At 40.3% G+C, this 116550-nt stretch overlaps 1 protein-coding gene across 5 annotated transcripts; it reads right to left on the bottom strand.

Moving 5' to 3' along the window:
* Window positions 1–33755: 33755 nt before the first annotated feature.
* lca5 (lebercilin LCA5) lies at window positions 33756–116168 on the bottom strand. 5 transcript variants are annotated; one of them, XM_048531339.2, is made up of 9 exons: window positions 115735–116168; window positions 114822–114872; window positions 104330–104729; window positions 90144–90673; window positions 86945–87082; window positions 82852–82948; window positions 75756–75883; window positions 63407–63560; window positions 33756–38009 (listed from the first exon to the last, which is right to left on the bottom strand). In XM_048531339.2, the coding sequence occupies exons 3-9, from the start codon at window positions 104691–104693 to the stop codon at window positions 37255–37257; spliced, it is 2166 nt and encodes a 721-aa protein (XP_048387296.1). In that variant the 5' UTR covers window positions 104694–104729; window positions 114822–114872; window positions 115735–116168; the 3' UTR covers window positions 33756–37254. The 5 variants fall into 5 exon arrangements, with proteins under 5 accessions (XP_048387296.1, XP_048387297.1, XP_048387298.1 ...); XM_048531340.2 differs by lacking the exon at window positions 115735–116168 and adding an exon at window positions 115252–115452; XM_048531341.2 differs by lacking the exon at window positions 115735–116168 and adding an exon at window positions 115021–115136.
* Window positions 116169–116550: the final 382 nt, after the last annotated feature.

Raw genomic sequence — 116550 nt, forward strand, 5'->3', positions numbered from 1 at the left:
GGTCTGTACGAATTGGGCAACATATTTTTAAAATCATATCATCAAACCTGGTATTGTTCTATGCACTATTATTTTACAACGGATGCAAATCCCATTATTTTCCTTTGAAGTTGCCGCGAAGCTGCGTCGATATAATGTAACAAATTGCGGTAAGAGTAACACAGTTTCACAGAAGGTTTAACAAAGTAACCTAATTTCATAGTGCTCCTCAAATAAAGCAACGTTTCAAAGTATCTTGGAAGTTACCGAATATAGACACTGCTTTGACACAGAAGTCGAAGGTATGGAAAAGAGACGGATCTAAGGAGGTTTTGGAACGGGCAGAAGCAAAACAGTTGAATCTGGGCTGGAATTTTCATAGGGTTACCGAATCGTAGGTTTCAATCTTCAATTAGAAAGTGCAATAAATACATAACAGTTCACATTCAGATGAAGATTAGTAGGCTGAGACATAGGTTGGTCTAGGAAGGTGGAGCAAGACAGTGGTTTGAAAATGAAGGCAAAAGGATTTAGGTAATTGATTAAGTGGAGCTCAAGAAGATGAGGGATGATGGATCTGCATGGCAGGACTAGCAGTAGACACACTGCAAAATTATATACCCACCTTTAATTTTAATGCTTGCCTCAGCATCCTTTTTGGAGAGCCTAGGGTCATTTCTCTACTTTAAAAGTTCCCAAGTGATTTTTTTAAAACAAGCAAAATAATAAGATTCGTGAAAAAGAGACCTCCATCAAAGAATTACACTTATTCTTAGTCACAGGACCTTCCCTTTAATACTTATGCTGAAGTTGGTTCACCAGGAACCTTTTTTTTCCATAAGGTGGTGGGTATGCAGACAGTCAGACATCAAGCAGACAGACTGAATGAGTGATAATGGGAACTGCAGATGCTGGACAATCCAAGATAATAAAGTGTGAAGCTGGATGAACACAGCAGGCCAAGCATATTCTGCTTGGGAACCCTGCAGCCCAATGGTATCAATGTGGACTTCAGCTTCAAAATCTCCCCTTCCCCCACTGCACCACACAACCAGCCCAGCTCTTCCCCTACCCCCACTGCATCCCAAAACCAGCCCAGCCTGTCTCTGCCTCCCTAACCTGTTCTTCCTCTCACCCATCCCTTCCTCCCACCCCAAGCCGCACCTCCATTTCCTACCTACTAACCTCATCCCACTTCCTTGACCTGTCCGTCTTCCCTGGACTGACCTATCCCCTCCCTACCTCCCCACCTATACTCTCTCCACCTATCTTTTCTCTCCATCTTCAGGCCGCCTCCCCCTCTCTCCCTATTTATTCCAGAACCCTCACCCCATCCCCCTCTCTGATGAAGGGTCTTGGCCCGAAACGTCAGCTTTTGTGCTCCTGAGATGCTGCTTGGCCTGCTGTGTTCATCCAGCTTCACACTTTATTATCTCAGACTGAATGAGTGGCAAGTACGTACAAGGGCCACACATGCACCTTTTCATTCCAACCAAAGACTAAGGGACAACTTTTCCCTGATGCAATCTCTGTAGAAACACCACAACCAACAGAGTCCACATGACAACCAATCAATACCTATTTTTCTCATTTAATACACATTGTATTTCTGTTGAAATTTGATATTTTTGTGTCCGGCCTGATGAATGCAAGAAATTTCAGCAAAGTGCAACTTCTGTATTACCATGTGACTGTGAAAAATGCTTCCTCTCTGCATATGAATATTAGAAGAGTAGTAAGAGGATGTGGGACTAATTACTGACCATGTGATTGCATGAAGACAGAAGACAGAGATATTATCTGAATCTTGTTTACCAAGGCACAAATATGTTGCCAAGCCTTAATAAAAGAATCAGTAGTTAAAATACTGTATAGGCTAAATATTAAAAATTCAGGATACTGGGAGAGCTGGCTGCACTTAAAGTTGCTAAGTCACCAAGACAGTCAGGATGCATCTGCATACAGGTGCTGAGCGAAGTAAGGATAAAAATTGCACAGGTATTAGAGGTAAATTTCCAACCTTTCTTCAAGTCTCTGGACAGAGCATAGAGGGAGAAACAGTTTTCATTTGCAGATGATTGAGAACTAAATGACACATTTAAGGTAATTGTCAAACAAACCAAAGCTAAGAGTTAGGATCCACAACGTACCGTCTCGGTATTTAACAAAGGCAGATACAATTGAAAGGGTATTGGATAAACAACTGAAAAGAAAAGAAATACAGGGCTATGTGAAAGCCTGAGTAAGTGGAGATGTTTGGACTGTTCTTACAATAAGACACTAAACATAATGGACAAAACAGTCATCTGTACTGTTGCTATTCAATAATTTGAAGATGAGTAATTGTTGTGTACAGATACATTTAAAATATATCTAAGCAGTAAAGTTTTCTACACACAAACAATAATGAGGAACAGACAACAATTCACAACCTCATCACCTCAGGTGGCATCCCTCTCTTAGCCTCCAACATCATTGTTCCCCAACCCTGCACCACCTTCCTAAAATCCATAAACCTGACTGTCCAGCCGACCCATTGTCTCTGTTTGCTTCTGCCCCGCTGAACTTATCTCCACCTACCTCGACTCTGTTTTCTCCCCCTCAGACCAGGAACTACCCACCTGTGTCTGGGACACCACCCATGCTCTCCACCTCCTCCAAGACTTCCAATTCCCTGGCCTCCAACACCTCATCTTCACTATGAACATCCAATTCCTGTATACTTATATTCCAAACACCCCCCCACCTTATTCCTCTCCCGCAAGCCCAACCAGCACCCCAACACTGACACCCTCATCCACTTAACTAAACGCCTCCTTATCCTTAACAACTTCTCCTTCAATTACTCCCACTTCCTACAGACTAAAGGGGTGGCCATGCGAACCTGCATGGGCCCAAGCTATGCATATCTCTTCACAGGATGTGAGGAACAATATGTCTTCCTCTGCTAGACTGACATTATCCCCCACTTCTTCCTCCACTACATCGATGAATGTCTTGGTGCTACCTTGTGCTCCCACAAGGGGCTTGAACAGTTCATCAACGTTACTAACTTTACATTCACCCCAATATCAAATTCACCTGGACCATCTCCGATACCTCCCTCTCCTTCCTGGACCTCTCTATCCCCATCTCTGGTGACTGCCTTGAAACTGACATCTATTTCAAGCCCACCAACTCCCAAAGCTACCTGGACTACGCCTCCTCTCACCCACCGTCCTGCAAGAATGCAGTACCCTACTCCCATTTCCTCTGTTTCTGCTGCAGTTTCTCCCAACATGAGGTGTTCTACTTCTGTACATCCTAGATGTCCTCCTATTTCAAGGATCATAATTTCCTCCCTCCGGTGATCAAAAATGCCGTCACCTGCATCTCTTGCATTTCCCACACTTCTGCCCTCACATTCCCTCCCCTCAACAAAAACAAAGACAGAGTCCCCCTTGTCCTCAAAATATCACCTGACCAACCTCCATATCTGACATATCATTCTCTGCCACTTCTACCACCTACAATCTGACCCCACAACCAAAGAGATATTTCCTTCCTCACTCTTATCTGCCTTTTGTAGGGTCTGGTCTCTCCGCAACTCCCCACTAACCCTACCATCCTATGCATCTTTCCCTGCAACTGCAGGAGGTGCTACACCTGTCCGACATTTTCCCTCTCACCTCTTCCCAGGCACCAAACAAACCTTCAACATTAGACAAGGGTTCACTTGCACATCCATTAACATGGTCTATTGCATCCGCTGCTCCCAATGTGGCTTCCTCAACATCACCGAGACGAAACAGAGGCTCGGAGACCATTTTGTAGAGCACCTGTGCTCCATGAAAATGATAACACCATCCGGTTGTGAACCATTTTAACACACCCTCCCACTCCCTGGACGATATGTCCATCCTGGGCCTCCTCCAGTGTCATGATGACCCCACCTGGAAACTGGAGGAGCAGCACCTCGTATTCCACCTTTTATGCATTTTACCAGTTTCAAAATCTCACCACCCTCAGTTTCAACCCATGACCAACCCTCCCTCTCATCCCAGCCTCCTTGACTTGACACAACCTGTCCATCTTCTCTCCCACCTATGGCCACCACTCCCTGCCTGAACTCATCTATCACCGTCCAACCTACTTTCCCCAGTCACACCCCTCCTCTCTCTAGTTATTTCTCAGCTCACTACCCCCTCTCCCATTTCTGAGGAAGGGTCCCAACCCGAAGCTTCAGCTTTCCTGCTCCTCTGATGCTGCCTGGCCTGCCGTGTTCCTCCAGCTCCACACTGTCTATCTCTGACTCCAGCATCTGCAGCTCTGACTATCCTGAACGTTATTTCAAACATTGTTTTACCGTACTACAAGAAAATAAGAAGAGGCAAAATTCAAGCCAACAAATTTGAAGGTACAGTTTAGTAATGTAGTTTAAGTACATACCAGGCTATTAAGTTGGTGAGTAATCCAGAGGCTTGCACTAATGATCCAGAGACACAAATTTCAAATCTCACCACGCAGCTGGGGAAGTTAAATTGTTTGTTAAATAAATCAGTTATTAAATATATAGCATTGTTTCAGTATTAGTGATGTTAAAACTACTGAATAATTGGAAAATTCCATCTGGCTCATTCATATCCTTAAGAAAGGAAATACATCGTCCTTGCCTGGACTGGCCAATGTGACTCCAGATACATAAAAAAAAGTACAGTTGACTCTTAACTGCCTTCTGAAACAACGAACAAAAGTATTTAGATGTGCCTAGTGATTGTGCCAAAGTGCTACAATATTTCATGGAAGAGGTTCTGAAAGGCAATTACAGGTAGGCTGTAAACTGCAACCTGGGATTGAATAGAAAATAAATTCTGTCTGAATTCTTCCAAATGTTAAAATCCTTCAACAATTCTCCCACTTTTCTCTGCTCTAAGAAGAACAATCCTACTTTCTCCAATTTATCCACATAAATGTGCTCCCTCATACCTGGAATAAATCTAATCAATATCTTCTGCATCCTTCCCAACGCATTCAGATCTTTCCTAAAGTGACGTGCTCTGAGTTGGACACAACACTGCAGCTGGGCGCACACTATGTTCAGAATAATTGTTTGGATTTTACAAAATAAAATGAGAACTACCAACGCTGGAAAAAAGAAATAAAATCAGAAATTTCTGGAAAACTCAGATGCTGCCAGACCTTCTGAGCTTTTTCAGTGATTTCTAATTTTGTTGCTTGGATTTTACACTTTCTCCCTCTATTTAAAAAGCCTAGGATACCATTTGTTTTCTGAATGATTTTTCTTATCAGCTTCTAAGTTTTCTACACAAACACCCAGGTCTTAGCATTCTTGCACCCGCTCTAAATTGTACCATTTACCTGATGTTATACCTCCACAATCTTCCTGTCAAAATGTATCACCTCGCACTTTTCTACCTAGAATTTCATCTGCCATTTGTCTCTCCATTCCACCAGCCTGTCTACATCTTCTTGAAGCCTACTTGCACCTTAGTCACCATTTAATCCTTTAAAAACCAGATCCTTGAAGAGATTCTCGGAAATATTGTAGATCCCGGGGGAGGCAATGGCCGAGTGGTATTGTTGTTGGACTGTTAACCCGCAGCCCCAAATATTATCCTGGGGACCCAGGTTCAAATCCCACCATGGCATATGGTGGGATTTGAATGCAATATGAATCCATTATCAATTGTCAGGAAAAACCCATCTGGTTCACAAATATCCTCTAGGGAAGGAAACTGCCATCCTTACCTGGCCTGGCCTAGTGTGACTCCAGACCCACATCAATGTGGTTGACTCTGAGCTGTTCCCAGGGTGGGGATGCGCAATGAATGCTCACTAGCCAGCAACACCTTCATCCTACTAATGAACAAAACAAAACTGAAATTATTAAACTCCCAAGTGAGGAAGGATGAATGGCTTCCCTTCATTGTTGACCCACATCCTTGGATGGTTACAAGTGGGCTGATTTCTTTTTAAATCCTGTCCTTGTGATGTCTTTCTCCCAGACCACATGAATTTATGGTTTAAAAACCAATTTATTCAGACTTTCTTGAGTTAACAAAAGGATGAGTTTATTATTTATTAAACATAAGAAAAAAATGAAAAACGCAAATGCACAGATTAACACAGTGAAATTAGTCCAAAAAATATTAACATTAAAAGAATACAGATCAGTTTCTGGGTTATTCATGAAGTCGATAGCAGAACATTAATCGTTAGGTAGTCAGTTTTTAGACTATTGGCTTTACAGATTAGTTGAAATTGTTTTGCCCTGTATTTTTTTTGACAGCACTCAGAGTGAAAGAGTCCTCTATCTTCAGTTCAGGGATAACTGTTCTTTAAGTGTGACCTTCACAACATACTCATACTAAAACCCAGGCTATTTCACATGTGTATCTTAATCCATTTGAGCACATGAGCATCTCAGTTCACTACCCCACCTTCTTCCACTAGCACATACAGATCAGGGTCGAGCTACCTCTTAACTGCTATTCTTATTTATTCTCAAAAAGGGAAGGCTGAAAAGAAGTTCCTTGCCCAGACTGCTGTCCTTTCTTCCATTGCGTTCATAGTCTGAGGTAACTCGCTAGAGATTACAATTCAGTTTGAAGTGCATTCTCTCCATTTTGAGTCCATCCTTTTGAAATTTACTTGACACCTCATCAGATGTGACATTCCAGGGTGTCCTTATCCAGACAGTCACTGAATCTACATCTTGAATCATCTTTTAGTTATATGCTTTTGTCTTAAAAAGTACAGGCTGCAATTAAAAGTTAAATATGGGGTCTGTGGACGGTGTGCAGATAGATGGGATTGGAAAGGGTATTTGGGTGACTCTGGGTAGGCATGGACAAGATGGGCCCAATAGCCCTTTCTGTATCATTTCTATGGCTCTGTGGCCCATAATTACTTTTAGGTTCCTCCATTGTCAAGAGAAATACACACCAAGTTTTGTATCACCTGCAAATTTCAAGATTTAGCCATTACAACCTAGGCTGAACTATTACCATATGTATTTTAAAAGCAGCAGTATTCCTTGCAAGGAGCAACACTGTGTACCTCTCTCCTGTCAAAAAGAGAAACATTTACCAATGTTATTTTGTTTTCTATTCCTTGGTCAATTTTTTTTTAATCTATGCTGCAATCCCTTTAATCCCATGGGTTTCAATTTTGCAAGCACATCTAATGTTTGGTATTTTATCAACTGACTTTTACAAGTCCATCTGCACAAAAGCAACAATTATGTCCTTATTCACCTCTTTTGTAAAAACACAAAACAATCAATTATGTCAACACAATTTGGCCTTAACTTTGCCCAAATGATGGCCCTCAATTATTCATTAATGCTTTCCAAGTAACTGTTAACTTTCTCCCAGATTATTCTTCCTACAAAATTACCTCACTAACAATTTTAAACAGATTCGTTATAATTGCTATGTTTCCCTTGATTGCCCTTTTTGAACAAGAATGTAAAATTTGTATTTCTCCAGTCCTTTGGCACCACTCTGGTTTCTAAAGAAGATTGTAAGATTGTGGCCACAAAGTCTGTCATTTCCCCTTCAGCATCCTAGGATGCATCTTGTGTAAACTCAAGTGAATTATTTCCTTAAATGCAACATACCTTTATACTACCCCACCTTTAGTAGACATACACAATTTTTTATGTTAGCAAACAATCTGTCAGAGTATTGGTGGATCAGTAGTCAGCACCGCTGCCTCACAGCACCCAGGATCTGTGTGCAATTTTGGACTCAGGAGACTGCCTGTGCAGAGCTTGTACATTCTCTCCATGTCTGCATGGGTTTCCTCTGGATGCTCTGGTTTCCTCCCACAGTCCAAAGATATGCAGCTTAGTTGGATTGGCTGTGCTATATTGCCTGTAGTATCTAGGGATGTGCAGACCAGGTGGATTAGCCATGGGAAATGCAGGGTTATAGGTTCCGGGTGGGATGCTCTTCAGAGAAATGGTGTGGACCCGATGGACTGAATGGTCTGCTGAAACATTGTAAGGATTCTATTATCTCTGCCTCTCTTTTTCACTTCTTCTTTGCACTTTCCATATTCAGTTTGATTCTCTTTTGTACTATCAAGTTGGCATTTGTCTTAGAAATGTTTCTTCTGTTTCATTGTACTCTGCAAAGCCTTTATAATTTAGAAACCTCCAGCTTCGCTCACCCTCCCTTTCTCTTTAAGCTTGATTTGTTTTATTCAATGTAATTTTCTGACTTCATGCTCTCAATGGGAGGCTTCTATCACTTAAAGCACTAATTAAAAATCTGAGCCTACTCTCCAAGCAATTTTCCAACAATTAATTGTAACTGCTATGGAATTTGTATGCACCCGCACCTGCATTGCTGATTTGAGCAACCAATGGATAAATCTAAAATTTATCAAAGCATCAAAGCATTAGGTAGTTGTCAAAAGATTAAACCAATCTTTTATCTGGCAGTAAAGCTTCTCCTTCTTTTTATCATTAAGTGATGTATGCTTTTATAGTTTGTGAAGTCTTATTTAAATACAGGGTTTGTTTCCAAATCTCTGAATCTGATTTTTGTTTTTGGTGACAAAGTTGCATCTCAAATGGAAAGTCAAGAAAGGAATGAAGAATTCGAAGAACGTGAAACAATTGTCTAATTTTATCTCATATCTGCTCATGTTCGAAATTCTATTCGAGAACAGTGAGTTCTATTGTTCTTCCTGTGTCTGGCAGAAATCTTTGGGATGGTGACTGATGATGTTTCCTGGCTACCTTGAAACTTTGTTCAGCACCCAGTATGCCTCGATGATCTTCCTTCTGAAAGGGGAATAGAAAGTGCTGTTTCATCTCAGCATGTTTGGCAGCAACTGCAGGGCGGGGAAAACAGTTAATGTTTTGAGATCAATGACTCTTTTCAGAGTCATTGGACTGAAAATCTTAACTCTGTTTCTCTCTCCACAGGTGTTGCCAGATCTGCTAAGTTTCTCTTTTTTTGAAATTCAGATCTCAAGCATATACTTTTACATGTCCTTCAGAGAGGAACTGCCTGCTGAAATATATGATGTACGCAATTCATACTTTCAAAGTATCCAGTTAAACCTCCAATCATTTCCCAACCTGCACAATTTAACTTTGTTGAGATTGAAAATGAAGTATTTCTTTTCAAACATTTTGGGCCAGAACAGGACACAGGTTGTGGAATGGACAAACAGGTGAGAGATGTAATTAAATGTAAACAAGTGTAAAGTGATTCATTTGGTAGGTAGGTCAAGCAGAGACAATATACAATAAATGGTACAATTCTATTTTGTGTGTGAGAACAGAAGGACCTAGAGGTATATGTGCAAATATCATTGAAGATGGGAGGACAGGTTGAAAGGCAGTTAACAAATCCTGTGAGAATTCTGTCTTTATAAATGAGGACATGAAGCACGAAGACAAGGAAACTATGCTGTATAAAACAGTGGTTTGGCCTCAACTAGACTATTGTGTCCAGTTCTGGGCACCATACTTCAGGAAGAATGTGAAGACATTGGAGTGGGTGTCGCAAATATTCACTAGAATGTTTCCGGGGAATAGGAACTTCAGGTATGTGGGTAAATTCGATAAGCTGGGCTATTCTCTTTTAAAGAAAAGATCAAGAGATAAAAAATCACATGGGTGGGGGGGCGTGGGAGGTGGGGTAGGTTGGTTTTGGATAGAAATAAATTGTTCTCCTTCGAAGAAAGAAAGAACCAGAGCGAAAAAGTTAAAATGATTGGCAAAACAAAAACAACAAAAGGAAGCAGTTTTTTGCTTTTACCCAGACAGCATATTTATCTTGATGGAGGTGGCAAAATTAGAGCAACAAATCCCTTCTCTGCTGTTAAGTTCAGCAGGCATGATTGGAACAGTAAGCTTAAAGGAAGCATAATGATGTTTACTTGGTGATGCTTGAACTTTGTAATCAGATATCTACTAACAAATTAATATAGTGCAGATTCTTGCTGTGTATGTCAGCAGTGTGACTGGTATGAAGAGTCTGGATGGCTGCCTTCTTCGCCTGAAAAATCCTACTCTATTCAGCTGATACTTCTTTCCAGTGAAAGAGTGATAAGGTATTGACTTTTCAAATGTTATGCCCATCACCTGTATTATGTGTGTTTTGCCCTCTAGACCATATGATGTAGAGGGTGACACATGCAGTGATTTGGAGGAATCCAGTTATATGACAGTGTCATGATCTACTAGTGTTTACTTCAGTGAGAACAACCATCCCAGTCTGAATGTTATCTGCAGGTTATCCAAGTGAAAATGTTCCAAGTTTATGATAAATTGTCTGTTTATATAAAACAGAAGATTACACCTTTCTTCTAAACTGTTCAGGTATGAAAAACACTAACGTGCATTACAGCACTTTTGAAACAGAAAAACAATTTGTCAATTTAAGTTAGGAAAAAGAGCCCGGAACAGTAATGCCTATGAACAAAACATGTTACTTGTCCCTTATGAAGTCACTTCTTCATCTAAATCTTGCCAACATTTAAAACTCTTAAGTACGTTAGTTCATCACAGGGACACAACACAAGGATGAGGAGCAGGTGAAGGCATTTGGCCTCTCAAATCTGTTCTGCTGTGTAAGATTATGGCTAACCTGATTTTGGCCTCAACTCCACTTTCTGCTTGTACATATAAGCCTTAACTTTCTTCTCTGTTAAAAATTTATCTTACTCAGCCTTGATTATATTCAATATCACTGACTCCACTGTGTTCTGGGGATTGAATTACACAGATTGGGGATTGACTAAGAGAAAAAAAGTTTCTTATTCCAATCTTTATAGCACAGAGGCTAGTGGTTAGCCATAGTGACTTAGAAATTAGCACTGCTGCCTCACTGTCCCAGGAACCTGGGTTCAATTCTAGGCTTGTGTGACTGTCTGTTTTGAGCTTGCATGTTCTCCCTGTATCTGTGTGTGTTTGATCTGGTTTCCTCTCACAGTTCAAAGATGGGTAGGTTAGGTGGTTTGGCCATGATAAATTGCCCATAGTGTCCAGGGGTGTGCATAATAATGGATTAGCCATGGGAAATGTAGGGCTTCAGTGGGATGATTTTTGGAAGGTCAGTGTGGACAGAATTGGTTGAACGGCCTGCTTCCACACTGTAGGGATTTTATGATCTTAAATGGGACACCCCTAATTCTTAAACCGTGTCTCTTGTTCTAGAGTCCCCTATCTCACCCACAAACAGAGTAGGCTCCCAGGATCCATCCTGTCAAGTCCCCTTAAATCTTCTAAGATATAAGATCATCTCTCATTCTTCTGAACTCCAACATCAACCTCCTCAACCTTTCCTCACAAAGTAATCCTGTCCATCTCAGTAAGCAATTCAGTGAACTTGTGTGATCTGCCTAGTGCTATTATAGCCTTTTTAAGTAAGGAAACCAAAATTGTATGCAGTACAGAGATAACAAGGTGTAGAGCTGGACGAACACAGCAGGAAAGCTGACATTTCAGACCTAGGCAATACTCCTGGTACAGTGCAACTTAAGCCTTGTGCAGTTGTAAGAACACTTCAGTACATTTATGCTGACTTTCTCTTACAATAAGTACCAACATCCTATTTCTTGTCCTAAGCATTTGCTGAATTTGCATGTAAACCTCTTGTCAAGTTCATGTATTAGGACATCCAAGTCCCGCTGCACTGTAGAATTCTACAATATCTTTCCATTGAAATAACATAACACTTTTCAACTCTTCCTGCCAAAGTGGACAAATTTACAATTCCCAAATTGTGCTCCATACGATAATTTTCTGTTCACTCACTTAACCTATCCAAATCTCTCTGTAAACTTTTTATACCTTCTTGACAACCTTACTTCATACCTAACTTGTGTCATCGGCAAATATAACTATCATATGACTGGTCCCTTCATCCAATTTATTGTACACATTTGAGGCCCCAGTACTGATTCCTGTGAAATTCCACTAGTATTAGGTTGCCAACCCAAACATTACCCCATGTATTCCTACTCTCTGCTTCATATTAACTATTCGTTCTATGCTAACATGTTACCCCTTATACCTTCAGCTCTTTCTTCGTATCCTTTGATCTGACAGTCTGTCAAATGCCTTTTATAAATTCAAATACTTAGCTCACATGATTCCTCTTTATTCATTTTAGTTGTTACTTCCTCAAAGAACCCTAATTATCTAAACACAATTTCCCTTTAGCAAAACCCTGTTGACTGAGCCTGATTTCATGATGATTTTCTAAATATCCTTTTATTGACTTCTTAATAATGAATTATAGCACTTTCCCAATGTAGACATTATTCTTACTGGATTATAGTTTCCTGCGTTTGATCCATCCCAACTGGAGAGTTTCCACTTTCCCGTACTGATGCAGGTGCACCGTGAATGAAAAGCTATTCCTCCCACACTAATTTTTGATTCATGCTTTCAACTTTCATACTTACTCTACACCAATACGCTGGTGGCTCAGGTAGTAATTCAGAGATTATTACTTTTGTGTTCTACATTTTAACTTAACCCCATAGCAGCTCACAATCGCCAAGCAAAATATCTTTGTTGGACCTACCCATGTTGTTATCTTGTTGGCACCCACATGGACAATGACAACCGGATACTCCCCTTTTCACTGCAAGTTCACCTCCATCCTGAAGCAGAACTTTGAACACCTGGCATCAGACAGGCAACACAGCCTTCTGGATGCTCACTCTCAACTATGGAGAACTATACACCTATATTCTCCCTATTACTGTTATATTTCTATTTACTCCCCTTATTCTTGAATGTGTGTCCCTGCAGCATGGTGCAGAGGTCAATTTGCTTACCAAGCCTAAAGCCCCTGCACTCAGACATACCACTGCACAGACTTAAACCAATTGCAAAGGCTGAGTCTCATACCATCGCGATTGCTATATTTGCCTCACTAGTAGTCACACACGTCTGTGACTGAGGACAGTTCAATTTAAAAGACTAAAAATGTGACTATTTACTAGAAAAGTCAAGTGACATCCGTCTTGCTGCTGCATCACTGTTTCTGAGTTTGTGCATTCTGAACCAAAGTTTGACAAACTGCCAAAACTGACTATGGATGTGCGTCCATCTGTCCTCATGTAAAATATCTGCTTATCCTGCCATTTTTACTGTGTTTTTATTAGCTATTTTTTTAAAAATAAAATTTTAATTAATGGTCCCACTACTGCTTGTGCATATAATCTTCATATTTCAATTGAAGTTATACTCACACTGATTAAAATTCCCCATTACAGGTAAGCGGAAAAGAGAAGAGCATGGTGTTGAGACAAAGGATTGGCCATGATTGTACTGAATGGCAGAGTGGGCTTGATGATTATCTTTGGGCCCCAACAATTTACAATCTACATTAAAGACCTGGATGCAGGAATAAAAAGTACATGAGCTAAATTTGTTGATGATGCTCAGTGGAAAAGCAAGTTGCAATGAAGAAATAAGACATTTAGAAATGGATATGATCAGGTTAAGTTAATGTGCCAGTATTTGGCAAATGAAGTTTAACATGAATAATTGTGTGATGATCCATTTTTGTCAGAGGAGTAGAAAGGCAACCTATTATCTAAATGGAGAGAAACTTCAAAGTGCTTCAAAGCTGTGGGATCTGTATGTCATGCATGAATTGCAGAAAACTAATATCCAGGTACAGCAGATAATAAGGAAGGCAAATGGAATTTTGACATTTATTGCTAAAAAGTATACTACAGTATAAAAGTAGGCAAGAGTTACTGCAACTGTATGAGCCATTGGTGATATCATATCTGGAGTGTGTACAATTTAAGTTGCCTTACTTGAGAAGGAATGTAATTGTACTGGAGGCAGTTCAGAGCAGATTCTGTAGATTGATTCCAGAGATGAGGGATTTGTCTTATAAAGGGAAGTTTAGTCCTATACTCTCTGGAGTTCAGAAGAATGAGATAAGATCTGATTGAGGGCTATAAGATATTTAAGGGATTGACAAAGTTAATGTTTCCTTGTGTGGGGCAATCTAGATTGAGAGGTCATGGTTTTAGGATAAAACTTAGCAGATTGAGAAAAGAGATGAGGAGAAATTACTTGTCTCGAAAGTTTGTAGACCTATTCAATTCTCTATCCCAGAGTGCGGTGGATACTGGGACATTAAGTAAGTAGAAGGAGGAGATAGACAGACAATTTTTAATTAATAATGGGTTGAAGGGTTATGGAGAGTGGGCAGGGAAGTGGAGTTGAGGCCGAGATGAGATCAGCCATGATCGTATCCAATGGCGGAGCAGGATTGAGAAGCTGAATTGCCTACTCCTGCTCCTAGTTCTTATGTCCTTATTAATGGTCAACTCTTTAATTTTTTGCTATATTTGTATGCCATAACTGTGACAGGAACAACACAATCAATAAAATTACAGACTTCTTTCATAACCAGTGCCATTATTTTTGAGTCCTGCAATCTCCAGGTATTGATCTTCCGTCCCTGGGTGCCAGTTTGACTTGAAGAATAGGATTCACTGCCCTTTTATAACATACTTTGGAAACTCATGTATGGTATATGTCCTGTAATAAAATCCCACTGAAAACTTGTATCAACTCTAGAAAGTAATAGATATAAGTAATTGTCATAAACTGGAATTCTAGGCCATCTAAGAATTTTTTTAAATTATTCTAATTCATGGGTGTGAAACAGTGGTAAGATGGAATCATTGTTGTTCCTATGGTGTAGGTAGACACACGGTCCTGGTCATGACGGCGTATCAGGATTTTAACCCAGCAACACCAGTGGAACATGCTTCCAAGTCAGACAGGTGTATGACTTGGAGGGGTACTTGCAAGTTGTGATATTCCCATGCATGTGCTGTTTTATTCAGCTAGGTGGTAGAATTTATGGATTTATAAGGTATTTTTGAAGGACCCATGAAAAGTGCCTACAGTGCACCCATTGTTGCCACTATGCACTGTAGTAGATGGAGTGACTGTTTAGAACATAGAACATAGAACAATGCAGCGCAGAACAGGCCCTTCGGCCCTCGATGTTGCGCCGACCTGTGAACTAATCTATTCCCCTCCCCCTACATTATCCCATCATCATCCATATGCTTATCCAAGGACTGTTTAAATGCCCCTAATGTGGCTGAGTTAACTACATTGGCAGGCAGGGCGTTCCATACCCTCACCACTTTCTGAGTAAAGAACCTGCCTCTGACATCTGTCTTAAATCTATCACCCCTCAATTTGCAGCTATGCCCCCTTGTACAAGCTGAAGTCATCATCCTAGGAAAAAGACTCTCATTGTCCAGCCTTTCTAATCCTCTGATCGTCTTGTATGTCTCTATTAAATCCCGTCTTAGCCTTCTTCTCTCCAATAAGAACAGACTCAAGTCCCTCAGTCTTTCCTCATAAGACCTTCGCCCCAGACCAGGCAACATCCTGGTAAATCTCCTTTGCACCTTTTCCAATGCTTCCACACCCTTCCTGTAATGGGGAGACCAGAACTGTATGCAATATTCCAAATGAGGCTGCACTAGCCTTTTGTACAGTTGCAGCATGACATCACAGCTCCAGAACTCAATCACTCTACCAATAAAACCTAACACACCGTAAGCCTTCTTAACAGCACTATCAACCTGGGTGGCAACTTTCAGGGGTCTATGTACATGGACACCAAGATCCCTCTGCACATCCACACTACCAAGATTCTTTCCATTGACCCGGTATTCTGCCTTCCTATTATTCCTCCCAAAGTGAATCACCTCACATTTATCCGTATTAAACTCCATTTGCCACCTTTCAGCCCAGTTCTGCAGATTATCCAAGTCTCCCTGCAACCTGCAACATTCTTCCACACTGTCCACCACTCCACCGACTTTAGTGTCATCTGCAAACTTACTAATCCATCCACCTATGCCTGTGTCCAAGTCATTTATAAAAATGACAAACAGCAGTGGTTCCAAAACAGATCCTTGTGGCACACCAATAGTAACCGGACTCCAGGCTGAATACTTTCCATCAACCACCACTCGTTGCCTTCTTACAGAAAGCTAGTTTCTAATCCAAACTGCTAAATCTCCCTCAATCCCATGCCTCCGTATTTTTTCCAATAGCCTACCATGTGGAACCTTATCAAAGGCTTTACTGAAGTCAATGTATGCCACGTCAACTGCCTGACCATCTTCCACATGTTTGGTCACCTTGTCAAAAAACTCTGAGGTTTGTGAGACACGTCCCGCCCTTGGCGAATCCATGTTGACTATCTCCAATTAAATTGTTGCTTGCTAGATGAAAATAAATCCAATTTAAGGTGGCCAATTAGTTTTTGACCTAGGTGGTGTTGAGTTTCTTGAGTATCGTTGAAGTTACACTCATCAAAACAAGTGGAGGTTATTCCTAACATGAGACTCATGGACAATTGGCAGCTTCTGAGAAGTGAGTGGGGTATTTACTTGCCACAGAACCATTAGCCTCTGATCTGCTCTTGAAGCCATGGTGCGGCTTGTCCAGTTAAGGTTTTGGTCATTGATAGAGAATGGTGGGTAATTCAAGGATGGCAACACCATTGAACATCAAAGGAGAAGATTAAATTCTCTCTTCTTGGAGATGATCAGTGCCTGGCACTTGTGCTAGTTACCAAGTAAACCTAAATGTTGCGATTGATGTATAAATTTGTTCCTCTGAGAAAGGTAAGAAGGGGTAAGATTAATGAGCCTTGGATGACGGGTATAGAGCTGCTTCTTGTCAAAAAGAAAATGGCAGCGTACGTAAGGTGGAGGAAGCAAGGGTCTAGCACAGCTTTAGAGGATTACAGGCTTGCTCGGAAGGAGCTCAAAAGTGGACTGAGAAGGGCTAGGAGGGGGCATGAGAAAGGCTTGGCAGGAAGGATTAGGGAGAACCCAAAGGCATTTTACTCATACGTGAGGAATAAAAGAATGATCAAGGAGAAAGTAGGGCCGATCAGGGATAGTGTAGGGAACTTGTGCATGGAGTCTGAGCAGATAGGGGAAGCCCTAAATGAGTTTTTTGCTTCGGTTTTCACTAAGGAAAGGGACCTTGTTGTGAATGAAAACTTTGAGGAGCAGGAAAACAGGCTTGAACAGATCAAGATTGAGGAAGTTGATGCGCTGGAAATTTTGGTAAACATTAAGATTGATAAGTCCCCAGGGCCAGACCAGATTTATCCTAGGTTGCTCCAAGAAGCGAGAAAGGAGGTTGCTAAGCCGCTGGCGAAGATCTTTGCTTCCTCACTCTCCACGGGAGACATACCGGAAGCTTGGAGGGAGGCAAATGTTGTTCTTTTTTCAAGAAAGGGAATAGGGAAATCCCTGGAAATTACAGACCAGTCAGTCTTACGTCTGTGGTCAGCAAGGTTTTAGAAAGAATTCTGAGGGATAGGATTTATGACTATTTGGAAAAGCATAGCATGATTAAAGGGAGTCAGCATGGCTTTGTGAGGGGAAGGTCATGCCTTACAAATCTTATTGAGTTCTTTGAGGAAGTCACGAGACAGGTTGACGAGGGTCGAGCAGTGGATGTGGTGTACATGGACTTCAGCAAGGCATTTGATAAAGTTCCCCACGGCAGGCTCTTTCAGAAAGTCAGGAGTATGGGATACAGGGTGATTTGGCTGTCTGGATTCAGAATTGGTTAGCTGACAGGAGGCAGAGAGTATTTGTAGATGGTAAGTGTTCTGCCTGGAGATCAGTGCTGAGTGGTGTCCCGCAGGGCTCTATTCTTGGGCCTCTGCTCTTTGTAGTTTTTATAAATGACTTGGATGAGGAGGTTGAGGGGTGGGTTAGTATGTTTGCTGATGACACAAAGGTTGGAGGTGCTGTTGATAGTATTGAGGGCTATTGCAGGCTTCAGCAGGACATTGACAGAATGCAGAGCTGGGCTGAGAAATGGCAGATGGAGTTCAACCTGGATAAATGCGAAGTGATGCATTTTGGAAGGTCGAAGTGATGCATTTTGGAAGGTCGAACTTAAACGCTGAATATAGGATTAAAGGCAGGATTCTTGGCAGTGTGGAGGAACAGCGGGATCTTGGTGTTCAAGTGCATAGCTCCCTCAAAGTTGCCACCCAGGTGGATAAGGTTGTTAAGAAAACATATGGTGTTTTGGCTTTCATTAACAGGGGGATTGAGTTTAAGAGCCGCGAGGTTATGCTGCAGCTGAACAAAACCCTGGTGAGGCCACACTTGGAATATTGTGTCCAGTTCTGGTCACCCTATTATAGGAAAGATGTGGAGGCTTTGGAAAGGCTGCAAAGGAGGTTTACCGGGATGCTGCCTGGACTGGAGGGCTTGTCTTACGAGGAGAGGTTGACTGCGCTCGGACTTTTCTCTCTAGAGAGAAGGAGGAAGAGAGGTGACCTGATCGAGGTGTACAAGGTAATGAGAGGCATGGATAGAGTCGATAGCCAGAGACTTTTCCCCAGGGCAGGATTGACTGCCACGAGGGGTCATAGTTTTAAGGTGTTAGGAGGAAGGTATAGAGGAGACGTCAGAGGGAGGTTCTTCACTCAGAGAGTTGTGAGCACATGGAATAGTTTACCAGTGGTAGTTGTGGAGGCGGAATCATTAGTGACATTTAAGCGACTGCTGGACATGCACATGGACAGCAGTGAATTGAGGGGAATGCAGGTTAGGTTATCTTATTTTTGGATTAGGATTATTCCACGGCACAACATCATGGGCCGAAGGGCCTGTACTGTGCTGTACTTTTCTATGTTCTATGTTCTACATGTTGTCCAGACCTTGCTGGCATGCAGTGCTACAGTATTTGACCAGCTGAGTATGGCGCAAAACATTATGCAATCATCCATAACCATTCCCATTTCTGACCTTATGATGGAGGGGAGGGAATTTATGGAACAGCTAAAGTCGGTTAAGTCTAGAGCACTTTCCCGAGAAACTCCTGCAAGAATGCATTGCACCGAGAGTCTTCCTGTCCAATAACTACAACCTTCGTGTTTATGACTTCAAACAAGGAAACATTTCCCTGTTTCTTACTAACTTCAAATTTTTCAGAGCTCTTTGACATTACACTCAATTAAAAGCCACCTTGTTGTCAAGAGCAGACTCTTCCACTTCACTTCTGGAAATACAATCCTTTGTCTATGTTTGAACCAAGATGATGTCTGAGCATCTGTTAACAGGTTATTTCTAAGTATTGCTTGATAACACTGTTGAACACACTTTCTTCCACATTACTAATGACTAGCAGTAGACCAAATGGACAGCAATTGATGAGGTTAAATTTGCCTTATATTTTGTGGACAAATTTACACATTATTGAGTAAGTGCTAATTTTTGTAGACCAACTGGAACAGCTTGTCTGAGGGTACAGTTCACTGTGGAGCACAGTCATCAGTACATGAGGGATGTTGTCAGAGCCCATAGCTTTGCTAAACCTGGTGTGTTCATCGAGTTCTTGCTATCAAATGAAGTGAATCAAATTGGATAAAGAATGGCTTCAGAGATAATAGGGACCTCACGAGGAACTCAACGTTGTGCTTCTGTCTGAAGAGGGTTTCAAATGCCTAAATCTTGTGGTTTGCAGTGATGTGCTGGACTCTTTCATCATGGCTGATGGGGATTGCTATCTTCTCTGAAATCAAGAGATATGAATATGACTCGGATGAAGAGACAGAAAATACTGTTGAAAAATTAACAGATTGCAGAAAGGTAAATAGGAAAGAAGTTGTGAAAAGGGAATAAGGATATTACAAGAATTAATGAATTAAGTGAGTCAACAAAGATGTGACAAATGGAATATAATGTGGGAAAATGTGAAATTGTCCATTTTGACAGGCAAGATAACCATAGTCTCGCCAGACCATACGGTTGCTCTCTTGTTAGAGAGAGATGGTAGTTTAATCTGAGGGCAAGCACCGCATCTCAGGCAAGGAGTGCTCTTCATGTTAACCTCAGCCAGTGTAGAAATTGAACTCATGCTTTTGGAATCACTCTACATCACAAACTAGCTGTCCAGCTAACTGAGCTAACCATACCCCCATTTTGGCATGAAGAATAATCAGAAGTGTATTATCTAAAGAGGTTGTAGAGGTCTGAGATGCAGAGGGAGTTGGGTTACCTAGTGGAATCTCAAACTTTTAGATGCTGGTACAGCAAGTATTTAGGAAAGCTAATAGAACGTTATTGTTTATTGTGACGAGGTATTGAATACAAAAGTATGGAGGTTATGCTACAATTATATAGGACACTGGTGAGACCTCATTTGGAGTGCATTATACAGTATTGGTCACCTTATTTAATGAAGGATGAAAGTATATCGGAAGGAGTTCAGAGGAAGCTTACCGACAAATACTTGATATGGGCGGGCTGTTTGAGAAATGATTGACAGGTTAGGTTTACATGCACTGGAGTTTAGAAGAATAAGAGGTGACTTGATTGAGACATACCAGATCCTAAGATGTATTGATCGGATGAATGTGGAGAGGATGTTTCTTCTTCCTGAAGAAGGAAGAAGTAGGATTCACTGTTTCAAAATCAGATGGCACCCATTTGAACAGGGATGAGGTAAAGATATTTCTCTCTAAAGGTTGTGAGTCTTTCAAAAACAAAACGGCAGTGGAAGCAGAGTCCTTAAATATTATTAGGGAAGAGGCAGTTAGATTCTTGCTAGTCAAGATGGTGAAAGGTTATTATGGATGGGTAAGAATGTGTGTTTGAGGTTACAACCAGGGCAGCTAAGGCCTTGTTGAAAGTGGGACATAACTTGATGGGCTGAATGGCCTACTCCCGCTCTTTGTTTGTCAATTTATGTGCATTTTTTTAAAAAGAAGGTATTGGAAATCTGGAACTGTCTGCCCCCAAATGGAAATACAGTTCTTTGAAATTTCCAGTATTGAATTCTATGGATTTTTGTTAAGTAAAGATATCAATGTGTTCGGAATAAGTCAGCTGTATCAAGTTGAGCTACAGGTCAGTCATAACCAGGATAGTAGAACAGGCTCAAGGAGCTTAATGGCCTACAGTGTTCCATTTGTTCCATGAACCCCAGGCTGGATTTTACAGAAAGACGTATTGTTGGGTCGATAGGAAGTGGTCCTCTCATGAGTTGCTGGTTAATCTAAAATTAGAAGTAGGCACTAGTGGAATTATGAACTGGCCCAGGATGAATACTGTTGGTGTCTGAATCAGGTAAGTCTAAGGCTTTTTTGGATGAGCAGCATTGCTGTAAGAGTAGTAGAGGCAGAATCCTTCATAACATTTAAGAAGTGTTTAGATGTGCACTTGTAATGTCAAAGTATAGAAGGTTGACAAAAGAACAGTTGACTGGAGCTGACTTGATGGGACAAGGGGCCTTTTCTTTGTGCTGTAGACCTCGGACTCTGTAAAAACAGGCACTGCAGGGAGGAGACTAATGAGCATAGGCTTTGGAGACCAAAGCAGGGAAACTGGTACATTGACATTGGGATTTCAGCCTGATGTCATCACACTGCATTTTTATGCACATGCACAGCAGCTGTATTCCCAATTTGCACACATAAAATCCATTACTTGTACTTCAAATTGTTTTAGTAATCATGTCAAATACACTTTCATTACTTACGACATTGCTCTGTTCTTCAGTTCTTAGTCCAAGGCAAATCTAACCCACACCACTCTGTTTTCCTCACAGTTAGGGCAGGGAGGAAAGTCTTTTGTATTCGCTAAATGACAGATTCGCTAAATGTCAATTCACTAGTGTTTGGAATTAATACCAAGCATTCCCTTAATAGTTCCAAAGGAGGCCCAACAAGATGCTGATCTCCCGATCATAATGGAACATCTCGTCCATCAACAATCAAATGGCCTTTTCAATTACAATTGGCAACTGACTACCACTCTGTCCACTACTAGGTTGAGGTTGGTACGTCCTCAAGTCATTGAAATTTGTCTTACCTTACTAAGGCTTATCGTATCTGTATCCTGATAGCTCAGAAAAATCAAATATAGAATCACAGCTTATAAAGTAAAACAACAGGGCTAGAACTTTTAAAATATTCTTTCATAGAGTGGAGGCTTTGCAGACAAGGTCAGTGTTTGGTGCTCATCCCCAACTGCCCTTGAGAAGCAAGGTAGAAGAGAGTTGCACTGTTCAATATTAGTAGCTAACTTGTAATACATTCTCTTATCTACTTTTCTTGGTAAAACATTGACCCATTTCCTTTAAAAAGATTAACACCTTTATTAAACTAGCAGACACAGGAGTTGTATCTAACAGTATGTTAATCACCACGCACTGCCTAAACTTTCAACCAATATAAAATGCAATAATCAGCAAAGGTGCTGCCACAACGAGATGATTTCTAACACAATAGTCCTGGAATCAAGGTCTGGGCTGTTCATATTCAGATTTCAGAACTTAACAGAAACTCATAATTGAGGATACATCAAATGTTTAACATTGTTAAACATGGAACATCATGTTGCTTTCAATAAATCATTCTACTGATTCTCATGCTGTGCTGGTGCTCATCCATCAGAAATCTGCATTAAGCTTCAAATTTGACGCCTTACAAATATTTCACAACATCATATTTTATTGTGTTATATGGTCTTGAAATTTAACAATTCAACATCAAAATTGAAAGCTGTTCCTGTTCAGAACACAAGAGACTTCTAAAATGGGAAGCACACCACCTATTTCACAAGTGTCCATATGCTTCTGAATTGTACCACTGTGTTTCTTTTCAATTGCCAACCTGTTTTTCAGTGGTTAATTATCTTTCCCTGTATTGGCTATTTTGTTCCAGCTGCTTAGTTGGCTAAATGCTATGAACATGCAAGACTAGAAAATTCCACTTACTAGCTCTGTGTTCATTCAGATATAACCAGGCTGATGTGAGGCAACCCCTACAGCTAACACAAAATTGAAGTTTAGTCCAGTTGTTGTACTAGGGTTTTCCATTTAAAATGAATGAACTAGCCTAGTTTATGTAATCAGGCATGGTTCCAGATGGAAATACAGTGAAGTGCACATGGTGCCGACTTGTTGTCATCAGTATTGAGAGAGACAGACACAGAGAGACACAGAGATAGACAGCTAACTAGATAGAGAGAGAGACAGACAGACAGAAAAAAGGACAGGCAAGGAAAGAGACGGGGGTATGCAGAGCTGTAGCTTTTGAGGTCAAGCTCATCAAAATATTATGTGTGAGTTCTCACCACTTCAAATACTTCTTATTTTGTTAGGATCATGGATGTATTGTGATAAACTGAAAGATATTTGCAAGCAAACAAATTTGAATTTTACTGCAAGCTACTGATGAGTGAGTTCAGTAGCATTCCCTGAAAGGATGGAAGTACATTTCATTGTAACTTTCTAAGAGAAAATTGGATAAAAACTTCAACATAGATATACCTAATGCCAGAAAAGGTCAGACTTCTCTGGCTGCTGTAGAGTTGTTATAGGCCCTTACAGACTTCAGCTGCCAACAACCATTATGGGCTAGCATCCACTGTCTGCATTCCAGTAATCTGGTGTTGTGGTATTGCTACTGGACTAATAAACCAGACGCTCAGGCTAACAGTGGGATTCAAATCTCATCAATGTGCAGCCCATATAATGTAAATTTAGTTAATCAATGAAAGAAAATTCAATGGATTAGCAAAACATACAGAATTAGTATTGGTGCCATGAAAATATCGTTGGTTATTCTTAAAATTCAATCTGTGCATTCAGACCCATCGCAAATGTGGTTGAGTCTTAGCTGCCCTCTGATAGTACTGTTATCATTAAAATATTCATCAGGGATCCAGGTTTGAATTTTGCCATGGCAGACAGTGGAATTTTAATACAATAAGAATCTGAATCTAATGATGATCATGAAACTGTTGTCAATTGTCAGAAAACCCAGCTGGTTCACTAATATCGTTTAGGGAAGGAAACTGCCATCCTTACCTGGTCTGGCCTACATGTGACTCCAGACCCACAGCAACGTGGTTAGCTCTTAACTGTCCTCTGGGCAATTAGGGATGGGCAATAAATGCTCATCTCCCTGGAAAGAACAAAAATGAGTTGTCCTTCTGAAATGTTGAAGAGGTTAATGAGAGAGAATCTTTTGGGAACACAAGAACAGATATTAAACGCTGCCACCAGTATTAATTGATGTAACAAATGAAAAGCATAATCCTTTTTTAAACTCTGATGAAGAATGTTTCTCCAGTAGGAAAATGTTTTGTGCATGGCAGAAATGTGCAGGTTTATTGGGAATGAGTGGGGGAGTCTGATTAATTGATAAAGCCTTTCAAAGAGCTAGGACAGGCACAATGGCATGAATAGCCTCCTTCTGTGCTGTATCATTCAATGACGATAAACAATGCTGATTATCATTGAATGGAGCTGGGATAATTGCAGCATTCTATTATAGAATAAATGCTTGAAACATCCTAAAGGACCTGGCATCATTAGGCTTGTCATCTGAATCCAAGTAACTTCCATAACAGGACAAAAAAATCTTTTAGAAATGGAGCTGAGAGAGAGAGAGCTACACAAGGGAATGATGGTAAACAAGAAGAAAGATTAGAATGGAAATCCCATCAGACAGAGGAGTAGATCTCCTTCAAAGACTAGGGCACTCCAGAGGGTATCTAAGAGTCAACCATATGGCTGTGGGCCCGGAGTCACATGTAGGCTGGACTGGGTAAGAACAGTAAAGCTCTTTTCCAAAGGGGAAGGGCTGCCTGGAGTGGATGGTATGCTGGAAGGCTGTCATACAAAAATGGTGAGCGGGTGGGATTACATCAGGAATGTGACTGCATACTCCCTTTTCACTGTCTTATTTTAGCTCAGACTGTACTGGAACATAGCAAAGGCCAAATGGACACTGTCACTCAGCAGGACTGTTGTACAGGTGGTTGTACAATAGGAATGGAACATGGAGTCTTCCACAGTCTGTTCAATGAGGGTTCTGGTCAAAGTACTGTTCTGTCAACAACTTTGGGATCCTAACAGGAATTAGATAATAGCCTTTGGCTCTAAGCAGTCACTCTTTTGCTTGTAGTGCTTGGTGGGGAAGTGAAGCATTTATACAACATAAAAACTGTCAAGGCAACCAGAAACATGGACTATAATGTTTCCAACTACGATAATTTTTTGTGTAAAAGTATTTTAGGGTTTTTTTTCTAATCACTATAACTGCACCCCCACTCCCAGGCTCTAGATTAGTCACCAACACATCCACCATTGTTACAAATAGCCTTCCTTCTCTCATTGGAAAGCAGAAAGAACTTATTCCCCAATTGGATGATGCTTGACTGTCAGTCAAATAATCCCTTTTATACCCCCAATTTTCAACATCTTTGCATCTACTAAAAGGAAATGCTCACAGAAAGTGACAAAAATAAAACTTTAAATATTCCTCCACGGTTACGTATATGCTTTGGCCCAGAGATAAATCTTTAATTCCTGGGCACTCTTGGCTAGTCCTGTAAGACTGACAGCTCTAAACTGGCTGGACATCTGTATGATGTGCTTCTTGGTGGTTGCACACTAGATGTAATTAATGGAAAGGTAGCCTTTGTGATTCACAGTGTCAATTGTTTGAAGAATCCTGTGCAGGTGTGCAGGTCCCTGACTTGGGCAACCATGTGTAAACTCCAAAATTTCAGCCTGTTGATTCTGGATGTGCTGAAACAAAGCATCAAGTCAAATTTGACATTTTCTTTAACATTTCTTTTTAGCTGATGTAAAGGTATTGAAAATTGAATGGGAGGGCTTGGTTTCTGCTTGGCTGACAACCAAGTATCATCTAATTGGGTAATATGTCTTTTGGTTTTCCATTTGGAGAAAGAAGGTTGCGCGAACCACAGGCAGGCCCTATTTTAAAGATAGCCATGCCAGATGTGGCAGCTGGCTGTAGGCCTTGTTGCAGCAGGCAATACAACTTTGACAGCCATTCAAAAATAAAGCACAGACTGGTTATGTACAGTACTTCATTGGCCAGAAATGAATCATCAGTAGGGCCCCATGAAGGGAACAATGTTTATTAATAGAAACCCTTTAGAGTTCATAATGCTCTACAGTTTAACTCACATTGTAATTTTTCTTTTTGCACTGAGAGAATTTCAATGAAATACAAGAAGAATATCTGCCATATCTTACCTGAGATTCTGCAGATGGGTGACAGCTATTGGCACACATCTGTACTTGAAGTATGCTGCTGCAATTCCTTTACAGTCTTGAGGTTAAGTTGGAATTGATATAAATGAATAATGTATTTCTCCATTTATTATCGAATTCACTCCTATGTTCCATGGAGCAAAGGTAAAAGTAGATTAAGAAGTGACGTTATTGTGTTCAAATTTATTAACAATTTTGATAGGGTAACAAAGTATATTCTGTTTCCACTACTTGGTATGTCAGTAACTAGGGGTCACAATTTCAAGATTGTCAGCAGTAGGGCTAGGAGCGAGATGATGAGAAACCTCTTTATTCGGAGAGTTGTCAGGATTTGGAGAGTGCTTCCTGGAAGAGTGTTGGAGGTGGATTCCATAGGGGTCTTCAAAAGAGACCGAGATACATACTTGATAGTTATAAAGTTAGAGAACTACGGAGATAGATCTGGAAAGTGCGTCTAGCTGGGTAGCTCTTTTAGAAGCCAGTACAGACATAGTTGATTGAATGGCCTCCTTCTGTATTGTAAAAGTCTTTGATTTTTATGGTTCTATAAAAGTTAAAGTCGCCATATCCTACTGGCAGTTCACTCATTAGAGCAAAACAACTGGTGGTGGTTTAACCTACAGGTCACCATGCTTCAGGTGAGGGCAGAGGTTGAGATGAAGAGCTCTCCATATTAACCTTGAACAGTGCATAAAAGAAACTCAAACTGTTGGCATCACTCTGTATTGCAAACATGCTGTCCAACCAACCCTCCTACAGATAAAACAAAGAAAACTTTACACAGTGAATAAAATATTCACCCTCTTTTATAAATATGCTTGTCCAAAAATTTTATTTGTCACTTTTGATCTAGTTTTCTTTTCTTCATCACTGTGGAAGAAGAGTTAGTATTTCAAGCAAAATGGGAGGCAATGGCCTAGTGGTGTTATATGCCAGGCTATTAATCCAGAGACTTGGGTTCATACTCTGCCCAGTAGTTTGAGTAATTCAGAGTAAATTAGAGTTCCACAGTCTGGAAGTACGAGTCTAACAATGACCATGAAACCAGTGTCAGTTGTTGGTGGCGGGGTGTGATGGTCCGATCCATCTGGTTCCCTCATGTCCTTTAGGGAAGGAAATCTGCCATTCATACTTGGTCTGGCCTACATGATTCCAGACCCACAACAATGTGGTTGACTCTTAGCTGCTCTCTGGGCAATTAGTTATGGCAATAAATACAGGTCAGTAATTTCCCACATCCTGTGAAAGAATAAAAAATAAGAAGAAGCTGCTCATTTCCCCTCCCTACAAATAATTGTCAATAGTAACCTGCTCTCAACCATCTTAGTGCATTAGCAACAGGTACTGAAACATTTTCACAGATATTAAGCATTCGCATCATATTGAGACTGGGTTAGGTTGGTCATATAGACAGAATGCCTGCCACTTGCTTATTAAAGCGAACTTTCTGTAGAGAGTTCAAGTCAGGACATGCTTTCATGGCAATTACAGTAAATATTACATAAACATTCCAAAGTCTTCACTTTAGAACTTTAGGAGTCCTGGCAAAAGCATGCCTAGAATCTCTGCACCTGACACAACCAGATTAAAAAATGGTGTGGCTTCCTACAAATGCAACGTCATCGGAGGGTGAGAGAAAATCCAAATATCTGAAATGCTGTGACAGAAAGTCATCTAAAACTTAATCACCTGCTCTATCCTGCCTTAGTTGCAACAGGATCTTCTGGATGCAGATTGGTCTTTTCTGTCACCTATGCACCAACTGAAACTGTACCAAACACCCGAGATGACAAAAACATGGCCATCCTTACTTTGAAGGAAGCACAACAGATTGTGCAACGGTGCCATCTACTGGAGTGGTAAAAATATGACATGTCAGGCTCACAGGATATTAGTCTCAGTATTGCTAGTCTCAAAGTAAGTCACCTAACCTCCCAGTGGTTTAGGCTATAAATGACTAATCAGTTTAATCAAACTCTGAATGGAAAAATCATTATTCTAACTGAAGGCCTTAAATTTATTGAAATGAACTTTTCTCCTTAGCTTATCAAAAACAACACAGGTGCTCATGCAACATAAAAACTGGATCTTGAACCATGATAACCTCACTCAGCAGTTAAACCTTGGGACCTCGAACTATCCCATGTCCTGATATGGCTGAGAGGGAGACAGCCTTGAATATTCCATTCAAAGTTCTTTCTTTTAAACCTGACCTTGCACGGTAATTCTCAAACTGTTGTCTATAGACCTCTTTTGGTATATACCAATATTCCAGGGTATCTGCAACGTCCAGCTAGCCATACAGGTGGTAATGGAGACAGAGTGGTGACTGGAGATCAAACCTGCTCCCAACATAGTGTACCTGTTCTCTCCCTAAAAAAGGGACTCCAAAATTGCACACAGTATTTGAAATAACAAAGTGGGGAGCAGGATGAACACAGCAGACCAAGCAGCATCTTAGGAGCAAAAAACTGACATTTCGGGCCTAGACCCTTCATCAGAAGCTCCATACTTTGTTATCTTGGATTCTCTGGCATCTGCAGTTCCCATTATCTCTGATACAGTACTTGAAATGTTGTCTCTTCAAAGCCTCGTATAACATTCAACTCATCCCATAATAAATGTTTCATCGCATTAGCTTTCTTAATTATGTACTGTACCTATGTACTAGCTTTTTGTGGCTCATGCACTAAAAGACTTAAATCCATCTGCACCTTAAAAATCTGCAGTCATTCTCCATTTAAATAATAGTTATTCATTTCTCACCACATTGGTGTCCTCTGCAAATTTAGCTTCACTCCTCTCATCCAAGTGATTAATGTCAATCGTAAAAGGTTGAGGCCCCAGCATGATTCCTGCAGGCTTCCACTGATTGTGTCCTTCCAACTGGGCATACAGATATAAAATCAGAGGGTTTATGCACCCACCTGGGTTTCTTTTCTACTGATTCCAACAGAATGAATTTCAGGCAAATACATCTGTCCATGATAGTGCTGTTGGAGTGAACACTACACAGTCCTTGTGGAGACAACATCCTGCCTTCACAATTAGAACACCATCCTGCATGCTGTGATCAGGGCCATGTTGGAATGGACGATCATGCTGGTGAACAATGTGATTCCAGAGTCTGGAATGGTGTCAGAGGGGACCTGCAGTTTAGCCTGGAATGCGCCATACCATCCTCATGTTCTGTGATCTGCACAATTAGAGCATATGATAGATGGCGAGGAGCTGAGCGAAATGGGAACAAATGTCCAAGGAGGAGATGATGGCACTGAGTAGTGGAAGCTCTCCTTTAAGGTGATAGGCCTCAGGCATATCAGATGCTACAAGATATACAGAGCCCAACTGGCAGCCATTGTACCAGACCATTGTGAATTGTTTGATTCTCATTGTGGGTGCGAATTGTGCTCTGTATTATTTCCTAATTGTCCCCTTTACTGGCTGTCAATTAAAAAATCTATATGTGTGGCCTTGTGGTTAAATAATGCCAAGAGTGAGAGAATGGTGTAGCGTGTACAAGGCAGTATGACCCAGGCTGAAAGCAACACAGCTTTCTGGCTACTGTGCCATTACACTGCCAGTTGAAACAATGCCAATTACCAGTCTTTGGCCAGATGCACAGGAATGTCTTCAAAATAGTGCAGTTGCTAGGTTGCTGATGTTTCATAGATATCATAGTGAGTTGTTCTAAGAATAGCACATGGTGAAATGGAGCTATACTGAGGTGTGAGGGATGCCACAAGGGTGGGGCAGATAGGCCTGGCCAAGCTGTTACACGAAAGCTATAAAATTCATAAGACCATAAGACATAGGAGTGGAAGTAAGGCCATTCGGCCCATTGATACCACTCCCCCATTTAATCATGGCTGATGGGCATTTCAACTCTACTTACCCGCACTCTCCCCCAGCCCTTAATTAGAACATAACAGCACAGTACAGGCCCTTCGGCCCTCGATGTTGCGCCGACCTGTCATACCGATCTCAAGCCCATCTAACCTACACTATTCCACGTACGTCCATATGCTTGTCCAATGACGACTTAAATGTACCTAAAGTTGGCAAATCTACTACCGTTGCAGGCAAAGCGTTCCATTCCCTTACTACTCTCTGAATAAAGAGACTACCTCTGACATCTGTGCTATATCTTTCACCCCTCAATTTAAAGCTATGCCCCCTCGTGCTCACCGTCACCATCCTAGGAGAAAGGCTCTCCCTATCCACCCTATCTAACCCTCTGATTGTTTCAATTAAGTCACCTCTCAACCTTCTTCTCTCTAATGAAAACAGCCTCAAGTCCCTCAGCCTTTCCTCGTAAGACCTTCCCTCCATACCAGGCAACATCCTAGTAAATCTCCTCCGCACCCTTTCCAAAGCTTCCACATCCTTCTTATAATGCGGTGACCAGAACTGTACACAATATTCCAAGCACGGCCGCACCAGAGTTTTGTACAGCTTCACCATAACCTCTTGGTTCCGAAACTCGATCCCTCGATTAATAAAAGCTAAAACACTGTATGCCTTCTTAACAGCCCTGTCAACCTGGGTGGCAGCTTTCAAGGATCTGTGTACATGGACACCGAGATCTCTCTGCTCATCTACACTGCTAAGAATCTTACAATTAGCCCTGTACTTTGCCTTCTGGTTACTCCTACCAAAGTGCATCACCTCACACTTGTCTGCATTAAACTCCATTTGCCACCTCTCAGCCCAGCTCTGCAGCTTATCTATGTCTCTCTGCAACCTACAGCATCCTTCGTCACTATCCACAACTCCACCGACCTTACTGTCACCTGCAAATTTACTAACCCATCCTTCTACATCCTCATCCAGGTCATTTATAAAAATGACAAACAGCAGTGGACCCAACACCGCCCCTTGCGGTACACCACTAGTAACTGATCTCCAGGATGAACATTTCCCATCAACTACCACCCTCTGTCTTCTTTCAGCAAGCCAATTTCCGATCCAAACTGCTATATCTCCCACAATTCCATTCCTCTGCATTTTATACAATAGCCTATCGTGGGGAACCTTATCGAACGCCTTGCTGAAATCCATATACACATCAACCGGTTTATTCTCATCTACCTGTTTGGTCACCTTCTCAAAAGCTCAATAAGGTTTGTGAGGCACGACCTTCCCTTCACAAAACTGTGCTGACTATCCCTAATCAATTTATTCTTTTCTAGATGATTATAAATCCTATCCCTTATAACCTTTTCCAACACTTTACCAACAACTGAGGTAAGGCTCACTGGTCTATAATTACCAGGGTTGTCTCTACTCCCCTTCTTGAACAGGGGAACCACATTTGCTAGCGAGATCAAGAATTTATCAATCTCTGCCTTGAAGACATTTAATGTCCTGGCCTCCACTGCTCTCCGTGGCAATGAATTCCACAGGCCCACCACTCTCTGGCTGAAGAAATGTCTCCTCATTTCCGTTCCAAATTGACCCCCTCTAATTCTAAGACTGTGCCCACGGGTCCTAGTCTCCCCACCTAACAATTTGGACACAGGGCCAAATGGAACCGTATTCAAATTTGTACTTAAGAGCAGAATAGGAAATCAAAAGTAGCTGCAATAGAAATTTGTTAGTACAGTAGAATTCAGTGTTACCATATACGAGGTAATACATTTTGGTTTAAAGAAAGCATAAATTATAATTTGAATGTTGGACAGCTGGGTAACAGGAAAAGCACAAATTCAGAAATTCCAGTAAGCAGGATATTAATAAAGCAGCTTGAATGGACCAGGCCATTAAAAAACCTAATAGAATGTTAAATTTTAAACATGAGAAACCGAATAATGAAAATCAAGGTATAAAGGTGAATCTGTATAAAACTTCTGTGACATCACAGTTGAGCTTCTGTACACAGTTTTGTATTTCTGCACTGTAGGAAAGATAATAAGGCGACATACAGATGTCTGCATAAGAACTGAAAATATTGGACCCAAGTCCATTAAATTATACAGTTACTTGACGCAAGTTTTTAAAATTATGAAGCAATTGTTCAGTGTTTTCAGTAACAAACTGCTTCCAGAGATCATATGTTCCGAAATGAGGAAAATACATCAGAGTGAGTGACTTCAGTAAGGATCATGCTAACACGAGCAAGGGAAATGGGGAACAAAGGAATTAGGGTTCAGATTTAAGATTATATAACCCACATTTTTATTGCAAATTCCTGTGCAATTTTTCATGGAAAATAGCTTCCATAATTTGAGCTGAACTGCAGTGATGTACCTAGAACTTTGAATGAGCTAGAGTTGTATGTTGACCCAGAAATTCCAATAGGTACAGTAGGGCAGATCAGACTTGTGCATCAAGACCATGTGGAAATCCTAAACAGTTTAAGAGCAGAATAGGAAATCAAAGGTAGCTGCAAAGGAACTTTGTTAGTACAGTGGAATTCAGTGGTACCATATATGAGGTAATACATTTGCGAGGCAATACAGGAGAATTTCCTTGGAAACCCCAGATGGAAATTTTAGAAGTATCCCAATCACCTAAAGCTTGATAATTTCCCAGGAAAAGGTAAATAAAATGAAAATTACAATGTGCTAAGGACTGACCAGATGCCACATAGTGGAGATCTATCTACCCAAGGGCAGATCCTCATTTCCCCATCTTCTGGCCCTGAACCTTCCCCTTCAGATGCTTTCAAGAGCCTCAAATTCCCAAATTCAAAGAATATTGACTCAGGAAAATGAACATGAGGGATGTCCCACTACATACTTCATGTGAGTTTAAAAGTAATGCACATTCTTTTCCTGAAGAATTCTCCCCCACTCATAAATAGCTGTTTCCCCGAAAGTTTTAGTTCTTCCGAAAATTCACTGGAACCACTGTCAGCCGTGGCTTATAACACTGAGCATGAGATCCCTAACCTGGCCATACGATTCATATGAAGATATGAATTAGGAGTAAGAGTAGGTCATTTAGCATTTCCTACTCAGTCATGTAATAAAATCATGGCTGACTTGATAATGTGCAGTTGAGCCTACTATCACTTACCACTAATACATCAAAATCTAATCATGGATTCCCACATTCTAAGAGCTAATGGCAGTACTCCTCTTTGTCATCATTCGGTAAGCAGGATGTTAATATTGTGAAGTATTCTTGCATCTCTTCATGTGCAATAAGCATAAGAGAAACAGTAACAGCATTAAGAGTTGACTTAGACAGCATGTATTGAAATCTGACTTTTGATGAAAAGTGAAGGAAGAATAAATGGAGTGATAATGGGAACTGCAGATGCTGGAGAATCCAAGATAACAAAGTGTGAAGCTGGATGAACACAGCAGGCCAAGCAGCATCTCAGGAGCACAAAAGCTGATGTTTTGGGCCTAAATCCTTTATCAGCTCTCTGATGAAGGGCCTAGGCCCAAAACGTCAGCTTTTGTGCTCCTGAGGTGCTGCTTGGCCTGCTGTGTTCATCCAGCTTCACACTTTGTTATTACGGAAGAATAAATGGATCTTGGCAAGTTAAACTTTTTATTTTTGAATTTAGCAGGAACATTTAACCCAGGAAGACTCCAATTCTGTATTCAGAGGATGTTATATTAATGGTATATAATAAACACAACTACAGCAATCAGTTAAGCAAAACAAATTTTGAAGGATACTCACAATTAAAATTTATTTTCAAGGTAAAATATAATTCAAAGCATTACGCTGAAGTCAGCCAAAATTAACAAATGATTTAAATAGTATAAAAATACAATGTGGCAATAAATAAGCATTTAAAACTACCTGACATATTCTTTGGAAATTGTGCAATCAATATATGTATACAGTAATTAACAAACAAGCAGTTTTTGAAACAATGCCTTTTAAGGAGTAATCAATAGTGCTTATAAGATAATGTTGCTATCAGACAAACCACTTTCAAATGTATTTTTTCACTGTTATAATAAAGAAAAAATGAATATTTTATCTACGGATAATTATCCTAAGAAAATAATACTTGTTAAAATGATCAAAACTAGCAAGTTCCCTCAAGACAATTATGGCTTGCTATGCTGTTGGCCACCTTGATGGCAAGTGCTACACAGCATGATTTAAAGTTAATACAAATGTTATAATCCTTCTCACATTTACACATAAAATCTTTACTCAAATGATGGCATATAACATGACAAATGCACACTAATTGCTCTGAAAAAGTTACTTTATTAAATGCATTAATCTATCCAAAAGGCAAGTCAAACACTTCAAGGAGATCAATGCATTTACATTGCAATTTGCTCTTGTTCTTGGCGTTTGCTGTTTGTTTTGCCCATTGTCCAATTAACAATGGCTTTCTCTTTTGAATGCACTATCGATGTTAAAACATTTTTCCTAATGCTTATTCATTTCATAAGGCATATTATGATATATTTTCAATAACACCTGAGCACACCAGATAGCAAAAAATTGGCCAGTTGAGCACAAGTCTGTACTTTCCTTTTAAATAAACTAATAGTGAGATCCTATTCGTTTGTATAAAGGTCCAGAAAAGTCTCTCCCTATTAAATGTAAGTACATACCAATTAATTCAGATCTGTGAAATTATCAGTGAACTTCAGACAAGCAACAGCACGCCATATGAAAAACAGTGGACTGATTGGAGGTTAATTCCACTTTGAAATTGCACTGTCAAAACTACCCATGTCTGCTACAACAAAGACGTATAAGATCATACCTTGAGCTAAAGAAAAACAATGTTTCATCCACATTCAGTTAAGAACTTGCAGTCGACCTTCGCCCTGCAGCAACACCCAAACCCATCTATCTCTTAAATAACTTCAAGGTTTTGCCTCGATTGTTTCACACGGACTCCATTAATGGGGCTAATCAGTTTTTGTGGCAAGTTTCCTGATAATTACTTAAATTTTGTCTTTCATTTAACCGAAACTTCTTGCTCTGCCTCTACAATAATATATATTGACAGGAACTATTTCAGAAAATGAACAGTTCTTTCAACCCGTCAAAAGATTGCTCCAGATTGGTCTTTTCCACTTCATATCTTATAAAACTATCCTAAGATTCCCTTTCAAACAGCATCTTCCAGACCCTAACAATCAAAGTGATCTCAATAATTCAAACACCCAACATTAAGGATTCTTCTAAGCCACTTCTTGTTATGAGTGCTGCTGCACCGAGGATGCTGTTTGGCTGTAGTGATGCAAAATTGAAAGTTTCAGCACAATATCTTTTTAATTACGTAGCAGTGATTTAACAATTTATTGCAGGAGTCTATTTGACTTGTTGATTATTCCTAGACAGTAACTGAAAATATTAACTGCAACAATATCTGCTCTGCAAAATGGGTGTGAAGACCTATTACATGAGGAATCAGATTTCCCCACTTTAAAATCAGGAACCACATGTCAGAACACTTTTTGGCATTGTGTTCCTAACTTCTAAAAGTCAAGGAATTTCTGTAAGATTTTCGTCTCTAGTAGATGGATTTAGAAATGCCACCCTGCAGAAGCAGATCTGGGGCTGTTATTTAGTTGATGACACATGGATAGGTTAGGAAGCTCATTATGTACATGATTGTTAGGCCTCCCCGCCCTCACACTCCCACCAACCCCTTCCAAGCACCACTGTATCCCCATACTGCTTCAAATTTTCATATCCCCTCAACACTCCTTCATATCCCCATGCCCTCTAATTTCTCCTATGTACCCTCCATATTCACCTTTCCAGTCTCTATTATGTACAAAATCAACAAAGCGTATAATAACATGAAATAATGCTGAAACTGAAAAAAAACAAACAGGTTTTGAAAATCTCTTTTGAACAAAGCGGTTTATATTGTTTGATATTTTTATGAGGTTGTAAGAACATCATCAAGACAATGTCCTCAAAGCCTGTTTGCTTATTTTGTCCATTTCAGGGTCATTTCAGCCTTTTCAGTGTTCTTACATGGATCATATTTCTTTACATGGTGGAGACTGGAAGAGTAACTATTAGGGATGTATGGAGAACAGAGGGAATCTGGAGGGGATGAGGTATTATTGGTAAGCTCTTTTCAACATGTCAGAAAAGATTTCTAATTCAACGGGAGGCTTCAAGAGTCACAAACTGTCTTGCTTGACAGGATTCCCACAGGCTTCAGAACCCTGTTCACTTTGAGGAAAATACATTGGGGATGGAAACTTGAATTTTTGGCAGGGATTTAAATTTTAATCCCAATTTTAAGTACATATCAAATTGTAACCCTCCAGATTGCCCAATCAGGGAAAATGACAAGTCGTGGGAACAGCGTGGCAACGTTGAACAAACCTTTTAGAAGGCTGAAGTGTGAAGTATGTAGGGCTGCAATTTCAGTACTGTAAGAGGAAATTCGTGTCTCTGGTCTCTCCACCACTACATTGTCCAGAACCTTAGTCCAAGAGTACACAACTAGATTTATACCTGTCATAGATAGAGACCTGGCATAATGATACAGATAAAGCAAGAAATGGATTGCTGGCTCCTAAACATAATGAGTTGTCCACTAGATAAGAAGCATAAGTGCATCCAAATGAACCTGGCATTAGGCTTACCTCTTATGAAGGATATGCACATTAACTAAAAGCAACTCAGAGGAGTTAAATGTACCCCTTCCACCAAAATGATCATGGAATCCAAAATTACGATGTTGACACAAACAAATCTCTGGCCTGTTTTTAATAGCAATGTAATAAAATGGGAATACCAGAATATTGCTAAGGCCTCCACTACATGCAGTTAATTAATGTGTCGAAGTTAATTGGGCCTCAATCAAATTCAACTGTTCTTTGGAAACCAAATTTTCAATTAATAATAAAAGGAGAGTAGTACACACACACACATCACCTTCCCAAGACTGGAAGTAGTAAATAATGTAGGGGCATCAATTTTGAAATTAATAGGCAGTCAGCAATTCAACATGGAAGAGAGTTAAGACAGTGATCATTCAAAGTAGAGAAATGCACCTTCAAACAGCGAGCATTTATAAATAATTAATTTTGGAACTCTGGAACTAACAAGGGACAAAGACATTGTGTTGATAGAATATATGACTTGTGATATAGTTGGTAAAATCATTGATCTTTTGGAATATTTTATGTATAGTTATGGGAATTTGAGCATTTTGATAATGCCTTTCATGAAAATGATCTGGGTTGTAAATTAATTTGCCTTACTTTTCTTTATAATATTACCTCTTCTACTTCATCCTCTAGTGAATCAATTACATTTACTGCTGGCTTAATTGAGGCGTATTTAGAATGGTGGTGATTGGAGCTGATCATGCCACCACTAGAAACAGAATCACCACTATCATTTTTCCTTGTGTATTTGTTTGTTTGTTCCCAGGGGAATGGGTTGTCACTCCCTTTAGTCTGGTCTACAGCATAAGACATTAGAAAATTCTCTTCCTTCGTGGTGATGTCAGTGGCAGCTCCAGTTCCAAACAACTGTTCCATCAAATTAGACTTTCTGTCTTTAAATGGAAGGTCATAATAGCCATTCAGTTGCTCACCTTTGCCTTTGCTCTTCTGACCTATTAGTCCAGACCTCCCAGTTCCTTTCCCAAATGATGGTGCATACATACCAAAGCTCAGCTCATCGCTGAAGCTTGTGGTCCTGGTACCTCTGCGACCACAACCCTCTGTTAGTGTATTGTCCACAGACTTCAGAAAGTCGCCAGTTTTTTGCAATCTTTCCGGGGAATCACGGCTTTTTGACATTTCTGTGGAAAATAGGTGTGATGCATTGTGCGGCGAGGTCACGGAACTTCCATTAGTCTCTTCATCAATCTCTCGCATCTTTGCCAAAAGAATTTCTTTCTTGCGTTTCTCGTTCATTTTTTCCACGTTTTGGTGCTCAGTCTCTCTTGAACTGGATTCTTTTACGACACTTTCTTTCTCCTCTCTTTTTCTTTCCTGCTCTTCCTGTTCCCATTCTGCAAGTGTAAAAGAATAGTTATAGTGATAATATCAATTTCCTGATCTCCATTTCTGAACTATGCCATTTGATTAAATTTTCCAAATTAAACTTAATCACTAAATTTGAAAATGTGCATTGATGCAATGCTTTTCACAAACTCAAGACGCCGCAAAGTGTTTTACAGTTGATGTAGTCTAGGAAATGGAGAAGCTAATTGACATATAGCAAGCTATTATAAACAGCAATGAAATATGTAGCTATATCAATCATATTTTAGTTATTATTTGAAGAAGGGCGTCAAACAAGGCAGCTCAGGTGCTCTTATTCTTGACCCTTCAACTGCAACCAAAACAGCCATTTCTATAGATGCTATCTATACCCCTCATTATCTGATACAGCTCAATAAGGACACCTCAGCCAAAGCTGCTCTTAAAAATAAAACAACCACACCTATCCAGCTTCTCTTCATAGCTAAAACACTCCAACCCAGGCAACATCCTGGTGAATCTGTCCTGCACTCCCTCCAGTAAAATCATATCTTTCCTACAGTACAGTGATCAAAACTACACATCATACCCCAGCTGTGGCTTTATCAAAGTTTCGTACAGCTCCAACGTTACTCCACGGCTCTTACTACCTATGCTTCGACCAATAAAGGCAAGTGTCCCATAAGTCTTCTCAATCAGTAACAGCAAGTTAGTGCAGATGCTGGAATCTGTACTGAAGACAACAAATGCTGGAAATCACAGCAGGTCAGGCAGCATCCGTAGGAAGAGAGCAAGCTAATGCGGAGTTTAGATGACTCTTCATCAGAGCTGCCTTCTTAACCACTGTTAACCTGTCCTGCCGATTTCAGGGATCTTCAAGGACAAGTATCCCAAAATTCCTTTGCTCCTTTGAGTTTCCTAATGACCTGTCACTCAGTGAATACTCCCTTGCCTTGCTATTTCTTCCAAAGTGCATAGATAACTCACACTTTTCAGGGTTAAACACCATCTGCCACTGGGTATCTTCACCTAACTCTATTCCTATACACTCTTCAAAATTGTACCAACTAATTTAAACAGTGCCACACTCCATTCTGCCATGACTGTCCCTGAATCAACAGGTTTTTGAAGATGACAACCACATCCTTGGCCATCTTCTTTAACACCCTGGCGTAGTGATTATCAGGCCCTGGGAATTTATCAGCTTTCAATCCCAATAGTTTCTCCAGCATTTTTGTTTTCACTAATATTAAGTTCCTTAAACTTGATTCAAGCTGAGGGCCCATGGTGTTTGAGGTGAGCTACTGGCTTGAATTGAGGATTGGCTGTCTGACAGAAGGCAGAGAGTTGGGATAAAAGGCCCTTTTTCGGAATGGCAACCGGTGACGAGCGGTGTCCCGCAGGGTTCAGTGTTGGGGCTGCAGCTGTTCACCTTATATATTGATGATCTGGATGAAGGGACTGGGGGCATTCTGGTGAAGTTTGCCGATGATACAAAGATAGGTGGACAGGCAGGTAGTACTGAGGAGGTGGGGAGGCTGCAGAAAGATTTAGACAGTTTAGGAGAGTGGTCCAGGAAATGGCTGATGAAGTTCAATGTGAGTAAATGTGAGGTTTTGCACTTTGGAAAAAAGAATACAGGCATGGACTATTTTCTAAATGGTGAGAAAATTCGCAAAGCAGAAGTACAAAGGGATCTGGGAGTGTTGGTCCAGGATTCTCTAAAAGTTAACTTGCAGGTAGAGTCCGTAGTTAAGAAAGCGAATGTAATGTTGTCGTTTATCTCAAGAGGGTTGGAATATAAAAGCAGCGATGTGCTTCTGAGGCTTTATAAAGCTCTAGTTAGGCCCCATTTAGGATATTGTGCCCAATTTTGGGCCCCACACCTCAGGAAGGACATACTAGCTCTGAAGCGTGTCCAGCGGAGATTCACACAGATGATCCCTGGAATGGTAGGTTTAATGTATGATGAACGGCTAAGGATCCTGGGATTGTACTCATTAGAGTTTAGAAGGTTGAGGGGAGATCTATTAGAAACTTAAAAGATAATGTATGGTTTAGAAGGGGTGGACGCTGGGAAGTTATTTCTGTTAGGCGGGGAGACTAGGGCCCGTGGGCACAGCCTTAAAGTTAGAGGGGGTAAATTTAAAAAACTGAAATGAGATGACATTTCTTCACCGAGAGAGTGGTGGGCTTGTGGAATTCATTGCCACGGAGTGCAGTGGAGGCCGGGATGTTGGATGTCTTCAAGGCAGAGATCGACAAATTCTTGATCTCGGAATCAAGGGCTACAGGGAGAGTGCAGGGAAGTGGAATTGAAATGCCCAACAGCCATGATTTAAATGGCAGAGTGGACTTTATGGGCTGAATGGCCTTACTTCCACTCCTATGTCTAATGGTCTTAAGCTGACCCTTGTTTCACTAACATTTCTGAAAGTTATCTGTGACTTCTTCTGTGGTGTCACAGATTTGATGGGGCAAAGGGCCTCTTCTGAGCAGTATAATTTTATGATTCTAAGACAAAACAAATGTAGTTGTTTAAATGCTCCTCCATTTCCTTTTTCTCCATTATCATTTTCCTGTTTTCGACTGATAAGGGCCTAGACAAGTTGTCTTCACTTACCTTTTTTCTATTTACATACTTATAGAAGTCTTAGTCTGATTTTGTGTCCCTTGCAAGTTTACTTAATACTTCATTTTTCCACTCTAAAATTTTGGTGATCTTTTGCCAAATTTTAAACTGCTCTTAGTCCCAAGGCTTGCTAATTATTCTACAAACATTATACGGCTGTTCTTCAGATTTAACACTGTCCTTAATTTCTTTTGGTAACCATGTTTGGGTCACTTTTCCCATTATGTTCTTCTGCCTGAAAACTTCGTACAACAGCTGCAATCTATACATTAATCCTTTAATTAAGTTACACAGTCTATAACAGACATCTCACCCCTTATACCTTCATAGTTCCCTCTAAGATCTAGGGCCATAGTTTTACTTCGCTTTCTATCCCAACGAATAATTATATAATGTGATTGTCATTTTTTCCCAAAGAACCTCCAACAAGATTAACTAACCCATCTCATTATAGAAAGCCAACTCTAGGATAGCAAGCTCCCAAGTTGATTTCTCAATATACTGGTTTAAATAAACATAGAGGACACAGTCCAGAGTTCTTCTGCCTCAGTATTGTTATTAATGTGGTTTGCCCAGTTTACATGTCAATTAAAATCATCCATGACTGTTGTAGCATGCACCTCTAATTTCTTGCTTAATGCTGTTCCCTACTTCACCATCGGAGATAATGGGAATATGCTCCTGAGATGCTGCTTGGCCTGCTGTTATCATCCATCTACACACTTTGTTACCCTACTTCACCATTACAATTTGAAGGCCTATGGAATTCTCTCACCAATGTTTTCCAGCACTTGTTGCTTCTTACCTCTACCAAGACAGATTCCACCTCTGGGTCTCCTGCGCCAATATCCTTTCTCACTGTTATATTTATTTCATCTTTCACTAACAACACAAATAACTCACCCTACCTCTTTGTTAGTTTTGCCTTTACATCTCTAGAGACTGAATGCCCTTTAGATGTTCAGTTCCCAGTCTTGATCTCCACACAGCCTTATCTACGTAATTGCAATCACATTGTACCAGCTTGCAAATATCTGCATCGACAGTTTAAATAATATTTCAATCTCAACTGCACAGAAATCAACTTTCAAAATTCTCACAGGATTAAGCTGTTTGTATAGTGGAAAAGATGAAATGCATAAATTTAACATCAGAAGTATTATGCAGTAATAGTTATGTATCCAGGGGTTCTATATTATTGAACTGTATACCAGGCTTTGAACTTTTTAAATGATACTGTGGTAGAACAGGAGTTTATTTTCTGACAGCAAAATGTTTTAACCTTTTCTAGGTCAACAAAGGAATGTACCATTTGGCAAGCAGTGGCAGCAATTATTCAAATAAAATCAGTTTTACAGTATTTTAACTAGAAACACACTTATCTACAATTGAATGTCAGTTATTACAAACATGGAACTAAATGTCTGTATTTTGAAGTTCAAGAACATGATTCTGGCAATGGACACAGCAAGCAATTTGTTACTCTATTATAGTCTGGGAACACCCATGTATAGTCTCAATAAATCCATTTGATTTGAACTTTCAGAATACAGTCTCAAATTAGAATCAATTCATTCTTAACAATTGAACCTTAACTTGTTTCTGACAGGTTTTCAATCAACACCAAGCACAAGCATGCTAACCTTTGTTGATAACTTTTTCTGTTGATTTGGTGGTGGCGTTTGGGTGTTGATGGGGAGAAAGAGGAGGAGGAGAAAAGAAATTAAAGGACCGGGAGGTTTGCTTTCACTCTAGAATATAACTATATAATTTGGTTATGTCACTTTATTGTGGTTGGGAATGAAGGCTTCAGAATTTTTATTTTTCAAAAGGTTAAATTTGAAGTCTCATAATCAAATATACTAAAATCATCAAGTGGGAGTTTTAACCAGAGAGAGAATCTTAACAGGATTTATGATTCTCAGAAACATAACATTTCCCGGTGAACAGCTGGTTGGCCTATTGAATTTTAAAAACACTTTTCAGGCAGAAGGTCTATTATATAACAATGAAGGAAATCTGGTTAGAATTAATTTGCTTTATTTTATAAAGGCACATAGAGCTGGACTGGAGAAAGTGGATCACCTTGCATCTTAGCGGATGACACACAATGCATAGTATGGCAAAATTCCAAGATAAACTTCAATACTAGTCATTTTCCTTTGTAAAAAAAATTAAAAACCTTCCTGCCTCCAATGCATTAGCTCTGGAAAGATAACAAAAGATAATCTTACTATTTTAGACAGCAGCTCTCTAGGATTCATAATAGGCAGAGCAATTAAACTACTCCACCAGCCTATACTTGCAAAACTTTAAACACTGTCTTACGTTAATATGATTTTCAACTGGAATATACAAAGAATTATACTAACAACCAATTTAAAAATATCAGCCAGATGCTACATATATCATGGTGGTCTTTTGAACTAAACCAAAAAAAGTGTGGGCAGCAAAGGTCCCTGGTGCATTCTCCATGACAAAGCCTTGAGCAATGGAAGTTGATTTGTCAACTATTCAGCACCCTCTTCTCATGCAGCATAATTTGTCACTTCCTTGACATTTGGCATTTTTGCTTTGGTCCTGATGAATGCAGGTGAAGAGCTTCAACAGTGCATTTCTTCTTTCAGTAATACACAAGTGCTGCATATTAGAGGGCAAATTTAAGACACATTTATTTAATTCTGTGGGGACAGATTAAGGCTTCAGCTAAATAAGCATTGCCGTAGCAATTAAACTTCAGAATGTATTCACTTAAGTACGTGTATATTTTATTATTTAGATCAGTAAAAACAGAAAAGCCTCATCTTATTGTATAATGGGATATTGAAATTGCTGAAAATTGATTGTTAACAACTTGTATTTGTCCTTAAAACAGCAAAGCATTCCAAAGTGATCCACAGGAACATTATCAGAGAAAATTTGATAAAAAGCCACACAGAGATGATAAAACAAAGGAAACAGGCTTTATGAAACATCTCAAAGGACATTAGAGAGCTAAAGAGGTCAAGAGGTTTTGGAAGCGAATTCTAGACATTAGCTCGTATCTGGAATAATTGCCAACGAAACAGTTATTGAAATTGGAGTTTGAGGTTTGTTAGAGAGTGGAATTGGTGGAGTAAAAGGTGTCTTGATAGGAATGTAGGGCAGAAGGATTTTGAAAATGTGGATAAAAATATTAAAATCAGTTATTGTCTGATCAGGAATCAGTTAAGGTCAACATGCACTGGAATGACAGGTAAGTGAGACTTGGTACAAGTTAGGATTCCAACTGCAGAGTTTGGATGAACGGTTTACAAATGGTAAAATGCATGTGGCTGGCCAAGAGAACATTGCAATTTACAAGTCTTTCGGCAACAAAGGCACGGATGAGGGATTCAGTATGATATCAGATGAGTCAGGAGCAATATAAACTGAGAATAATCAAGTCGTCTAGCATATCAGCTACAAAATATACTGCATAAAGTCTTTTCTAATCCACTACATTTGGGATCCCACTAGAAATAACAGTTTATAATCATTAAATGATGCTGGTAATGACAGTAGCATTTATGGTCATGAGCATGCGAGAAGGTCCTAAAGGAATTGACTGAGTCATTATTATAAAGAAAAAAATTAAATAAGACTATATTTTATGTGAAATCCTTTTGGAGGGTGCAAATAAATAAAGCCATAAACTATTAAATATAGTTTAAAACAAACATGATCCAAACATATTAATAACATATTAAGATGAAGTAAGGAGAAAGCCTACAAAGGGAGAAAGGTGGGAAAAAGCTAAGCATAGAAATTATAAGAAATTTTAAAAATATAGTTAAAGCAAGCAATGAGGAAAAGACCTCAAAGGAATAAGAAATTCTACCAGTACTGTAACAGGAGGAGGGTCATCAGAAAAGAGGATGCTAACTTGAGATAGATGTTGTACTAAATTATGAAAACAATGTGCAGGTAATGTAGCATTAGTGGAGAAATAGTGGAGTTAATGTTTCAGGTTACTGACATTTTACCAAAATCTATTTTTATTTCAGATTTCCAATAGACATGGCACTTTAATATTTGAAATCAACAATTATTTCTTGGTCACTACACCCAAGATTTAGGGTTATTTTTCTTTTTTGACTCAACATATCTGGCCATGTGCAATGAGCAAATGTATACGCAGATTGAGGATCACAGAACAATCTGATTTTAACAAGGACCACAAATTACAAGAAATAAAACCGTGTGCTTGTCTCTATCTGTGGGCCAGCATGGCTCAGTTGTTAACATTTCTATCACTGAAACAAAAAGGTCATATCCAACTTTAGGCTTAAGATGGAGAAATGGGCTAACATTTCAGCTGAGTATTGCATTGTCAAAGATGCCATCTCTTGGATGAAACATTAAATCAAGATCCATTCTGCACGTCTGAGTGAATATAATAATCCCTGGATACAAACTGAGAGCAAAGAAGTTTTCAGTGACCTGGTGAACTACCATCACCTAAGGACCTCCAAAATTTTTATCTGGTCTTTCACTCATTATACAATCTTGCTTTATACAAAGTGGCTGTGCTTTCCTGTATAAGAACATTAGTTATAATTCATTAGTTACCCATTAGTTGTAAATTGAATTGGGATATCTTTAAGCCATGAACTACTCTATCCCTGGACTAGGAGGCCTGGGTTCAAGTCTCACCTGCTATAGAGATGTGTAATAATATCTGAACAGGGGGATTAGAAAAAAATGGGTTAAATAAAGAAATATTTCTTTTTCTAGAAATAGTGATAACATAGCTCCACTGCTGTTCCAGAGCTCAGGTAACAGGACCTACGTACACTGTGTAATTATATAAAAACATATCTTAAAAAAGAAACACAAATTTTTTTATCACATGCCAACGAAATCCAATGCCACCTTCAATCTGCTTAATTTTAGTTCTAATTTTTCTTTGCTGCCAATTATTGTTATACTTGCAACTATTGAAATCAACAGAAGTATACTTTCATGTGTTGACAGTAATTCACATTCTTCTTTTACCACCATTTGGAACAAAGACATTAACTCAAAAATCTTAATAAAAGCAGTGGCAATTTTGGCATTGAAACGGAATGAGTTTTATCTACAGAACAATGAAAGATGATTTAAAAAAAAAGGTGGAAAATAAAGATGACTTTTGTGAGAAAAATGGGGAATCATAGAATAAGGCAACTAATTCTGAAAATCCACTGCATTGAGGGTTTTACACAGAATATGTAACACACAAACAGGCCATCAACTCACTTAGTCCATGCTGAAGCCTTATTTTACCCACCTTCATCTAACTTGATCGGTTTTTTTTTCCTCTATGTTTAAGTGGCTTCTCTTAAATGTAGCCATATTAATCTCTTTAACAAATTCTTAAGGCAACAAGTTCCATATTGCAAACTTTTTGGGTAAAGAGCTTTCTCCTGAATTTCATAATAGATTTATTGGTGATTATCTTACATTTATGGCTTGTAATGCTGGGTTCGCAAGAAAGTAGAAAGACATCTGCTCTAGCACGTTACATCAGATGTCTACTTAGCTTTATCACTGCAAAAAGAGGAAAGGGCCCTAAACTATTTATTCTTTTCCCATTGTTAGAACCTCTCAGTTCAGGCTTGCACAGGGTTAGGGAAATATGTGTAGGTACTTTTGGCATATATTTAAGCGTGCTCACCTTTTTTTCCATCACAACACTTACACTTACTCAATGCATTCTAGATGGAAATAGTTCACAGTAAATGTTTTTGAGTTACAGTAGGGTAAATCTTTTGGAGACAATTGCCTTAATTTTCATTCCCAGGTCAGGTCACAGGGCAGAAGGAATCCCAGCTCTATAAAGGTAGCCTTAAAAATTAGGGCCTGCAATTCCCCATTACAATTGTTGGTGGGCAGGACAGGGTGGGAAGGTCGTGTTCATGGAGGTGTTGATGGAAGTGCCTGGATGGTAGGGTAAATTTAATGGCAAAATTGTTTCGAGACTTCAAAGTTTAAAAGTAAATTAACATCTGAAACATTCCTCCTTCTCTCACCTGCCCAATCTCCAGGCCCTATACATACAAACTAATGACCTATACTCACCATTATACTATCCTGTACACTTGTACCCATCCCAAAAAGCCCATTCAACTATTCCACCATTATCAGAGCACATTCCCGTCATAACACCCACTCCACTTATTGAGCCCTTTTATCTCCATGCCCCCAATCATCTCGAAAGATCATTACAACACCTATCCAACTCAACATGAACCTGGAAATAACACTTTGCCCTTTCCTCACTGCACCTATTTACCTAGTATCTACCAGAGGCATAATTGAGGAGACATGCTGACAGAAAATAAAGAGCTCTGTCCATTGATGATGCAATGACTGAAAAAAAGAGGATACAAAAAACGGTGGCACGGTGGCTCAGTGGTTAGCACTGCTGCCTCACAGTGCCAGGGACCTGGGTTCGATTCCACCCTCAGGCAACCGTCCGTGTGGAGTGTGCACATTCTCCCATTGTCTGGGGGGTTTCCTCTGGGTGCCCTGATTTCATCCCACAGTCCAAAGATGTGCAGCTTAGGTGGATTGGCCATGCTAAATTGCCGGTAGTGTTCAGATGTCTACGCCTGGTGGGTTAGACATGGGGAAATGCAGAGGCAGAGGTAGGGGTTTGGGTCTGGGTGGGATGCTCTTCGGACAGACAGTGTGGATTTATAGGGCTGAATAGCCTGTTTCCACATTGTTGGGATTCTGTGAAAAAAATCATTCAATACATTGAAATTCCTTCAACTGATTTCTTATGAAAACAAAGATTTCACTCACGTGCTTTTTTCCATTTTATAAGAAATCAGAGTGGTTCATCAAAATGCTTGTTTGATAAGTTCTCCATTTTGAAAGTGATAGGTTGAGAAATCAGATGAGCAACACCATGGTTCATGGCAACAGGAACCCCAGCAAGTTTTTAAGCTCCACACAATTCCCTAACAGTTTGGCCTGTCACAATCATCATAATTTCAATTGTCAAAGTGATAGAAGGGGGTTGTTGATTAGTACTTGCTTGGCAAGAACACATTCACTAATGCTCAGTTTGGGTTCAACCACGGACACTTGGCTCTTGGTCTCATTACAGCCTTGATTTCAACATGGACAAAACAGCTGAATGCCAGAAGTGAGGCGGGAATTACTTACCTTGATATCATAACAGCATTTGATTGAGAATTCCATCAAAGGAGTTTAAGAACAATAAGAACTTCTTCCCCACCATTATCAGACATCTGAACGGACCTCTCATATATTAGAAATGATTTTTCTCTGCACCTTCTCTGTAGTGTATCACTATATTCTGAAATCTATTCTATTACCCTAATGTACTGAGATAAAGTGTGATTTGTCTGGTTAGCATGCAAAGCAATACTTTTCACTGTATCTCAATACATGTGACAATAATAAACAAAATCAAATCAAAGGTAACCAATGGAATCATACCAATCACGAGGAAGTTGGTTGTGTTTTTGGAGATCAATCATCTCAATTCCAGAACATCACTGCAGAAGTTCTTCAGGTAGTGTTCTGGGCATACCAAATGCATTCATCTTCAGCTGCTTCATAAGTTGCCTCCATCATAAAATCAGAAGTGGGATTGTTCACTAATGATTGCACAAGGTTCAGCACAATTGGTGATTTTTCAGATACTGAAGCAGCCCATGTCTGTATATAGCATGACCTGTACAACATCCAGTTTTGGGCTGACACATGGCGAAGAACATTGCATCATAAAAATGCTGGGCCATGACTAACTCCAGCAAGATAGAATGTTTACCTAACACTCATTTAACATATAATGCATGACAATTGCTGACGCACCCCCTGTTACCATTGGTCAAAAACTGAACTAATCCATCTAAATACTGTGGCTACAAGAGCCGGTCAGAGGCAAGGAATTCAGTGGCAAGTAGCTCACCTCTAATCTCCCCAAATGCACTATAAAAGTGTAGCTACATCTGTGGATTGCAATAGCTCAGGAAGACAGCTCAGTACTGTTAGAAGCAAAAGCTTGCTTCAGTTGGTATTCTCAGGCATTCATAGGATCATAGAAATAGACCTCTCGGTCCTACTCAACTGGACCAACCAGACATCCCAACCTGACCCAGCCCCATTTGCCAGCATTTGGCTCATATTCCTCCAAACCCTCCCTATTCACATACAATTACAACATTTAAAGGCATCCGAATGGGTATCTATCTCCACCATTTCCTTAAACAGCTCATTCTATCCAAGCACCCGCATCTGCTTGAAAAAATTACCCCCAGGTCCTTTTAAAATCTTTCTCCTCTCACCCAATGTCTTGCAAGCCACAACATTACATCTCAACTCCAATACTCAATGATCTAACCAATGAAGGCAAGCATACCAAATGCATTCATCACAACCATGTTTACCTGCGAATTCACTTTCAAGGAACTGTGCATCCCTCGGTCTTTTTGTTGGCAACACTCCCCAGTGCCATACCATTAACTGTACAAGTCCTGCCCTGGTGTTCCTTACCAAATTGCTACACCTCACAATTATCTAAATGCCACCTGCCACTCCTTGGCCCACTGGCCAATCTGATCAAGTTTCTGTTTTACTCTGAGATAATCTTCTACAATGTCCACTACACCACCTATTTTGGTGTCATGTGCAAAATTACTAACCATACCTCCAATACTCACAGCCAAATCGTTTAGACAAATGACGAAATGCAGTGGACTCAGCACCGATCCTGGAGGCACACCACTGGTCACAGGCCTCCAGGCTGAAAAACAACCCATGACCACTACCCTCTGTGTCCTACCTTCAAGCCATCTACTCCAATGCAATTAGAGATGGGAAATAAATGCTTGCCTACCCAATAACATTCATGTCTCATGCATGTAAAAGGAAAACAAAAAGTTTATTCCCTTTTATATGCACAAGCATATCTAGCATTTCATAATCTTAAAGTGTGCCTTAACTCCCATTAAAGTTTTGTGTGAATTAATAAGGTATATCTTACTTCTCCAAAAGGGTACCTTAGCTATTCAAAATAAATGAAATGAGCACAGACATGTTTTTACTAATCTAATCTCCACACTCCAGGTTCCGCATAATAGGGGGTCCAAAATGTGAAAATCTCTAAAATCTCCACAATTAAAGAACAAAAGAATAAAGAAAATTACAGCACAGGAACAGGCCATTCGGCCCTCCAAGCCTGCGCCGATTGAGATCCTCTGTCTAAACCTGTCATCTATTTTCTAAGGGTCTGTATCCCTTTGCTCCCTGCCCATCCATGTACCTGTCCAGATACATCTTAAAAGACACTATGGTGTCTGCATCGACCACCTCTGCTGGCAATGCATTCCAGGCATCCACCACCCTCTGCATGAAGAACTTTCCTCCTCTCACTGTGAACTCATGACCCCTTGTAATTGAGTCCCCCACTCTGGGAAAAAGTTTCTTGCTATCCACCTTGTCTATATCCCTCATGATTTTATAGACCTCAGTCAGGTCCTCCCTCAATCTCCATCTTTCTAATGAAAATAATCCTAATCTACTCAACCTTTCTTCATAGCTGCCGCCCTCCATACCAAGCAACATCCTGGTGATCCTTCTCTGCACCCTCTCCAAAGCATTCACACCCTTTTGGTAATGTGGCGACAAGAACTGTACGCAGTACTCTAAATGTGGCCAAACCAAAGTCTAATACAATTCATTGAAGCAGCTGATCTTTTAGCTGGTTAGTTACCACTGGGGAACCACGCACATGCAAATTAGCCTACCCCAAAACTGTCACCACAGAAATGGGATGTGGAACTCAGGGGCAGAACTTAAGGATTCCTGACTTCTTCCACTGTTTTTGAGACAATGAAGACACTCTATCATGGCAAAAATCTGGGTTAATGGTTCAAATAAAAATGTGGCTTCACCTGAGCTTGGAATGGATAATCCAGCTCAGATATCAATTATGTTTGCTATGTGAAGCGACACCACATACTACAACCCTTATCTGTTGATAATTAAAAGGCCACAAAACAAGACATTTTCCACATGTTTGATCTGTGCTTCTGTACAGAGTAAATCTGCATGAACATTATAAAGACTTTACACATATTTGAATAATTTCATTTCAACTACAGTTTATATTTGAAGTGATTGGAATGAGGTCAACAGGTGGACATCACAGAATATGAATTCCCTGATGGGGCCAGGCTAACAGCCCCAGTCAGGAAACCCTGCCTGACAGATATAAACAGGAGTGTTGGGGGTTCTGTTCACTCTAGCAGACAGCTCTCAGCTAGCCGGCTCCGTGTTATTTACTGTACATGTCTAAAGGTAACGTGGCGATGGGATACTGGCTTTAATGGAATTAATTCGGTCCAACGAGAAAAAAAACACGCCCCAAAGAAATTTGCTTACAACAGTCATCATTGATTTGGGATTAGCACTTCTGGCATCATGCACTATTTGGGAGGCTTAACTCATTTGATCCTGCCTTCAAAGATTGAGTACAGAATGTAAAAAGAATGCCTTTTCTTTCTGGGCAAATGACATTGGGGCAGACGAAAAACAACAAGTAATTCTCCTGACAGCTTGCAGACCTGCAGCTTTTTTGGTTATTAGAAGCCTAAATTTCCCTGAGGCATAGATAGTAAAACCTTTCAAGAGTTGACAAATTTAGCTGAGGATATTATGACCCCAAGCCTCTGCTAATTCAGAGATACTATCCGTTTTACTCAGCCATTCATCAGACAGAGGAATCCATACCAGGATTTCTGATGAGGTTAGGATGACTGGTAGAGGAGTGTGATTTTAGTTTAACCCTAAGTAAGACGCTGAGATGCCATTTGATATGTGGGATTAATGATGTGATCATGCAAAAGTGCCTATGAGCTGAAGCTCAACTGGACTCAAGCAGGCACTACAACTGGCTTTCTCATTAAAAAATGCAACAAAGGGACCATATCAATTACAGAGTATTGACACCTTCACCAGATCGACTGAGCTTGGGGGGTACACCACTTGAATCTAGACAATTGCATAGCCCCACAAAAGACATATCCTAAACAGAGGGAATCTAGGTCAATAGACAATAGACAATAGGTGCTCGAGTAGCCCATTCGGCCCTTCGAGCCAGCACCACCATTCATTATGATCATGGCTGATCATCAACAATCAGTATCCTGTTCCTGCCTTATCCCCATAACCCTTGATTCCACTATCTTTAAGAGCTCTGACCATCTCTTTCCTGAAAGCATCCAGAGAGTTGGCCTCCACTGCCTTCTGGGGCAGAGCGTTCCACATATCCACCACTCTCTGGGTGAAGAAGTTTTTCCTCAACTCTGTTCTAAATGGACTACCCCTTATTTTTAAACTGTGTCCTCTGGTCCTGGACTCACCCATCAGCGGAAACATGCTTCCTGCCTCCACAGTGTCCGATCCCTTAATAATCTTATACTTCACATCCTTCTAAACTCAAGAGTGTACAAGCCCAGTCAGCTCACGGCCCCAAACAAAGCCAAGCCTTGGCCAAGTTTTTCTTGAGGATTGGAAGGGTCTAGGCCCGAAACATCAGCTTTTCTGCTCCTATGATGCTGCTTGGCCTGCTGTGTTCATCTAGCTCCACCTTGTTATCTCGGATTCTCCAGCATCTGCAGTTCCTACTATCTCTGGATATCACAGAACATGAGTTCCTCAAATGAAATGTGAGGGTGGATGAACACAGCAGGCCAAGCAGCATCTCAGGAGCGCAAAAGCTGACGTTTCGGGCCTAGACCCTTCATCAGAGAGGGGGATGGGGTGAGGGAACTGGAATAAATAGGGAGAGAGGGGGAGGCAGACCGAAGATGGAGAGAAAGAAGATAGGTGGAGAGAGTATAGGTGGGGAGGTAGGGAGGGGATAGGTCAGTCCAGGGAAGACGGACAGGTCAAGGAGGTGGGATGAGGTTAGTAGGTAGATGGGGGTGCGGCTTGGGGTGGGAGGAAGGGATGGGTGAGAGGAAGAACAGGTTAGGGAGGCAGAGACAGGTTGGACTGGTTTTGGGATGCAGTGGGTGGGGGGGGGGGGGGGGGAGAGCTGGGCTGGTTGTGTGGTGCAGTGGGGGGAGGGGACAAACTGGGCTGGTTTAGGGATGCGGTTGGGGAAGGGGAGATTTTGAAACTGGTGAAGTCCACATTGATTCCATTAGGCTGCAGGATTCCCAGGCGGAATATGAGTTGCTGTTCCTGCAACCTTCGGGTGGCATCATTGTGGCACTGCAGGAGGCCCATGATGGACATGTCATCTAAAGAATGGGAGGGGGAGTGGAAATGGTTTGCGACTGGGAGGTGCAGTTGTTTGTTGCAAACTGAGTGGAGGTGTTCTGCAAAGCGGTCCCCAAGCCTCCGCTTGGTTTTCCCAATGTAGAGGTAGCCACACCGGGTACAGTGGATGCAGTATACCACATTGGCAGATGTGCAGGTGAACCTCTGCTCAATGTGGAATGTCATCTTGGGGCCTGGGATAGGGGTGAGGGAGGTGGTGTGGGGGCAAGTGTAGCATTTTCTGCGGTTGCAGGGGAAGGTGCCGGGTGTGGTGGGGTTGGAGGGCAGTGTGGAGCGAACAAGAGAGTCACGGAGTGGTCTCTCCGGAAAGCAGACAGGGGTGGGGATGGAAAAATGTCTTGGGTGGAGGGGTCGGATTGTAGATGGCGGAAGTGTCGGAGGATGATGCGTTGTATCCGGAGGTTGGTGGGGTGGTGTGTGAGAACGAGGGGGATCCTCTTTGGGCGGTTGTGGCGGGGGCGGGGTGTGAGGGATGTGTTGCGGGAAATACAGGAGACGCGGTCAAGGGCATTCTCGATCACTGTGGGGGGAAAGTTGTGGTCCTTGAAGAATTTGGACATTTGGGATGTGCGGGAGTGGAATGTCTTATCGTGGGAGCAGATGCGGCAAAGGCGGAGGAATTGGGAATAGGGGATGGAATTTTTGCAGGAGGGTGGGTGGGAGGAGGTGTATTCTAGGTATTCCTCAAATGAAGTTGTTAACCTGGTCCAATCAGGGAACCCCTGTCAGGGGTTTTATTCACTCTGGAAGCCAGCTCTTAGCTAGCTGGGCCTTTGTTGTGTACTGTGCCTGTGTAAATAATTGTTGTTGATTGTTGGAAAAACCCATCAGGTTCACTAATGTCCTTTAGGGAAGGAAACTACCATCTTTATCTGGTCTGGCCTACATGTGAATTCAGACCCACAGCAATGTGGTAGACTCTGAACTGCCCTCTGGGCAATTAGGGATGGGCAATAAATGCTGCCTAGTTAACAACGCCCTCATCCCGTTAATTAATAAAGAAGAAAAGGGTGACTTGGTGGTAGGATACTGGCCTTCATGGAATTATTTCACTATTATTGCTAAATTATTCTTTGATTTCCATCCTACAAAATATTTTGTACCCTAATATATATAAGCGCTTCCAATTTAGAACTAAGTTCAAGTGGTTAACTATATTTTTATAAAAGTGCTGTTTTCTTCTCACACGAATATCACAATTGTACAATTAATTATAAGTCTTAAAAGGAGCTTGCCTTGCTTTTCTTTTAATTGCAGTAGTAGCAACTTTATTGAGTATATCCCATTTGATTTTTTAAAAAAAAATTCCCATCACAGTGGCTAGTTTTTCAATTTCTGTAGAATTTCCAGTAGTCCACAAAACAAATTATTAATGATCAAATCTTAGCTTCAAACAATCTGGCAATCATTTTTGATAAAAAAACCAACAGCTGGGGCGTGGTCACATTTGACATATCAGACACTTGATGATTTATTGCAAGGTACCATTAGAGCTTAAAAATCAACCATATTCCCATGCCAATGTGCAGCAAAAAAATCAAAAGTGGGGTTGAAATTTTCAGCTGCAATCCGCCACACTTGCCTAGGGTAGAAGTGACAGGGGTTGGCAGCCAAACAGGAAAATCGTACTGGCAATTTCATTAGAAAGTACACAGATTTTGATTTTAGAAATGGATTTGCAATGTTAATGATTAACTTTAAGCTGCATAACTCCTTTAACAGGCAATGTAAAATGTGGCAAATCGAATGCACCTGCAGCTTTTATTCCAATCAGCAAGTTAGGTCAATAAATGATTTAGGATAATTGTAACCCAAACTAGGTGGCCTTAAGAAATTGCAATAAATCAAAATCTACAACCATGGTTTTGTGATATCATAAAATTGGGAATTTGTGGTTAAAATGGCAAGGAAAATAAACAAACTATAAATACCCAAATTCTGAGTATTGTTGACTATATAAACTAGCTTCTCAAAACTGATTGTTGTATGCGCTTGCAATACCAAATTGGATGAAAATACATTTTGTTGTTTAGTAATAAAGAATCTGAGCACTGAAAAAAATATATTTTGGAAAAGCTTTGTTTTGTATTCATCAGGACAAGCCGTAAGAAATACCTAAAGTAAAGGTAAAACCATGTTCCCAAAACATAGTAACCAAGGAATAAACCAGATATTAAAACTATCTTTAGATGAGACCTGTAATTTTTTTGCATTATTATTTAATCACAGAAGTACTTTTAGTTTCTGATTTAACTTTGCATGGCTGTTATAACAACCAAGTAGGTAAGGGATGAATCAGCTCTCCTGTTGTCAACTTCCTTGGTTGGCTGCATCAAAAGTTAATGGCTCTTTACTAACATGTAGCTATACTTCACCCCAATGAAAACGCAGTTAACTAGTTTGCACAAAATATTCGTGAGCAAATTACGCAGCTTGCTTAAGTGAAAGAAACAAGAATTTTATTGAGTACTAAACTGGAGATAAACAATAAAGACTTGACATCAATAATCTATTACAAACAGTACAACAGTTAAAAAGGGATGTGTCCAGCATAACAGACAAAAAGAGGCATTTTTAAGCCCTTTAGAGAGCATTTCAGTGTCTCTCTCTCTCTGACAGAGAAAGCAAGGACCAAACATCAGTGTACTACAGAGAAAGCATGAGAAAACGAGAGAGAGAGAGAACAAGAAAACTAGACAGAACGAGAAAACAACAGAGAGAGAGAGAAAACAAGAGTGAGAAAACAAGAGAAAAAATTGTGAGGGAGAGAGAAAGTGAGTGAGTAAGAGAATACACTAGGTATGTATGACAGGGAGAGAAAGCATCAGAAGGGAAGAGAGAGCACCAAAAGATTGCTTGCGTCTTATTTCCAACTGTATAGCTGCAGCCAAGGCTTTCAATGCCAACATGTGAAACTTATCATACAGGTGTAAACTAAAAATAGGAGCTGTGAGTTTCACACCTGATTGTTTCAGTTTCTTTTGATAAAGGACTAATTTCAATTGTGATTTTTTAATTCCACATTGTTTTCCTGAAGCTTGGCTCAACCTGTTGTCAGGTGATCACCATTCTTTTTAAGTCAATGGCTTTCCTTTTTAAAACAATTTCAATCCACATATCACAATTTTAAAACCAGGAGATGGAAATGGAAAATTGATGTCCCATACTTTACTACCATTATTTAACAGGAATAGTTCATTGTTCAATAACCAAAATTATGCTCCAACTTTGTTTGGCTCTTTCATTTAAGAAAATTTGATCGCATGTGGACAAGACGCTCAATCACAGACCAATGCCAGGTTAGCTCTCTGCTCAACCATGTCATTTTGGTGTTCTGCAATCCTCTTTTGCACCTTCTTTTCCTTCTCCTCTCCCATATCCCCTTCCTGTGATGAACTGCATCCTTCTAGTGCCTCACCTTTAAAGTTAACACCTCTTTGGAGAACCATATTGTGGAGCGCACAGCAAATCATCAGAACAGGCAACTTTGTTACAGGGGTATTTTTAGGAAGCCATCCAACTGTCCAGGCAACTGAACTGCATCTTCAGAAGCTGGACAGCATGTTAAATGGTTAAGAATGCAATAGGCTCTAACCGTTTGCCTCTGTGCTTGTAAGTGTGGCTCTTGTAGAGAAATGTATTGCTATTACTTCATTGGCTGTCACTTGATCTCCAGAATTCATCCAGAGAGTTTGGGTAGGGGCAAGTGAGGTGGTAATCTGAACTGATAAAGGATAAAAGTGTCATGGAAGCTGCCATGCACACATGGAGGAACCTGGAAAGTTTTAGTCTTCAGATTCTCCAACTTTTTCTCTGTTCAGATTAATAACCTTAGGTTTCTTATTTTGTGGTCCCATGGCTATCCTTTGTGTCTCGTATATACTTTGTTTTTTTGCCTGTCTTTGCAAGAAGTTATTTATTCTATGCCTCCATCATATCCTTATTTTCCATTATATCCTCCCCTGCCACTAAAGGGACCAACATTTACTTTAGCTACTCTTTCCTTTTTAAAATACACTTGTACAAGCTTTTACAATCAGTTTTTGTATTCCTGGCTACTTGCTCAACTGATTGGTAAGAACAGAAGCAAAAATAACCTGAATTCGTAGCAAGAAGTGAAGGACTGTCATACTCTCTGCTGAGTCTACAACACAATGAATGGAGAGCTAAGTATAGTTAAGATTTGAAAATCACATTTCAAATACAATTTACACTGGAATTTAAGCTTGTAATTACTGGAAATCCAATTTTTAAACCCAGTTACTTTTGAGTAAGTCTGCATGGCAGGTATAGACAGTGTGTTTATTCCACGGTCCACTGAAGCAGGCAATGATCAAATTAAGTAGCCAGCGAGCTAAGACACTATGGTTTTCTTGACTCGAACTCCTAAAAATTATCTAGATATTTGTTAGACAAAAGTACATCGGTGTGTTTAAGAAGCAAAGGCTTACTGATGGAAGTAGTTTGAAATATAAAAGCGTATAAAACTTTTGAACTGAATTAGCCTTGTCACATGTACTCAAATGAATACAATGAAAGGTTTACAAGTCGCCACTTATGGCGCCATCTTATGTACCAAGGTAGCTAGGTACAGATTCTTCTGTACAAGTCTGGAAAAGTTAGAAAAATAAAGAAATAAGAAGTCCACCTTTCCAGATTGTAGGAATAAATTAGAAGAAATAAAAAGTACGGAACAACATTGCTTCCAACCCACTCCATGCTGGCACCAATCTCCAGTCCACATTAGGCCTCAACTACAGACTGTGCAGAGCTTCACCTTGAGGCTCTTGAAGCTGGAAGATTGCTCTGGAATCACGTCAAGACTAGATGTCCACACCGAGGCCACGCCAGGCTGCAAGACTGCCATGGGTCACTGAAAGACCACTACGCCGGAATGAGAGGACGACAGTCTGGGCTGAGAGGCCGCCACATCTAGCAGAAAGGCTGCCCTGCTGAGTCTGCGCTGAAGCTGGGAGTCTGAAGCTGAGAGTTCAACGTCGTGCTGGGGCAGGGAGTCCAAATGAGAAGAAGGGGAGAGAAAAAGAAACACGAGACAAGAAAAAAGGAAAAAAGGAACAGGCAGAGCAGACAAGCTCTGACTGAAGCATCCTAGTCCTGTGCCACCTTGGAGTTTTGTTTTATGTAAAGAGCTAAAAATATACCAAAGTACATCAAACAGGTTTCAAGTACGAGGCAACTGCATGGTTTTCGCTTGACACTGTACTCTTTTAGTATTATCCCTAAGATATAGTCGCAACATTCTTAGTAGTATTTTGGCTGGGTGAAATTAATGATCTAAGATTAGCCTTCAAAAGTGCATATTAAGTAACAGTTATCATGGAGGCCAAGTCCAAAGCCCAACAGGGATGATGACTGTGCCATACCTTGAGTGTCAAGGGCACGCTAAAACAATTTTCAAGTAAAATGAAAATCCATGATAAGGTCTATCTCCAAAAATGAAGAGTCGTTGTTCTCACCTCCCTTAAAAGAAGAAGCTTCTATAGCAGCTTGTAAAACTACCTTTTTTCAGCCAAGACTTTAGTGTCGAGCTTAGGTTCAACTAACTTCCAGCATTACTCCTAAATTACACCTAATTAAACAGATTCAACTTAGCCAGAACAATCCATTTGCTTCTCACAAACTATAGATACATCCATTCAAAAGTAAGAATGGCCTTTGATAAATGGTAAAAGGCGAAGGCAATCAGTCCTTTCAGCAGACAGAATGGTACAAAGGGGAAAACAAAAAGCAGCTAGATTATGGCACATTAGTATAAATGTCGTCAGACAACAAAACAACTGTAATCAGGAAGATAGGCATTAAAGTGAATTCCCTAAGTGTTCAGGAGATGAAATTAAACAGAATAATTGATCTGTTAGTTTTCAACTCGGAGAAACAAAAAGATAAATAACACAAAAATCTGTTGTTTGTTACTATAAATAAATTCAGCTGTCAATTTCCGACTTGTCCTCAGAACTTGGAGACTTATCAGAAGATGTAGCCTCAGACCTGGGACAATTTGGAACTATAATGCAGGCCTCCCCTCTCTCAACAACAACAACAACAACTTGCATTTACATTGTCTCTTTAATATGATAAAATGCTCCAAGGCATTTTATGAAGTATTATGGCACAGAAATTTGCCACTATGCCATATAAAGGAGATACCAGGCCAGATGATCAATGGCTTAAACAAAGAAACACTTTTTAAGGAGCATCTTGGAGGTAGACGGAGAGGGAAGATATATAGGCAGTGAAATTAACCTTGGTGCCTGGACAGCTAAAGGCACGACTAACAATGATGGATTGATTAAAATCGGGCATGTTTGTAAGGTCAGAACCAGGGAAGGGCAAAAATCCTGGGTAAAAGCAAGGTAGATTTGAGAGATAAGGAGAGGTGAGGCCATGGCAAGATTTGAAGACAAAGATGAGAATTTTTAAATCTAGATATCGTTTGTCCGGACATCATCAACCCCCACCTAAAAGAAAATGGCTGCACCTACCCTGGCATTTCCCCCCCTCCAGTATCCGGCTTGATCTCTATCGCAGCAGCTATCCAGCCACTTTCCTGGGTTGTCAGCCACTCCCAGTGTTTTAAATGCAAAATTATAAAGCAGTACACCAACACCTGCACATGCATGCTGTGAATTGTGCAACATGGTTGTGCAAGCAGATTTTATTTTAATCATTGTTTGCATATTTAGAAAAGCAGCATAAGTGACAGCTCAGATAAATGGCTGGTGTAGAGTAACGGCCTCCTGTAAGAGATGAATAAATGTAACTTTTATTATGGGGGAAATTTTTTTTAAGAAACACGATAGCAATTGTTTTAAGATGGTGACACGTCTCTTCCTCTCATCAATTTTTTACAATGATTCTTTTTAAGCAAAAGGAAACTGTTTTTGGATGCATTTTTATAGTATTTATATTGCATATACTTATGAAAAAAAAACCAATATGTTAGTACATCCATGCATCATAAACCAAACATGTTGGTTTCTTAATAACATTTTCCTTTTTGTTTTAAGTGGAAGGGCTTCCACTACTGACGAGAAGACAAAAGTACAAGCAAATTCCTCTTAAATTTGGCAGTACAAAGTTCAAGGAGGTGAAAGTAATTTTTAACCATCAACCATATAAATTATTTTTAGGCTGGAATGTTTGGATCAAGTAACAATAATGACAAGCAAAAGATCACAAACAGTTTAGTATTCATTATCCTTGTAACTGAAGAGCAAGACTGTGAGCATGCGAGTACTATGTATATTGCACAGCAAGTAAAGCAATTAAAAAGAATACAACAACAATCAGAAATGCAAAATCCACAGACTGCATTCAGATCATCACATAATTTCTCATTACTTTTAAAAACAATTGTGAATGAAACTAACATGAAGGACCTGGACAAAAGTCAGCCAGAGGGGCGAGGGGTCCATAGCACTATTTTATCAAGAGTAGGGAGGTCTACCGGGGTCCCTGGGAAGCAGGTTGGAATGTTTTATTCTATTAAAGACACTATATTAATGCAAGTTGTCTTCCCAGGCAAAGATTTTTCCCTAATTCAGTGTTCTCAATTTCTTTTGACTCTAAGGCATCCCGTTTACAGGCCCCATTTAAAACAAGAGAATTATTTTTCCTGCAGTATGTTGCATTCTTATATGTACTTGTTTGTGCATCTTAAAAAAATTCAATATTCCCTCCTCTTCCCCATGAAAGATTACATAGAAGAACTTCTCAGATGCAAATCCAAAAAGCAATATTTACATGTGGAAGGGAATAAAGTTATAAAAGTTATTAAATGAATAGATCGGTGAATCTCAAGCATTAGCAGTAAGTCACTTGTTATTTCAAAAATGGAACTTAGTGTAAATGCTACTAAAAATTAAACACACCTTAATTTCTCATAGAAACTGATAATCAACCTCCATCCCTGATGAGAAACCTGATGTCCATCCAATGTTCCAAAATATTTCTAACTACTCATTTCTTCACAGTGCAGTCCAATCATCTATGGATCAAAACTCAGATCCTGGTCCCAAACTTAAGCTTTGTACCAAATCACCTCACTTAAGCCCTACTGAGGCCCATCTCAATTGCTTTACTTTGTCCTTCAAGGGCTGATCTAGTTCTCATACCCTAACACATGGACATCACCAAGGTGGACAAGTATCACTAATACAGTTGCGTGTACCACTACCTACAAGCAGCCAAACCGAGGAGACAGTGGCCAAAATGGCGGCAAAAATAAATCAGGTGAACAGGCAGAACTAGTGTGTTGATCATGAAAGCGGTAGTGTGCAGGTATGATGTCACGTATTCTTGATCAGTCTTAGAGAATTGCTGGAACTAGTGCCATTGACACAGATTGACAGCCCATTCCTTAACCAACATTAAAAAGAATTTAACTCATTTACTTGATGTTTGTGGAACTCCCCTGAGCACAAATTAACAATAATTAATATGCTTTACAAGTAAATTATTAGCTGAAGGATGTGTTGGGATGTCATGAGAAAGCAGTACAGCGCAGGGCTCTCCCTTCAAAATGACAACTATAGATGCAGTGATTTCAAATAAGAGGTGTCTGTGTTGGTAACAAGTGGCATGGATTGCAAGGAATTACACTTACTGTCACCGAATAAAATGAAGATTTAGACATCTAACAATAATGCAAATTCCTAGCTGGTCATAAGTTATCCAATTAGAAAAAATGCCGAAGTGCACGAACTAACTACTTCTCAAACAATTTCAAAATACTCATCTCTGCTGCTTTACAATTTCAGGGATTGATCAATCTTTGTAAAATGAAATTATTATTCAAAAATTTAATATATTTTTACTTTACAGTTCTGACCTAATTTCTTCTCTCAAAATTTTAATTTACTGATGTATCTTTTCATACTGTTGCTGTCTTAAATATCACCAAATCTCTCTCTCAGAAATTTTTCAATTTGGTGGGATGTATAAGATCCTCCATTTCTTCCCTGTACTTCTTGCCTTTAAAACTAGAGAGTAGGCACCAAGTTCTCTTCTCTAAAACCCTAATGTCTCACTTTTGTATTCAGAACCTGAGCTGATTATACTATACAAGATATAGTCTGGTCAGAACACTGTAGCTTGAATATGGGTTCCTCTGTCTTGGATTCTATTATTTGACAAGTTACTTGGTTATAGAGTTGACTGGAGATTATATGCACCAGGGACCAGTGATCTGAATGGAGCAGAGTGGAATTATCAACAGAGTAAACAGGACTTGACAAAAATGATAACTGATCACTGATAACTATAAACTGAGGGTACAAAGGTCTGGAAAATCCTACTTAATATAGATAGAATCAAATAATGAGACATTAGCAACACCACATACAAAGCAATACACGAGGTAATAGAAAGCCTTGAAAATGGCATTGACAAAAGATTGTAAGGAAATCTGTTTAACATGCACAGATCCAGACATTATCCAAGGCTCCAGAGATTCCAAAGAAATGGAAGATAACTCATGAAGCTGTTTAAGACCAAAATCAAGGGATTTTCTTGGACATATTACCATAAGCAAAATAGTAATGCTGAAAACTACACTGCCAAATATGGAACAAAAAAACAGAAAAAGGGTCACTGGGCCCAAAACGTTAACTCTGATTTCTCTCCACAGATGGTGCCAGACCTGCGGTGATGTCTCAACAACTTCTGTTTTTGCTTCAGATTTCCAGCATCCGTTGTTTTTTTTTTGTGTTTATTTTAAAAAAAAAACGACTGCCAAATATGAATTGGGTTAGAACTCTGAAGTCGATTTGCACCTTGCACAAACTTTAGCAAGTATAGATTAAAATACAACAGTTAATATTCAAAAATATTTTAAGGAACAGATGTAATAATGGAGGTAAATTGGATTATTTTTCTGAGGAATTGGTAAACATTATGCAATTTCCAGGAAGGAAAGTCATTATGGACTGATAAATTGAAAAAAAGGCATTAGGCTGGGACGAAGTTTAAAAACCTGAACAATCGTTGAACATTAGTAGGAACAGAAGTGATCATTGGCCACAACCTGCATTAGAAATTAGGAATGCAAGAAGTTCTTTACATAGCCCATGACAGTTAGAGTTTAAGAACAGTTAACCAAAATCATAGGCTCTCTCTTTGGGACCTAGCAACTGCACCATCAACACAGAGGATGATTCGAAAGGAGGATTCGCAGAAGTTACTAGACAACTTTGGGAAGAAAATGATGATTGAACAGCTGTTGGAACGTCAGAAAGACAGGGTTATTTGTTTAGTTGAGTGAAGACGTCTATTGCAACATTAAGGCGCAGCCACATTGCAAATACTGAATTAAATTTTAAGACTATAGATAAAGAAGCAGAAACAGAAATCCAAGATAATTTTTGAATGTTAGTCTCATAATAAATATTTCCTCCCACCATTCAGTTTAATGTAAAAACATCATTAAAATAACATTTATACTCTTACTTTCTCTCAGCTTTTGAGCTTTTAACTCCAACCTGTGCTGTTCCTGTTCTCGCTTACGCATTTCTTCAGGCTCTCGTTTATGTTCTTGTAGATCCTTGTCTCGTTGCAAATGATCTGTCAATTCCAGGGTCTCACTGTCATGGTGTTCTTGAATCTGTAAGAAATTGTTTAATACCATAATTCGTTTTAAAACATATAAAGAATCAAACAATGTGTCCCAAATTTCTGCACCAATGAGTGACTGTATAAAATGCTTTACACATTCTTGAATTTCACCTTTGACAATAGGGTGGGATGAAGGGTTGCATGCCCAGTTTTTGATACACCGGGAGAAGAGTCAAAAGTAAATTAATGAAACAACAAAATAAACACATTTTCTTATCGCACATGAATGGTAAGTTTCCATTCAACCAAAACTCACTCAGCTCCTGACTATATTTGGTCCAGCATGGACCAGGAAGTGAAAGAATCTATTTTTGATATCAATACATCATTTGACCCATCAAGGCATAAAGGAGTGCAAACAAACCTGGAGTCAAAGGGCATTGAGGGAGAACTCTCTGCTGGTTAGAGTCATTCCCAACATAAAGGAAGATAATCGTGAGAAATCAATCATCTCAGTCCCTGTATACTACTACAGGAGTTCCTCAGGGTAGTGCCCTAGGGCCATCCATCTTCAACAGCTTCCCTTCATTCATAAAGTCAGAAGGGGTAACGTACAGTGATGGTCAGCACATTCCCCATTCTTCAGATACTAATGATGCTTTTCCCATGTATCTGCTTCCCTTGCTCTTCCAGTTAGTAGTTGTCAGGCATTTGATGCTGCTGTCTAAGAAGCTTTGATGACTGAATGTATGAGGATGTAGATGTGGTGCCAATCAGCAGAATATTTTGCCCTAGATTGTGTCATGCCTTGATTGTTGTTGGAGCTGCTGTCATGCAGGCAATTGGGGAGTTTTCCACAATATTCCTGACTAGTGTTTGTCTGCTATTCACTGTCTCTTGGTGATCAGGTTGAGTGTTATTTACTGCAGGATCCCTAATCTCTGATCTCCTCTTGTAGGACAGTATTTATTGTAATCTTCAGTATGTTTATGGTGAAGTCATTGAATGTCAAGGGGTGATGGTTAGACTCCCACTTGTTGGAGATGAATAAAAATAGCATGAATTTTATTTGATGATAAATGAGTGAGTTTTGATGCAAGATAGAATACAAATTGTCGGGGTTTTGATAAGCTGAAACTCAAAGTGGCAGATGATTGAATATCAGCAAGAATTGAAAGTCGGTCCAGGGGAAAGCAAAGATTTTAGAAGATGAGTTCAGGAACTAAGGGGCTGAGGCAAAAGCAAAGATTGGTAGCCCTTACAAAGGAAGGTCAATTATGGGGAGAAAATGGGGTAGGAAACTTAACAGAAAATCTGGCTGAGGGTATTAAGCAGATAATTAAAAGAGGATTAAAAGGCTTGCAGCTAGATTTCAAAACAGCATAAATCCTGGAGCGACTGGAGAAACAACACTGCATGGCGAGAAACGAAAATACTTTGATCTTAACAAAACACTTTCTCTTGCAGATGGAAAACGTCAAAAACATGACCTGTTAAACAAGCATTATAATAAACGTACTTTCCTGCATAACTTAATAGAAGTCCCACAATATTGTTGAACTAGTACCAGTATGATATGATACAATGGGAAAATTTGCAAGGCCTCATGGCAAACATCCCTCTATTAACATACCTCAGACTTAGCCAAAAAATTAAGATTGAACACTTTGTTTTTAGTCAAGACAATTTCAGCAGTACCTCTACTGAGGAAACTTTAGATGAAAGATCTGTAAGTGCCATAAATGCAGAAATCTATCAAGTTAAACCCTATTTTAACATTATTTAAACCCTGAAGAACCCCGCAATGATCAAATATGGCTCCCTTAAGTTTGTAGTTTTAAATGGTGCCTACCAGCCTTAATATATTTTGATAAACAGTGCCACAGGTACAAGTAACTGGACACTGAATCACATCCAGAATGATACTGCTGTTGGAGTTCTTTCCAACCTGAAGCTGAACAACAATCTCAAACTCTTAGACATATAAATACTTAAATAAGTTTTCGTTTCTTTGTCCAAGTCTTTACAATTGCTGAATGCACTAAAAGTAAAAAAATGCTGCTATATTTATATTTTTATCCAATACCAAATTCCTCTCCTTTATTTAAGGCAGTTATGAACAAAATAGCACGCTACTGGTTAGACATAATTGTAATCTAGGTATACTCCGGAGAACATACTAGAGAAAGGAGGTAGAGCAGAATTTCCTTGACAAGATGAACAAGGAACTACTTGGCCTCTCAAACATGCTCTACCTTCAATAATGTCCTGGCTGATCTGATTTAACCCCAATTCTACATTCTTGCACATAACCAATAATCCATCATCCCCTCAGTAATCAAGAATTTGTCGACCACCGTCTTAAATAAAGATTCTACATCCACTGCCTTTTGAGGAAGGGACTTCCAAAAACTCACAACCCTCAGAAAATGAAGATTTCTTCATCTATATTAAAAGGGCACCCACTTTCTTTTAAACTGTGATTCTTTACTTTAAATTCTCCCACAACAGGAAATATCCTTTCCACATTCACCTTCTCAAGTTTCCTCAGGATCTTACATATATCAATTAAGTCACCTCCAACTCTTCCAAACTCCAGGTGATACAGGCCTTTCCTCATACCAGTTTAATTATATATAATAATTATAATAGGTCTGGGTGGTAGCATTTGAAACAGAGACTTTGTGAAGACTTGTACTGTACCATGCTGTTGTGAACTACAGACAGAAGAGAAACAAGAAAATAAACAAGAAGAAAAAGAAAAAAACACACCAAAAAGATTATACTCGTGAAAACTACAAAATATTGAAAACTAGTTGGCAAGTATAAATACAAGAAGATGTCAAACATCATAAATAAATACAAATCTGGTTCTAAACACTATTAGATATTGTTTTCTAATCACAACCCAAAATCTAACCTAAACCTTAGCATGGGAATGGGTTAAGATACATAGGATAAAAAGAGACATTTTAACAAGATTGGTCTTAGGTACACCTGGCACAGTCAAGTTATCTCAATTTCCACTGATATATTAAACATTTCTTCTATGAAAACAATCTCTCTCTTGCTCTTCATAATACAGTGAGGACACAATGGTGAAATATGATTCAGTATTTGTGGTGGCTCAACCAAGGTGTGAGATAGCTTTTAGCTACTTAGTTTCATGGTAGAACTGCAGCAGAGATCAAAATGATGAAATAACAATGGGCAAGAAATTAAAGTGGCACTATATGCAAATTTAAGTTTACTCATCACAGAATGCTACAACAAACCTACTACAATGCTATTATCAACAATGAAGTAAAACTGACCAATTTGCATGAACTGAAATTATTGTTTTGCTGACAACTGAGTTTTTGGCCCAATTTTACAGTGGGAAGGCCCCACCACTTCTGTGGTGAATAGCTCAACTCCTGACACCCCTATGCCTGTCCATCATCTATAAAAGCTCAAATCAGGAGTGTAATGGAACACTCTCCATCTTCCAGGATGGCTGCAGTTCCAACAACATTGAAGAAGCTCAACACATCCAATTCACTGGCATTCCAATTACTACCGTTAACATTTATTTCCTTCACCAACGTGCAGCGGCAGTGGTAGGCCATGTACAAGATGCACTACGGTAACTCCACGTCTCTTTAGATAGTCCTTTCCAAACCTGTGACCTCATTCACCAAGAACAAGAAGGCAGCAGATCCATGGGACCATAACACCTACAGGCTTCTTTCCAGAACAAACACATCCTGACCTTGAATTATACTGCTATTCCTTCGCTGTCATGGAGTTAAAATCCTAAAATTCCCTGTCTAAAAGCATGTGGGTATATCTCACCCCAAGTTATGCAGCCATCCAAAAAAAGACAACTCTACATCACCTTCACAAGGTCAGCTTAGGATGGGTAATAAATGCTGGCCAGCAGTGTCCACACACCATTAACAAATACAGAAAACAGTTATGGTAACCTGATCAAATGCAAGGTTGGCAGTAATTCAAGTTCCAAACATCTACCACCCTTTGTGGGTAGAAATGCTTCCTAACATTTCTACTGAACAGTCTGACTCCAATTCTCAGACTATGCCTCTTAGTTCTAGAATTGTTTATCTTTATCTACCCTGTTTTTTCCTGTCAATATCTTGAAAGCTACAATCAGATCACCCTTAACGTTTAAATTTTTAAGAAAACAGGCCTAATTTTTATAATTTCTCCTCATAAGTTAATACCTAAAGTCCAGGTATCATTCCTTCAAACCAAAGTTGTACTCCCCACGGTCAGTATATCCTTTTATAAGATGTAGTGCCCAGATAAGCTAACAGTGTCCCCAAGTGTAGTCTAACCAGAGTTTTACATAAAATGCAACATAACTTCTACATCATTGTACTCTAGCCCTCTAGGTGTAAAGGCCAGCATTTGATTAGCTTTCTTGCTTGTTTTCTGCACCTTTTCTGAACATTTTAAAGAACTATGCACCAGAACTCTCCAAGTCCACTGTACTTAACTTCACACCAACAAGCATGTACCCTGATCTATCCTTATTTGGTCCAAGATGGATAACCTTACATTTGCTTACATTAGCCTCCATCTGCAAGCTTTGCTCATTCACCCAGTCTATCAATATCCCTTTGTAATTTTATGCTGTTATTTCCACTGTTAAAATGCCATCTAACTTTGTGTCATCAGCAAATTTGGATGTATGATTTTCTTTGCCATTATTCAAGTTGGTAATAAATAATGTGAATACTTAAAGGTCCTAACACATCCTTCTGGAACAACACTGGTTACACCTAGCCAATTTGAATACCTATTATCCCCATTTTCTGTAGCCTCTGTGACTCCAATTTCCCAATCAGTAATACGCTCTCAATAACAATCCCTCGTGGGTGGCATTTCCAAATGCCTTCTGGAAGTCCATTTAAATAGTATCCATAGACATTCCTGGTCCACTAACTTTAGTCACCTCTTCAAAAAAATCTCTTCAATGAGGTTTGTCAGGCATTACTTACCTGTAATGAATCGATTCTGGTTCTCCCTGATTAATTGAAAATTTTTGAAGGTGTTCAGTTATCCTATTCCTGATTACAGATTCAAACAATTTTCTCAGCACAGATATTGGGCTAGCTGGTTTCCCTTTTTTTAAAGAAAGAAATTCATTTGTGGGATATGGTTGTCGCTGGCTGGTCAGCATTTATTGCACATCTCTAGCTGCCCTTCATGAAAGCTGTGGTGACCTGCCTTCCTGAGCCACTGCAGTCCACCTGCTGTAGGTTGACCTACTATGCCATTAAAGGAGGGAATTCAGGATTTTGACCCAGTGACTTTGAAAGAATGGTGATGTATTTCCGAGTTAGGACAGTGTCTTAGAGGGGAACTTATAGGTGCCGGTATTCCGATGTATCTAGAACATAGAACATTACAATGCAGTACTGGCCCTTCGGCCCTCGGTGTTACGCCGACCTGTGAAACCGCTGTGAAATCTGCTGCCCTTGTCCTTCCAGATGGATGTGGATGTGGGTTTGGAAGGTGCTGTCTAAGAATCTTTGGTGAATTTCTGCAGTGCATCTTGTAGATATTACACACTGCTGCTACTGAGTGTTGGTGGTGGAGGCAGTGGATGCTTGTGCCAATGAAGTGGGCTGCATTCTCCCGGATAGCATCAAGATTCTTAATAGTGCTGTACCCATCCAGGCAACTGGGAGCATTCTATCACACTCCTGACTTGTGTCTTGTAGATGGTGGATAGACTTTGGGACTTCAGGAGGTGAGTTACTCGCTGCAGTAATCCTAGCCTCTGACCTGCTCTTGTAGCCACTGTGTTTATGTGGTGAGTCTAGTTGAGCTTTTGGTCAATGGTAACCCCCATTGATCGTCAGGGATTCAGATTTGGTAACACTATTGAATGTCTAGAGGCAACGGTTAGACTGTCTCTTATTGGTGGTGATGGTCATAGCCTGGCATTTGTTGGGTGGGAATGTAACTTGTTGCTTGTCAGCTTTAGCTTGAATATTGTCCAGGTCTTATTGGATTTGAACATGGACTGCTTCAGTATCTGAGGAGTCATAAATGGTGTTGAACATTGTGCAATCATCAGTGAACACCCCTACTTCTGATGTTATGTCGGAAGCAAGGTCATTGATGAAGGAGCTGAAGATGGTTAAGCCTAAGGCACTACCCTTCAGAACTCTTGTAGAGATGTCCTGGAGCTAAGGTGGCTGACCTCCATCAACCATGACCATCTTCCTTTGTTCAAGGTATTACTCCTACCAGTGGACAGTTTGTCCCTAGTACCCATTGATTCCAGTTTTGCTAGGGCTCCTTGATGCCACGCAGAGTCAAATGCAGCCTTGATGACAAGTGCTGTCATTCTCACCTCACCTCTGGAATTCAGTTCCTTTATCCATGGTTGAACGAAGGTTGCAGTAAAATCACCCAAACTGGGCGTCACTGAGCAAGGTATTGCTGAGCAGGTGCTGCTTGACAGCACTTTCAAATGACACTTTCCATCACTTTACTAATAGTCAAGAGTAAACTGAGGAAGCAATAATTGGCTGGGTTGGATTTGTCCGGCTTTTTAAATCTACAAGGCATACCTAAGCAATTTTCTACATTGTCAGTATTCTACAGTGTTGTAACTGTTTCGGAAGAGCTTGGCTAAGGCAGCAGCAAGTTCTGGAGTAGAAGTCTTCAATACTATTGACAGAATGTTGTCAGGACCCACAGAACATTGCACTATCCAGTGTCCCCAGCTGTTTCTTGGTATCATGTGGCATAAAACAAATTGGCTAAAAACTGGTATCTGTAATGCTGGGGACCAAGGGAGGAGGTCAAGTTGAATAATTCACTTGAAGATTGCTGAAAATTCTTTAGCCTTATCTTTTGCACCGGTATTCTGGGCTCTTCCATCATTGAGAATGGGGATATTTGTTGAGCCTCCTCCTGCATGGAGTTGTTTAATTGTGCACCACCATTCATGACTGGATGTGGCAGGGCTGCAGAGCTTAGATCTGATCCTTTGATTGTGGAATCACTTAGCTCTGTCTGTCACTTGTTGCTTAATGCGATTTGACATGCAAGTAGTCTTCTTTGGTGCCTCCACCATATTGCCATCTCATTTTCAGGTATGCCTGATGGTGTTCCTGGCATGCTCTCCAACTCTCACCATTGAACCAGGGTTGGTAATGGCTGAGTGGGGATATTCCTGGCCATAAGGCTACAAATTGCCCTGGCATGCAATTCTGCTGCTGTTGATCGCCCACAGCGCATCATGAATGCCCAGTCTTGAGCTGCTAGATCAACTCCGTCAAGGCCACTGAGCCTCTGAGCAGCATCCCACCCTGACCCAGATCCCCACCCTATCCCAACAACCTCACTTTTACCAAGGCTAATCCAACTAGCCTGCATGACCCTGGTCACAATGGACAATTTAGCACGGCCAATTCACCTAACCTGCACATCTTTGGACTGTGGGAGGAAACCAGAGCACCCGGAAGAAACCTACGCAGACAATGGGGGGAGCCTGCAAACTGCACATAGACAGATAGTCACCTAAGGCTGGAATCAAACTTGGCACTTTTTAGCAGGCCAATATTGCTCCTGGCCACACATTTTCCCTGTAATATTTCTTCTTATTGATTTTGATACAGTCTTTTAACCACAAAGGAAAAGCCCTGACAATTAGTAATGACACTGGACAAATAATCCAAAACCCCAGGCTTACATTCTTGGGATAATAAAGTGTGAAGCTGGATGAACACAGCAGGCCAAGCAGCATCTCAGGAGCACAAAAGCTGACGTTTCGGGCCTAGACCATTCATCAGAGCATTCTTGGGACATGGGTTCAAATCCCAAAGTGGAGATGGTGAAATTTAAATTCAACAGAAGTTCTGGAATAAAGGATTGGCCTAATAGCATTATGTAGTAAAAACCCACATGGTTCATTAATGTTCTACAGGTAAGGAAGTCTACCATCCCTACCTGATCTGACTTAAATATGACTCCAGGCCCACTTAAAATGTCCTATAGGCAATAAATGCTGGGCTAACCCTGTTCCCATTAAAATTTCTTTTTAAGTTACAATCATGTTAATTTCCCACCTTGACTTCATGTTGACCTCTTCCTTCAGCCATTACAATGCACCTCAATGTAGACATGAGTAAAAGAAACCACTCCCTTTGACTTTGCACCACCAATTTATCATTTAATGTTTCCCATAATCAATTCCAGCACAGATTTTTCTCTCCATCCCCAAAATATTGACTTTAAGCTTTTATACTTATAATTTTTCCCAGGTCTGATGAAAAGTCATCAATTTTCAAGGTAAAACAATTCCAAAAGCCTACAAGTTAAAGATAACTTCTTGGTAAAGGTGAAATTCAGTCTTTTATTTTACAGGTGGCATACTTAGTTGGAGGAATGCAGCACCTCTTGAAGCATAGAAGCTATCACTGAAGGAGAAACAGCAGTACAGGCAAAGAAATTGATCAATCATAATGGCAAAAGGTTAAGCAATGAAGACAAAGAGTTGGAGATAATGCAACAGGCACCCTAAAAAGGGTTTGAAACTGGAACAGTTACAGATCGAGGAGATTTGGGAATTAAAAGATACAAATTAGTACAAAATTGGAGTGTGGTACAAATGGTAACTCAGAAACAATTGGAATGTTGGGTTCAATTTCAACAGGCTTGGAACACTTACGTTATGAATTAATTGCACAGAGTCTTGTTCAAACTTTATGAAGAGTACTATATTCAGCTTGTGGTATGTTCCTTAAAATGTCTTGGTGGGAGGTTAAATGCAGATTCACCACAATAAAAGGCCTTAGAGAGTTAAATTCTGAGGACAGGTCGCGTGAACTTAGCTTGTATGGCTCGACTGAGGGATGAGCAGATCAAGTTTTCTCAGATGTTGAAAGGATTGTGACAGGCACATACTGACAAATTATTTCTTCCAATGGTGAATCAAGAACAAAGACACATGACTTCAAAATGTGAACTAGAACATTCAGGCATAAAATTAGAAAGTATTTTTTTCACACCAAAGATAACATAAATCTGGAAATCTCTGCTATAAAACAGAGGCTGCAACTGAAGTACTGTGTGCGGTCTGGTAACCTTACTATGAGAAGGATGTGATCGCACTAAAGGTGGTTTAGGAGGTTCACCGGGATGTTGCCTGGCACAGGGAAAATCAGCTATACGGAGAGGCTAGATAAGCTTGGATTATTTTGTTTAGAACACAGAAGACTGGGGGCTGGAGGCATGACTGAGGATTGTAAGATTAAGAGGGGTGTTAACAGGGTGAACATACTCAGCATGTGCAGCAGCATATGTGGAGAAAGGGAAAGTGAACATTTGAGGTCAATAACCATCAACAGACATTAACCGAGACAACCAGGTGTAGAGCTAGATGAACACAACAGGCCAAGCAGCATCAGAGGAGCAGGAAAGCTGATGTTTCGGGTCTAGACCCTTCTTCAGAAAAGGGGTCTTCTGAAGAAGGGTCTAGACCAGAAACGTCAGCTTTCCTGCTCCTCTGATGCTGCTTGGCCTGCTGTGTTCATCCAGCTTCACATTTTGTTATCACAGATTCTCCAGCATCTGCAGTTCCTACTATCTCTGAAACAGACATTAACTCTTTCTTTCTCCACAACTGACGTTTGACTTTTTGAGTATTTCCAGCACTTTGTTTATATTTCCACATTTCCAGCAAGTGTTCAACAGTCTGCTTTTAAAATGTTTCACTTTACACAATTTGCTTTCGATCCCCAATCTTCTAATTCTTCACTATTTCTGGTTTCCACAGGTACAGTTGGTCATCCAGACTGAATTTCCTTTGGATAATTTCTCTCTTTACGTTTCTCTTCCTTGGATCTCTTGCTTTTCTTCCTCCAAATATCTATCTGCCTAACTCTCTAACCCTTCTGTTAATTGCTTTGGTTATAAAACCACTGACTCACCATGAACACTCCACAGATAGAGAACATTTACTAATGTTAAATAGCATTTTTAGGAAGGAAGTCTGAAGAATAAGTAACAAATTAATTTCACAGAAAAAAGTTTTCCAGATCTGATCATCTACATTCAAACCCAGTGAAACAGTACAAAATGTCAATGCTTTTATATATGATGTCACATGGTGACATTATGTCGGCACACACTCATGTTTCCCACACAACACATACAGTCCAACAGACAGTCATGTTGAATCATACTGGAGTCTATTAGCAGCTGACTCAACAAAAGTATTGAAAAGGATTGTCCATTTTATTCTTGAAGAATGGAGTACTTCATTTAGTTCATCATTCTTTTGGGATGAACTAAAAGAAAAATAGATAAAGCTTTTCCAATGGCTGAGTTTCTTTCATAAGTAGATGAGTTTTGAAAGCTTTGAAAACCTCTAGACTGAATTTCTTCTCCATACCATAACATAATCTTAGCCAGATCTTAGCAGGAGAAGGCAGGATGATTAGTTTTGACACTAAATTAAGGATTATTCATAACTCCTACTCACTAACAGTAGCATCAATACATTATGAGTTCATGATTAAACATTGAATGAGGTAAACATTAGCCTCAACGCTGACACAGAAACAGCCTCATACTAAAGTTTATGGAGCTGAGTACACAAAGCATCACAAAAATACTTGCCCAGCAAAATGCCAATGTCCTCAAAGGAACATGAAAAACAGCACAAAGGTTTGGGGGAAACAAAAGGAATAAAAGGTAATTAAAATTAAGAAAAGAAATACATCCATTATAATAAAAACAAAGTACTGAATATGCCAGGACAGAAAGTGCTGGGGAAACTCATCAGGTCTGGCAACATCTATTGACACAGAATCAAAGTTAATGTTTTGAGTGCTATATGACTCTTCTTTGGAACCCTGGACTGTCAACGTCAACAGATACTGCCAAACTTGCCAGATTTCTCCCGCACTTTACATTAATATTAAATAAATTTATTGGTTGCAACTGAAGTTGAGGGTTAAATATGAATAACTTATTAAGCAACAAGAGATAACATGGTGTGAAGCTAGATGAACACAGCAGGCCAAGCAGCATCAGAGGAGCAGGAAAGCTGATGTTTCGGGTTGAGGCCCTTCTTCAGAAAATACTAAGAAAATATTAAGCAACAATGTATTTTTGGTACCTGCTCACTGCAAAGAAAAAGAAAATATTGAGAACAAACCAAAATTCCGTTCCGGCTTGGATCGGAAAATGGGGCTGAACCAGTTTGTGTTCACAGTTTATATTTCATCCCATGTGCATTTTGGCAGAATGAGATTCCTAAGGAAAGATCATGTCTTGCCCAGGGATGAGAATGGCTGAAGACAAAAAGGTTTGATGAATTTGATAAGAAGGAATTGTATCACCTTTTTATAATCTGTAGTGAGTTCAAAAGTCTCTCCAAGTGGGTAGAATTGTTAGAATTCAATTCAGCACAGACATTAGTTATACCTTTTTTACCTTTTCAAATATAGACATGACGGTGGACAATTGCATCACTATAAAATCACTAACTGCTTTGAATTTTGAGGTCTCATTAGTGCATGTATTACTTTCCTACTTTCTGGCCAAGATAAACATTTCTAAAATAAGAATCACTGACTGTTAATCATTTATTCTTGTTGGTATTTCTTATCAACTTCTTCAGAATGTAGTAATATACTGCGGGAGCAGCTGGGACTTGAACCCAAGCCTTATAGTTTAGAGTAAGAACACTATCATTGTGCCACAAGAGCCCTTAGTCTTTTTCTCTTTTTATATCTAGAAGAGCTCTTACACAAAAACTGAACATTTTCCCCCAATCATCACAATGTTCACTGTTTATCAACTGAATGTTTACATGCATTCAAGAGATGGGCAATAATTGTGAACTCACCACTGTTGATATACATCTCCACTGCAGGTGGGACTTGAACCCAGATCCTTGGATCTTGAGGTAGTGCAGTGGAGATGCGTCATAACATGTCCAACAGATTAACTAAAATTACTTTTTATACAGGAATATGCGAAAAGGAGTCAACAATTGGGCAGGTACAACATGCAATGTGTATCTCCATAAATGAAACCTTTTAAAGGCTAGTGTTCCAGTGTTCTGTCCATCACACAGGTATCTGCATTGTAACCTCAATGTTTAGCTTTTTCATGATGATTAGACTTTTTCAATCAAATATTCACTTCATGAAGTAATTTGTCATAATTCTTAACCATTTTATAGAAAACATACATGTTAAGTAAAACATACCGTTTGTGAATATTCTCCTTTTATTGTCAGTTCGTCTTCACCACTTATTACTAGGGGTGGAGTTGGGAACTCTAAAGGCAAGAAGTACTCTTCAGTCTGCACTCCAATTGCAGTGTTGAGCACTGTTGCTAATGTAGATACAAAAACAATTTATCTAGTAAGTTTTTTTTATTATTCATTAATGAGAGTCAATCTCTTTTGGCAAGGCAGATGAGAGCAATAAACTTCAGTTATTTAAAACCCAGTTTAATTCAGAAGGTAGGCCTTTTAGTTGACTGCCTTCCCTCCAATAATGGCCTTGCACAGTAAAGGGACAGTTTAATCATTTTTTATATACATACATATTTTATTTTCAATAGATACATTTTACAATGTATCCTAAAATGTAATCAGTACATTAAATAAAATTTGAAAAATTAGTTAATTATTGAATATGAAATTTGCAGGGAGTTGTTTAGTTTTTATCCACTGGCTAGGACAAACGTGATTTGTCTGACAAAACTGGTAGATATATTGCATAAGTGATAATGGGAACTGCAGATGCTGGAGAATCCAAGATAATAAAATGGGAGGCTGGATGAACACAGCAGGCCCAGCAGCATCTCAGGAGCACAAAAGCTGACGTTTCGGGCCTAGACCCTTCATCATCTCGTTTTGGACTCCCTTGCCCTTGGAAAAATACCATAAGACATAGGAGTGAAAGTAAGGCCATTTGGCCCATCGATGTTACTCCACCACTTAAATCATGGCTGACGGGCATTTCAACTCCACTTCCCTGCACTCCCCCCCGTAGCTCTTGATTCCTTGCGAGATCAAGAATTTAATCGATCTCTGCCTTGAAGACATTTAACATCCTGGCCTCCAACGTGCTCTGTGGCAATGAATTTCGCAGGCCCACCGCTCTCTGGCTGAAGAAATGTCTCCTCATTTCAGTTTTAAATTTACCCCCTCTAATTCTAAGGCTGTGCCCATGGGTCCTAGTCTCCCCGCCTAATGGAAACAACTTCCCAGCATCTACCCTTTCTAAGCCATACATATCTTGTAAGTTTCTTTAGATCTCCCCTCAACCTTCTAAAATCCAATGAATACAATCCCAGGATCCTTAGCCGTTCATCGTACATTAAACCTACCATTCCAGGGATCATCCGTGTGAATCTCCGCTGGACACGCTCCAGCGCCAGTATGTCCTTCCTGAGGTGTTGGGCCCAAAATTGGACACAGTATTCTAAATGGGGCCGAACTAGAGCTTTATAAAGCCTCAGAAGCACATCACTGCTTTTATATTCCAATCCTCTTGAGATAAACGACAACATTACATTCGCTTCCTTAATCACGGACTCTACCTGCAAGTTAACCTTTAGAGAATCCTGGACCAACACTCCCAGATCCCTTTGTACTTCTGCTTTACTAATTTTCTCACCATTTAGAAAATAGTCCATGCCTGTATTCTTTTTGCCAAAGTGCAAAACCTTGCAGTTGCTCACATTGAATTTCATCAGCCATTTCCTGGACCACTCTCCTAAACTGTCTAAATCTTTCTGCAGCTTCCCCACCTCCCCAGTACTACCTGCCTGTCCACCTATCTTCGTATCATCGAGAAACTTCACCAGAATGCCCCCAGTCCCTTCGTCCAGATCATTAATATATAAAGTGAACAGCTGCGGCCCCGACACTGAGCCCCGCGGGACACCACTTGTCACCGGTTGCAATTCTGAAAAAAAGCCTTTTATCCCAACTCTCTGCCTTCTGTCAGACACTCAATCCTCAATCCAAGCCAGTAGCTCACTTCAAACACCATGGGCCCTCACCTTACTCAGCAGCCTCCCATGAGGTACAAAGAAAGAACAAAGAAACCTACAGCATAGGAACAGGCCCTTCAGCCCTCCAAGCCTGCGCCGATCAAGATCCTCCGTCTAACCTGTCATCTATTTTCTAACGGTCTGTGTCCATTTGCTCCCTGCCCATCCACGTACCTGGCCAAATACATCTTAAAAGACGCTAACGTGTCTGCGTCTACCACCTCTGCTGGCAACGCGTTCCAGGCACGCACCACCCTCTGTGTAAAGAACTTTCCACACATATCTCCCTTAAACTTTCCTCCTCTCACTTTGAACTCATGACCCCTAGTAATTGAGTCCCCCACCCTGCCTATACCCACCCCTCATGATTTTGTGGACCTCAATCAGGTCCCCCCACAATCTCCGTCTTTCTAATGAAAATAATCCTATTGTCCACAGCCACTCTTCATAGCTAGCACCCTCCATACCAGGCAACAGCCTGGTGAACCTTCTCTGCACCCTCTCCAAAGCATCCACACCCTTTTGGTAATGTGGCGACCAGAACTGCACACAGTACTCCAAATGTGGCTGAACCAAAGTCCTATACAACTGCAACATGACCTGCCAACTCTTGTACTCAATACCTCGCCCAATGAAGAAAAGCATGCCATATGCCTTTTTGACCACCCTATTGACCTGCATCGTCACCTTCAGGGAACAATGGACCTGAACACCCAGACCTCTCTGCTCATCAATTTTCCCTCGGACTTTTCCATTTACTGTATAGTTCGCTCTTGAGTTGGATCTTCCAAAATGCATCACCTCGCATTTGCCAGGATTGAACTCCATCTGCCATTTATCTGCCCAACTCTCCAGTCCATCTGTATTCTGCTATAATCTCTGACAGTCCCCTTCACTATCAGCTACTCCACCAATCTTTGTGTCATCTGCAAACTTGCTGATCAGACCACCTACACCTTCCTCCAGATCATTTACATATATCACAAACAACAGTGGTGCCAGCACAGATCCCTGTGGAACACCACTGGTCACAGGTCGCCAATTTGAGAAACTCCCTTCTACCACTACCCTCTGTCTCCTTATGCCTAGCCTGTTTTTTATCCATCTAGCTAGCATGATGGATAAAATCCTGGATTTTATCCATCATGGACCCCATGTGACTTCACTTTCTCCATCAGCCTGCCATGGGGAATCTTATCAAATGCCTTACTGAAGTCCATGTATACGACATCTACAGCCTTTCCCTCATCAATCAACTTTGTCACGTCCTCAAAGAATTCTATTAAGTTGGTAAGACATGACCTTCCCTTATCAAAGGGCTTTTGGAAGTCTAGGTAGAAAACATTCACTGGGTTTCCCTGGTCTAACCTACTTGTTACCTCTTCCAAGAATTCTGAACAGGTTTGTCAGGCACGACCTCCCCTTACTAAATCCATGCTGACTTGTTCTAACCCGATCCTGCACTTCCAAGAATTTAGAAATCTCATCCTTAACAGTGGATTCTAGAATTTGACCAACAATCGAGGTTAGGCTAATCGACCTATAATTTTCCATCTTTTGCCTTGATCATTTCTTAAACAAGGGGGTTACAACAGCAATTTTCCAATCATCTGGGACTTTCCCAGACTCCAGTGACTTTTGAAAGATTACACCGAAAGCCTCCGCTATTTCCTCAGCCTCCTCCCTCAGAACTCTAGGATGTAGCCCATCGGGGCCAGGAGATTTATCAATCTTTAGATCTTTTTACTTTTCTAGCCCTTTCTCTTTTGTAATGTCTACCATATTTAACTCTGCCCCCTGACTCTCCTTAATTGTTGGTATACTACTCATATCTTCCACTGTGGAGACTGACGCAAAGTACTTATTAAGTTCTTCAGCTATTTCCTTATCTCCCATCATTAGCCTTCCAGCATCAACTTGGAGCAGCCCAATGTCACTTTTGCCTCACGTTTGTTTCATATGTATTGAAAGAAACTTATATTATCATTTCTAATATTACCAGCTAGCCTACCTTCAGATTTGATCCTCTCCTTCCTTATTTCTCTCTTCGTTATCCTCTGTTTTTGTAGTCTTCCCAATCTTCTGATTTCCCAGTGCTCTTGGCCACTTTATAGGCTGTCTCTTTTTCTTTGATATATTTCCTGACTTCCTTTGTCAGCCATGGCTGTCTAATCCCACCCCGGATAATCTTTCTTTTCTTTGGGATGAACCTCTGTACAGTGTCCTCAATTACACCCAGAAACTCCTGCCATTGTTGCTCTACTGTCTTCCCTGCGAGGCTCTGCTTCCAGTCAATTTTCGTCAATTCCTCTCTCATGCCCCTGTAATTACCTTTATTTAACTGTAACACCATTACATCCGATTTTGCCTTCTCTCTTTCAAACTGCAGACTGAACTCTATCATATTATGATCGCTGCCTCCGAAGTGTTCCCTTACTTTAAAGGTCTTTTATAAAGTCAGGCTCATTACATAGTACTAAGTCCAGAATAGTCTGCTCCCTTGTGGGCTCCATCACAAGCTTTTCCAAAAAGTGAAAATACCTTGGCTATTCATGTCATACATGCCCCTCATGATTTTGTAAACCTCTAGAAGGTCACCGCTCAGCCTCCAACACCGCAAAGAAAGAGACCCCAGCCCATCCAGCCTTTCCTTATAAACTCAAACTCTCCAACTTGACAACAGCTTTGTGAATTTTTTCTGCACCCGATCTAATTTGACAACAGCCTTGCTACACAGGGTGAACAGAACTGTACACAGTATTCCAAAAGTGGCCTCACCAATGTCTTGAACAGCCATAATACGACGTTCTGAGCAACTATACTTATTACTCTGTCCAAGAAGGCAAGCGTATATAATTACTTTGTTAAGGGATCATACCTGCATGATGCAGACATGCACTCATTGCACAGCATGAATACGTACCCAGAAAAAAGGACTGACAACTCTTTATTTACACCATAGTGCCTTCCGTACAAACATTTTATACACCAGGCCAATAATCTACCAGCCAGTTTTGAGAAGATTTGTAGCTCAGGTTGAGTTTCTGGATGTGAGTTTGCTCGCTGAGCTGGAAGGTTAGCTTTCAGATGTTTCGTCACCATTCTAGGTAACATCAGTGAGCCTCTGACGAAGCGCTGGTGTTATGTCCCGCTTTCTATTTATCTGTTTAGGTTTCCTTGGTTTAGTGATGTCATTTCCTGTTCTTTTTCTCAGGGGATGGTAGATTGGCTCCAAATCAACGTGTTTGTTGATGGAGTTCCAGTTGGAATGCGATGCTTCTAGGAATTCTCGTGCGTGTCTCTGTTTGATGTTCATGTATCCTGGTGGCTAGCTTTCTGCCTGTTTGTCCAATGTAGTGTTTGTCACAGTTCTTGCTTTTAAACTCTGGGGTCCGTTGAGATGGATTGTCTCACTTCCAGTTTTCCTTCATAGTGGAATGTATATAGGGTAGAGATCAATATGTTTATTATTAGCATGGTTCATGGAGTGCAACAAAAAAAACCTTGCAAGAACTGTGACAAACACTACATTGGACAAACGGGCAGAAAGCTAGCCACCAGGATACACGAACATCAACTAGCCACAAAAAGACATGATCCATTATCACTAGTATCCTTACATACAGATGAGGAAGGATACCACTTTGATTGGGACAACACATCCATCCTAGGACAAGCCAAACAGAGACACGCACGAGAATTCCTAGAGGCATGGCATTCCAACCGGAACTCCATCAACAAACACGTTGATTTGGAGCCAATCTACCATCCTCTGAGAAAAAGAACAGGGAATGACATCACCAACCCAAGGAAACCTAAACAGATAAATAGAAAGCAGGACATAACACCAGCGCTTCATCGGAGGCTCAGTGATGATGTTACCTAGAATGGTGACGAAACATCTGAAAACTAACCTTCCAGCTCAGCGAGCAAACTCACATCCAGAAATAATCTACCTTTAAACATCCATCATGTCAAATGGCTACATTTTCAGCTTCCCCTAGTGAGAAAGGCCCCTCCATCTTAACAAATTATTCAACTTCTACACTTTCAATGTCAAGCTTGGCATCTGCAAATCAACGCTCTCCTTCCAGTACCAAGTTTTCAATCTTCAACCAACCTCGGATAGGTTTGCAATCCTCAAAACTCTTCATGGACTAGCTTTCATTTCACACTCATAGACCACAACTTCAAACCCAGACTGCTAAAAGTAAGATTTCAACAGAATTCACTATATCTCTATCAGTCACTATTGCTGTGAACCACCAAGCTACCCACCTCAACCCCAATACTCCAACTCCCTATCATTGCTGTTCTAGTCTAACCCAGTCATGGGCTGCTAGCCTCTCTCCTCTCAACCTTACCATTCATTACCCTAATACATTACTTCTACCCAACATTATGACGTACTTAACATTATCATGCATTTAACAGACTTCCTCCTGTTGGCCTGCTCAAAATTTCCTACATTATCTTCAAGCTAAATTTAGTTACTTTACCCAACAACCTCAAACAATATGTGGTGTGCCATTTGCCTTCCTCGTTGCTGACTATATTTGCATGCTAATTCTCAGAGCTCCTTGAATGAGAACATCCAAACCGCTCTCAACATCAACATTTGACTCACACCATCAAAAACATTTCTGTTTTGCTATTCTTACGAACAAAATGAATAACTCATACTTTTCCATATTATACTCCATGTGTCATCTTGTCCACTTACTTAATCTGTCTACATCGTTTTATCGCCTGTGTTGTCTTAGAAAGTAAAAATGTCTTGCTAAAGACTATGTGTGCTACTTTCATGGATCCTCATTTATACTTGCTTATGTTAAATTATTCAAATTCCTTTAACAAACCTTGTCAATGTACTCAATGGAAATTTAACTTTTTCAGTCAGCTTAAAGCTGTAGCCTTAGTGACGATACCTTTATCCAAAGTTTGAGAAAAGCGATCATTAGGATTCCTGCATTTCTAAGATCAGTTTGTATGAGATTTATTGAAGTTAATCTCTGCACAGTAATATATAGTCCTGATGCTAATCAATAAAATTACAAGATAGTTGACCAATGGTTTCTACAGACTTCTTTTGTGAACACAATAAGATTTTTATAATCTAGTGTCCTTACTTTTAGGTAACGTAAATTTTTCTAATTTTTCAAAATAGTGCTGCTTGCTATCTAAATGAGTAAACTGCACTTCACGTTAATTATATTTTATGAAATGCACATGACTTATGCACTCAACTCCGTACTGGCCCAGACAGTAGCAAAAGCAACAGGGGAAAAAAACAATACCTTTTTTCTTAGGCACACTTTCTGTGTCTTTCTTTGGTGATGCCTTCAGAATGCGATTGGCATAAATATTCTTCACATCCAGTTCCTTTTCCTTCTCCTTTTAATAAATATGAACAGTAATAAATATTTACACATTAGAAGAAACAGTCAAACTTCAGCCTATATATATCTTTCTCATTAGTCTGACACAGGCACCTTGGTTAGGAGTAGTTAATTGAGAAGTCTGGTGATCATGTCTATATTTTCTTGATATCCATAGCAAAGTTTCATTTGAAGCAGAGAATTTGCTAATCAAATTATTGGAGAGTATCTTTTAACATTGAAAGAAAACTACCCAAAAGTTATTAGGTCACTAAGGTTTCGGAGTAGATTTGTAACTCGGGTTGTGGGTGTTGAGGGTGGTTGGCTTGCCAAGCAGGTTTCTTGTTTCGCAGATGCTGGATAACATCCTCAGTGCAGTCTCCGATGAAGTGTTGGTGTGTTCTCCCACCTGGCTTTTAAACTCTGGGGTCCATTGAGACGGATTGTCTCATTTCCAGTTTTCCTTCATAGTGGAATGTATATAGGGTAGAGATCAATATGTTTATTATTAGCATGGTTCGTGGAGTGCCAGGCTTCTAGGAATTCTCGTGCCTGTCTCTGCCTAGCTTGTTCCGGGTTTTGGTGTTGTCCCAGTTGAAATAGTGGCTCTCCTTGTCCACGTGGTTTGAGAGGAGTGTCTTTCTGTAGCCAGTTGATGTTCATGTACTTTTGTTACTAGTTTCCTTCCTGTTTGTCTAAGGTAGTGTTTCTTACAGTCATTGCAGGAGATCTTGTAGATGACATTGGTTCTGTCCATGGTAGGGAGTGGGTCTTTAGTTCAGGTGAGCAGTTGTTGTTGGGCTGATATGGGCTTGTGTGCCACTCTGATGCCCAGTGGTCATAGGAGTCTTGTGGTGAGGTCCAATGTGTTCCTGATGTAGGAGAGTGTGATGAGTATGTCGGTGCACATAGTATCTTTCTGATATTGTTCGTGTAGGCATCTTCTGACCCAGTTTTTTGGATATCCATTATCCCAAGACCCACTCCCTGCCATGGACAGGACCAATGTCATCTACAAGACTGCTTGCAGTGACTGTGAGAAACACCACATCGGACAAACTAACAAGAGTACATGAACAGCAACTGGCTACACAAAGACACGACCAGTACTCACTCATCTCAATCCACATGGACAAGGAGAATCACTATCTCAACTGGATCAACACCAAAATCCTGGGACAACCGAGGCAGAGACAGCACGAGAATTCCTAGAAGCCTAGCACTCCACGAAGCATGCTATTAATGAACATATTGAGCTTGACCACAGACACATTCCACTACGAAGGAAAACCCGAAGTTAGACAATCCACCTCAATGGACCCCAGAGTTTAAAAACCAGGTGGAAGAATACATTGACACTTCATCAGAGGCTGCACTGAGGATGTTACCCAGCACAGTAACAAAACATCTGCGAAAAAGTAACTAGCTCAGCAAGACAACCAATCTCAATAGTTATTAGATCAGTCCAGGCCACAATACCTCTCTGCTTGTTATCTCTGCCATATATTTTCTTTCTCGGCTTTTCTCATTCAGTGCCATTTTGATCATGGGATGCAGACTGATTGGTCAGGATTTATTTTATTTGGTGAGCTGCTTCTTGAATTGCCGCAGCCCTTGAAAGATAGGTAGATTCTCAATGCTGTTAGGAAGTGAGTTCTAGTATTTTGGCCCAGTGACAGTGAAGGAATAGTGATATAGTTTCAAATCAGGATGGGGTGTGGTTTGGAAGGCCAATTGGAAGGCGGTGCTATTTCTATGGTGGTGCCATAGAATTCCTGCCTCTGGCCTGTTCTTGTAGCCATTGTATTGAAATGGTTGGTCCTTTCAATTTTTGGTGTGATAAACTTCAGAATGTTGGTGGGGAATTCAGCAATGGAGCGGTCATTGAATGAAGGGATAAGTGTTTGAATCTCATTTGCTACAGATGGTCAATGCCTATTACTTCAGTAGCATGAATGTTACTTACCACATCTCATAGATGCTGTCCAAGCATTTCTGGATATGAGCATGGACTGCACCAGTATCTCAGATGTTGTTAATGTTGCTGAATATTGTGTAACCATCATAAAGTCAGAAATAGGGAAGATCGTTGATAAAACAACTGAAGATTGTTGAGCCTAGAACACTACCCTGAGGATTTACAGCAGTGGTGACTGGCCTCAACAACCACAGCCATCAACCTTTGTGCTAGGGATGACTCCAACCAGATTTCCCAGATTCACTCACAACTTAGTTTTGGCAGTGTTCCTCCATGTGGTACTCAGTCAAATGGCGTTTTGATGTCAAGGTTAGTCACTTTCATTTCATCATGCATTTCAGCTCGTGTCCATGTGTGGACCAAGGTTGTAATGAGTCAGGATCTGAATAGCGCTAGCAGAAACCAAACTGAGTTTCAGGGAGCAGGTTATTCCCCTTTGTAAGTGCTGCTCAACAGCACTGTCAACCATTCCTCTCATCATTTTGCTGATGGCCAGGGGTAGACTGGTTGAGCCATAGTTGACCAGGTTGGATTTGCCATGTATTTTTGTGCACAGGACATGCCTTGGTAATTTTCCATATTGTCGGGTTATTGCCAATATTGTAGCTGTACTGGAAAAACTTGGCTAGGTGTGCGGCCTGTACACAGCACAAGTCTTGAGTACAATTGCTGCAATATTGTTAGGGTGTCCATCTGTAATAGGGTCTTAAATGAAGACTACTAACACACGGAAACAAAGCTTTACAGAGGAAGTAGAAGCTCTACAAAGAAAACCTGCATGTCTTATCCATTCAATTAGAAAAACAATTAACTAGTTGCATACCAGAATGTGAATGCTTTCAATGTCCACTTTCTAGCTAGAGTTTTATTTCAACCAAAAATACACAATAAATCCTCCTCCTTTCTGCATTGTAGAATTTTAGACAGCCCATTCAGAGATGTCATTACTCACCTGTGGACTTGAACCCAGGCCTTCTGGCTTAGGGATAATGACACTAAAACTGCACCACTAAAAGCCCTGCCTCCTCTTTCAGTATATTTTAAGACAACCAACGACAGCAAGCTTTGTTTTAACTGGCACTTTATGAACCAGCACTCTTGCTAAACAAACAAAAATTATACACTTGAAATACTGGAAGTTTACTGTATTATCACAATCTCTAAAATGCCCGAGTAGTCAGTTGAAGGTGCAAGTAAGAAGGCTGTATGCCAGTAAGTTTTATTTAAAACAAAGTTACATTATTAAGCAGTGATTTATGCTGTAAATAAAAGTATAACAGTGATGTCTGTAACCCTGAATTACTTTTCTATTATTTACTGGGCAGTTTACATTGTTTAGGTGGGCCTCTCGATCATCTTGAATATTTGATAAAATGGCACACTCCTGGCCCTATTGGGGCTGGTTAATTAAAAAGTTTGCTGTAATTAGTTCACATCAGCTGTTTGCCTCATTAACCTTTATTTCCTAAGTATTTAGCATCCTACTAGCAGTATTAGACATTAACTGGTTTCTATCTCCTAATAAACAAAAAACTGTTCATTAGAAAATATACAAAATTACAATACATTATATGTTGCATTGTTATACAGTCTTTAACAAGTGGGGGTTCTGTATTTTGTATATTTAACCGGCAAACCTTTTCAGAAATCAACACATATATACTGCTCTCTCCTAGTCTGACATCACAAGACACTTACAAAAGCTTAGACTGTGTCTTGATCAGAAATTTATGCAAATAGTAAATAGTCAGAAAATTAAAATGGCAATTACCAATTACAAATTCACTACATTACAATCACAATTTTGTCCAAAGCCTCCTGATATTGTTTATGAAATTTGATTTTAACAAAAACGTTAAATTTATTCTGACAAGATAACTAACAACATCAATGATGAAACCAGGATTTTTTAAATCAAGCAACAATTTCCCATTGTAACTTTCATTTAATCTATGAAAATGTCTGTAATATAGTATTGTAAATGGACCAGAAGAAATTTTGTCCTTTTGTTATCGCCACTATAAAGCGAAATACCTTTAGTTTCTGACCAAGACACTGGATTGTATCCTGGAGATTTTGAATATTTTCCTGAGCCACATGCACCTTCTTCCGCTCAGAGGCCACTTGCCTAAGGAAGCTGTGGTTGGTTAGCTCCAAATTTCTCTCCAGTTCCTTAATGTGAGAGACAAGTTTAGGAAGTTAAATTTATGTTCCACATTGTCTTCAACTTCACAATATCTTCAACTTCACAATATCTTCAAAATGAATTGTTTTTAAATACCAGAGATAGTAGGAACTGCTGATGCTAGAGAATCTGGCGTAACACGTCGTGAAGCTGGATGAACACAGCAGGCCAAGCAGCAGAGGAGCAGGAAAGCTTGACGTTTTGGGTTGGGACCTTTCTTCAAAAAAAAGAGGGTCCTGACCCAAAAGGTCAAGCTTTTCTGCTCCTCTGATGCTGCTTGGCCTGCTGTGTTCATCCAGATTCACGTTGTTTTTAGATACCTACTTCTTCGCAGCACTGAAGGTTTGGGTTTCATTTGGGGTAGGATACAATTTTAATTACAAGCAGATGGTCCACAAAATTGATCAAAGTTGCTGTAATGAAGATACAAAAAGTTTGTAGGATTTGTTTTGGGCACTCATTTGTTTAGGGCGGCATGGTGGCTCAGTGGTTAGCACTGTAACCTCACTGCGCCAGGGACCAGAGGTTGATTCCAGCCTCGGGTGACTGTCTGTGTGGAGTTTGAACATTCTCCCCATGTCTGCAGGGGTTTTCTCCGGGTCCTCAGGTTTCCTCCCACAGTCCAAAGATGTGCAGGCTAGGTGGACTGGCATGCTAAATTGCCCGTAGTGTTCAGGGGTGTGAGAGTTATATGGGGATGGGTCTGGGTGGGATGCTGCAAGGGGCAGTGTGGACTTGTTGGGCCGAAGGGCCTGTTTCCCCACTGTAGGGAATCTAATCTAATCCAGCTGGGACGCCCAAAGCCTTCCTGTATTCCATTAGAAAAATCAGGTTTTACCCAATGTTTGAAGAAACTGGCTTTGAACATCAAGGCCAACTCAGAATTTGTGCTTGTTCAGTGTGTCCACAGTGCAGCAAGAATAATTTCCTCTGGAAATCTGAGAAAATGGTTCAATTTGGACTTAAAGGGTAGGAGATGAGAGAATTGTAGTTTTATGGAGTTAATTTTCAGAATCCTAAAATTCAATCATTTGAATTTATATTATAAAAATTATTATCTCTAATATAATAGATCATTCATTCCTAGTAGAAACAGAAAATAATTAATAAAACATTAGGTCGGAAAAAAAATTAAAATCACAACTCCAGCTAAACTTTCTCAGCACAGATGTTTATCTGTCCCTAGCCTTCAAACTTAATGATTTCTAAGTGAGGGTATTTTTGAAGGCAGCTTAATTCAGGATATAGAGTGTGTTTCTGAAGATTGCTATTATTGTTGAATTAAACGACCTTATTAAAACACAAACATTGCTTCAGATTTCATAATAGCACAGTATAGATGCTTAACAACAATAGGCAAAATCTCATTGCTTACACCACAATTGTTCCTTCACAACTCCCTTGCTGTAGCTGTCAATATGATGTACATTCATTTCAGAATGACATGACCCAACTTATGTTACAAACCATTCTGCTGAAAGCTTTTTCAAACAAGGACAAACATATGAAAATGAATATGAAGAGGAGAAGGCAAAGGGAAGGTGGGTGTAAGAGATCAGCACTACAGAGGGTTGGTACGTGTAGGGAAGGGATGGTGTATGAAAATGTCTTGGGCAGGGGAGGATCAGGCAGTATAAGGGAAAGAGGAAACTCTGATGTCTTTTCATTTTAGCTGGAAGATGTTAAAGACATAAAATGGTTTAAGCAATTTCTGAGTTTAGGAGAAAGGTAGAGGCAGCAAAGAGAAGGACAAAAGTATGACCTAATATGAGTCAAATACAAGGGATAGTCATTCTCGTTGACTGACAGAATGACACAAATTGCTACACCTGTGGTTACACAGAAAAGAGCTATGGGGATTAGATGTTGAGGTGATTGCAGAGCTATCCAATGTGCCATGGAGGTAGTGAACCCTTTGGATTGGTGAAACCAAATGAGAGGAAAATAAGTTTGGTGATGGCATCATGCGGGAAGGCATCAAATGACTGACTGAATATAGAGGCAGCTGACAACAAGGTGTCAATTAAGCACTGCTGCACTCCTCACTGCTGGCCTTCCCTTTAGTGTTTTCCTCCCCCACATCCCTAACTTGTCTCTCTATTTGCTTCAAACTTTTTACATGTCTAACACTTTCCTCAGAAAAAGCCATTGGACTCTACTCTCTCCGCAGAAGTAGTCCAATCTGTCATGTATTTCCTACATTTTCTACTTCTACTTCCAAGGATTTACCACTTCATTGCGCACATTCTTGAAATACATTACTACTGGTTTATTCTTCTGCAAGCAGCCGTTCTGGCAGGCTGGATCACAATACAGTTATATCTGCACTACATGAATTTGACCAAAATGCAACCAATACAGACATGGATTTTCACTTCATTTCATAATGTTAAATTCTGTCAAAAATGTAATAAGTGTTTCAAATCTGAATAGTTAATCTTAATGAAAATGAGTATTTTTATTAGTTTGGGATACTAAGGCCCACTGAACAAATAAATCAGTTTTCCTACAACCAAACTGCCCATAATAAAATATTCAGACTCCATTTCAGCTTCTGACACACAATGTAAAGTTAACATCCTTAAGGAGTCAGGGCTTAATTATACCATCAACATAAGACAAGTCCTATTAGGGGTTCTCAACATAAGAGCCAATTAAAGTATGGAGTTAATCTTATTATGACTGTTCAAACTGTTGTTCAAAATGTACAGACAAATGTTGACAGAGACAAGCGCACTGCGTCAATGAATGGGGTTTTGTAAACATACTGAACTTGGGATCACAAGATTTTATAAAGTTTGAATCATTTAAGGTTTCAGCTTTGGAACTCTTTCTGGTCAGGCCTCAGTATTTTAGCAGTAATACATTAATTTAGCTTCTTGCATTGATCCAGTGACAGAACTTACATTGATTAAGCAGCATATGGGAAAACTCAGTCCCATGTCTTACGCACTCTGATACACCACCCTACAAATAGGAAAAAGGTATTCACCTACCTCTTGCGAAAACATGTCTGATGCGAAGCATACAAGATAACATTAACATTACCTTCAATTTTCTTTCACTTTCTTCCATTTTGATTTCAGCTTTGGCAAGTTTCTGTGCCAGTTCATCTCGCTCCACCAGATGTTTGTCTTCTGAAAGTTTCTTTAATTTCTGAAGTGTGCTTTTAGTGCGATAAAGTTCCTCCTCAGTATCTTTTAAACGTTTCTCAACTGCTCTTTCTTTCTCCTGTGATTTTCGAAGTCGTTCTCGAAGTACCCGAACTTCATCATTATGATGGGATATGAGCATTGCAATCTCATTTTCAGTGTCCTCAAACTTATTTAGGGCCCGCTCTTGTCTATACTGAAGTCTCTTTAGAATTTTGTTTTCTTTCTGCAAATCCTCCAGCTTAGCCTGTAACTCAGTAACCTCATTTCGTAGTTCATTAATTTTCAGAAGCCTGGCAGATAACATGCGTTTGGTCACTAAGTCTATGTCTTTGTGAACAGATTCTTTGCTTAAGCTCTGGGTCCGTGATCCCCAACGGCGACTACCATGGTTTGCTGGATGCTTGGAACCCGATTTCCGATTAGCTGTAAAGAATCATGAAGGTATCATAAACTGAAACTTGAATAGATTCAATTCAAAAACATCATTGAAACAGGAACAAAAAAAAAAATTATTCAAACATCCAAATTAACTCAGTAGCTAATCTAGAAACTATCATCCATGTAAACTGAAAGATTGTGCAACTCAAACTAACTGAACTGACCAGCCAACCAACCTTATTTCAATGATCAAACTTATTTCCACCATTGAAATTTCAACAGATACAAGCAAAACAGAGGCAATGCCAGAATTTCATGAGTATTTTCAACAATAACACAGTTCAAGGTATGAAGGGAGAACAACGCATTTATTCAAACGCATCTATACTAAAAGTAATTAACTCAAAGTCCAAGTGTCAAGTTCCTAAGTGGAAAGAATAAAAGTCATAAGACAGAAAATGGATAATTTAGTACCTGGAAAGGGAAGCTTCAATATTATTTTAGTCTTGTTCTTACTGCGTGCAAAAGCTCCATCGTAAGCAAAATAAAATCAGACACTTTATTTTACCAAACACTGTTTTGAGTATAGCACTCAAGGCGCTGCATTTCACTGCCAATGCTTTACTTTGACAGTATTCGCTGGATGTCCAAGACTGGGTAAAGACTTGTAAAATGGCAGTGTTTTAATTATTCAAGAACACAGGGTATGATAAACCAAGTGTGCTTTTGGTGTCAAAAACAGCAGAACATAAACAAAGCATACTGTAGCCCCAGTAAAAACAAATGTACTTACACCAAGCAAACCAAATCTGCATAAAACGCTGCTTTCCTGGTCATGCAGTATTTTCGCTAAAAGGACTCCAACTGCATCTCTATGACAACACTGCTGAGATTCAGTACATCCGACATGTCATACAAACAAGGAGCATACAAGTGGCATCAAATGCAAAATGTAGGTGAGGCTGCTGAAACTACCCCTCCATCAACTATGCTGGAAGAGAGTAAACAAATCTAGCATAGGATCAGCTGTGCCGGAAGACCAATTATCTCAGCCATTTCAGATGGGTGAAACAAAGGTGCTAAAATTAACCCCAGTATCACTGCATTTTGGAAGCGTCATTAAGAAATAGAAAAGAGGTACACGGAAATAAATAAAAGATAAATTTCATCTTGCTGGTTCCTCGCAGGTCTTATTAAAACATAAGTATATTAACACGATTTACAATCATAAAATATTAATGCATATCTAATATATATGAACAGATTTCTAAAAACAGCCACTTAGATTAGCTACCAAAGGGGTTACTACCTACCATGGGGCTAAGTTATGGCCCTCAGAAGGAAATAGAAGTACAAAAAAAATTTAAAATTTACTATAAAATTTGATGTACTTCTATTTAGAGAAACAATCAGCTACTAACTGAGTTGGAACAGTGATCTCTGCAGCCTTGAATGTGGTAAGGAAAAAGTTCATTTGAGTTTCAAAAACACATATAATTAACTGGCCGATCATTTCCCCATTAAATCACTAAATGTTCCCAAGATCTTCTGTTTTATACAGGATTGCATTTTTTTTAGTTAATTGAGTATTTAAATTACTTATTAAATCGATACTTTACAACAGATCTATCTTTTTATTAATTACTCTCACACTCTATCTTTCACTCTTCTAGTCCTCCTCTAGTTCATAAGGTCCTGTCCCTCTTCTGTTTCTGATTTATAATTTTTCTTTATTCATTTGTGGGATGTGGGCAATACTGGCTGACCAAAATTTATTGCCCATCCCTAGTCATCCTTGAGAAGGTGATGGTGAGCTGCCTGCTTGAACTGCTGCAGTCCACCTGCTGTGTGTTGGCTCCCAATGCCATTAGGGAGGGAATTCTTCAGTTCAAAGTTAATAAAATAGAACTAAAACAAAGTTGCTGGAAAAGCTCAGCAGGTCTGGCAGCATCTGTGAAGAAAAAAAATCAGAGTTAACGCTTTGGGTCCGGTGTCCCTTCCTCAGTACTTAATAAAATAGAAGTTATTCACCCTGCCGGCTTACTAGCAATGCGTCAATAATCTCAACCTTCATCTATACAGATGGAGCCTTAATATGCTATACTGACTAAAAACAAATTCCTTTCACCACAGTGGATCTTCAATCAAATCAATTTTCTTTCGACTTGAAAGTTGCTTTTCCTTGCTCAACTCAGTTTCTTCCATTCTATTACCATAACCCCAAAATACCAACCGGTGGCTCAACTTCTCCATAGTCTTTTATGGTTGATCTTTCTACCAATATACAGAAAAGAAACAAGTCTCACTCCTCCATTTCCTCTCTTCTCGCCAAGTTTGCAAATGCCAGAAAACTTCACATTTCTAAGTCACAGGTTATTGTGATTTCATGGCTGGTTTGATCCTCCACAACAGTTATTCCTTGTTCTGTTTCACTCCATCCACTATCAGTTACATGGCGTTCAATTATTTTGTTCCCCGCTCTTAGATTTAATTCTTCTGTATTGCTTTCAAAAGTATCCAAAACACCCTTCAGTTGGGCTTTCAGATTCTACTTTACAATGGTCTCCCTTTCTCTACTATTAGCTTCCATCTTGATGTGGCCCTGTAAAAGGCTTAGATTTCACTTATGAGTGTTAATAATGTCATTACGAAGACAGATGTTTGAAATGTGCACATATTCCTCTCCAACAACAACAACCCTACTGTTGAACATAATCAAATTCCCTTTCACACAGTAGCACTGTTGGTGGTAAATTGCTGAATTTTGTAATGAAATAATTTGAAAATAACAATATCATAAAACATCTCTGATCAGGTTGATCAGAAAACAATCAAAAAACGAGAAGTGGTCCTATTAACATAAAGTAGATAAAGAGTCTCAATGGGGTAGATGCTGGGATTTTCCCCAAAGTTGTGAACCTAGAACTAAGAGACACCATTTAATAATAAAAGGAGTATCCCATTTAAGATGGATGTAAGCAAGATCTTATTTTCCTTCTGAGAGCTGTTAATCTTTGGAATTCTCACAGGAAGTACTGGATGCTGAGTCATCAAGGGCAAGTTAAATTTTTGAATTACAAGGATATCAAAGGTTATGGTTGGGGTGGGGTGTGGGGAGACGAATAATGCAGCAAAAATAATGGAATCAAAGACACAATCAGATCAGCTACGATCTTAAATGAATAGTGAAGCAGACATTAAGGGCTGAATGACCTACTCTCCTCTACTTCTTATAATCGCGCTGTGATATCTACTTTCGTCTAAGATTCAGGTCTATCATTGCCTTGCAGCTGCTGGGCACATCAATCTAAGCTTCATACATTACTTGTCTTCCCCTGCAACTGGCATTTGACTCACCTACTTTCCATAAAGATGTTTCTCTCCTTTGCAGAATACGTTCAATTTTCTTAGGATCCGAATCACAGACTAAATGGATCACAGGTACATTTACCAATCTGTGACATTTTAGACTTTAAAATTCTCCTCAGCACTCTAATTGGTTAAGGAAGGAAAAGTTAGCTATGTCTTCACTTAGCTGTCACTATACACCAAATTCAATTTCATTTTATGATGTAGGATATATGATTTATATATTTTAACTTTTTTAAGTTTAGATTTTGGAATTTTGAACTAGTGGCATATAGGGTTTTCTGTGTACTCAAAGGATTTTAATTGTGAACATTTAAATATTTCCATAGCCATCACGATTTCATTAAAATAGTTTAAGAGACAGAACCTCCAAGGGCTAATGGATTTTAGTTTATCTTACAAAAAGAGTACAAGTAAACAAAATACAAAGCACAGTATGTTAAGCTTTCTAACGGAAGGTTCTGGACTTGTTTGTTTTTGAAGTTTAGGGAAAACTGTTCTAGCTCAGAGAGAAAACTTTCCGTTTAGTAAAGTTCTACAGAAGTCTTAGTTGAACATGGATGTGTAAAGCAGTTGCGCCTGAAAAGTAGAGAAGATAATTTGAATTATTAAAAAAACAGATTCTTAAGAAGAAGGAGTTTAGTAATAGTTGCAGGCTAGAAGTGTCTGGATAAAAGCCTGAGGAAATCAGAATATAAAGCTCAGGTGCATGAAGGATCCAGAATAAGGCTATCAGATTATCCAAGCTGGGAATTGCAGTAATAGTTAAAGTAAACCTATACTCTTGATGGAGAAGGTATGAATATTGTAAAACAGGGAGTTTTAGGGGTGCTTACGGGATTTCTTTTAAACATGTGTATCAAAACCTTTAAACTTCTGTTATATGTAAATAGTTTGGTTTATTCTATTTTATCTCAATTTCTTACAGCTACACTGTTAAAACCCAAATCTGCAATATGTTTTAAATGAGAAATCACCTAGTTAAAATTTTAAAAAACCCATCAAAGCAGATTTCTGAATAGGATTGGACTTGTCCAGTACTAACATAAGGTGGGATCATTACAATTTGTTTGAATATTTCAAATGAAACAAGCTGAAAAATCCCTACAGTCAATTCGCCAAAACTCCAATTTGAGTTTCAGAGAAGAATGGTTACTTGAGGAACGCACTGGGTTATTCCTGGTATCCAAAGAATGAGTCATATGGCACAGTCGCAGTGTCCCCAGCCCTGGACCAGGAGGCCCAGGTTCAGGTCCCACCTGTTCCAGATAATAAAAAGTGTGAAGCTGGATGAACACAGCAGGCCAAGCAGCATCTCAGGAGCACAAAAGCTGATGTTTCGGGCCTAGACCCTTCAGAGAGGGGGATGGGGTGAGGGTTCTGGAATAAATAGGGAGACAGGGGGAGGCAGACCGAAGATGGAGAGAAAAAAGATAGGTGGAGAGGACAGTATAGGTGGGGAGGTAGGGAGGGGATAGGTCAGTCCAGGGAAGACGGACAGGTCAAGGAGGTGGGATGAGGTTAGTAGGTAGGAAATGGAGGTGCAGCTTGGGGTGGGAGGAAGGGATGGGTAAGAGGAAGAACAGGTTAGGGAGGCAGAGACAGGCTGGGCTGGTTTTGGGATGCAGTGGGGGAGGGGACGAACTGGGCTGGTTTTGGGATGCAGTGGGGGGGGGAAGGGGAGATCTTGAAGCTGGTGAAGTCCACATTGATACCATTGGGCTGCAGGGTTCCCAAGCGGAATATGAGTTGCTGTTCCTGCAACCTTTGGGTGGCATCATTGTGGCACTGCAGGAGACCCATGATGGACATGTCATCTAAAGAATGGGAGGGGGAGTTGAAATGGTTCGCGACTGGGAGGTGCAGTTGTTTATCGTTAACCGAGCGGTGTTCTGCAAAGCAGTCCCAAGCTTCCGCTTGGTTTCCCCAATGTAGAGGAAGCCACACCAGGTACAATGGATACAGTATACCATATTGGCAGATGCGCAGGTGAACCTCTGCTTAATATAGAAAGTCATCTTGGGGCCTGGGATAGGGGTGAGGGAGGAAGCGTGGGGGCAAGTGTAGCATTTCCTGCGGTTGCAGGCGAAGGTGCCGGGTGTGGTGGGGTTGGAGGGCAGTGTGGAGCGAACAAGGGAGTCACGGAGAGAGTGGTCTCTACGTCAGCTTTTGTGCTCCTGAGATGCTGCTTGGCCTGCTGTGTTCATCCAGCTTCACACTTCATTACCTTTGATTCTCCAGCATCTGCAGTTCCCATTATCACTAATACAATTTTAACCACCTGTTCCAGAGGTGTGTTATAACGTCTTTGAATAGAATGAGTAGAAAATATCACTAATATCACTTTACGTAGGGGCTAGGCCACAAGGGGACTCAAGTAACATTGCAACTTGATGCAGAATAGGATATAGGAAGCAAAATGTTTTACATCTGCTGAAGTTAATATCCAAAGTCATGAGACTTGACAGAAGTCTAAAATTATGAAATGCATAGATAGGATTGCCAGTCAGAGTCTTTTTCTTGCAGTTGAAATGTCTGATGCTAGTAGGCATACATTTAAGGTTAGAGGGAAAAATTCAAAGGAGATGTGAGGGGCAAGTATTTTTTAAAAACAGAGGTAGGAGTCTGGAACACACTTCCAGGAGTGGTGGTGGAGGTTTTTAGATAAGCACATGAACATGCAAGGAGTGGAGGGATACAGACCAATGGCTGGCAGAAGGGATTAATTTCATGTTCAGCACAACATCATGCACCGAAGGGCATGTTCCTGTGCTGTACAGTTCTATGCTTGATGAATCCAGTGAGGAATCCTGAAACAACAAATTTGGAGGTAATAAAGCATAGCTGAGGGCTTTCACATCAAATAACTGAAGACTTCAGCAGTAGTAAATGGCATTTCAGAAGTGAAAGAAGATGGCCTTTGCAGAGCTTTATGGTGTTAGAAATTTAGCTTTCTATACGTATAGGAGGGTTTTATAAGAAAAGAAAGGAAAATTTAAAGAGATAAAGGATTTTAAATAATTAGTAGTTGGCAGTTTGATTGAATTAATTTTAATTTGCAACTTCAACTCCAGATAGTCAGGAAACAGATAAAAATGTTGATAAAAAAGGCAAAAGACAAATCACTTAAAAGCATAGTACAACAGTATATTCTTATTTGTAGACAGAGGGACTGAACATAAACCATTTACTTTAATCTATATATGATACTTCAGGTATAAAGAATTCTGATTACAAAATCATTTTAAAACTGAAGTGCATCTGTCTAATATACATTCAAAAATGTTACCTGAAAATTCAATTTTATTTTCAACGGCTTACGAGGTACCACATTGATGAGAAAGAAAGTACATTATAATAAATATGAAGTGACAATATCACTTGGATGGTTTGTGTCAACTCTCCAGTATGCTATCCAGGTATTTCATTGATGGAATCAGCGACCACATTTTAATTCCTCACTCAAAATTCCCTCTCCTGTGGCTGGTTCGCTAGTTTGCAGACATTTCATTACCCTACTGGGTAAGGTTAGTGCAGCCTCCAATGCAGCACTGTTGGGTTTTCCCACCTGGTATTTAAACTCTGGGGTCCGTTGGATTTGATTACCTAAATTCTGGTTTTCCTTTGCAATGGTGTGTACATTTAGTGTCTAGTTCTATGTGTTTGTTGATGGCCTTCTTGGTAGAGAGTCAGACCTCTAGAAATTCCCATGCTTGTCTCTGTTTGGCCTGTCCTAGGATTCTGGTGTTGTCCCAATCGAAAGAGTGGTTCTCCTTATCCATGTGAATGAAGATGAGTGAGTATTGGTCGTGTCTTTATTTTTGCTAGTTGATGTTCATATACCCTTGCGGCCATTTTTCTTTCTGTCTGTCCAATGTAATGTCTGTTGCAGTCTTTGCATGGGATTTTGTATATTACGTTGGTTCTGTCCATGGTGAGTTAGGGGTCTTTGGTCCAAGTTAGCGGCTGGTGTAAGGTTGACATGGGTTTGTGTGCTACTCTGATGCCCAACAGTGCTAGCCAACACAACATGCCAGAGTGCAGCACGGTGGGTCAGTGGTTAGCACTGCTGCCTCACAGTGCCAGAGACCAGGGTTCGATTCCAGCTGCGGGTGACTGTCTGTGTGGAATTTGCACATTTTCCCCGTGTCTGTGTGGGTTTTCTCCAGGTGCTCCAGTTTCCTCCCACAGTCCAAAGATGTGCAGGCTAGGTGAATTGGCCATGCTAAACTGCCCATAGGGATGTGTAGATTGGGTGGGCTATATAGGGAGGAGTCTGGGCGGGGTGCTCTGAGGTTTGATGTGGACTTGCGATAGTAGGAACTGCCAATGTTGGAGAATCTGAGATAACATGGTGTGAAGCTGGATGACCACAGCAGGCCGAGTAGCATTAGATGAGCAGGAAAGCTGACGTTTCGGGTGAAGACCCTCCTTCAGAAATGGGAGAAAGGGGTTCTGAAATAAATGGGGGGGGGGGGGGGGGAGGAGTGGGAGGCAGATAGAAGATGGATAAAGGAGAAGACAGAGTGAGAGGCCAAAGAGGTGGGGTTAGAGCCAGTGAAGGTAAATGTAGGTGGGGAGTTAGGGAGGGGATGGGTCGGTCCAGGGAGGACGGACAGATCAAGGAGGTGGGTTGAGGTTAGTGGGTAGAATGGTTAGGGATGCAGGAACTGGCTGGGCTGGATTTGGGATGCGGTCGGGGGATGGGAGATTTTGAAGCTTGTGAAGTCCACATGGGAACCCTGCAGCCCAAGGGTATCAAACAGAAATATGAGATGCTGTTCCTGCATCTTTTGGGTGGCGTCATCGTGGCAATGTAGGAGGCCCAGGATGGAGATGTCGTCCGAGGAGTTGGGAGGTGGGGGGGGGGGGAAGAAGAAAAAAAAAAAAGAGTTGAAACGGTTCGCTACTGGGAAGTGTAGATGTTTGTTGCGAACTGAGTGTAGGTCTTCCGCAAAGCGGTCCCCAAGCCTCCCTTCGGTTTCCCCGATGTACAGGGGGCCACAACAGGAACAGCAGATACAGTTTATCACATTAACAGATGTGCAGGTGAACATTTGTTTGATGTGGAAGGTCTTCTTAGGGCCTGGGATGGGGTGAGAAGAGGTATGGTGGCAGGTGTAGCACTTGCTTTGGTTGCAGGGAAAAGTGCTGGGAGTGGTAGGGCTGGAGGGGAGTATGGACCAGACAAGGGAGTCATGGACAGAGTGGTCTCTCCATAAAGCTGTTCCCGTTGCAGCATCCTCTACATCAGGGAAACCAAGCGGAAGCTTGTAGACCGCTTTGCACAACACCTACGTTCAGTTCGCAACAAACAACTACATCGCCCAGTCGCGAACCATTTCAACTCCCACCACCCCACCAACACTCCTCGGATGACATGTCCATCCTGGGCCTCCTACGTTGCCACAATGACGCGACCCAAAAGATTCAGGAACAGCATCTCATATTTCTCTTGGGAACCCTGCAGCACGAGGGTATCAATGTGGACTTCACAAGCTTCAAAATCTCCCCTGTCTCCTCTCACCCTTCCTTCTCCTTTATCCATCATCTATCCACCTCCCCATATCTCTCTCTATTTATTTCAGAATCCCCTTCCCCTCCCCCATTTCTGAAGAAGGGTCTAGACGCGAAATGTCAACTTTCCTGCTCCTCTGATGCTGCTTGGCCTGCTGTGTTCATCCAGCTTCACACCGTATTATCTTTGGTGTGGACTTGTTGGGGCAAAGGGCCTGTTTCCACACTGCAGTGATTCTAATTCTAAAAAACATTTATTAGAATTCTTTAAGGTGGTAACATCCAGACGGATAAGATGGGAACCAGTGGATGTCATACAGTATTTGGAATTCCAAAAGGGTTTTGATAGCAAGTAACCTTATATGCAATACTAAGAGCTCATGGTGTTAAGGTTTAATATTTTAGGACGGATCGAGAATTGCCTAACTAATAAAAAACAGAGTTAGGGTAAAGGGGATATTTTCAGGTTGACACCCTGTAACTGCCAAGCGCTACAAAGGATCATTGCTGGGGACCCAATCATATTAATGACTTGGATGTGAATGTTCTATCACCAAATTTGCAGATAACCATAAAAAACAACAGGTGAGAAGACAAGTGGTGACATTGATACAAAATGTCAAGGTTGAGCGGGTGGGTAAAAACTTGGCAGATGGAAAATAAGATCTGAAATTTGAGATTATGTACTTTGGCAGGAAGATCAGAGAAACTGAATATTATTTAAATGGAGAAAGACTGCAAAATAGCTGCAGCACCCAGGAACTTAAGGATCCTCTGCATGAATCCCGAAAAGCTAGCATTCAATTTTAGTGGGTATTAGGGAAACCAAATGGAATGTTGGCCTTTAATTCAAAGGAGAATGCAGTGCAATGTTTTGCTAAAACTATACAAGACACTGGTTACATCACTCTTGGAAGAGTGTGAATAGTTTCAGTCTACTTATCTAACAAACGATAAAATGGCATTGCAGGCAGTACAGAGAAGGTAGATCCCATCATAGAAGAATGTTGTTAAGAGGAGAAGTTGTGTAGGCTGAGCCTGTACTTATTGAAGATTAGAAGAATGAGAGGTGACCTTCTGTGAAACATATAAAATCATTAGAAGGCTTGATAGCTTAGGCGTGTAATGGCTGTTTCTCATTGTTGAGAAGTATAGGACCACAGAGCATAATGTCAGAGTAAAGGGTTATTTATTTAAGACAGAGATGAGAATAAATGGTAAATCTGTGGAATTCTTTACCACAGACTGCGATCAAGCATAGATTGTTAAGAATATTCAAGGCTGAGACTGACAGATTTTTAATTACTAAGGGAATCGGGGCGTACGGCAAATGCAGGAAAGTGGAGTTGAGCATTATCAGAGCAACTATGATCGCATTGAATGGCAGATGGGCTGAATGGTCTACTTTTGCTCCTACAGAAAAAAATCCTCATGATGGGATCATCACACACATGCCTAAGAGCAAGATGTTGTTCAGTCCAGAACAATTAAAGGAATGTGATTTCACAAGGGGGGAAAAAAAAGGCAGGAAATAGATCATGCATTCTGTACTGTCTTTATATAATAATCTACATAAATCTCTCATGTGTATTTGTACGCTTTAGTTAACTTGAGCACACAAACAGATCAGACTGAAAACCAGAAATCTTCACACAGGCTATGCCCTCTGAAGATAGGGACATATGGAGTATTGATTCAGCGATGTCAGTCATGCCCACATGAAAACCAGGATGCAGAAATGATGAAACATGCTCAGTGAATCAGTTGAGAGGGTTGGATTGTGAGGCGAGACTGAGTATACTCATTGGAATTCAGAAGAATGAGGGCCATCTTATAGAAACACATAATATTAAGAAGGGAGTAGATAAGGTGGAGGTACGGAGGTTGTTTCCGCTAGCAGGTGAAACCAGGACTTGGGGGCATTGCCTCAAAATAAAGGGAAGCAGATGTAGGGCTGAGGTCAGGAGGAAGTTCTTCACCCAAAGGGTTGTGAATCTATAGAACTCTCTGCGCAGTGAAGCAGATGAAGGTATCTCGCTGAATGTTTTTAAGGCAAGGCTAGATAAATGTTTGAACAGTAAAGGAATTAAAGGTTATGGTGAGTGGGTGGGTAAGTGGAGCTGAGTCTCAAAAAGATAAGCCATGATCTTATTAAATGGCGGGGCAGGCACGAGGGGCCAGATAGCCTACTCCTAGTTCTTACGTTCTTATCTTCTAATCATCAATAGAACTTACGTAAATTGCATTACTATTTCAAATAGATTTTCTGAGAGTTTCCTTCACTGTAATGAAAGAAATATTAGAATAGTGTGAAGAGATATGGATACGGATATGGATTTCTTCTGCTATTCATTGGGTACGAAGGGCAAGGTGAGGCAAGAGGAGGTGCAAGGGCTGAAGCAGGCACTTAAGGGAAAGAGACCAGAGACCAAGCAGAACTGTTACTAACAGGCTATTAAATTGGCACAATTTTCGATGCCATTTCAATGTTGTTTTAAATCATCTTATTCCTATTTTATGAATCTTAATATTGCATTTTTGCATAGTATAGGCAATATAGAAATGCTTATTTCCAATTACACTTCCAGGAATACATCAATTTAAGTGACACATGAATTATTCAGAAAAACAAACCAACCAGAGGAAACGATTAAACTTCCAAGCTCTAAACTATCTTATGTCCCAGTCAATGTTAGCATCTGCTATTGAGTAAGAGGATCAATTACATCTTTCAGGAAATTTTTAAAAGGAAGTTACAAGTTTCAAGCCTAAAATTAAACAAAGTTTCCCAACAGATCTAACAAAAAATTGGTGCAAATCAACATAACGCAGTACTGAACAGTAGTCAAATTAAAAGTCAACATATAAAAATAATACAACGTAAATAATCTTTTTAAGAAACACTGAGAACCAAACTGCTTCCAATTACAAAACATTTTGGTGTCATCAGAGACAGTAGTCACATAACAACATTGGATGAGAATCGTTAGGGCTTTTTTTTTCCCCCCTGTACTGTCAATCTCTATAACTCTGAAGCACTTAAAGATCTAGGACATCCTAAGTGTTTAATAGACAAATACTTCTTGAAGTGTGGTAACCTGTGTATTGTGGGCAACCGCATCAAATGCATGCACGGCAAAATCCTCCAAATACTGAGAAAAATCACCAGAAAAATCTAGATTCAGTGGTGCATGCTGAGGGATAAATGCTGACCAGAACAGTGAGATAACACCTCCTCTGTTTGAAAAGTGTCACCATATTTTTTGGTTTAATGTTATATCCACAAAATATCTCTTCTAACAATGGATAAAAGCCTCAGGGTTACACCTGTGTCACTCAAGATGATGTGGTTAAGTCTCTCTACTAATACCTGAACAGACAACCATCTAATTAGATGGCCACATGATCTGAAACGGACACAATCATAAGAAATAAAATTAATGTGGGGGGACTGTAGTTCATCTCAACCCAAGGCCAATTACAAATCATGGAACTACTTGTCAGTTCAAAAACTGTCAGAGTGACTTGCAATACAAAATCTCTCTGCTCTTATATTTTTAATTTATATTTTCAATTTGTTATTCATTCTCCAGTCACCCATTACTATTTCACTTTTTTTTGCCCTGCTCTTCTATGTGATTTCTAGTGTCTTCTATGCTCTTCCACTCCCACCATTTTTTATTTTGGCATCAAGTCAGTCCCACTTTCTGCATTATTATTAACTATGATTTCTGCAGCTGGCAATTTTATAATGACTTCCCTCGGATAAGAATAATTCACCAATTATCGCCTCTCTTCAGTTTTAGCCCTTGGCAAACTCCTTTTGGCTCTTTGCGTGTATTACTTCCTCCCAAAAAAGCAATCTTTTTAACTGAAATGATACATTGACTTAACAGAGTTGACAACTATTTATGGTTTATATGACAATTTTAATGGAACAAACTATCCAAAGTGCTTTGCAATAACTTTTCATCATAGACACTTATTAAAAGGGGCATCACGTTTTAGAAATCAGTTGGAAACTTTAAAAATATAACAAGTAAAATTGATAAACAGGAACCAATAAAATGTCATGAACTTGATCTTTCAAAAAGCCACTTAAAAATACATTAAACAAAATTAGGATTCACATGATTGTGACAGTCTGTATTCTGAGGATTGGGTAATGGATAGAAAACAGAGCAAGGGCAAATGGATCACTTTCATGCTGGTAAGATGAAATTTGTGGTTTACTGTAAGGATCAGAAATTGGGACTATCACCAAATGCAATCTTAGTTACTGATTTGAACGAGGGGTGAGCATAATGTATTCCTTTTGCTAAAGATACAAAATTATTTGCGAAAACAGTCTTGTTTCAGTCTCCTTATCAAAGGAAAGATGCACCTGAACTAAATTCACAAAGGTTCACTGGAGTAGTTCCTGGAACTGAAGGCATTGTGCTATGAAAAAAAAAGTGGATGAGGCCTTATTCATTGGAATTGAATGGAACAGGCTCGTAAAACTTTACTCTCAATTTTCTATTTTTCAAACAAACTTCTTGTTCAAACCATGTACTAACCTGGATTATTTTATTTAACCTTGCACACTGAATCTTTCAGACTTTGCAAGTTCAAAGCACAGTAAATGTAAGGAATATCTCTCTTGGTGCTTGGTGCCATCCTTAATCTGGTTAAGGGACTTGCTCAGGCTGAATCACTTTCTCCTAAATTTCATACTGACTTTTCTTTAAAATTACTTTATATCAAGTTATTTATTATAATCTTTAACCCAAAAATGATTTTAACTATTGCTACAAATGAAATGAACAAGCTTACCTTGATTCTGGCTAGGGTTGCTGGACTTCTTCTGTTTTGCTTGTCCCTTTCTGCTTGGGCTAGGTGTTCTGGATGCAGAGTATTCTGAGCAACACTGATCAGATGTATATGATGAATCATCATAATCATCTGAATAATAGGAGTCACTATTTTTATCATAGTCCATGTTCTTTTTAGTCTTCCCTTGATCTCTCATTGTGCTGTCAGTGCTTTGAGGCAGATTGATTTTCTTTGCATTATCACTAAATGAGTTATTACCATTTGTTACAAACTTGCTTTGTGTGCTCGCTCTGCCAGAATGTGGACTTCTTTCAGATTCTGAATCTACTGTAATGTCTTCAAAGTATCCATTTTGAGATTCCATGTTGGTCTAAGACAGCTCACATCCACAACTTTTGGGCTTAAAAATAAAAATAAACCATATTTCAGCAGTTGAATGCAATCCTGTTATTGCTTATCAAAGTAAGGCAATCCCATACTACGAACCAGAACTCTTTCTTTGTATCTTAATACAGCAAACAGCCTTATGAACCAAGGACACCAAAGATTAACAACAGTCCTCCCTCCCATCTCCACACACAAGAACTACATTCAATATTCACTAATTTATGTGTGCAATTATTCAACTTCGCACAAAAGTTATAGACAATCTGAAAGAGATTACAGTGCTATGGACCAGACCAAAATTTATCAAGAGGCATGACTCTACGATTCTAAGATAGCCTAGACCCTAACCTTTTCTTAGTTTAAAAGCAAGTGCCAGGTGTTGTGTTCCAGGTGCAATTTTATTGGTCGAATCAATTGGTCAAACCACCAGTTTTAAAGCAAAACATACACTATTGTTAAAAAATAACAAAAGAAAGAAGAAATTCAAAATAACTTCTCTATTGGAAAACGTCACAGAATAATAAATAATTTAACTACTAAACAGTAACTGTTTCAATATAGTAACCTTCCATAAACACACCCTTGGCAAAGGTAAATTGAGTAAAATAGATGGTCTTACATGCGATTTTCCAATCAGGAAGAAACACATCAAGGCAAAACTAAGGGAGAGGGTAGCAGGGAGGTATGTACTGCAGCATCAACACCTCAGCAACTACTGCTGAAAACATTGACCCCACCCATTCAGGCTGCCTCTATTGTTCCAACTTCAGGGGAAAAAACCCAAGGCCCCAAAAGCTATTCACTTTATGTGCTTTGAAGTAGAGTGCTCCGCAACTCTGTCTCAACCTCCATAAAACTAAAGGATAAATGCACATCTCAAAGCCATAGCATAATCACAATAGATATATGATGAAATTATAGCCTCTTACATATCCACAATCTTTTTATCTTAGGCACTCAATAGCAATCAGTGAAAATCTTAACCATTCTGGTGAGGACACATACAAAAGAATTCTCTCTCGGTGATTGATGCTGAAACACACTTAACGAAAGTGAAGTTTGCTGATGGCCAACACAGTATTGAAATACTTGAAGAATGACAAAATCACAGAGGATTTAATTTAGACAGAAAGACTAGAAACACTACACTAGTGTAAAGGCACAGCCACTAAGGGTTGGTAATGAGAACTGGAAATGCACAATTGTTGTTGCTATACTATACAACTCTAATTCATAGACCAACAACTTTTTAGCTACGTTGAAATATATTTATCATACACAGTCAGCTTGTCTATAGCGCTGAATGAAAAGCAAAAAAAAAAGACACCTGCATTATTGACTTTGCAATTAACAATTTACTTGCAATGCATTATGCTATCACTACATACACTGAATTAGTTAAGTGCAGGATTATTTCATTACTTTTTTAACATTGCAAAAATTGCTTTGTTAGTAACTAAAATAAACGGGCATTCTGAATAATGAGATTTAATTTTTAACTAACTTGAAGAAAATTCAATCATTGCTGAGCTAAAAATTGCACAGCAGTGACACAAAGAGCCCAAACAAACTGTTATCCTATTTTTATTTTTCAGTACTACATGATCAAACCTTAAAAGGGTGATTCATGAATTATAGAACAATAGAAAAGTTATAGTGCTGAAAGAGGCCATATTATCAAACAAACAAAATTTGATACGAAGTCAAGGAAAGATGACTGAAAGCTTATTAAAAGAAATAGTTTTTAAACTGTGTCGGAAAGGAGGCAAATTGGAAATGTAGAGAAGTGTAGGGAGGGAATTCCACAGCATAGGGTCCAGGGTAAAGGCACAGCCACTAATGTCTGATCAACATGTTATGGAAATGTAAAAGGTCAAAATTGAAAGAGCACAGAGAATGGTTGTTGGTCTACACGAGGTTGTGAAGTTTGAGAAGAGTAAGGCCATGAAACAGAACGAAGGCAAGGATGAGATCTAAAAAAAAAGAGTCACTATTGGGTCAGGAGCCAAAACATGTCAGTGAGAATAGGAGTTAAAGTGAACAGGATTTGTTTCAAGGTATCAGTAGCAGAGCTTTGGAGAAGAACTTATCAAGTGTAGGAATGGAAGGTCAATCAAGTGAGCACTGAAATAATCAAAACTGGAAGTAAAATTAGGCACATATTGAACTGTCTGAAGCAATGCAATTCTTTTATGGATAGAAATAGGTAATTTGAACATGGATGAGATAGTGAGAGAAGAGGGCAGTGGGCGGGGGGGGGGCGCAGGTGGAGGCAGCAGAAGTTCAGCCATGGGTGAAAAAGGAAAGTGAGGTTAAATAGTCTGGTTCAGTTGAGAAAATAATCAGGATGGAGGAATAAGTCATTAATTCAGAAATAAGTTTGTACCAGGCACTAAGGAGAATACTTGATTGAAGGAAATTCTGCACACCTATTACTGGATTTTGGATAAGCTGCTTGACAAATCCAAGGTTAAAAAAAGGACTTTGTCAATTGTTTCATATCTCATTGTATCGGCTAAACAAGACAAGCAACATCAATACAGTCACTTCATCTTATGGACCGCAGATCAGGAAACTGCCGGTTTGTCAGAGGATGCCACAGAGGGCAGCTTTCAGTTATTACTATTAAAGAAATAAAATGTTGGCAAAAACCTCAGCTGATAATTTAATGATGTAAGTATCGAAGCACTAACAACATGCAAGTCTGGCAACATTCAACTTTTTTTTGTGCTAGAAAAATATTGAAGAGTGACATCATCCCATTTTTTAAAAAGTGAGATGAATAGATTATGAGGATGACTTACTAAAATTACTGAACTGAAAATTTAAGTAAACCTTAAGATTAGCAAATCTCTGGTACTCTCTTGACTGTCATGTTCAGGATATAAGAACAGACTACAAAAAGTAGTGAATGCTTCTACCCAAATAAAGCTGAATGGATATTTGGTTAGATTTGAAGGTTTAAGATTAAAGATAGCAAGAGATGACCCTCAGTATTCCAAAGAACATGACAAACGCTTTGCCAGTGGACCAAAGAATGATGGTAGTGTCATTACAGGTACTCAGATATGAATGTTGGAGTTTAATGGACATTCTTTACTGACCAAGACTTTTTTTTATGTTAGCATTGCTTCAAAGAATTATTGAACCACTATCAGCAATTAGGTAAATAGAAATGATCCACTTGCTCCTCACACATTAAGTCAAATTCTACATTTCATGATTCCTCACCATCTCTATCCCTGGATAATGATGATTAAGATAATAACTGTGAGCAGAAGGAACATGAAGAAATATTAATGCACATTTCAAATACAGAGACTAAATAGGTTCTGCTGCGAAACAGTATATGCCTATCAGTGGTTTCAAGGAAAACAGCTGAGGCTTAACTTTCAACCTTACAGATGAACATAAATGTGCCAACTAGATTTCACTCACACTGTGCACCAGTTTCCGGAAGAGGGCCCAGATTATTGTGTAAATTGACCAACGTTGCACATAGTTTTTACCAACCCTATATATTCCGGTTCTGGTTTACAAAGCAGTCCCAACGTTTACAGTGCTGTATTAATTATTATTCCTCATCAAATGCCTGCCCAATTCCTTTTGGAAACTCATTACTGTTTCGTATATCAGGTTCAGCATCCAGTTTTAAATAAGCTAAATTTCCTTTTGTAAAAAAAAACTTTGTTAGGAGCAAAGCAATTGCTTTTAGAAAGGACCGTAAAAACACCCCTCAACCTACAATTTCCACCTAATCACCACTTCTATCCTCAAGTTGAACAGAACTATTTACAACCTTGTCATTCTACTTACCCAATTAAATTTGTTGACCCTACATTCTTCCCTTCAGAAAATCTAGGCTTCCAAACATGTGACATGTCCCAGCTCTGCCAACTCTTATCTATTACATAAGTACATAAGAACATAAGAACTAGGAGCAAGAGTAGGCCATCTGGCCCCTCGAGCCTGCCCTTCCATTTAATAAGATCATGGCTGATCTTTTTGAGACTCAGCTCCACTTAACCGCCAACTCACCACGATCCTTAATTTCTTTACTATTCAAACATTTATCTAGCCTTGACAACATTAAGCGAGGTAGCTTCAACTGCTTCACTGGGCAGGGAGTTCTACAGATTCACAACCCTTTGGGTGAAGAACTTCCTCCTGACCTCAGCCCTACATCTGCTTCCCTTTATTTTGAGGCAATGCCCCCAAGTCCTGGTTTCACCTGCTAGCGGAAACAACCTCCTTGCCTCCACCTTATCTATTCCCTTCTTAATTATTATGCATTTCTATAAAATCTCCCCCCCATTCTTCTGAATTCCAATGAGTATAATCCCAGTCTACTCAGTCTTTCCTCACAATCCAACCCTCTCAACTCTGGAATCAACCGAGTGAATCTCTTTTGCACCCCCTCCAGTGCTAGTATATCTCTTCTCAAGTAAGGAGACCAAAACTGCACACAGTACTCCAGGTATGGCCCCACCAGGACTCCATACAGCTGCAGCATAGCCTCCCTGTTTTTAAACTCCACCCCTCTAGCAATGACAGGTAAAATTCCAGTTGCCTTTTTAAATCACCTGCTGCACCTGCAATCCTACTTTTAGCTATTCATGCACAAGAACACCTAAGTCCATCTACACAGCAAGGTGCTGCAATTTTTTTTACCATTTAAAACATAGTCCGTTTTCCTATTATTTCTACCAAAATGGATGACCTCACACTTATCAACATTTTACTCCATCTGCCAGACCTTTGCCCACTCACTTAGGCTATCTATATCCTTCTGCAGACTTTCAGTGTCTTCTGCACACTCTACCACTCACCTTAGTGTCATCTGCAAATTTTGACAACCACACTTAGTCCCCAACTCCAAATCATCCATGTAAAACTTAGTACAGCTCTGTAAACATCAGTTCAGCTAATTCCTGGATGCCCATCTTAATAAGCACCAAGTTCTGTCCACCATCATTCGGTTCTTGCTGACCTATACTCGTGACCAACTTCCCAAAGTCTCTAAGTTAAAATGCTTATCCTCACCTCGTGGACATTCATAGCCTTACTTTTCGTCAATACCCCTCCTAAATCCTAAAATCCTATGCCACTTATCTGTCCAGAACACGGGAACATAAGGATACAATTAAGCCGTTTAGCTCATCAAGCTTGCTCTAGCATTCAGGAAACGCTGGTTATTCCAAGACATTATTGTGCTATCCTCATTACCCTTGATATCATTAGTAACTTCAACTCTACCAATCTAGGTCTTTAAATTATTTAATAGTTATGTAAACAGAGTATAGGGGAGGTGATGGCCTTAGTGGTATTGTCACTAATGTATTAATCCAGTGATCCAGAATGTTCTCAGAACCCACCATGGCTAATGGTGAATTTAAATTCAACATTTAAAAAAAAAGAGTCCGAAATTAAGAGTCTAATAATGACCAGGAATCCAATTTCAATTGTTATAAAAGCCGAAACCAAGTGGAGGCTTGGGGACAGCTTTGCAGAACACCTACGCTCGGTTCACGCTAAACAACTGCACCTCCCAGTCGCGAACCATTTCAACTCCCCCTCCCATTCCTCAGGCAACATGTCCATCCTGTGCCTCCTCCAGTGCCACAACAATGCTGCCCGAAGGTAGCAGGAACAGCAATTCATACTCTGCTTCGAAACCCTGCAGCCCAACGATATCAGTGAGAACTTCACAAGCTTCAAAATCTCCCCTCTGCATCCCAAAACCAGCCTCGCTCATCCCTGCCTCCCTAACCTGCCTGTCCTTTCTCTCACCTATCCACTCCTCCCACCTCAAACCCCACCCCCATCTCCTACCTATGAGCCTCATCCCACCCCCTTGACCTATCCGTCCTCCCTAACTCCCCACCTACACAGACCTTTACTGGCACCATCCCTGCCTCTTTGACCTGTCTGTCTCTTCTCCACCTATCTTCTTCTCTATCCATCTTCTATCTGCCTCCCTGTCTCTCTCTATTTGTTTCAGAATCCTCTTCTCCTCCCCCATTTCTGAAGAAGGGTCTAGGCTCGAAACGTCAGCCTTCCTGCTCCTCCGATGCTGCTTGGCCTTGTGTTCATCCAGTTCTACACCTTGTTATTTCAGATTCTCCAACAACTGCAGTAAATACTATCTCTTCACAGCCAAGTTAAACATTCTTTTCACATCTGCTCTTTGCATTCCTTTTCAGTTTCTCGGAGATCATCTCTCATTCGTCTAAACTCCAGATAATACAGGCTCAGTCTCTTCAATATTTTCTCATAGAACAGTTCCCACAATTCCATGAATCAGGCTGCTGAAACTCTGTTATATTTCCTCTTTGGCAAAAATATCATTCCTTAGGCAAGTGAACAAGAACTGCACACAATAATCCAGCAGCAGTCTCAGTCATGTTCTATATAATCAAAGGCAGTCTTATTCACTCCTGTACTCAAGCTCTCTTGCATTAAAGGCCAACATATCACTTGTCTTTCAAATTGGTTGTTGTACCTCCATGCTAGCTTTCCAATCTTTCACACTGAAAAATACTTTGCAGCTTCGCTCACTCTACCAAAATGGTCTCCTGGTCTCTTTTGCTCTATTTTCTTCATCTAACCATAATGCCTTTATCCATCAAGGTCCCACAATGTTTTCTGTAATCCGTTTTCTCATCACTTCTCACTCCAGTTAGAAGATTCTTCTTAATGTAAGTCTCTCTTGGTCATCCAAGTCTGTTATTGTCAGATTACAATACAATGAAAAAAAAGACATATCTCTTATATTGCTTATATCTCTTGAATGTCTAGATTTGCTGCAGTAAAGCTATTTTCAGTTAGAATCTAAACATAGTCTTTGTAAATTTAGCAAGTTTTGCAACAGCCTATCCTGTGTGGAAGAATCCAAGAATAGCAATATCAGCATTATTTTAAGATCAGCTGTGATCTGCAGGTGGAATGCATCTGTTCAGAAGAGTGATTATTTTCATGACCACCATTTCACAACAGTAAAACTCAAGTGAACGAGGATTTTGGATGTTTGTAATCTGAAAGAACCCTGCAGAGTCCTCACTCACATTTATTTATAATCAGTGAAAAAACAACACTGGAAAGTAGAAGTTATCTACAGATTTTTGGATTAATCATCCAAAGAAACTGAAAGAGTTTATTAAAAATAAAAAGACAATAAATAGCTACTCACTTCAGGCCCGGAATCCCTCCATTTGAAAAAGGTTATGGACAAAGAGCAAACATCTTCATTTCAGACAGGACATCTTCAGATGGCACACCTTTGTTGATTATTCAGGAGGCCAATTTTTGGGTGTCAGTTCCTACCATAAGTGTTGCACATGAAGCCAACAAGTGTCACTGTGGTTACTGTTGTTAGCACTGCAGTCTGTTGCCAAACCACTTGCTGCCAGCTACTGAGGGGTGCCATCGTTCTTCTCTGTTGAAAACTCCCAGATGTACTAAGTTGTCTCTCAGCCATCACGTGTGAAAGGAAGCATCCTACAAGCTGGCTGTATGGCATCAGCTACCTCATTAGTCATGGAATATGCAATTGTCTTCCATTCTACGGATACGATAAAACAATCAAAAGTACCTCTGCTTGATGAGTATACATTTGTGTGGGAGATCTGCTTTTTGGAGGATTGTTGTATTTGTGATTTTGGCTTGCTAGGATACATCCATAAAGCAATGATGGAAATTGATGAGTTTCTTTTCTTGATAGCAGTGAGTTGTCCATGTTTCAAATGAACTGGGCAAATGATAAGACACCCACTGGCAGAAATATGCAAAGATATCCCATTGGTATGAACGCTATTGTGAGGTGTCCACCTTTCTTACAGATATCTTCCAAGCCATGACTACCTCACTTTCCTGTCATGCTGGAATTAGCTGAACTGCCCTGATCACTCGAGTTCGAGAGCATCCTAGTCTCCATCATAAGCAGAGAGACACCTGGCAAGGATGGGATCCCAACCAAACTGCTTAAAAATGAAAAGTCAATGTATTCTTACAACTCATTGCATCCGCTCTCTCTATCAGAAATTCAGCTCCTAAGATGCTCCTTGGCCTGCTGTTATGTATGATACAAAAATGATCTTGCTACACAAAAATCAAAAGCAACAAAGGAGATTGTAACTACAGAGGCATCTCATTCCTGACTGCCACAGAGAAGGCCTTTGCTAGGGTCAGACCTAAAGGACTCCATCTACAGAAAGACAAGAGCATCTGAAAGCTCTATTTGGCAGTTAGAATAAAAGTATATGGTTACCTTATTTTTGTAGATCTCACTATGACATTCAACACCATCAGCAAGGCAGGACCCTGCAACATTTTGGGTAAACCTGGCTGTTCACCAAAGCTCTTCAGTCTCATCAACTGATTCTGTGCCACATGTACTTCACTGTACAGTTTGATGGCTCAGCCTCCATACATTTCAGAGTGAAGAATGGAGTGAACTATGTGCTGGCCCCTACTTGTTTGGCACCTTCTCCATGCAGTTGACCTTTACCCAGTCTGTAAATGCAGGAGTCTGCATATATACTAGGTCAGGTTGCAAGCTCGACAATCTTTCGAGTGAAAACAAAGACAAATGTATGTTGTGTCCCTGATTAGATATTTCCTCCATACCAGTCACCCACATGGCAACATGACTGTAGTTTGTTTCTCCTGCCTGTAAGCATCAAACCACCAGGATCATGGCACAACATGATGTATTTCCAGAAATAACAAGGTGTAGAGCTGGATGAACACAGCAGGACAAGCAGCATCAGAGGAGTAGGAAAGCTGATGTTTTGGATCTGGACCCTTCTTCAGAAACAGGGGAGGGGAAGGAGGCTCTGGAATAAATAAGAGAGGGGGAGAAGTGGATGGAAGATGGATAAAGGAGCAGAGGTGAGGAGACGGACAGGTAAAGGAGGCAAGCATGGAGCCATTAAAGGTGAGTGTAGGTGGGGAGTTAGGGTTGGGGGGGGTCGGCCATTCCAGGGAAAATGGACAGGTCAAGGAGGTGGGGATGAGGCTGGTAGGTAGGAGGTGGAGGTGGGGGTTGAGGTTGAGGTGGGAGGAGTGGATAGGTGGGAAAAAGGACAGACAGGTTAGGGAGGAAGGGACGAGCTGGGCTGGTTTTGGGATGCGGTTTGGGCGGGGAGCTTTTGAAGTTTGTGAAGTCTACATTGATACCATTGGGCTGCAGGGTTCCCAAGCAAAATATGAGGTGCTGTTACCGCAACCTTCACGTGGCATGGTCGTGGCACTGGAGGCAGCCCAGGATGGATATGTCGTCCAAGGAATGGGAGGGGGAGTTGAAGTGGTTCGCGACTGGGAGGGTGCAGTCGTTTGTCGCGAACCGAGTGTCAGTGTTCCACAATGCGGTCTCCAAGCCTCCGTTTGGCCTCCCTGATGTAGAGGAGGCCACATCGGGAACAGCGGATACAGTAATACCACATTAGCAGATGTGCAGGTAAACCTCTGTTTTATGTGGAAGGTTTTCTTGGGGCCTGGGATGGGGGTGAGGGGGGAGGTGTAGGGGCAGGTGTAGCACTTCCTGCAGTTGCATGGAATAAGTGCTGGGGTGGTAAGGCTGGTAAAGGAGTGTGGAGCGAACAAGGGAGTCACGGAGAGATGTGGTCCCTCCAGTAGGCAGATAAGGGTGGGGAGGGAAAAATGTCTTTGGCGGTGGGGTCAGATTGCAGGTGGCAGAGGTGCGCCGGAGGATGATGTATTTCCATCCCTGATCACTCTAACTGACACCCTGTTGTAAATGTTTTGCAACTTCTGCAACCTGGAGTCCACGGTGACAGCCAATCTGTTGTTTTTAAACTTGGATTCACACGAAAGGAAAGCAGCCATAACCTTCCTATATATATCATGCACATAGGATTTAGGACCAAGCTGGTGGTTCAAAAGGTCTGTCATTCTCAGTGTCTCGCTGAATGACAGAGAAACTAGCTTAGTATAATCATACTAGTATAAAACAGCGAACACATTCCACATCTTTGTGGTCCTAGACAAAGATCACTCCTCACAAATACAACTTATAAGAAAAATTTCTGCAAGCTTTAATTAGCTGAAGTTAAATAACGAGAAGTTTAATAAACAAAGCACTTACGCTAACTAAACGTTCAAAGGTGGGCTGCTGGCCAGTTGCAGATTTGAGGATCTATTTTAAAAAAAACAGAAAAAGAACAATTGGTTTCGAGGCATTGGCAAAAAGAAAACAATTATCGATCCAACTACTCATCGAGAGCGATTTAAATTAAACCAAGCGTTCAGTTAAACAAAAACAAAACAGGAAAGTAAACTCATACGAAAACCGGAATCCGACTGCTAGGTTGGTGACCAAGTTGCTACTTCGGGGCCGGCGCCATTTAATTAATCCTCCGGCCAGAGATCAGGCCGCTCTACCGAAGGAAGGTGGAGGACGGGAACGCAGGCCCTTCAGCCGGGTCGCGGAACAAGCGATGAAACGGCTCCGGCCGCAGAGACCCGGGAACAAATTCGTATCGCCTTCAATCACCATAATTAAACTTCTGAGTTACCTCCGAGAGCAGAACCAGCGGGAAGGGCTCAGATTATTGTCCGGCCCAGGCTAAGAGCTACTGCCCCTCAATTCTCCGGTTCGGGCCGGGCACCGCATTCCCTGCACGCCGCCCTATCCCGGGCCTGCCTAAGAACCGCGGTCACCCCGGTGGGCTCGGCCGTTGCCATAGGAGACCCCATCGAGCTTGGCCGTTGTTATGGGCGGGCCACTCGAGCTCGACCGTTGTTATGAGACCGCCCCCCCACCCCCCGAGATTGGCCACTGTTATGGGACACCCACCCCCCACCCCCCGAGATTGGCCACTGTTATGGGACACCCACCCCCCTCGCGCACGAGCTTGGCCATTGTTATGGGAGACCCCCCCCGACTTTGGCCATTGTTATGGGAGACCCCCCCCCGACTTTGGCCGATGTTATGGGAGACCCCCCCCCCCCCCCCCGGGCTTGACCGTTGCTATGGGAGACCCTATTCCTGCCCTTACCGTTGCTGTGGAATTAAGCCCCTCTCCCCCTCCGTCGTGTTTATGGCAGGCCCGTATTTTCTTTCTGTCTCTCTTCTGTTCCCCAACCGCGCCTCCCTAGCGACATTTAAAGGGGCGGCTACCAGGGTAACCCCGGGCGCGCTGCTGCACCACAACAAACACTGAGGTGACTATAAAAACCCTCAGAGGATCATGGCAAAAGTTGTCGCAGGATTAATGCCGGGGTCCGAAGTTTCGACCAGGAAAAATGATGCGAGAGATGTCGTGTCCCTGGGTAAAAAGGAAACTCTTTTTGGGAGGGGATTCTAAGTTGGGTGAGCAATCTATATTGTCTTGATCTTTTAGTTCTGTTTCCGGTGCAAAGAGGTTCAGCGAATGCTTCAAGTTTCTCCAGAACTGCACCCGAGGTTGGCGGTTCGGGGTCAACGACAGCAACTGCAAAATCTGCTGGTTTCTAAATTGAGGTGCACATAGGAGCACAATGACCAGCGAGTCCATGAAGCGATCAGACTCAGCAGTCACTCTGTCTCCTGGGAGAGACAAAACAAACAGAAAAGAAACCAAGAAGGGAAATCAATCTGGAAGGTTCCTGTCCAACCTAATCAGAAAATGAAGTCATGGATACGAAAACAGAAATTGCTGAAAAAGCACAGCAGGGTCCAGCAGCATCCGTGGGGAGAAATCAGAGATAACATTTCGAGCCCAGTCCTTCCTCAGAACTGATGGGAAAGTTGGTGAAGACGAAGTCGTTGTGTATTTGAATATGTAGGTCGAAAATACTCAGATCTACGTTTCCACGTTCTGTCTTTACCACGT

Source organism: Stegostoma tigrinum, chromosome 4, assembly GCF_030684315.1.
Source record: "Stegostoma tigrinum isolate sSteTig4 chromosome 4, sSteTig4.hap1, whole genome shotgun sequence".
NCBI classification, from domain to species: Eukaryota; Metazoa; Chordata; class Chondrichthyes; order Orectolobiformes; family Stegostomatidae; genus Stegostoma; species Stegostoma tigrinum.

What these genes read in the sequence shown, in the direction of transcription:
- lca5 (XM_048531339.2), bottom strand. Translation starts at nt 104,693, where the DNA reads ATGGAATCTCAAAATGGATACTTTGAAGACATTACAGTAGATTCAGAA. An exon ending in AAAGTGAAAGAAAATTGAAG is followed by an intron (nt 87,083 to 90,143) that starts GTAATGTTAATG and finishes TCTCACATTAAG; the next exon opens with GAACTGGAGAGAAATTTGGA. An exon ending in AGCTCAAAAGCTGAGAGAAA is followed by an intron (nt 38,010 to 63,406) that starts GTAAGAGTATAA and finishes TTACACTTGCAG; the next exon opens with AATGGGAACAGGAAGAGCAG.